Source organism: Megascapheus bottae, chromosome 22 (assembly GCF_031878675.1).
Source record: "Megascapheus bottae isolate mThoBot1 chromosome 22, mThoBot2.hap1, whole genome shotgun sequence".
NCBI classification, from domain to species: domain Eukaryota; kingdom Metazoa; phylum Chordata; class Mammalia; order Rodentia; family Geomyidae; genus Megascapheus; species Megascapheus bottae.
In genome coordinates, this window is record NC_143530.1 from 4,936,866 (window position 1) to 5,059,782 (window position 122,917).

General features: G+C 46.1%; 3 protein-coding genes across 10 annotated transcripts in view; 1 reads left to right on the forward strand and 2 right to left on the reverse strand.

Moving 5' to 3' along the window:
• Positions 1-19,907: 19,907 nt before the first annotated feature.
• Adgrf5 (adhesion G protein-coupled receptor F5) lies at positions 19,908-86,154 on the forward strand. 7 transcript variants are annotated; one of them, XM_090355527.1, is made up of 23 exons: positions 19,908-20,083; positions 47,757-47,883; positions 52,592-52,646; positions 55,337-55,339; positions 58,968-59,135; positions 60,464-60,643; positions 60,767-60,876; positions 61,423-61,481; positions 62,281-62,420; positions 62,996-63,214; positions 64,840-65,043; positions 68,834-69,004; positions 71,057-71,176; positions 71,329-71,538; positions 73,473-73,679; positions 75,373-75,528; positions 76,291-76,499; positions 77,506-77,685; positions 79,131-80,522; positions 81,160-81,201; positions 81,289-81,348; positions 82,638-82,722; positions 84,905-86,154. In XM_090355527.1, the coding sequence occupies exons 2-23, from the start codon at positions 47,782-47,784 to the stop codon at positions 84,982-84,984; spliced, it is 4,152 nt and encodes a 1,383-aa protein (XP_090211653.1). In that variant the 5' UTR covers positions 19,908-20,083; positions 47,757-47,781; the 3' UTR covers positions 84,985-86,154. The 7 variants fall into 7 exon arrangements, with proteins under 7 accessions (XP_090211653.1, XP_090211648.1, XP_090211649.1 ...); XM_090355522.1 differs by lacking the exons at positions 19,908-20,083; positions 47,757-47,883; positions 52,592-52,646; positions 55,337-55,339 and adding an exon at positions 84,236-84,302 and having other exon boundaries at positions 58,838-59,135; positions 81,289-81,426; positions 84,905-84,991; XM_090355523.1 differs by lacking the exons at positions 19,908-20,083; positions 47,757-47,883; positions 52,592-52,646; positions 55,337-55,339 and adding an exon at positions 84,239-84,302 and having other exon boundaries at positions 58,838-59,135; positions 81,289-81,426; positions 84,905-84,991.
• A 5,654-nt stretch (positions 86,155-91,808) lies between these two features.
• Positions 91,809-110,547, reverse strand: Mep1a (meprin A subunit alpha). 2 transcript variants are annotated; one of them, XM_090355296.1, is made up of 14 exons: positions 110,479-110,547; positions 110,365-110,389; positions 110,205-110,252; positions 108,748-108,791; positions 106,662-106,734; positions 103,560-103,677; positions 102,181-102,356; positions 99,065-99,286; positions 97,943-98,092; positions 96,415-96,630; positions 94,649-95,122; positions 94,198-94,371; positions 92,788-93,088; positions 91,809-91,965 (listed from the first exon to the last, which is right to left on the reverse strand). In XM_090355296.1, the coding sequence occupies exons 1-14, from the start codon at positions 110,545-110,547 to the stop codon at positions 91,809-91,811; spliced, it is 2,247 nt and encodes a 748-aa protein (XP_090211422.1). The 2 variants fall into 2 exon arrangements, with proteins under 2 accessions (XP_090211422.1, XP_090211421.1); XM_090355295.1 differs by having other exon boundaries at positions 106,662-106,737.
• Positions 110,548-118,265: 7,718 nt separating this feature from the next.
• The window catches only part of Ankrd66 (ankyrin repeat domain 66), a 7,520-nt gene continuing 2,868 nt past the window's right edge, over positions 118,266-122,917 (reverse strand). Inside the window, exons 2-4 of the mRNA XM_090355297.1 lie at positions 121,759-121,929; positions 120,400-120,628; positions 118,266-119,594 (exon numbers count right to left, since the gene is read on the reverse strand). Of these exons, the coding sequence (XP_090211423.1) occupies positions 119,228-119,594; positions 120,400-120,628; positions 121,759-121,929 (767 nt within the window). The 3' untranslated portion in view covers positions 118,266-119,227. The remainder of the gene's footprint in view (positions 119,595-120,399; positions 120,629-121,758; positions 121,930-122,917) is intronic.

A 122,917-nucleotide genomic window follows, 5' to 3' on the forward strand; every position in this document is an offset into this window, starting at 1 on the left:
GTGTGCATGTTTGTCTGTGTGTATCTGTGTATCTGTGTGCAGTACTGGGGCTTAAATTTGAATTAAGGTCCTTGTGATCTCACTTGGCTTTTTTGTTCAGGGCTGATGTTCTACCAGTTGGACCAAGTTTTCAATTCTAGCTTTTTGCAGATTAATAGGAGATGAAAGTCTCTCAGATTTGCTGCTCAGCCTGATTTTGAACCAAGGTCTTCGGATGTCTGGCTCCTGAGTAGCTAGGGATAACAGGTGTGAGCCGCTGACATTGTGCTGTGCTTTCTGCTTTGTAGGTTCCATCCCTTAATTCTCAATGTTAGGGGGAAAAAAAGGAATAAAAATTCTATTTCAGGTGGTTTTGTAGCCATTTTTCAGAAACAGAATAATGCCACTTGATATATGATGCGGCCTTTTTTTAGCTTATGGTTCTTCTTTTTCTCCTCCTCTTGATCTTCCTCCTTCTCCTCCTATTCCTTCTTCTTTGCCCTCCTCATCACGTCTTCATCTCTAAGCCAGGAAAATGAAGCATCCGGGCAGATGAAAAGCTGAGATGAGGAGAGGAGGGTTTGGAGAACAAGAAATAACCTAAGACGGGAAGCTGCCCTCCTTTGCTTGAACTTGGAGGGTTTTCTGCTGGATGCTTTAATGCTGTGACCAGTGGTCCCAGACCTCTGAGATCCCTATGAGACACATCACGGGGTCAGTGGGGATGCCAGTCAACTGCTCGATGGAAGGTCTGGTGGCAGCCATGCTCCAGACCAGGGGCCAGCAGCATAGGGGTGGTGGCTGTTGCTATGGGAGCGGGTGAGACATGGGGATTGGTTAGAAGCAAGGGGAGCCCTTAGTAGGCCTCATCTTTTTGATGAGCCAGTTTGGGGAATGAGAAGGCCCAGCCTGCGCTGTTGAGGAATGACAGGGCATCCTGTGTCATGCGCTCAGAGGATCCTTTCAAGACGGATACCTGACCTTCCACAGGATTTCAGGGGCACTGATTGGCTCAACACCACAGAGGGGCTGAATAGGAAAGTCATTAACGTATTACTAGAAAAAGCACATCCTCTCCTGTGCTTACATTTACTGTGCTGTATTTACCTTCAGCAGACTTCAGGGGGCAGACGCTGACCAAGAAATGCATTCTGAACAAAGTTCTCGAAGCTCAAAATACACCTGAGATCCTACGATTCAAGATACAAAGCATTTTACTCTCACCACTCTAATTAGGTACAATTTGCATCGTGGCAGCTGTGTTTGGCATAATATAAGAGATAAGGAAGCTAACAGCATAATAGCTCTGTTTCCAGCTGACAAACAATGTCTCCATTTCCTGGGTTTATGCTCAGGGGAGTAAACAGTAAAGGCTGCTCCTTAGCAAAGCAGGAGTCAGCCATGATCCACACATAATTTTAACCTGCTAGAAAACTCATGTTTTACATGTGCATTGATATATTATTAGGATATACTTCATGTAAATATGGAATCAATTCAAGTGCATAGTGCCAAACTGTCTGAGACAATCCTGTGCTTTTCAGAGTCACCTTAGTTAAAGAAGAAATAGTTTACAGTATTTTATATATTTTTGTCAGTGAGTCACGTGTCTATGGTAAAACGCTCCAGTTTTGCATCCAGGGTCTCAGGAGTGGAAGGAACAAGACACACACAAACAAACCTAAAGCTGTGACTTGCAAGCAGAATAGGGATATGCTTGGTCCTTGGTGCTCGATCAGGAGAAATGAGAGCTGTTAATTCCTCAGACCCCTGCAAGGGCTCTTACTTGTTCCCAAAGCCTCTTTCCCAAACTCACCTCCAGGAAAACACATCACATATCCTGTCAATAGAAATTTACTCCTTCAGGATCACTACTACACTGTTGGTGGGAGTGCAAACTCATTCAACCACTATGGAAAGCAGTATGGCAGTTCCTCAAAAGACTAAACATAGAGCTCCCCTATGACCCAGCAATTCCACTACTTGGCATTTACCCAACTATCCGGAAACAAGGGCTTACTAAGTCCACTAGCACAACGAGGTTCATTGCAGTACTATTTACCATAGCAAAGGTATGGAACCAACCCAGGTGCCCCTCAGATGATGAGTGGATTAATAAGATGTGGTATTTATACACAATGGAATTCTATGCTGCTGTCAGAAAGAATGACATTGGCCCATTTGTAAGGAAATGGAAAGACTTAGAAAAAATCATATTAAGTGAAGTAAGCCAGACTCAAAGGATCATAGGCTCAATGGTTTCCCTCTGCTCTCCTAGCAGAGATTTACAATCGAACAAACCTAGATACATAAGGCCATATAGGATGAAGCTAAATGAAAGGACCTCCAGGATATGGAAACAAGAGCTATATATAATGTGTGATTGTTGTTCTTAATGTACTACGTTATTCTCATCTCTTTTGTTATCCCTTGGTTATTCTCATATTGTTACAGTATCTTATCTTGTTATCTGGTGTATTGTATATATGTTTATTTGTTTATTTGAAATAGGAAAGGGAAGGGGGAAAACTATATGAGGGGAAGAGGTGGGAGGAGGGAAATGGGGACAAAAGCAAGAGAAGGGGTATCAATGTATGTGAAGTAATGCACCTTCTATCTGGCGAATATAACTGTAACCCTTCCATAATTATAATAAAAGATCTTGTTTTAAAGATCCAAAGGAAGGGAGGGAGGGAGAGAAGGATGGAGGGAGGGAGGAAAGTAGGAAGGAAGGAAGGAAGGAAGGAAAGGAGAGAGGGAAGAAGAAAGGTAAAGGAGACCATTCCTAACCAAGTTGTAATTTTTTCAAAGGCTGTACTTGAAATTCTCCTGAAAATCAGGGCAGAATGCTAGAGGGAACAGAGTTAAGGGTGAGGTGGGGGGAACCTAAAAGAAATGATAGCCAAGGAGTCCCATAATTCAATCGTCACCATACATTCTACCCCAAGGCCCCCTTTCCCCGTGAGGCTTCGTCCTTCTGGAGTGTGTCTGGTCATATTTCCTTCTCTGCTGCTGCAAGCTAATGCAGTGGTTTCTTGCTGGTCAGAGCCTCACCCTGTTGACTCTCTGTGGTTCATTTACCCATCCCTAAAACCACAGATCTGCGTTCATTAGATAAGCCCAAAGGGCCCCTTTGGGCCCCAACTTTCTGTAATTCTGTAACTCCTCACTGCTATCACCCTGGGAGAAAAGAAATTTATCACGGGGAGATATCAGAGAAGTGGTTTTGGCAGAGCAGGGCTCATAGATAAAGCATCGCCAGCAGCGACGCGGTGCCAACCGAATGGCATGATGTTCGGGAGGTGACACCCCTTTGGAATTCTGACCCGCTGTTGGAAACCAGCACAAAAGAGAGCCTCGCTGTGATTTGCTGCCAAAGGACACATCGCTTTTGTGGATAAGGCTTCCTGCTTCTTACAGCCCAGCCGCAGCCCTTGACAGGGGATAGGCAGAGCAGTGGCAAATTCCATGACAACAGGGAGCTGGGTTCTGCCAAGGACAACCCTTTGGGGCATGAAAGCTTTGCCTGGTGCTGGTGATAATGTGACTTTGTTTTCCTGAAGAAGATTAGGAGGGCCAGCCAGCCCCATCATCATCCATGTCACCTGAGTGTGGGGAATGTCACGGGCTCTTCCCCATCCCAACAATTTAGAATAAACAGGAGATGGCCTTCAGAGAATCACTTCTAGCTTTTATTTTGACAGTCATACTGACGTATTCACGAGTGTGACACTGGGACTTGCTCACGACCTGCTGGAGAATGATTCTCAAATGGTTTTCCCAAATGGCATCATCCCTGTCTCCAAGAACTTGTTGGAAATGTCAGTTCTTGGGCCCCACCCTAGGGACCCTGGAATGGGGCCCAGGACTCTGCTTTCACACCATCTCCTAGGAGGAGCTGATCCATGCTTCAAGTTTGGATCTGTTGGCCGCTAGGGGTAGGGTTGAGGATTCTCAGGGCCCTGAAGTCGTTCTGAGCCGACAGGACAGCCGTGGGGGTCCTGGCCTGCTTTTAGTTCGGTTTTCTATCGCTGAGACTTCTCTGAGCTTTGGTCACTGAAAGAAGCTTCAGCATGTTGTGAGCAGAGAATGTTTAATGGTCGACCTTGGTATTCTGGGCTGTGTATATAGTGTTTAAAAAAATGAGTATTTTTAACACTCGGCTCTCACATTAATAAAATCTGTTTATTTGGTTGCATTAGCAAACCCTGGTTGCACCATCCGTAGGTCAAGGTTAATAATTCTCTGTAAAGTTCTTGTTATTTGAACGTTCCTATACAGTCCAGTGTTTCATATGCTCCCAAATAAAAGCAACGAGTGGCTCTCACTAATATTAACTATGCTAATGTCTATCATAAGGCACACGTCCTGTACAGCCCTGTTCCCACTGCCAGACAGTGTGCTTAAGCAAGGACAGCTTGGAGGGCAACAAAGACTTGAACTCACTGCCTCTAAATCTATCTTGTCCCTGTTTATTTGTACAAATTGGGAAGGACGGCCATGGAGAAGGAGGTAAAGCAGCCGTTGGGTGCCTAGCATGATAACAATGCTCAGTCTACATCCTTTCCTTCTCTTATACAGAGGAAACAATGAGCTCCAAGGTTCAAGTGTGTCCAGGGCAGTGTGCTGTGGGTTAATCAGACCAAACATCCCTGGTGGACCTTCTGTCCAGCTCGCTCAGAAGACGTGGCTTAGAAAGCAGTGCAAAGTGAAACTTCTCTTGTCTGAGAAAGGAGGGACTCAAGTGTGAGGAGGGGACAAATGCAGGAGGATGGGGGCCAGGGCGAACCAATATTCCCTGTACTCAGGTGGATATGGAGCCAGCCACAATGAGGGACTGGGTGGAGACAGGTGGTGGAGAAGGATGGAAGGGGTGGTGTGGACTACAATTGGTGAATATCAAATTGAACATTAAATTCTTTGTACAACCATTCAAAGATCATTTTAAAAAATTAAAAATTAGTTAAATGGAAAAAATCAAAGCAAAGGACCATAGGCTGTGAATAAGAAAAGAACTTATCTTACGTGTGTGTGTGTGTGTATGTGTGTGCATATGCACTTGTGTTCATTATCCTACAGAAACAGGTAGAAAAAAAATAGCCCAAGCAAAAGAAATCATTAAAAAGGAATATTGAAAAGAGTTTCAAACTGGAGAAATTTCCAGTTATTTTCTCCTTGCTGATACAAAATGGATTTACAAATATATAAAAACATTGTTATAGTATCTATTTAAAAATACATTTTAGCTAAGAAAAAATGATGGCATTCCTTAGATTTTTTTTTTTTTGGTCATGGGACTTGAACTCTGGGCCTGGGTGCTGTCCCTGAGCTCTTCAGCTCTAGGCTACCACCCCACCCCTTGAGTCACAGAGCCACTTCTTGTTTTCTAGTGATGAATTGCAGAGTAGAGTCTCCTGGCTTTGTAGTGCCTGGGCTGGCTTTGAGCCATGATCCTCAGATCTCAGCTTCCTGAGTAACTAGGATTACACCTCACCTGGCAACATTCCTTAGATTTTAATGGAATGTCACAGTTATTTATAATAGTTGCACTGGAAGGGTAAAACATTAACTAAGTATATATTAGGTTTATAATTTTACATTGTCAAGGACAATAAATTTTTTTTTGTACATTTCAAGATTGTTTTCCAACAGCTTTTATTTTTATTGTCTTAATTTGGAACTTGATCCTTACCAAAAAGAGTTGGCAAAAATAGCCATCTAACATGAATACTTTTTTAAAACAAATAATGATAGCCTAAAATGTAATATTTTTTAAAGTATTATAATATTGTTTTGTGAATAATTGAAACAAAATTCTTGTTGAATACACCTGATTGATAGATATATGCATAGATAGATAAATATATATGTAGATAAATAGACAGATGGATAGATACACTAGTGTAATGTCGACTTCAAACATTTCCAAATTTATAGTACACCTACATTCCTGAATTACAATATCCCTAGCCCTTCCCTTCCCTGCCTTTCTTTCTTTTTTTTTTTTTTGTAAGGAAGCCCAGTCACCAGCCTCAGAGCCCTTTTTCCGGCCTGTCTTCCTCCCCCTTCCTCAAATGTGTGTGTAGTCTCCTTATCCTGGCTTTGCAGGTGCTGGGAGTAGCCTCATATGAGTATTTATTTGAGTCAGAGTTTATGTTCAAAGCATAAGCCTATAGCGCATAGCAGGTGTGACTATGAGGTACAAGACTGATTTTTTCTTGTTTCCTGAACAAAGGAATTTTTGCTTTTGTTTATTTATTCATTCATCGGAGGAAGCTCTATATAATGGCGGAAAGTATGGAATCTGGACTCGAGCCTGCATTCCACTTCTTACACTTGATAGTGTGTCCTTGCGTAGCTAATTTAGTCTCCTCAGAGCAACTCATGAAAAGCATATTTGGCAAAATTTCTGAGATATAATATGTGAACTGCATAATAGCCATTGTTATTTTAGCTTTGGTTTTATTATTAATGCAAAAATGCTGACAATATAGAAAGTAGAATCTTCTTTATTATACAGACCCCTCCACCCCCACCTCACCAAGAGGCAGCCATTTTTCAAAGCTTAGACTATATCTAACATACCTAACACACTGTGGGATCCCATTCCACACCCAGTTATTCTGTACTGTAATGCCTATGTGAGGTGTGTGTGTGTGTGTGTGTGTGTGTGTGTGTGTGTGTGTGTGTGTGTATTGCAAACTCCACAGAAGAAACTGGTAAATTTCCTATGAGAACTGAGCCAGGTATGCAATGAAGAAGGAAGCTGATTGAATCACACATTTTCCCCTACTCTGCTGGCTGAAAGCTCATGTCCCCTCCCCCCCCACACACCTCACCTCGTCCAGGAAGCCAACACTCTAAGCACACTGCATATCAGACACAGGAAACCTTCTGTCACACAACTGCATCCCAGCTACAGGGTTCCCTGTTAGATTCCTGGCACAGAGCAGGCCACTTGAGCCTGAGTCACCGACTCAGTTCTGTAGATGAAAAATACGTTCACCTAGAAAGTGTCGAGAAATTGAGATTCAACCTCAAGACCAAAGCCAAAATTCATTCTGGTTCCTGACGTGGAGCTGCTGAGAGCCGATGCAGGAAGGATCACCAGTTTCCACTTTGGCAGCCCTGGCATTCTACCCTGGCTCACATTTTCCTTTCAACCTGTTGATTTAGCCCATATGCCAAGCCGCTGACATTCCAGCCGTGAGTCCGGGGCTCATTGGGGGGTCTCTACATTTCATGCAGGGTCTGAAGCCCTAGGAAGGAGGGATGGCTCCAGGCTTGCTTTCTCAACCTTGACTCCCACATCTACCCGCAGACAAGAACACCAAGAAGAATGAGGCAGTCTTTAGAGAACACCGGCTCAGGAAAGACAGGCTTCCTCACGGAATTGCTGCTCTACGGGAAGGAAACCATTGTTCTTTCTCCTCTCAGCAAGAAGGAGTTCAAAGGAAAGGTCCCTGTGACGTTCCTAAGAAAACCGTCCCTTTAGCCTACCTTCTCTGGGGAGATGAGAGGAGGGGAGTCCAGTCCAGCCAATCGGCAGAATTACCCACCAAGTTAAAAGAACCCACTTTTTTTTTGTTCTTCTTGATAAGCATGTGAAGGTGAGGAGGAAGAGAAAAAGAAGACAGGAAAAAGAAAGGTCTCATTTGTATTGCTGATGATATTAAAAGCCAGCTGTGTGTCAACTGCAAAGATTTGGGGTTTTTTGTATTTCTAGAAGATGAAGTGCAGACAGTGGGGACAGACATTTCCTGAGCTAGAAGGTGCATCACACAACACCGAGCCCTTGCTGTGGGGATAGGAAACAAAACATGCCTTCCTGTGCCTTTCCTCTTAGGAAAGTGCCTCTTACCTCACTCCCTGTGTTCTTTTAGTTTTGTTTTAAATACAAACGAGAGGTTTTCTGTTATGCTCTCAACCTCAGGTAACCAAAGAGAAGTACTGCACAACATTTTCAGACCTCTCTTAGAAGAGCCCATTCTTTGGCAAGTGTTTTCCTCCTTGAACAATTTTGCTTTTCTCAGAATGTCAGAATCATCCCTTGCAGATTTGGAAACAATGATGTTTCTCTCCAACATCTTTGGCCCAGGAGACTTGTTTCTGGGGGATCACAAAGGATCAGGCTCCCTTGGGGAATCCCCTGATGCCCACAGTCAAGGCACAGGGCTGTCATGCCATTCCTCTGCTCATCTTTACAATGCTGTCTGCCCAAAGTCAGGAGACTAGGTCTAAGTAACATCCCCTTGTCCTCACAAGCCATCCTAGCACCTAGCTGGGTGATGGGGGCCTAGAGGTGAGAAAGGCCATCCTGGAGAGTCCAGCTCCAAAGAATATGAAGGTGCATCATGAAAAGCCCTACTTCTTATGCTGTGTGTGTCTGCTCTTGTTACAGATTAATCTCTACCCTAGTTCTTGTCTTTAAAAGCTTGGTTCAAGCTCTATCCTGGGCTGCAGGTCTCCAATAAAGACTCCCAATTGGACCTCTCAAAATGTGGCTTCTCTGCTATCTCATCCACTGAGTTCTCTCACAACCAGCAGTCTACTAACAGATCTTTTTAACCACTCAAGTCCTTAATTCTCCCATGAGGCTTTCTTCTGAATCCCATGGCAGCCAACACTTCAGACAAGGACCGGAGATGAATGCACAAAGCCTGGCACGGTTTGAGTCAGAGGCTGTCCTCGAGAGGCCTGGTGCTGGTTGGCACTCAGCAAGGTGGTCAAGGATGAAGAACAGTTCAAGGGTAAGATGTGCTGATCTCTTCCATGCATTTTACAGGTGTGTTATGCTGTTGTTCATACAAATATTTGGTGTTGTGTGTGGGAGTTATGTGGAAAGCACACAGGAGAATAATTCACTGTAGATATTTACATTTCCCCCCTTAATATTTAGTTATGGACCAGGCAGTTAGACATCTCCCTTCCTTCAAGCCAAGAATGTTGTGTGTGAGAAAAGAAATCACTTGTCATTTCAAATGTTTATGAAATTCATTGTGCACCTGGCAGTCCTTTCTTTTATAACTTACCTATCTGGGGCTGATAGGCAGGTGAAAAAAATCGATTTTGTGTTGGATATAATCATATTTCTTGATAGGTTGGGTCAATATTTGCCTTACTATTTCAGGGGATAGGGAGGAGTGTGGAAATGAATGTAATTTTTGCCTTCAGTACCAACTGCCTTGAAAAATTTCAGAATATTTACTTTGTTGAGGTGGGAATTTCTCAGTTTCATCAGTAGAACTACAGCCTATCTGAAGGTGTTTGGAATGAAAAAAAAATAAGAACACCAGGAGAAAATAATCAACTGGAAAAGTAAGAATTTGTGAGGAACAATTAATTATCCTCTATCAACAGCATGTCATATTTATGGCGTTGCAAGGAGATTAGCTTTGAGGAAAGAGGCTGCTTCCATTTTTCCCAGGTTCCAGCTTTGTCTTTTTCTTTCCTCTTCTGGAGGACAAAATGTTCCTCATGGAAACAAATGGACTGGGTAGGCAAGACAGCTTCGAATGTTCTCATTTAAACAAAGAGGAACAAACATGCTTTCAGGGATTCACCCTTGTTTGATATTGAGATTCTGATGGAGAATTTTCCAGCAGAAGTGTTGTTGTTTTTAATTGACCTTTGTGTGGTTGTGTAAAGGAGTTACCATTCGATAAAATAGGCCATGAATACAACACTTCTTGACCAGTGTCGTCCTTCTTATCATTCTCCCTCCTCCCGCCTACTTACCTCCTCAGTTCTCTTAATTTTGTAGGTATGAATTGAATTTTATGACTGCGTTTTGCTCTTTAACTCTCTTCACTTGTCTACCCTTCTCCCTTGACCCTGAGAGTCTGATTAATGGTGTTTATTTTGTTGGACTGCCTATTACCCTTTCTAAGTTATTCCATTGTTTGTGTTCTATCCTGAATCTACCATATTTTGTTCAATACACTTGTGTATGTATGCGTGGATACTACCCTGAAGTACACATTTATGTGTTTATAGGTTAATTCTAGCTTCCCCATATGGAAGAAGATACACGTGTTTTGTTTCTCGGGGCTTGATGCAGTTCATGGAATGTGATTTTTTTTCCAGGTCCTTCATTTCTTTGCAAATGATATCATTCTTTCTAGTGATTGAATAAAATTTCATTATATATATAAATGCAAGTGTTCCACAATCTCCCATTCTTACAAAGCAGAAGATGTTATTTTTCCTATAAGTAAATGGAAAGTAGGTGCAACAATGGTGAAATCTTTGCTTGAATTCCCAAATAGCAACCCCTGTATGTGCATTTTAAGGAATCATCACCTTCCCAGACTGAAGATTCCCAGTGGCCATAGAACTGTGTGTAGAATGTGGGCCTCAAGAAGTAGAAATAAGCCTTCTCAATATCCCCAAAGTCCCGGCTACCTGTTGGCAATGGGATCTCAGTGTCCAATGTCTCTGACAACCAATCATTTCAGCTTCCTGAGGTCCAGTTTCCTGACATAAAAATCAAGAGAGTTTGATGAGCCTGAATTAGGCTCCACAAAGATATGGAACCCAGTCTAACCCTTTCCTCTTCCATGTACATGGCGACATAGATGATCTACCCAGGAGTTCTTCCTCAGTCTTGATCTGAGGTTACAGTTCTCCTCAATAAAATGTGACAACAGGGGCTGGGGATTTGGCCTAGTGGTAGAACGCTTGCCTAGCATGCACGAAGACCAGGGTTCAATTCCTCGATACCACATACATAGAAAAAGCCAAACGTGGTGCTGTGGTGCAAGTGGTAGAGCTCCAGGCTTGAGAAAGTCCAAGGACAGTGCCCAGGCTGAAGTTCAAGTCCCATGACTGGCAAAAAAAAGTGTGACAACAGCTGCTACTGATTGTATAGACCCTGTATGTTTATGATGTAACCCCTTTGTTACTATAAGGCTAGATAAAAAAAATCTGTGGACTTTTATAGTCCAGAACTCTGAGAGTGTGTGTGTGTGTGTGTGTGTGTGTGTGTGTGTGTGTCTGTGTGTGTGTGTGTGTGTGATAACAGAATAGATCTCTGGAACAATTTAAGTATTTAAAAAAATAATTCCATGAATAATACCCAAAGTATAGGTAATTAAAACTACTAATTCAATGGATAGAATTTACTTTTCACCATCACTTACTAAAATAATTTACTCTTTGGAAATAAACTTAATAACATCTTACTTGAGTAACTCACAGGTGTGCTATCATTTGCAGAAATACCTTAAGTGCTCTAGTTCAACAGAAGTGTAAGGTTTCACAGTTTTATCACTGATATTGTCTGATTTGAATGACTGAGAACACCTTCAGGCAAGACTAGTGTAGTGTTTTATTTTTGTTTCCTTTCTCTTTTTTGTAATGCCGAAAGACAATTGAAGCCATTTCTGCACTCTGATACTTTCTAACCTCCACCATTACCCTCATATAATAGGCCAGAAAAATGTTCAGTGATCCACAATTTAACTATTTGCACATGCAATGTTAAGATAGGCTTTTTTAAAAATAAATTTCTTAGAGCAAATGTTCCCAGAGATATAAACTTTCTAAAAAATTTAAAGGAAATCTTAGTCTGGGTAGACATTAAAACTGGGCATTTAGAAGAAGATGCTTCTATAACCCCCATTTAGTTCTGCAAACTTTTACTGATGCTGAAATTTTTTCGTGTATGCCACATTGTGAGTATATTGTGTTAATGATCCAGGGAGACAGAGAGCAAAGAGAACAAGACAAAGACTGTGAGTTAAGAAACTAACAGTTTTTGTAAGGGAGGTGAAAGAAGAATAAGACCAGGACAAAGCAAAAAGAACTTTTTCTTAGAGGAGGTTGATCAGTAGACTCAAAAAGGGAAATACTTTGTGAATGAAGTGTTAGGTAAAGCTTCATTGAGGAGGAAAAGTGAATCTTGACTTTGCAAAATGTCCATGAATGAAAATAAGGCTGGGAATTTGGAGGACTGATGTGGTACCAGTGAGGGGTCTGACTTGAAAGGATGGAGAATGGCGCTCAGGTGTGGAGCCCATTCAAAAATCCAGGACCAAAGCACTGATGGTCCAGACTGGGAAGGTGTTAGCAGAAACTGAGGGCAGGAGAGCAGGTAGTGGAGGCGTGGCTGAGTAAGACCTAGAGGATCTGGCAGAGAGGGGACAGCCAGAACTTTGCTGTCACCAGGATGATTGAATCTGGAGAAAATGACTTCCTCCACACTTTCAGAGGGAAAACTTGTAGCTCTGCAGACAAGGCAGAGAAATGTTTCTCCTACACGGATCATGGGAATGTATGAGAAAATGGCAATGGTAGACCAAATATTTACAAGGAGGAATCAAAATTGGACTGCATCCTAGAGCACGTGACAATAGATGTGCATTAAAAATTAATTTTTCAGCCATCTTTTCATGACTTTCTTGGAAATTTAACGAAATGAATAGAACCTTTGCCTGTAGCGAATTAGTTTTTATATTCTAGTTAAAAAAATCTGTATTACTATGAATTTATGTTTAAAATCCATTTTCAATGTCACCTTCAGCCAATGACACTATCTTTCTTGGGCTCTCAATAGAAAGTACCTAAGAGAGATATTTAAAAAAAAACAAAGGACAGGTTTATTATTAGAACAGCAAAAAATAAAGGGTGAATGAGTGTAAAACAATCAGTAGTGTTCAAATAGTGAAATGGATCATTGAGTACTCAGTGATGGTTTAGATACGGTAATACAGTGTCCAATATTCATCCAAGCATAATAATATTTTGTGTCAATAACTGATTATTTACAGAAAACAATGGAAAATTTATAGTATTAGTAAACACTTTACACAAAAATTGAATTCTCAACTAAATTATGCCAGCAATAAAGGGGATATTACACACTTACCAAGGACGCAAAACTACGACATGTAAAAGGAATGTAAATAATTACGAATGTTTCCTGAGTTCTATACCTGCTGTTAAAAAAGTAAGTCGTGACTTTTACAAAAAGCTGAAAACGTAACTTGCACTTTTAGGCATTAAATAAAAAGTCCATTGAGAACTGTGCTTCTGGTAGTTACTGATACCAGAATGTTCCACATGGTTTGAATTCATTACCAGGAGACCAAATCGATAACGTCAGCATAACAGCAGCCATGCCGTGGATGGGTTTGAAGATTCTACAGGATGGAGCCAGTATCTGACAAGGAAGCAAGTTGGGTATTGTAGTGAGTGCCTGTAATCCCAGCACGTGGCAGGCTGAGGTCATACCATCTTGTACCAGCGCCCATCCAGGCCTACAGGTGGCTTCTCCCTCTCCCCCTGGCTGTTTCTGTCTCTCTCTAAAAGAGAGACAGCAACAAAAATAACCACAGTAACGAAGAAATCCCAAATCTGGCCATGTTACTGTTCTTAAACTCATGGCAATGCATGCTGTTTAAAAAGTTAGATGAAATTAGAGGTCTCAGCTGGGCAGGAAGCATATGGGATCCCCCTGCAACAACAGGGAGTCCCTGAACAGTTTCAAAGACACAGCAAATTGTGAACCTCAGCAGGGAATTAGAAGGTGTAGCGTGAACTGCCCTGGTGATTTTACTTGAAACGGACTTTTGTTGATTTGGTATGTACTTCTAGACAAAAATCTTACAAAACAATAAAGGGTTTTTTTTTATCACTTTTACAGATAAATGGATTAATAGGGCTTTGTTTCCCCCTCTTTTTTTTTTCTAGTTTTCCAAAGAAAATATATTCTGTGGTTAAGCCTAGTGGATTAGCTCTGAAGAGATGAGAGAAGATGCCCTGGGGGAGTAATAGATAGCAATTCTTCCTTGATGGCATCGATGTTGTGTGTGATATTTGGTGCACACTAGGGTCACAAGATTTCTACATTTAAACAGTTATGACACTGTCAACACGGGGAGCTGCCGGGCCCAGAATGGATCCAATAGAGAACATGAAACAAGACTGTCAAATCTCTGGGGCTCAGCAACAGGTCATCTTAAAAGAAGGAGCATGGTAACTCTCAGAAAGGAATAAATACATGCATATGTGTATATATAAACATACACACACATACTCATACATACATACATACACACAAATTCTTCTTGATCTGAACAATTAATATCTTGGAAAAGTACTGTTTCTATGAAAAGAATGTCAGTTCACTGAGGGTTAGTGGGAACAGAATAAAACATCAGCTTTTGGAGCCTGTCGACAGTGATAAACCACAGAAAGTGGTTTCAATCTGAAGACAGCATACACTCGGGCTGAAGGTTCAGATGGCAGACAGACAACACAAAAGCAGTTTATTTGGACTATCCAGATTTAAAAGGGGTTGATGGAAAATACCTAGACTCAAGCTTAGAGACAATGCATTCTAGAAATAGTATGGAAATTTAAGACCCCGCTACGTGTTACTTTTGTGTGCTCTGTCTCCCAATTTTGATTTCTTTTTGCTGAAAGAACTCAGTCTGCTGTCCTCACTCTATTTGTCATCCTTTCTTTTATTAATATATTTATTCACCACGCCTGTGGGACAAAGAGGGCTGGTTAAGATACAGAAAAGGTCCTTGTAAACTATAACTGAAGCCAGGCACTGGTGCTTTCTGCCTGTCATCCTAGCTGCTTAGGAGATCTGAGGATCATGGTTCAAAGCCATCCCAGGCAGGAAAGTCTGAAAGACCCTTAAACTACTCAGAAAAAGCTGGAAGTAGTGCTGTGGCTCAAGTGATAAAGTGCTAGCCTTGAGCTCAATGAGGCTCAGGGACAACACTCAGGCTCTGAGTTGAAGCTCAGGACCAGCAAAAAAAAAAAAAATCTATATCTGTATCTGTATCTGTATCATCTGTATCTTTATATGACACTCATGTGTCATCAGGATCTTGGGACTCTAGAAAGAAAGAGGAGCCAGAGCAACTTCACATCGATGGAGGATTGAGCACAGCATATAAATTCCTTATGGCACCTTTTCTGGTTATAAAAGTTCTTTATAGATGGGGACAGAGGAGACAATGGTGTCCGAGGAGTCACTTGAGTGGTTTACTGATCTGTGACGTCACCCTCTTTTCCTCTCTTCTCTGACCTTCAATAAAAGTCTGTTCAACTCAACAACCTTATGCTAATAGGGCTCTGGGGAAAAGGAGACCGTGAGACTCAAATACAGTTTCCAAGAGCAGTGGGGTGGTGTGTGACCTGCCAAGTACTGGCCCAGAGAGGATGACCTAGAATAATGCAATTCTCCTGAGGGCCCTTCTTGGAGAATCCCTGAAGAATGACAGTGGCAAGCTGGGTTCTCAAGGATTTCCCAAAATACATGGGATGGGAACGCCAGCCATTCTTTTTATTTTCTCTATTAAAAGAAAGGCAGGAAGCATCCACAGGCGGTGTTTTTGGGGTGAATTACAGAAGTTAATCTATGCCAAAAGAATGGCAAATAGAAACAGAAAACACTCGATGAATTTTTGGAGTCGCTGTTTTTAGTATTGGAATAGTGGAACCAATGGTCATAAAGATTTTCTGTGATTTCATATTATTTTTCCTACTTCTATGAAAAATATCATTGGTAGTTTTATGAGCATTGCTTGCTTTGAGTTATATGGATTTTTTGTTGTCAGTCATGGGGCTTGAACTCTGAGCCTGGGTTCTGTCCCTGAGTTCAAGGCCACCACTCTACCCCTTGAACCACAGCTCCACTTCTGCTTTTCTAGTGGTTCATTGGAGATAAGAGTCTCTCAGTCTTTAGTGTCCCGGCTGGCTTTGAACTAGGATCCTCAGATCTCAGCCTCCTGAGTACCTAGGATTACAGGCATGAGCCACCGTGGCGGCGTGGATTTTTTGATAATGTTCATCCTCCTAATTCACAAACATAGAGAAGTCCATCCCATTTTTTGAATCTTGTTCAATTTCATTTATTTAATTATATTTTTACTCTTTTTTTCTTCTTCTTGGCCCTGAGTTCCTTTTTGCTCAAGGCTAGTACTCTACCACTTGAGTCACAGAGCCACTTCTGGCTTTTCCTGTGATTTAATTGGTGATAAAAATCTCTTGGACTTTTCTGCCCTGGCTTGCTTGGAACCACTCTTCTTGGATGGCAGGATCCTGAGTAGCTAGGATTCCAGGTGTGAGCTTGGAATCTGTGTTTTACAATTTTCCCTGTAGAGCTCTGTCACTTCTCTGAAGTATTTATTTTAATTTTTTTTAGCTATTGTATATGGCAGTCTTTCATACTTTCTTTCCAAGTGAATTCCTTACTGGTACAAAGGAAAGCTAATTGATTTCTTTTGGTATGTTGATTTTTAATCCTGCTACTTTACTGAATTTGTAATCTTCAGGTGGAATCTTTGGTGCATATTTGTCAATATATACACAATCACATAATCTACAAACCAAGGTTATTTAACTTCCTTCCTATTTACATGACCCTCTATCTTTCTCTTCCCTAATTAATTTGGCTAAAATTTCTAATACTCTGTTGATTAAGAAGAGCAAGAGTGGATACTCTTATTTCCTATCTTAGAAATGATCTATACTCTTCTGCATTCACTAAGTTTGCTACTGATTTGTAGTCTATAACTTTTATTAGTTCGAGATACATCCTTTCCTAGTATTTTGTTGAGAATTTTTCATCCATGTTTGAGAGGGATATTGATCAATACTTTTAATTCTTCTTTTTCTCTTTCTCTCTCTCTTTTCTTCCTTTCCTTTCTCCTCCTCCCTAGCCCTCCTCCCCCACCCTCTGTCTGTCTCTGTCTTTTTCTAGCTGGGTCCTCATCCTGTTTCAGAAGCAGGCAATGCTATCCTCAGAATAAATTTGAAGACTTTGTTTCAGTTCTGTTAATGGTATAAGAAGGATTCACATGAGTTCTTTAACTGTTTGGTAAAATGCGGTAGTGGAATCATCCAGCCTCCCTTCTCAAAATGGCCCCTGGTGATGATACGCTGGGTTCCTTTTCTACAGTGCACATGCCATATACATTTCCAGTGGCTTAGCTAAATGGCTGCAAGCCTGTGGGGACTGGGAGATTTCCCAAGGGCTAAGCTTGCTCTGACATTTGTGGCCACCCTTTCTATCACCCTAGGCTGGCATAGGGGAGGTAACTCTGTCCCAGCCTGGCATCCAGGGTCTGACTCATGCCACGTTACAGTCTATCTCCTGCTGATTTCCAGCGCTTTCCCACCTCCTCAAAATGGAGCCACACACCTGTTGCTTTGGTTGTTTGTGGGAGGGCAGGTGAGCATTTTACTCCTCTATGCAACCATCTGTCCTCCTGTCACCTTCCTTAACAATCAACATGTTTAGTTTTCGCTCTGTTTTTATTTTATTTATTCAAGGAGCATCTAAAACTAGCCTATTCCTGGGGGAAAAATTGCCTTCAGCATCTCATTTCTGTCGAAAGATCGTGTTCAGAAAAGGTCGAAACAGAATGCTCATCTCATAGCTCTCACTTGGGATTGTAAGTTAATATAATAAAATTTGTTCAAAAGGATAGCCCAGTAGGAGAAAGATTCATATGCTATCAGGAATATTGAATTGACTTTACTAGGACTTACAGAATTGGATATTTATTTTATAATGCACTACAACATAATGTTTTCTTTGGGGGGGGTCATGGGGCTTGAACTCTGGGCTGGGCTCTTCCTCTCAAGGCCCCACCCCTGGAGCCACAGCCCCACTTCATCTTTTCTAGTCATTAATTGGAAATAAGAGTCTCTTAGTCTTTAGTGCCCAGGCTGGCTTTGAAGCGCAATCCTCAAATCTCAACCTCCTGAATAGCTGGGATTACAGGTATGAGACACTGTGTCTAGCTTGAAATAAACATTTCTATCCATTATGTCTCCAACCAACAAAATGAATTTGCATTTCTAGGGAACTAGAGTCATTTGCATTGCTATTTGTTTCTACATCCTTTGGCGTTATAAACTTGCCAACCAGAGATAATAAAAGGTGTAGACCTCTAAGCATTTAATTCTCATTAAAAAATGGGAATTAATATCCTATTGACAGCTATTCAGTATTTGTTTGTTTCCAAGTCTTTTGCTGTCTTTCCATTTATTAGGAACCAATCTGCAACTTGTAAAAAATTCAAACAACTGATCTAATAAACACCTTTGCTTTATTACAGTATGCATTTATGGAAATTTTACTTTGGTGCACAAGAGATTCAAAATACACATTTTTTTTTTTGTCGGTCCTGGGCTTGAACTCAGGGCCTGAGCACTGTTCTTGTATTTTCTCAAGGCTAGAGCTCTACCACTTGAATCCCAGCACCACTTCCGGCTTTTTTTTCCCCTTCTATTTATATGGTAGTGAGGAATCAAACCCGGGTCTTCGTGCATGCTAGGCATGTACTCTACCACTAGGCCAAACTCCCGGCACCAAAATATACATATTTTGAATATCTTTAGACCCACCGGCCTATGGGCTCTGTTACAGCAGCTTCCATTTTAATCTAGAAACCTCCACTAGGGTGTCTCAACCTTTTTGAGGTGAGGGGAAGACACTGGCTTTGAACTGAGAGCCTTACATTTCCTGGGCAGGTGCTCTACCACTCAAGCCATGCCCCTAGCCCTGTTTGTTTGTGTTCTTATTCAAGAAGGGTCTCATGTTTATTCTGGGCTGGTGAGAATGGTAATCCTATTCATGCTTTCCATGTACTTAGGATGACAGGCACACACCACCCACAACCGTGCCCAGCTTTGAATCAAACTTCTTACCCACGCTGGGCTTAAACTCTGATCCTCCTTCATAGCTAGGATGATAGGTGTGAGCCAAGAACAGACGTGGGAAACAGATAAAGCGACCACTTGATTCAGAGAAGCTCTGCAAAGGAGCCACGGTGCATGCTGGGACACGCCTGGGGTAAGGCTGCCGTGGAAGGATTGCCAGCCACTGGAATAAGGAATGATTCCCCTGCCTCTGCCACTGCTTTGAGAGGAAATGCTGGCTGTGTAGAGCAGGTTTCCTCCTGACCAGCTGATAGTGGAGAATTTAAAGCATAGTAGCTGTACCACAAAGACGGTGATGGAGGGATTTCTCTGGCTTCCAGGAGAGGTGACCTCAAGGTCCCCTTGAGGTCTGTGCCCACATCTCAGCATCCCCTTTCCCACCATTCACAGTGCGCTGATGTTCAAGGCCTGGCCACTGCCCCACAGAGAAAGAGAAGGCCCAGGCCTCTGACAGCTCAAACACTGGGCCTGGGAGAACCAAGGGGCCCAGAGGTCCCACCTCCTCTGGGGCCAGAATTGGCTTCATGGGAAGATATCCTGTGCAGTGCCCCTGATCCTGTGTCTAGTCTCCCGGTCCTCACACATGTGCCAGGCTAGGCCTTCTCTCCTCCCCATCTTGAAATTTTAAATGTTTGATGAACTGGCCCTGCCATTGCATCTTCTATTGGTGTCAAAAGACGCTATGTTCAGCCATCTTCGAGCAGCAGCCTTTGCGTAATAGTTTAGGGCCCAAGGATTTCAGGAGATTCGATTCGATTTGATGAGAATTCCACCAGCTTTCCCAATGAGGAAAAGCTTAGACAGGGGCCAGGGTCTTCCTGCCTTCCTTCTCTGCCCTGCCAGGGCCCTATCTGGACCCCAGCCAGCCTGCCCTCCAGCTCAGTGGAAGAGGATGAGGGCATTCTTGACTTTTGCTGAATTAAACACTCAGGAGAGACTTCAGGAAGCTTTCAGTCCTTGGTGAGAGGGGAGCTCACTGACCCAGAGGCTCCCTGCCTGGTGCTGGTTTTCTTCTTGTCTCAGCATAGTTGCTCTCTCCTTTGCCATAACCAGAGGACAAGTCTAAATTTTGTGTTTCCTCTAGGGGGCTGAGGGAGAAAAGCAGGAGCCACCAAATCCAGGAAATCATGTGGCCAGGCTCTCTAATTACAATTCCTCCCCTCCCCACCCCCACCCCAGCCCCCACCTCCAGCCACAGGGTGGCTTTGGCTTACTCCGGAGGCAGAGGCACTTTGTACCTCTGCCTTCTCCCTGTGCCAGCCAGAGGGAGCCCCATCTGCAGTCAGCTCTTGGGAAACCCCACCCTTCTCTGCTTGTCTGACTGAATGGGACATCCGAAGTATCACCTCACTTAAGAGGGCTGGGGGGAAGACCGGGTTAAATTTCAGGAGGTTGCAAGCTACAGCAGAGAAAGGTAGGTACCTCAGGCTTTGGCTTTTTCTCGTATGTGAACTCACCGTTGCACAGCATTCCTCTCTGGCTGCCTGGTGTCCACCCTGTTTCTTGTGGAGATTTGGTTGGATTACAGGACTGGGAGACAATACAGTGAGAAAGAGATGATACCATTGGAAGTTTCCATCTATACCTCTTTTCATAAACTTCACAAGCATAGGACAGGAATGCAATACTTGTTTTCCCTGGAGGACAAATCTCATTAGAGGTTGTTTTTATTTTTATTTATTTTCCTTTCTACATAAGAGGAAAAGTTTGGCAGTGGTCTTTTCCACAGGGTAGACCTTTATTGTGATTTTTAATTTTTTCCTTTGTGAGCTCTTTCTGTCCCTCCTAACCTAGTTAATGATGTATCAGGCAGAGAATTTGCAGAGAACTAGAACAAGGTGTTTCTAGTTTAGAGCACAGAGGTACTAATTGTGAAGAAGTCTGATGTTTCATAAACACTGGCGTATCCAACGAAGGCATTTTGTTTGGTGGACCTATGGCTATAGTGTAGAATTTTCTATGGAATAATCACTCTCTCTGAGGTTTCCTGACATTCGGTGTATATGAAGCTTGACATGAAGGCTAATTTTGTTTACTCCATTACCATTGTTGTCTGAGGGCAGGCAGCTCACCTCTAGCCACTCTGAGTACCCACTCTTGTGTGCTCACTATTGGGGGCACAAGATTATGAACCAGCTGAGATCTAGAGAGAGGCCTAAGTTTGGTCTGGTTTCTTACATTATTTTTGTTCTTTTAACTTCCTCTTTTCATTGTCAGCTTTGTGTTTGGGAGAACTATTCTATACTGAGTAGCATGAGCTACCAGCCCTTTTACACCTGTTTCTTAGAACTTGTAGTGTTGTTCCTGAGCTTGTTAAGCTCAGATGCATACAATTCTGTGTTGCTGTGTTACCTGGATCGCGTGTCCATGCAGTCCATCTTCCGCCTCCCCCCACACAGCGTAGTTGGGAAAAGACAATCCTGACTGTGCCACTCTTCTTGAAGAGACATCATGACACTCTGTGGTTCTCTGGCATCAGCCAGGAGCTTGGTAGAGATGCAGATGTGCCGTGCGTGGCATAGAGTTACCCAACTTGCCTTCTAGCGGGGATGCTGGGAGGGTGAACATGATGAAGTCTGGGGAGCGGTGACTTGGGGAGGGTGGAGGAGACCTTCACGGTGGTCTCCCTTCTGGCTCCCCTCTCTCTACCTGGCTTTTCCGGGTGTGAAGCACTCCAATGTGGTTCTCCTCACCTGCGAACCATTTCACCTTCCGTGTTCAATTATCCTGGCTGCCTGATGATTTTACCAGCGTGGTGCTGCTCCACTTTCCTCCTTCTCAAGTGCCCCAGGCCGGTGGTTGTTTTAGACCATGGTGAACTATCTCAGACACAGGACTGAGTGCGTTCTATGCTGGTTCAATGACAGCTGCTCTGCTCCGTCTCATCCCTGAGGAAACGGGAGCCTGGCACTAGGACAAAGCCTGTGCTCCATTGGTGTGGTGAACTCACACGTGAGCGAATCTGCTTCAAATCCCTGGTGGAAGCTTTCCCGGGAGACTGCCTGTCTCGTAACAAGGTACCACACACTTGATTGATGTGTGGGAGCATTTGCAGGGTGTATTTATTCACTAAACTGCTTTTCTGTCTGTTTCTTTTAAGGTGAGGTTTCCTCTTACTATGTAGTCCAGGCTGGATTTGAATTTTCAGTCTCCTCCTATCTCTTCCTCTCCAGTGCTGGGATTGCAGGCATTCTCCATGGTACCCAGCTCACCAAATACTCTGTATAGCTACCATGTGTGCCGTGCCTTTCAGAATTTCTGTCTCTATGTCTATCTCGGGTTGCATTTCCCAGTCTGCGTCTTGTGCCTTGCCACTGGCAGTGGGCGGGGGGTGGGGGGGGCGGGGAGGGTCTTGCTTTTTCAGCAGCACATTCTGGGCCCCACCACATACCGGGCCCTTGGCCATGTGTGTGGGATACGACAGCGAAGGCCACAAGTGCACACACTCCCCAAGGACATCTCCACGCAGCTCCGCATGAGAGGACTTCCTACCCCCCTCCAAGTTGCTGCATTGAGAGAAACTAAAAAGGACCTGGAATCTGAACACTTGATGGCACATGCAAAGGTGTTCATATGCTCAAAGGTGGTTGATTTAGGAGTAAGTGACCCTGTGGGAACTCTGGCCCTTGAGTGGCCTCCTGCCCCTGCCAAGTGACTTAGTGGGGGGCCCACAACCTTTTTTAAAGCCTGGCTTTGTCTGAGCAGTGAACAAGGCAGAGCTGCAGGGGAGAGAAGGCCTCGCTAAAGTGGAAAATACATCGCCTCAAGAAAGATACCAGATCCTAGAGCTGGGCACAGAGGCTTATACTTAGAATTCCAGCGAGGTATGGCTTGTGAGGAGCATGGTTTGAAGTTGTCAGGGGCAAAAAGTTAGTAAGATTTCATCGCAACATCTAAGTCAGGCATGGTGGCCAATGATGTCAAAGACTACCAGAGAGGCGGGAGCCATAGACAAGAAAGCAGGGCAGTCTGAGGCTGTTCGGGGCAAACACTGTGAGATCTTTATCTGAAAAAAGTCACCTGAAAACAAAGTGAGCTGGAGACTCAAGTGGAAGCGTGCTCTCTCTCTCTCTCTCTCTCTCTCTCTCTCTCTCTCTCTCTCTCTCTCTCTCTCTCTCTCTCTCTTTCTCTCTCTCTTTCACACACACACAGGTGTGTTTGTGTCTATCTTCAAAGAGGAAGGTGGCCAAGATGGTGAAGGTGAGAAAATGGTCACTCTGAATCTATAGTGGCCACTGGAAGAAATGCACCTGGAAGTCCTGTAGGCTGCCTTCAAATACTTGAATTTGCCCTGTGGATGAGAGAGGGGACCGCAGGCCAGCAGGTGGAAAACATAGACTTACTCACTATCAGAACTGTCTGCGAGGGGTGTGCTACCTTGAGACATGGTGAACGCCCTGTCCTGGGCAGGGGTCCAGAACCGGGGAAGACTGGGGGCCGGGGTGTTCCCAGGGGGATGCCTGCACTGGGTGGGGTCGGGGTGGTGACCTCAAAGGTCCCTTCCCATTTCCAGGAATCTCATGATGTCAGCGCCGTAACCACAGCCACCCAAAAAAAAAAAGTCTGCAGTGGATGGGAGCTGACGTTTGACTTTTCACTAGCTCCACTAACTTATTCTATTTTACTTTTTAAAACAGTTTTAAAATAGGATATTTGTTTATTTATATTGTGGGGATAATGTACAGAGGGGTAACAGTTATATTCGCCAGGTAGTAGGTGCATTACTGCTCACACATTGATACCCCTGTCATGTTTGTGTCCCTCTTTCCCTCTCCCCACACCCTCCCAATCATCCTACAATAGAATTTTTGCAGCAACAGTTGAGTAGGTTGGGCTTCCAGGAAAAAGAATAAAAAAGGAAGCGAGACTACGGAGGAGAGAAAAGTTTGTTCGAAACCCCTCATCTAGCAAAAGCAGGACTGTGGCTCAGCCCTGTTGCAGGCACACAGACAGAGATGGGCTGCATGGTGGTGGGGTTTTTTTTTCCTGCCAAAATAGTCAGGAAGACGTCAGTGAGACGTAGATCACTGTCCCTGTATTTTTCTTCATCGGCTACACGGATGTGTGCTCGTCGTCTTTGCAAATCTAATTCGGAAAGTGTAATTAAGTAGATCTATCACCCTGTGGATTGCAAGGTCTGTGGATGGGATGTGTGATTTTGGAAGAGAGAAAGAAGAGGCTGAGTGGGGCTGGGTGCTTCCTGTGAGCCAGGTTCATCCACGTCTGCCTTTCACCACATTCTCTGGACTCAGGGATCCCAGTGCGTGCCTTTGCTTCCTTCCAGCTCTCTGTGATAGGGTCCTGGGACCAGCAGGGAATGGATGTGTTGAAGTCTTTCTGGGATACAGATTCTGAGGATCTGGGCTTATTGAACAAGGAGGGGAAAGAGGCGGAGGTGTGAGAGGCCAAGAACAACTAGACAGCAAGGCCAGCACTGGAGAGTCTGCATTCTCTGGCCACTTACACCAGTGTACAAGCGGCTCTGCCTGCATTGCTCAGGGAAAGTTATTGACACAGTGTGTGTGTGTGTGTGTGTGTGTGTGTGTGTGTGTGTGTGTGTGTGTGAGAGAGAGAGAGAGAGAGAGAGAGAGAGAGAGAGAGAGAGAGAGCCTCATAGTTCCTTCAATATAATGGATATCATGAATACTGCTATTTGTTGCATAAAAACAAAGCCATGATAGTTTATTCTCCGAGTTTACCTAGGCCTGCTTGCTTAAAAACAAGATGATAAAAGCAGTGTCTCTGAAATGTAATCAAGTGCGGATAGCATCCTAGGATAGCATCCTGGGCACCCTCGCAGACCTGGGTGCTTATTTTTAGATATGGAGCATAGCAAAACCACTGTCTAATGTCCAAACGAGGGCCCTGGTCATTTCCTCTAACAAGGCCGCGTTTCCGCCCATTGTTGCAGCACAAAGGGCAGAAGGAGGCAGAGGCTCCCGCTAGCCCCGCCTTGAGGGAAGTCTGGAACCTGTCATCTTGTCCCTTGACATGGTTGGCAGTGCTGGGGGTCAAGATGGAGGTTACCTGCTGCTCTGGCCAGATGGGAACTCATGAATGGGCATGGAGGATGTCCCATCTGAAAGTACCCGAGCAACACAGGATGCCACTGATGGAATCAGGGTGCCAGCCTGATCAGGGGGCCAGCCTGCCCTGTGGACTGAGTCTGGCTGAGTCCTGTCTCGGTGTGGGTGTGGGTATGCTACTGGAGGACTCAAGGTTGGGTTGCAATAATATTTGGGTGTTTTGAACATAGTTTAATAAAATATACAATTATAGTACATAACATAGGCCCCCCCCACACACATACACGCACTTGAGAGTGGATATTAGATTCCTTAATTACCTGAAACTTTCTTCAGACTTTATTTCATGTACCTTTCTTCCTAATTTTATTTTCCCCTTGACTTTTCTTTCATTGATTCATATACAAAACCAAAAATGAATGTAGCAGATCTCACCTCTTAGTGGTTTAGGAATAAATAATAAACTGTAGCACAAAACCTGGCCCAGACTTTTGCTTAAGCTTTGGCAATTTTGTTCTAATTTACTTTGAACTTCCTTCTGAGAATTTCTCATTAAAGTTAAGTTACCATTCAACAGCCCAAGCTGTCGCTTCACTGGCACACATAGGGGCTTTGTGGCCTGTGTGAAGCTCTTCCCCAAGTCTGGGGAAGGCCACCGTGGTATTGCCCAAAGCTGCATTGCTTGGGGTGTGTCTGAAGCTCTCCTGGGAGGAGTCTCAAGTCTTGTACCTCTCTTGCCCTGTGTGGGTCTGTGGCCTGAATTCCAGTGGGGCTGTAACCCCACACCCTGCACAAACAAAGGCCCAAGGAACCAGAGGAGGCTGCACGTACCAACGCCTGCCCCTTGCAGGCTGACAGCATTGGTTTGCCCACAGGTGGCTATCCAGGACCCTCCAGGTCCCCAGCTAGAGGAAAACATTTCCTAGCTGTTTGGTGACAATGTGAGAATGTTAGTAGAAATGCCTTTATAGATTGTTTTGCTTGCCAGTGTTTATTGTCTGATACCCCTCAGGGGTTCACAGGGCAGGTTGTGAATGTAGAGAGTGAGGCCTGAGAATTTCCTTCCACCAGAGCTGTGCTTCCTCTCTTTGTTATTTCTCAAAGAAGGAGTTGAGGTGTTACTAGGCATCCTTTCTTAACCCTTTACCTTCAGAGGCACCTCTGGTCCATACTGAAGGGAAGAATCACATGGCCAGCAGTCAGTCTAAGGAGCAAAAGAGATCTGGGCTTTCAGCTGCATGCGAGTCCTGCTGGCATGCATGCGCCTGACTGTGTGTGATGTTCACGCGTGACTGAGTTGGCAAGCGGCAGGGGATCATGTAGAACTCGTGTGTCTCATTGTGGTGGTGGGTAGATTCTACAGTGGCGACTCAGAACTTGTCTACTCACCTTGCCAAGGGCATTAAAGTAATTTGCCCAGGTGCCTGCAGGAGAATCTTGGTGAACACTGTAGATGGAGTCAGTAGAGTGTCTCTGCTTCTCACCTCCTCTCTCCGGTAGGCTGGGTGGACTCTGAAGGGTCAGGACCAGTGGATGCCCCAAAGCTCTGCATAGTAGACCTTCTGTTAGCTACTGAGAGGAAGTATGAGGTCTGCTATTGGATCTGAGAAACCTAATCTCTTCATCACCTCCTTCGTGGGTTTTTGTACTACATGGATCTGAGAGTTTCAGTGTAAGGGATGCAAAGCCAGGTGATTTCCAGATAGAGTCCTGGGACCAGCAGGGAATGGATGTGTTGAAGTCTTTCTGGGATGCAGATTCTGAGGATCTGGGCTTATTGAACAAGGAGGGGAAAGAGGCGGAGGTGTGAGAGGCCAAGAACAACTAGACAGCAAGGCCAGCACTGCATTCTCTGGCCACTTACACCAGTGTACAAGCGGCTCTGCCTGCATTGCTCAGGGAAAGTTATTGACACAGTGTGTGTGTGTGTGTGTGTGTGTGTGTGTGTGTGTGTGTGTGTGTGTGTGATGCTTGGGCTTGAATTCAGGGCCTGATGTCCTTTTGTATTTTTTTCTCTCAAAGCTGACACTATACGACTTGAGCCACACTTTCTTCCTTTTCTCTCTCTTTCTTTCTTTCTTTCTCTCTTTCTTTCTTTCTTTCTTTCTTTCTTTCTTTTTTTCTTTCTTTCTCCTTCCTTCCTTCCTTCCCTCTTTCTTTCTTTCTTTCTTTCTTTCTTTCTTTCTTTCTTTCTTTCTTTCTTTCTTTCTTCTTTCTTTCTTCTTTCTTTTTTTGTGGGTCGTGGGGCTTGAACTCGGCCTGGGTGCTGTTCTTAAGCTCTTTAGGTCAAGGCTACTGCCCTACCTTTGAGCCAGACCCCACTTCCCATTTTCTAAAGGTTAGATGGAGATAAGAGTCTCAGGTCCTTTTGTGCCCGGGCTGGCTTTGAACCTTGATCCTCAGATCTCAGCCTCCTGAGTAACTAGGATTACAGGTGTGACCTTCCAGATTTTTGCTAGAGACAGGAGTCTGACCGACCAGGCCAGCTGTAAACCATGCCCCTCAGATTTCAGCCTTCCGAGTAGCTAGGATTACAGATGTGAGCTACCACACCCCGTAGGTTAGTGACTTTTACCTTCCAGAGTCATTTTTGCTAAGATGTTCTTCCTGATGAATTTGTCACCTGTGACTGTCTGGCCCATGTGCTTTGGAAAAGAATATGATAGGCTTTGTCCCATTCTGTATACAACGCTATGTCTCAACCAAGTTGAGTCTTGGAGCACAGTATAAGATAGAGGTAAGAACTAGATCTGAGGTTGGGATTCTACATCATATTCTTCAATCAATTTAACTATAGTTGTTTTTTTTGTTTGTTTTTGTTTTTTTTGCCAGTCCTGGGCTTAAGCTCAGGGCCTGAGCACTGTCCTTGGATTTTTCTCAAGGCTAGAGCTCTACCACTTGAGCCTCAGCACCACTTTCGGCTTTTTCTAAGTATGTGGTACTGAGGAATTGAACCCGGGTCTTCATGCATGCTAGGCAAGCACTCTACCACTAGGCCAAACTCCTGGCCCTTAACTATAGTTTTTAAACAAGTGTCAGCAAGTTACATAACTTTTTTCCCCAACTGTCCCCTCTAATGCAGGAACTGTTAACAATTTACGGGGTATTAGAATAGCTGAGGGTTTATAGAGTAATGTGAGAGTTGTGTGAGTATGGTTATAGAGGATTGTGGCATCATGGATAAGAAACATGAACAGAAAACACTCAGCGTAGCCCTGTGACAAAGTCAGTTCTCAACAAGAAATTGCAGTTGATAATCACAATGAGTTAAGCGCCTCTACCAATAGCAAACTGTAAGTTCGTGAAACCCATGGGTAATGTATTTCTTAAAAGCACTCTGGGGCGAGGGTTGGGCAGCTCAGGGCTTAGCATGGGAAGGCTCTGGGTTTAATCCCCGCTATTACAAATATGTATATATATGCATGCATGTACATCTATATATATTAAGTATTTAACTTCAGTAAGTGCTCAGAACTATTTATCTAGTGAGTGAATAAGTCATTCACAAATATTTATTGGTAAATGGACATGACTTCAAGATATAAATATCTAGATAAAACTGATAAATAAGCTTAACCTGTGACTAAAGAACAAACCTTGGTTTCTTCTGATGAAATTTAATGATGTGCAAACAACCTTTAATCTCCCACATGGATTCTGTGACTTCTCCTTCCTTTAATCATATGCTTCTTCCCCGTACTTGTACATGTAAGTTTCATATCTCATGTAAATTACTGTTTTAAGTCGAGCATCCGCATCTTTTGTGGGGTGCTGAGGCAGCACACTGAAACTGTGGCCCTGTCTCCTTAGTAAGCATCTCGGAGAGGGAAGCATGCATTTAGCCAAGATTATTTGGTGATCGTAAAGACACAATGAAATTTGAAATGTCCTGGGAGGAAGAATTATGAAATGTCTTATCATTCATATCATCAAAGCAGCTTCTACTTTTAAATATTTCTGGAGTTTAAGATAATGCTGCCCAAATGGTTTTGATTTTTCTGGTTCGTGTTGGTTTGTAAGAGGTTGGACTATGGTAAATTATAGGGTTTTAAAAAGAATGGGCCATTTGAAATTTCTGTTTGCAAAGCAGGAAATCACTTATGACCCAGAGCAAACACTCCAGTCAAGACTTTGCGCCTTTGGAGGGCTTTAGAGCTGTGACTTTTGGAGCAAGTTCTTCTGCATTCTAGAACACTTTTGGGTCTGAGTCTTTGTGAAACAGGCTGTGACTGCGTAAACAGGAGACCTGTGCCTCTCACAGTGATCAGCAGCAAAGACCAAAATATCCTGAGTGCTGTTATTTCCTCCTTGACAGATAAGTCAGGAAGAGGCTGGGAAATCCACAATCACCTCCAAGAGTGGGCTGAGAAGATGGATGAGGGAGAAGAGGCCTATGTGTTAACTTTTCCCTTTGTTTACAAAAACAGCTAGGTAAAAGCAAAGTCCAAAGAATAGCTGCTTTCTTTGATGTCATGACTAGAAACCAAACTTCTTACGTGGTTGTAAAAAAGTGCCAAACGACTGAATTAACAACTTTTCACACGAATGAATAAGGAATCAGAGTGAGGCCCAAAGGAAGAGAAAAACAACAACAACAATTAACAGCAACTAAACCCAAGCCATAAGAAACCAAATTTCCTGCGAAAGTTTTTTAATCATCCCAGGAGTCGAAGCTATTAAAATGTAGATAGACATGTCTCCAAGTGTATAGAGGCACCTGTAAGCTCTTGTCTATCCAGGAGGATTCTATCTCCTCTTTCTTCTATATTTCCTAATAGACGAATGGGGCTAAATCTATTTTTGAAGGTTGTTTAATACTGTGTAACTTTTCACACTAGTTCATAGTGAAACCCATTAAATGGAGCTGCCCAAACAACATCCTCACAAACAAAATCTGACCCTTACTGAAAGTCACTTTGAGTTTTGAAACAATGAGTTCAAAGGAAAGTTACTAAAAATAATCGGAATTATTATTTATACCACAATTGTATTCAAAGGAAATAAATGGAAAACTGCTTTCATTAAGCCTATGACACAATCACTTTTTATTCACTTGCTCTCTCCACCCCATCCGTTTAATTTTCACATCGAGATTTTAGCTGCAGCCCACCAAGTACGCAGAGTTGGTTGTGCATTTGTTCGCTGTGTTTCTCCATAAGTCCCCACCATCCTCCATGCCCTCGAGCCCATCTTGGTGCTGATTCTGCCTTCAGTCTTATACTCTGAGTCTGGTCAGTATATGGACCTTGCTAAAACGAGAGTCTTCCCACCACAACGGGTAGCAGAGAGCCACTCAGTTAAGGAGGGAGCAGTGACTTTGCTGGGGCTTTTGTTTGGTACAGTCAGGAAAATGGAAGCAATGGGAAAATGAGGCAAGTTTGGAGGGATAGATGGGACTCTCTGATATATCTTATGAGAGAATATATCTCGAGAACAATGTATTGTGGCTTTTAGTGTTTAGTTTATACAAGGGGGTGGGGAGAGGGAAAGTGGAAGGAAAACATGGGAGGGATATCAGTGTTCAAGAAGAAATGTGTTCACTACCATATGAATGTGACTAACCCCTCTATCACCCCAACAACAAAGTATAATAAAAAGTAAAAATGTCACCCAGAGAGCTTGAAGTAATAGCTGAGATTACAGACTACAGAAGGTCACAGGCAGAACCCTGAAATACTAATGGGTAGATACTTGCTGGGTTTATTCAGAAGCCTACCTGTGAGAACCAGCTGCCACTTGGTCTCACCAAGCTGCTCCTTCTTGAGATGAGAAGAAGAGGTAGTTTTGAGATTTCCCAGGGACTTAGAGGAATCCAGTCCCCCCCCACCCCCCCACACACTCCAGACCCTCATGGACCAAACCCTGGTTTCCTTTCCAACAGCAAATCCAGAGTTTCTTATTCTCATGACCTCCTTAGGTGGGGAGGAAAATAAAAGACATGCATAACTTGTCATCTAGCAATGTTTATCAAGGATGACAGGAAGGTGGGAGGGAGCAGCCAGGCTTGTCTGTGATTTGCTGCTTAAGACATGGCAAAATGATGGATCTCAGGCCAGCTGAAAGGAAGAGAAAGAGGGGTAGTACTTTATTTGTCAGGAACATCCCAGAGCACATCATTCCTATAACAAAGACGCACAGGTGGCTATGAGAACTTGTTCTGTAGGATTTCTAGGGTTAAAGAGGGCATGCGAGATTCCAACAGGCAGGTGATGTCGCCAGTCAAGTTTGCTCGCAAGCCACTCGTGTCTGGGTATTGGTACTCCTGATGTTGCTTGGAACCAGAGCAGTCACGATTGGAGGACACTCCCTGGGGCCCTGAGGGGCATGCTGGAGCTTCAGTGGCCTGAACTGCTTGGCTTAACAGATAAGTTTTCTTTTTCTTTTTCTTTTTTTTCTTTTTTTTTTTTGCCAGTCCTGGGCTTGAACTCATGGCCTGAGCACTGTCCTTGGACTTTCTCAAGGCCAGAGCTCTACCACTTGAGCCTCAGCACCACTTCCGGCTTTTTTTTCCCCCTATGTATGTGGTACTGAGGAATGGAACCCAGGTCTTCGCGCATGCTAGGCAAGCACTCTACCACTAGGCCAAGCTCCTGGCCCTAGATAAAGTTTTCTTATCTGTTCTCATTTACCTCCCTGTTGCCCCGTTGGCTGGAGATCTGAGACAGTGCAGCTGGCTAGGGATGGAGTAAGTGTGAGAAAGGGAGGTTTCAATAACCTGGAAAAAGAGGCATAGTGCCAACCTCCAACATACACACACACACACACACACACACACACACACACACACACACACACACACACACACACACACACACACACACACACACACACACACACACACACAGCTATGGCCCTTATCCTACTTTATATGTCTTTGTAGTGTTTTTGCTCAACAGAACTTATTTCTTTGCTTACATCATCTGTCAGCCAATGTCAGAAAGTAACGACACCCTCAAAGGTTACCAGGTGAAGAGCTGAGACAGTCAGCCCTGAGTAAACGCCAAGTAGATCTCCTCTTCCTAAGCAAAAAGATGTGTGGAGAGAGGATAAGGGGGGCTGTTGTCAGAGGAACCTGGCAAGACCTGTGACTGAGGCAGGGTGGCCCTCAGATGTGAGGCTAAGGATGGAACCACAGCCAGAGTCCAAACTGCAGCCAGGTAGAAGCTGCTACTCCTGCTTTCTATCCTGCAGAGCTTCCCAAGACCCAAGGGCTGTGTGTGTGTGTGTGTATGTGTGTGTGTGTGTGTGTGTGTGTGTGTGTGTGTGTGTGTGTGTGTGTGTGTGAGTGACAGAGAGACAGAGAGAGAGAGAGAGAGAGAGAGAGAGAGAGAGAGAGAGAGAGAGAGAGAGAGAGAGAGAGAGAGAGAGAGACTGTGTGTGTGTCTGTGCATGTGGAGGGGGTTTGGCCTCCAGGGCAGAGGAGGGTGGAGATGGGCCTGGTGGGTAAACTGAGGCCAGCTGGCACTCTTCGAGGTGACAGAGATTATCCCAGCGACTGTCTTCACTGCTGTCTCATAGCTGGATCTTGGGGTGGCAGGGCCCAGAGCTAGAGAAAAGAATGAAAGAATGAGCAGATAGCGGACATCTCCAGGACATGTTATATGGAGTGGCTCAGACATTTCTGACCGAGCAAGGTCTGCAGCACTGCCTCTCCCGCGGGGTGTCTCTGAAGGTCTGCAGTCAGAGCTCTGGAATCTGCAGGTGCTGGGACTCAGGGGAGCATGAAAGTCACAGCCAGCCCCTGCTTGGAGTTGGAGATTGTAAGCCAAGTCCAGCACAGCCCCTCCCTCTGGAGGAGGGCACACCATGAAAAGAAGCAGACTGAGGATCATCTCTTGTACACACTCGGGGTGGGAATGGCTGCCCAAAGCTCTGCTTTCCCAGCACGAACCACTCTCATTGCAGGGTCTTGATTAGAGAGAAGGTCAGGAGGTAACAGGACAGCCTGTCCCAGAGGGCAGCTTCACCCCTGTCCCTCACAAGGCTTCCTGCTTCCTGCTTCAGACTCAAGCAGAGCCCAAGCTTGTTTCCTATCTGACCCCAGGTCGCCCCACATACCACACTTGTTTTGTTAGGGGGCCTGAGGGAATGTGGGCTTGGAGCTGTAGTGAAAGAGAGCCGTGGGTGTCTTCCTTCCTCTCCATAGAGGGAATCTTTCCAGATGGGGCCCATGGAGGGGGCGCGGGGGGGTGAAGGCTAGTCTCCCTCGGAGGAGACGGGCAGTGCCCCCTGGACATGGGGATTCGTGCAGCCTTGCTGCGCTCTGGGTTCTCTCTCCACTATTTCTTGGTGGTGGTAAATCTTCATTGAAAGGCTGGGTGGTTCATATCTGTAATCCTGGCTATTCCAGAGATAGAGACAGCAATAATCAATTGAGCTGGTAGAAAAGAAAAATTCTGGGCACTCCGTCTCAAAAGGGAAAGGTGGGTAGGACAGTGCATGCGTGCTCTCAAAGCTGTTCAAGAGATTAAGCAGGGATCTCAGTCCAGGCCAGTTTGTGGGGGCTGGGGAAGGAGGTGGGGAGAAAGAGAGAGTATCCCCAAAAATAACCAGAGCAAAATGAGGCTAGTGAGCTGGGCTAACAGGTAGAGTATCTGTCTAGCAACCATGAAGGCTCGAGTTTAAACTCCAGTACCCCTCCCTCTATAAAAATTCATCAGCATGTGGTGGCGATACTTGGTAGGAAAATGGAGGAGAAAGGAAGGGTCAGGTTTTTTTTTGTTTGTTTTTTTTTATAGGGTTCGAGACGGGGTTTCTTGAGTTTAGTATGGGGATGGGGGTAGTGCAGGTGCCTGCAGAGAATAGGACGAATATAGCCATGATTGCCTCCCTTATCCAAGGCCTCAAGCTTCTTTCAGGCTCAAACAGCTCTCCATCTGTCTAGCCTAGATGGTTTGACCTTGGCAGGGTCCAGTTCTCCACCTTCCAACCTACCAACCCTTTCCTGGCCTCACAGCCCGGCACAGCGTCTTATAGGTGAGGCCCACAGTGGAATGTGTATAGCCAGGCTTGGGTTGGATTGCCCTGCCTACATGTCAGTCAGTCATGTCCACGCATACTGGGGTTTTGCAGACTGAGGTTCTTCCTGACATCTGTATGCGCCTGGAATAACAGGGTGGGTGTCAATCCTTCCATGCTAAACTATGTCAGTCATAAAATTCTTACTTTCAGTGTCATGAGGTCTAAAATCAGAGCATTTGCCTAGAATGTGTGAGGGTCTGAGTTCCATTCCCACCGTCAAAGAGAAAGAGAGAAGGAAGGAGGGAAGGAAGGAGGGAGGGAAGAAGGAAGGAAGGAAGGAAGGAAGCAAGCAAGGAAGGATCATTCAATAAAAATGAGAGAACACTAGATTAAATACAAGGAAGGAGTTAATAAGAGACCTGGTTCGGGTATCAACGCTGGAGGATTTTTTTCATGGTCCAGGATTATGGTGCAGGATTCTGCCTCCTTAACGCTCATTTGCACTGAAGAGAAGTCTGAGTGTGTGTGAAGGTGCACACTTGCCTATTCGCGTGTCTCTCTGTGTGTTTGTATCTCTGTGAGGAGAGAGCCTGTGCCTTTCTTCTCTTAGCATTCTGGGGCAGCTAAGGCAAGCCGGGGGGCGTGGGTGTGGAATGAGCACGTAATTGTTGATACGTAGCTGTGTTTTGTGTACTTTGTTTCAGGTCTCCCAAATAGCTTTGTTGTCCTGATAAACAGAAAAACAATGTAATTAGGCAAGTTCTTGAACTTGGACACCTCGTCCTGGTCATTGTGCTGGGACAGGGAGGGTGGATGGCATCCAGAATGTCCGCAGAGCGAGCTGATTTCAAAGAGCAGCCACTAGCAATAGCTCAGCAGGGGAAGTTCAGCTTCCTTCCATGCAGATTCCCTCTCAGGGAGGCAGGAGCCCTCACATGCCCTGCTCTCCTCCAGGAGACCCGGGGTAGCGGGAGGTTCTGGAGGGGGGGCAGGACCGGAGGAAGAAAAGTCAAGGACAAGTTTTGGTCAGTTGGTAACTCTGACATGCATACCACGGTTGAGACGCAGGGGCAGCCTATTCCAGGCCCTGGGGTCACCACTAGTTAGATGGCAAATCACCCAGGAGAACCCAAGCTATGCCTGAAGGCAGCTCTCCAGAGAAAAGTGGAGGGTGTCTGGGACTCCTGGCCGAATCTAGGGCCGCACTGACTATAAGGAGCAGATAAGGTGTTGTCAGCTCTGCCTTGATGACTGCAAAGGAGAAGCTTGGGTACCTTCCCTGGCCGTGCGCTATTTGTGGTTGGAGGACACTGGGGAAATTCATCCATCGCCAGCGGGTGCAGTGACAAGAATACAGATAAGGCCCCGGGAGATGGGGGGCAGCTCAGCTCAGATGGGACCAATTCCATTCAGAGGGGCTTTGCCAAAATATACACAGCAAAGATAAGAATGAGACCATTTAGCTGGCCTCAATAGCTCATCCCTGTAATCCTACTTCTAAGTCAGAAGGTGGACAGCCAGGGTAGGAAAGTCTGTGCGTCTGATCTCGGTTTAACCTCACCAAACACCAGAAGTGGAGTGCAGCTCAAGTGATAGAGTACTCACCTTGAGTACAGAGGCTCAGGGACAGTGCCTAGACCCTGAGTTCAATCACCAACATAATAGTAATAATAATACCCACCGTAACAAAAACAAATAAGGCCATTGATAAAACTCCCAGGTATTGACTTGTTTCTTCCCTGAGAAGAATGGTTCTGGCATGGATATAGAAATACCAAAAGACAATGTCTGTGGGTGACATTGGGTTCAAGGCTCACCAGCATCTGATTGTCAGGGGGAAAATAACCCCACATTAACCAAACAAACGAAGACCCAAAGCTAAGCAAGCAACCCCCCTCCCCCAAACAGATCTTACCCCATAAGATGGAGAGATGGGGTGTTTCCAAGCTAAATCATAATGTAATTTTTCATTCATTTGAAGTTCTGGACTTTAGCACTAATGTAACAACTCCAGCTCTCTTCTGCCCTGTCCAAAGGTTCTCTGCTGAGTGGGTCCCCCAGGGAGCTTACTTTCTAGTGAGGAAAAAGTGCAGCTGGAGATAGACTCCAATGAAAAAGTACATTATAGTGTTGAGAGGTAATACTTGAACCAGACATAGAGTTCATGCCTTTAATTCCAATTGCCCCTGAGGCAAAACCAGGAGCATCACGTTTGAGACTGACTAGATAGCAAGAGGCTCGGTAAAGAAAACGAAACGTCATCGTCATCATCACCACCACTACCATCAGCTAATAAAATAAGTGAGGGGAGCAGGAGGGCTGACGGGGATATGTGAAAAGGCCATATTTGAGCCAAAGTGTGAATGGGGTGAAGGGCTAAGAAGAGAGAGAGCTTTGTGAAGAAAGAGCAAGTGGAAGCCAGTCCAGGGTCGAGCATGGCAGCATGCAGCATGGCTGGAGCCACGCCAGAAAGCCCACCAGCACCAGAACAGGCAGAGTGCTATGCCAGGTGTCCTGCTCAGGTGCTCTCGCTGATGGGGGCTTTTCCCTGCAGGCAAGGTACAGCCAGCCCCACCTGTGGAAAGCAGTCCTGGGAGCTGGTACTTACAAATGGAAGGTTGCGCTTTGAATGTTCATACGCTTGTTTTACTCAGGCATATCCTCAGGATTGAAAACGTTTGGGAAAAAATGTTTGCCTCTGTGCTGAACATGGAGACTTTTTCCCCTTATCTTTACTTCTTAAACAATGATATAGTTATTAGTTATGGAATTAGTATAGTTATTATTTATATAGTTATTTAGAGTGTAGTTATTACATTGCATATTATTTATTATATTACAATATTTTATATAGCATGATACTATGTTACATAATTATATATGTAGCATATTATTATATGGTATTTTATATAGTATATTAGATACTGTATTATATGTAGTACATTATTTATGGTATAGTCATTGTTTGTAGTAGTGTATTGGGTGAAAGGAGGATGTGTATAAGTTGTATGGAAATTTCACACCATTTCTCATAAGGAACTTGAGAGTCCAGAGCCTGGTGTCTTCTGGGCTCCGGGAGCCAATTTCCTAGCTTGTCTGCCTTCTAAGTACTATTTACACAGCATGGTGGGGGCATAGGATGTCAGGAGAGAAGTCAGGCAAGAAGGAAGGGAGACAATGTGGAGCGGGGAGAGGATGAGCCTAGAGGCAGGGACCCAGGTCTCCAGACAGGGGTGGGGTCAGGGGAAAGGCAGCAGACAGGAGCTCTTCCTCCTTGGTCTCTTTAGTTTTTGGTACCAGAACTAGAGCTTGCACGGAGAGCCTTAGCTCTTAGCAGTTATTTCGCTGGAGGTCAGTGCTCTACTGCTTGAGGAAAGGCTTTAGTGCAGGTTTTTGATGGCTCGTGGGAAGTTAAGAGTCTCACTGACTCTTCTGCCTGGGCTGTGGTCAAACCTCAATCCTCAGATGTCAGTCTCCCGAGAAGCCATCATTTCAGGCATGAGGCACTAGTGTGCTGCTGAGCCCCTGCGCTCGAATGCAGCCATGCCGTGAGCACTTCTGCCACCCCTCTTTTACACACGGGGAAAGCAGGCCTCGGCAGGATCCCCTGGTGCAGCACAGCCATGTCAGTAGACGTTGTAGGACTACAGCTCAAACCCCGAGGTTTGACGTCAGAAGCCTTCCTCCGACATTGCCAGCATTCTCTAAGTGCAGCCTGGGGATCACATCACCGACTCATCCGAGGCCCTTATGTCCTATCCCTGGGCTCCATCCATCAAATCTCCCTTAGACAGAATTCCAGCCTGAACATGACTCCCCTCCACCCCGCACTGTTTGAGAACAATTAAACGACAGTCTACCCCTTCCTATCTGGAGTCTGGCCTTGTGAAAGTCACTAGCTCTTCTTGGGCCTCAGTTTCCCACTGTGTAAGGTCAATGTCAGGTCCCAACCTCTGACTGCCCCTCATCTTTAACCCCAGCTACTACACGGTGGCTTAACAGTAGGACTTACCCATATATTTCTGTATCTCTAAACATCACTTACCCAGATGCCATTGAAATGTCACTGGATATGTACAAATATTCATTTTGCCTGGAAACGAAGCAGCGCCATCTGTGCCTGGATGTGGCATTTTGAGGCACACCACCTCTTCCCCCCCCCCCCCACTCCATCCCTGCTCAGATCTCCCATCCTTGGGGAATGTGTTCATTGTCTGATTTCTTGCCCTTTTTCAAGTCTTAGTTTTCTGTCCATAACATCAGTTCCTGGGGTTCTTTTTTTTTTTTAAAGGTACAAAGCTGGCATCCTACCCGGCTCATGAGTTCTAGCTCAGTTTTGGTTTGTGGTGGTTTGGTTTTTCTGAGATTTTTTCCCCTCCTTGGGAGAAAGGAAAGCAAGAACTAGGGGTGTGGGGGGTTGCTAGCCGAACAAGTCTGTCCACTTGCTAAGGAGGTTTCCAGATAAGAGGATCTGAAGGACTTCCCCTGGGCGGGGGAAGCAGCACAGGCCATGGGGAAGAGGAGCAGGAAATTGCTTCTTGTTGTTTTTTTCAAGCAGCACAGAGGCTCAGGCATGGCTCTGTGAGGCTCAGAACACAGCTGGGGAGACTGCTTGTCCAAAGAAGAGTCTAGACTTGCTATAAGGTCGAAATGAATCCTGCTCAGCATTCTCTGCTCTGGGTGTGAGGTCCCTTCAGGAGGCTGCAAGGCCATGGCCTCCTAGTGGAAGCTTCCAGTCATCTGATCAGAGAGCAGGAGCCCTTCTGGGGACAGCAGTACTGGACAGGTAATGTATCTTTCCCACGATGGCCTGTCTCCCTTTGTAGTAAGCCCTCGAGGGACCTGGGCTACTTTCACGCTGCCTTTAAGGCACCCCCAAGGCTCGATTGGTTCTCTTTGTCTGGTTTGCTTTCATGCAGCTCTGATAGAAATGTCAGGAAGGCAAAATAGATCCACCAAGAACACTGCACAGCACTGTGGTAGTTGCTAAGACTGTATTTAGGCCAGGCTGAGTACCTGGTACCTGGCCACTGTCGGAGGTCTTTGGATTTTTTTTTTTTTTTTTTTTTTAGCAAAGATTGGTTGACTTTTCCCTTAAATAAATTCTTCCATCCCTGAGCCAGGAAGCATGCTCTGATCCAGGGTATTGGTTGGTGAGCTACCGGGTATGTGATACCCCTGCCACCTGTGTCACCAGGGCCAGTGGCCCCTCAGGGTTTTGAGACAGGTTGATGTCTAGGGACCAGCCAGGCCGGAGGCCTCCTGCACATGGCTGAGGATCAAGGAATCTGTGCGCTGGTCAGGAAAAAAAAAGTTCTGGAGCTTAAGAGCCAGGCATACTTGTCTAGCATGTTCTAGAAAAGAAGGAAAGAGCTACCCTGTGTGGCTTGCTGACGGATGATTTCTTATGTTCTGTAGAGAAGCCCTGCAGCCCTGTCTGCCCATTCTGCAGCAGTAAAGTAGCTGGTTTTTGAGTCTTTGAATTCTGTGAAATAATGTGGGTGTTCTCTTCTTGTGAACTAATATCTCGCAACAGGTTTTTAGGGGCTTTTACCCTCGATATGTGCGGTAGTCCCTCTCCTAAAAGGTCGTCCTGTTAACACTTGGCTAGATTACCAGTTAAACGCTTATTTTCTGTTCCTTGTTGGATAAGCCTGAGAAAGCACCGTGTGGGCTCATGGTCAGATTCTCGAGATGGCTCTTTGTAGGGCCTTTCAGTGTCAGGGCAAAGCAAAACCAGGGGAACGCAAATAGTTACTTCAGCATCTAGAAGACCGCGCTATGGATTCGGCTCACTTCTGTGATGACCCTTTTCATGTTGGTTTTGTCCTTGGCAATTAATATTAATAACAACTTCCTGCAAATGAGACTCTAGATTTGCTAATAAACAGTTTGAAGATCATCAGAGGTAGCCTTGTTCTGGAAATAAAAGGCCGGGGGGAGGAAGTAAAACCAATGATCAATGGCTAGGAAAAGTGGTTGGTCCAGGGAAGATGGCCTAAAGGCGGGAGAGATTCCCCTTTGACTCAGTGGAGAACCAACACATTCAGCTGAAGTTCATTTTTTCCATTTAATTTAGTACCTCTTCCGTGCCCCTAAATTATTAAGAGATGTGTGTAGAAGGAACAAGTCCATTGGATTATACAGAAAGGCAAAGTGAGTAACGACGAAGAACTTTACAGTGGCCATCTTTGGCTTTCCCGTCCTTCCCAGCATTTTACCACTCCAGGCTATTGCCCACTGGTGGTTTTGAAATTGCGTAGTGGAGCATCTTGTTACATTTGTCGGCCGCTGGCTTGTCTCTAGAGCTGTGGGCAGTCACGTCACCCCATTAGGTCGTGTTAGGCTCATGAGAGAACTCCATCAAGACCTGGTGTGTTTATGGATGCTGTAGTTGTGGAGTGTGAGAAAGCAACCTAACAGTGTCACCTGTGGTACTGCTCCTAGCTCCAGACAATGCCCAGGCCCAGAGTTCAAGCCCCATGATTGACAAAAAAAGAAAAGAAAAAAGAAATACCACGGAATCCCACCTACGCTGGGTGCTAAACCTGGTCCATGGCTTGTAAACATAGATTCCATCTCTTTGCCGGTAATTTATTTGCAACAATTATTTCCTTGTTGCTGTTGAGGTTGTGGGGCTTCAACTTGAGGCCTGGGTGCTGTCTCTGAGCTCTTTTGTTCAAGGCTAGCGCTCTGCCACTCAGAGCCGATCCCATCAGTTTTCTGATATAACTTTTCCAGCCTGGGTTGATTTTACACTGAGATCCTCAGATCTCAGCCTCCTGAGTTGCTAGGATTACGGGCGTGAGCCACTGGTACCTGGCAACAATTTTGTTCTTGAGAGACTTTCAGACCCCCAGTTTCTCCACATCCCATCTTATTCCTGTTTTATTGAGAACAGAAATGAAAAGGCCGGTGCTTGATTTATTTGCCTAGCTTCACAAAAGCCACGCTCTTTGGGCACAGGAATAAGAAGACACAGATCACCAGCTCTTCAGTTCCACTTGTGGTTGGGACTGTCAGGGTGAAGGCTAAGCTACTACACAATTTGTGTGACTGGCTGGACTCCGTCCTTTTTGAGGCAAGGTGTTAGGGGTTTTGTTTGTGACTGCGGCCTCATCCTGATGCTTGCTGATGTGAATGTCTGTAACCTGTTCCTATTTCCCTATCACTTCTCCAAAGGAAGCAATGTCCAGACGCTGCTTTGTCTGTAAAATTGAGTCAGTATTATTGGGAAGGGGGCCTGGGTATGGAGAGAAAGGGAGAAAGGGAGGGAAGGAGGGGGAAAGTCTGTCTGTATGTCCTCTTAAGCAATCTCATTGTGCAGTGGAGAAACAATGGCACCTGTTTGAGATGTTTATGGTTCTGCAGTGCTGAGAGCTGTGGCCCCCTCCCCCTCCCACACCCTGTGGCACAGTGGGACAGCCACGCCTACACGTGAGCCCTGGCATAGCCCTGACGTCTTAACCTGGCATGACCCATTGCTTTGCTCCCCTGTGGATGACTTGGCTCTGGGCTCCTTGTGGATTCTACAGAATCCAATCGGAAGTCCAAGGTAAATAGGATATGCACTTGTTCTTGATGGGGGGCTTCTCTGTCACCCCTTCAATTGTGTTCTGATCCTAAGAACAGGAGGGTGTGTGGGCAGGGCAGGTACTCATTAATCCTCTGCAGGATTTGCCATCTTCTGGATTGAACTAAATAATAAATGGTACATTTTTCATCACAAATTTGCCCACCGCTGCTTTTTCTCTACAATGGCACATCGCTGTCATGGTTCTCTCCTTTAAGCAGAACACTGTGAGGTGCTTCTGTACGGACTTTAGACCTCCTCCTGCTCACAGTTTTCTAGACAGCAGAGTGCTCCATGAAGGCTTTTCCAGTGGAAGACAGGCGTTGGCTAGGGGTCCAGCAAGAGCCTTCCGTGATCCACTGCACGTTTCAATTGGCGTCCTTTGATTCTGGTCACAGTGGTTAAGTGTATTAAGTCACACAAGCCTGGCTCCCCTTCTCTTAGCAAAGAGGGCAGGCTGGAGAGGGCACTTTTTAGGAGGGCTCACATGAAACTGTGGAGTAGCCACACTCCAGCAGAGAGGAAAAGGCGTCAACAGAGAAAAAAAGCCAAGGGCAGAAGTATTTTGCATGGCTTAGAGCGAGGCACTGTAAGAGGAGAATGCACTGTGGAATAGAGAGGACAGGGAGAGTGAATTAGGATGGAATGAAATGGAAGTGACATGGTGGGGGCTTCAGAAAGCACAGGGGCCCTCAGGAGACCAGGGGAAAACACTAGTTGTGAAAACATCATTGTATCTCTCGATATTTGCTCCACATCAAGGTAGTTTTCTTTTCCTGGTTTATTTGAAATAAAAGTCTCATGGACTGTCCCTGCTTGTGCTAGCTTTGAACCACGATCCTTCGATTTCAGACTCCTGAGTGGCTGGGATTAGAGGCATGAGCCACCTGCATCTGGCAAAATATTGAACTATTTAAAATGGCATGGTAAATACCTTTTGCCTCCCCCTCCCTCCCCAGAAGTCTCCAGCGCCTGCCTGTTCCCAGTGCTGCTGCATCCGCTAACCTCCTCTCCCGTTCTCCCTAGCCCCATCCCACACATCCAGCAATGGAACGGTTGAGCTCTGCCAGCAGGGAACCCTGGGCTTCTATTCCTACAAAGAAGCTGTTTGGAATGATCTATTATTAAATATAATGACGATTATATCATGCTCATATTTATTAAAACCCTCACATAATAAACAACATAACTACAAAAAAAACCCAGCAGAAGCACAGCAGTGAATTTTAAAAATTCCAGACTTCAGACTGTGTGGACCAAGGTAGCAGCTGGAACGCAGTGTCTCACATGTTTGGCCTGGGGTAGGGAAATCCCTCCATAAGATAAAGCTGGGAGATAGAGCAGAGGGAGGAACTTGATGTTTTGCTAGAGATGGAAATCTCGGGCTGGAGGTTGAAATCCACCCCTCCACACCAGTGACTTCACAGGAGTAAGGGGCCTGAAAGGTTATCAAGGCTGTCACATGTGCCGCTCTGTTTTGGAACACTTGCCACTATTGTGTACAAACAATATGCTCTCCTCAATCTGATAGCCGAGATGGAGACGGAGCGGGCTGCACACAATGCCACTGTAGGACCGATTTCAAGGCAAAGGATAAAATGAAAAGAAAATGTAGTTTCTCTTAGCTCTCAGTCATGACAGTTGGCATTGGTTTTATGTGTTTGTGAAATTAATATTTAGCTTGTGTTTATGCATATGCGAGGGGTGAGTCATGCCATTAAATAAGGTCAGCAGAGATAGTCTTATCAGTCCACAAATGCCAGTAAAGATTTGTGAAGGGTGGATCTGAAAGCTGTGCTTAATGGCTTGTGTGTGTGTGTGTGGGAGAGAGATAGAGAGAGAGAGAGAGAGAGAGAGAGAGTGTAGAGAGAGAGAGATGAGAGAGAGAGAGGAGAGAGAGAGAGGAGAGAGGGAGAGGAGAGAGGTGGAGAGAGGGGAGAGAGAGAGAGAGGGGAGAGAGATATAGTAGAGTGAGTGAGAGTGAGTGAGATGAGAGAGAGAGAGAGAGTACATCACTGGACTTTAACTCAGGCAAGCCTATCTCTATACTGTAGTTTCTCATCAGGCTACTACATACTGTCATTACCTTGCACTCCACTTCTGGCCTTTTGCTGGTTAATTGGAGATAAGGGCTTCTAGGGCTTGCCTGCCCAGGCGGGCTTTGAACCTTGATCCTCCAATCTCAGGCTTACAGTTGATGACTTTGAACCTGTACTTCTCCAGCTCAGAGGGGAGGTGACAAATGACATCTTCTTCTTGATGCAAATCTTGGTCTGGAGCAGATGAGTGAAGAGTAAGAGCCCCAGGCCAAGTACAAACAAGCACGGTGGTTCTGCAATGCGACATCGTGTGTGGCAGTGTGTTTGCTTGTTTGGTTTTGACCTGGGCGAGGCCAGCCTGTGTGCTCCTGAGGACAGGACTAGGTGGACGTGAGGAGGGACCCCTTGGCTCCTTTTGTGGGGTCCAGTTGCCACTCACTGACCAAGGCTCCAAGCTGGCCCACAGCGTCCCATCATGCAACACGCCTGTTCCCTTCTTAAGGAGGAAGCTGTGAGTGTAACCTCACCAAAGTGTGCAAAGGGGAACCACACAAGGTACGGCACTCCACTCACCCCTTCTTCTCACAACCCAGTGTCTCGTTCCTTATGCGTGCCACACCTGTCCCCCACTCTCCAGCTTCCCAATTTCACTTCCATTCCAGCACCCCAAAGGGACCCCCCTCCTTTCTTCACATACATCTGGCCTCCAGATCCAGGGTGACCCCACCCCGGCGGCACCCAGACTCCCTGGCTTCCATCAGTCCTGATGGCCAGCTTGCTGACATCATGTCCTTTGACTCATCCCTTTGAAATTCTGGGGGCCTTGGTCCTAGGATTTCTATTCTCTTCCAGACATCTTCAGTCTCATCCAGTTCTGTGGTAATCAGGCTTGCCTCCCCTTGCCCCCTGCCTGTCTCATATCAATTTTCTGCTTCCCTTTGGTGTTCCATCAAGTCTTGCATTTCTTTGAATGTGCTGTGATTTTCTTCACCCCACCTCAGGGCCTTTGTACATCACAATTGGTTTCCATGTAGCTCTCCCTTCCTCTCCTCCCCTCAGCCTCCTCTTTTAATTTGGGTACCTCAAATTCATGTTTCATTAACTACTTCTCCTGGGACAATTAAGTACATCCACAAACTTTCTAGACCAGGACATGACTCTCTTATAACTTTGTTGTTGTTCTTTAAGACAGCTCAGGATACTGGTAAAAGAACGAGCTCTGGACTTGGACTTGCTGGTTCAAATTTTGGCTCAGGGGAGCTATTTAACCACTGAGTGGGTCTGTTAACTTGGTATTGTATTCGTTATTATGTATCAGACTAGAACCACCTCGTGGGGTTATTAGAGAATCTTAGTTATTGAATAGAGTCAGTGCTCGTCTCAGAGACTCGAGCATGGTAAATGCTGGACAAGCACTAGCATGGTGATTATTCTTGTTGGCCTTCCAAGCCTCAGCGTCACCATGAACGGAGGGGCTGGCGGTTGAATGTCGTCTCCTTCTACTCCATTAGATCTTAAGCTCCATGGAGACAGGGCCAGTGTCTTGGTTACCTCCACTTCCCTGCAGCTCAGGAGGGGCCAGCTGGCACTTGCCTGGACTTCATAAAATGTTTGTCCACTGGGTGAAAGGCTAATGATGATGAGCCAGGAAACCGGTACATTGACTGCGTGAGAGAGTCACGGCAACCGATGCAGCGCTAGCAGGCCTGTTCAGGGGCTTCGCTGCACGTGCGGGGCTGTTGGGGAACTTTCAGCATTTAGAGCTGCGGAGACTGAGATCTTCCACCCGGGCTTTGGAGGGTGAGTACTATTTGCTCAGGGGTCTGAAGAACAGGAGGATGGAGATGAATGGTACAAGTAAATGGCAAGGGTCACAGTGTGCCTGTTTGGCTCAGCCTTTGCCTTTTACGCCAGGAGTCTGCGAATGAATATAGCAAGCACGTCAGGCTTTCAGATGGAAGGCTCACTTCTGACACACAGTGCCTTGCTTGCGGGGGTCCATTCCATCCTTTCCTTGTTGTTGCTTGCTGTTCTCTTGTCTGTTTACTTAATTGCTGCTATGAAGGGACTGGGGCTTGGGCTTGAAGACTTTGGGCTTCCTAGATTGACAGTCTCTTTACCATTTGGACTACACTCCCATCCCTGCCACACGTGGCTAACTAGGCCAGTGAGGATCATCTTTGCCCTCAGTAGCAAATTCTAGTTGCCTCTCGCTTGCCAGCAAGAGGACCCCTATGAGCCGAGGGTTGACATTACCCCCTGGTGCAGCGCAGGGACATTCATCATCCAGTTCTTCCCCCACGCAGCCGTGACCTAGGAAGCAGAAGTACTTTCCACGGGCTCTCTTGTCCCCATTGGTCAAACCCCGGGTACCCTGGTATATTTCAAAGTGAGATGTTCTCTTTTCTTCCAAGTAGAGACACCCTCAGCTATGTGGCTCATACCTCTACTACTTTTTATGATGGTTTTAAAACAAGAAATGAGCACATAGAAGGAAGAATTTTTTTTTCCCAGTCCTGTGGCTTGAGCTCAGGGCCTGAGCATTGTCCTTGGGTTTTCTCAAGACTAGAGCTCTACCACTTGAGCCACAGCACCACTTCTGGCTTTCTCTATGTATGTGGGGTGCTGAGGAATCGAACCCGGGTCTTTGTGCATGCTAGGCAAGCACTCTTACCACTAGACCAAACTCCCAGCCCAGAAGAATTTTTTTTTAAAAACAAGACCTAGATTAGGAGATGCAAAGGTATATGGTGGATGGGAAGGAATATAATAACAGTATTATCCGTTGGCTCAGGTGGAAGGGAGGGGATGAAGAGGGAGGAGAAGGGAGGAGAGGAAAGAAGAGGAAAGAAGGAACAAGCAAGTGAGGAAGAGAAAGAGAGAAAGAAGACTAAGTCAACATGGGCCAGTGGCCTATAGGCCTGGTACCTGCCCCATTAACTGTTCAGTTACAAAAGCTCATGTTCTTAATTAAGTTCCTCAGCATGGAACTAATTAGCAAAGTAGTGCAATAATGATAGCATACATAATACCGTATAGATAACTAGTATATGTAGTAGAGTAAGCTAGGATCTGAAAAGATTAAGTTGTCTCCGAAATATCTGATTCACCCCAGGACAAGTCCTCTCAGCCAGATAAACCAACCCAAGTGCTTTTCCAAAAAGCCTTTCAAACTTCTGGCAAATGATCGAGTATGCTTTCTCCGCAGCAGATGTGTCTGGCCTTGCTTCTGTTTGCATAACTGAAATCACTAAGCATTTTCCTGAATCCACGGATGGCTGCAGAATTTTAAAAATGTGTCTGATGACTGCCAGAACGCCATCCTGGCTGTGTTTTCCAAGGCCTTCTGCTTTCCTCTTTCCATGGGGCGGAAGAGGAAAAGGCGGCAGTTGGCTGGTGATTGAAATACAGTTCTCCTTGGCGTGTACAACTTGGCCCATGTTGGTTTTATCCTGGCCCTGGCCCTCTGGGCTGTCTGTGTCCCTTGGCCAGGGTGTCTTTCCTGGTGGCTGCTCTTTACATTCCACTGATGACCAGTGTGCATCACCTGTTCTCTTTCTAGCTTTTAATCTCATCCAAACCTCAGAGAACTCTCAGGGAGAGAATTAGGGAGTAGACTCAGCCTCTTTCTACAGATGGGAAAACTTGGGTACAGAAAAGTTACAGAAATTCTAGCCCCTAGCTTTTGTCCCAGTTTACCGATCTTTTTTTTTTTTTTTTTTTTTTTTTTTTTGCGAAACTTCACAGACAGAGGAAAGCCAATGGCAAAGAACTTTCTTACCAAAGTGATGGTCTCATTTCCCAGATTCCAAGAAGTATTCTACTTTCAAATAAGCCAAGTACTAATCTCACTACAAAAAGGAAGGCCTCATTTTTTTTCACCACAAAATCAATGCATTCCATGATTTGATCTATAAGATAATGAAATCAAGTTACAAAATAAAACTTGTAGTTCAAGGGATTTCGGTTCTAATGTGGTCTTATCCTGTTCATGTGTATCATGAGGTCAATCTCATAGGTTGCTCCCAGAATTAAAAAGAAAAGTGTAGGGTAATTTAGGATAGACGAGAACGTGAAAATGGAAATTAAATGAGCAGAGTGCATTGCATATACCAACAGGGAGGGTGTTTTCTTGTCCCTTCCAGCACACATAATTTGTGTCCGGGATCAAAACACCAATGGTATTAGGGAGAGCAATCACCCTTTCTGCTTATCTGCCTTCTCTGCCCATATTTTCCCTTCTCTTTCTTTCCTGCTCCCTCTGCTTTCCCATATATATTCAATGTGTCAGACATCTGCTGCCTCTAAACTACTTAAATACAGGTGCCATCTTTAGCTATGTCCCATCCTCTCAGGGTCTATCAGGCTGATTCCTCTGTGCTTTGTTCTTTTTCTCATATTATCAGGTATGACCTTGAAGACAGGACTTGCTATTTCTGCCCTTGGTTAGTAAATAGAATCCTCTAACTCATCATATTTCCATTTCAGGCAAAACCAACTCAACCTTGGAGAAATGAAATCCCAAAGGAGAACCACATTGTGCTTCATGCTCATTGTGATTTATTCTTCCAGAGCCACACTGGACTTGAACCCAGAGCCCAGCTCACATCCTTTGGTGAGTAAACCCATGTCTGTCATTATTTCCCAGTCACATTTCTCTGACTTCCTGAGAATGTCACAGACAGGAAAACGGCTCTTAAACCATGGCAAGGAAGGAGAGCTTTGTGAAAATGTTGCAAAATGACCATAAATGGACCTCAGTGTATTTGGCATCACATTGGTTTCAAGACTGCCATGCAGGCTGGCTCCTTAACTAGCTTGCCACTTTCAGGCTGAGGATGAGAATGGACAATTAGCACCCTCATTGCACAAGCCATTCTCAAAGCATTCCTTCTAGCCTGAGCATCAGACTAGAACACCTTGCAAAAAACACTCCTCTCTGAGTGTCACAGTCACAGGTCAGTGTGGGCTGAGAGACCACGGATGGCACGCAGAATAAATGATCCAGGTTGTCTCATGTTTAGACAGCCAGGGGGCTTCTGCTTTCACAGGGGGGACCAGGAAGTCTTGCTCTTGAGACACTGCTGGCTTCTTCTGTACCTGGTCTTCTCTATGACCCAAGGGCAGGGAGGGTTTCTGGCTGGGAAATCATCAGAAACACATAATTCTGACTCCCAGTTTCTTTGTCTGTACTACTGTGTGACTAGTATTACTGATTGACTATGATTACTGTGGGAATTAAATTAGCTAATATTTGCAAGAGGTCCTCGAACACTTCCTGGCAGATAAGCAACACTATGTAAGTATTTGCTATTTTTGAGTCTCCCACTCTACTAGTATATTTTCCAATGATGTTTCAAGTACTTCAGTTATGTTTTGTTTAGCCCATGTATGCATTTATATTTAATCCTTTGTTTTCTATATCAGTTGTCAGTCCTGGCTTTATATTTGTTTGACTGGTCATTCTTTCCCCTTCTTTTCCTTTCAGACTTTAATAGATCACTTGGCTTTAATTATTATTATTATTATTTTTTTGCTAGTCCACGGGCTTTGACTCAGGGCCTGAGCACTATCCTCGGGCTTTCTCAAAATTAGAGCTCTACTACTTGAGCCATAGCATCACTTCTGGCTTTTTCTATTTATGTTGTATAGAGAAATTGAACCCTGGTCTTCGTGTATGCTAGGCAAGCACTCTACCACCAGGCGAATCTCCCAGCCCTGCTTTAATTTTTTAAAAAATAACATGAGTTTGATGTGCTTTTTTTCTCTATTACCCCTAATGTAAGCAACTACTCTTTGTTTCAAGTAGTATAAGTTATATACATGTGGCGACACAATTTTAAATACTTGATCTTATTTTCAGGACTTTTGTTTCATGACTATCCACTTTTGTACTGTTTTCTTTGGGGGCATCTTTACTGCCTTTATTCCTCCCACAGTTTGAAAGGTGTACATTGTATATCTCCATTCCCCAGCTCCAGAGAGCAGGCCTTCATAATTGTATGGAATAACCTGTTTATCTCCTGGTTGGCTTAGAGTTCTGTCTATTCAAGGTGTGTGGGGGGAGTCTAGAAGTCAAGGCCATCTCTGCTATGGGGTTATCTTTGCCTCTGTTTCAGAGTCCCTTGCTCTTCTTGGCTACCTAGTACCTTCCCTCTATTTCTGGTGGCAGAGTCCTTCCACTGCCCGGGCTGCTCAGGGTCCAGCCAGTGACCACTGAGGTAGACAGTGGAACTTAAACTTGGTCTTCCTGGTAGCTCACACAGGTCACCCCTAGAGACTCTTCCCTCCAAAAATACAGTATTGCCACATAACCCAAAGGCCACAGAACACCCTTGGAGAGTCCCCAGTGCCACTGTCTGGTTTCCCTAACTGAATTACTACCGCCTGGCAACATGTGTCTATTCCAATGGCTACCATCAGTGCACCAGACCCTATATCCAGTGTTGGTATTAAGCAGGCCTGAAGCTCTGCTTTTACTTGCAGTAGTCTTGGAGACTTCATTAACTTTCCTTATCTCATGCAATACAATGTGGCATGTTCTTTGCTGGCTTATTGTTAATATGGAACACTGCCATACCTATATACATGGTGACTGGCCCAGATCGAAAGGGCTTCTCGATTTATAGTTGTTTTTAATCTAAACATAGAGACGTGACAGCAGGACTCTTGCTGAGATACTTTTGCAATGTCAGCAGCAAGAGAAGAGAGCATGGCAGGGCTGCCCCCTGTCTACCACCCCAGTTTTCCAAGGGATTTTGCTTCCCAGGCACCAAACGCTCCCTCTCACTCTCAACTGACCACCTGCCCTGCATTCCAGGCCACCCCGTTCCCATCTGCTCTGCCCCTCAGTACCCGGTCTGAGGTGGGGCCCTTCCTGGCATTGGTGGCCTTGTCCCTCCTGGCGGCCCTCAGGAAATGCCCTCAGGACAGAGCTGGTGTGGCAGCTCAGGCGGATATCTGGAGACCTCTGCAGGAGCACACAGAGGGGTGTCCACCTGGGTAAGGGGAGGGGAGGGGGAGACGCTCTGTGCTCTTGTCTGAAGTGAATATCCAGCAGAGCCTTGTGAATCCACTGCAGGATTGGGCCTCCCCAGTTCTACCCAGAACCCCAAGTTCAATGAGGTCTCAGAGTCAGGGAATCTGAGGATTGAGGTGGACAGGGCTGGTTTCCCAGAGGTCCCAGGCCAGCCAGATGAACACGAGGCACACCTCATTGCCTAAGATGACAGAAACCACTTGGCATGGCTCTGCACGGCTGATGGCTCACAATGTCAGACCCTGAATCCTAGAATGGGTGAGTGGCTTTTCCAGACCCCAGGACTTGGCGGTTCAGCTCATTGCGCCTTCTCGAATCTGGGATGGTTGAGGATATTTGTCACAACCACCCCAGCTTCTGTACACTGTCAGGCAGTCCACGTGCCTTTCCTGCATTGCTCTCTCTGATGCCTGTAGACTTTAAAGGAAGGCACATGTGAACGGGAGGGGTCCAGCAAGATTTAGGAGAGGCAGGGAAGTAGGCAAAGCTGTGTGTCCAGAAGGTTCTAGAGGATCACTGTAAAGATTCAAGACATCTTCAAACAGCAGCTTCTCCAAAGTTAGCCTCATATGGATGGGCAGACCATTTTCTAATCTCCCTAAATGAATCAGATGGGGGAGAGGGGCAAGGGGTTCTGTTCTCACAGAGAATCGAAAGAACTGAAATGTACCTTGATTTTGACTTTCCACAGATAGCATTGAGGCCTTAAACATTTTAGTCCCAGTGGAAAGCAGAGAGAATGAAAACTTGACCTTAGAGAGCTGGACAAAGGTGACCCTTAGAGGTTCCATTCTCCTGGGCCAGCTGAGGCCCTCCTTGATCTCAACCAAGTATGTAGATGGAGAAACCTCTAGTATCCAGTCTCTTCCTGCGTCCAGTCCTGGGGCAGAGGCAGGAATGCAGGAAGAACTTCGTCTGCCAGGGCACAGGGCCAGAGCAGGCTCCAAAGGAAGGGAACAGGAACCACCCTATACATTGGCTTTGTCCCTTCAGTTCCTGCGTATTTAAGTTCCTCTAAAATAGCCTCACTGCAAGAAAGAGAAACTGGACTTTTGAAATTCCAATCACCATCCATCATGACTCTATTTATTTCTCTAAGAACACTTCTGAACTCTCATGGACACGGAACTTCCTGACTTAATTCTTCTTCAACTTGTCTGCCCTAAGGGTCTGGGGAGGGGACCAGACATGTACAGTTGACAGGCACAGGGGTAAATGGCTCTTATTTGATAATCCCTTCACAGGTAACTGAGGAACAGCAGGTGGTAGGAGGAGAGAGAGAAATGGTAGCAAGAGGGGCTTGGAATGTAGCTTAGTGGTAGAGTGCTTGCCTAGGATGCATGAGTCCCTGGGTTCCATTCCTTAGTATCACACAGACAAAAATAAACAAATAATAAAAAAAAATAAAAGGAAACAAAAAAAGGCAGAAGGAAAAGAGAGCTCAGGTTCCCTGGTAAGATGAGCTGAGGCCCTGAGAATGCAGCAGGGCTGAGTTCGGATCCTGACCCTTTCTGTTCTTTGAGACCCAGACTTGTGTTTTCTCACTGGCCAACTGAGGGTAGCCACTCGCACTGATCTGGATGGCCCTGGCTCCAAGCATGGAGCAGTTCTTGGGAATTCTGTTTGTTATCATTTACTGTGCCTGCTGGACAGTCATGGGCCCTCAGGGAGCAGAGTGAGTTGGGTCTGGGGCAGTCAGAGCGATGTGGAGTTCTCGGAGAAGTACATTCCTCTGTGAACTGAGTCATCCAACAAGGCTTCAAAGAGGGGGCGCAGTCCCAGTGAGCCGGGAAGGGAGCTTGGGCGGGACACACATCCCAGGAAAACCCACCCCCAGGCAGGAAGGGTAGGTGAGGGAGGCCGAGTGAGGTCAGCGGGTAAGGTTTTGGTAGCAGCTCAAGAGCTACCAATCTCCTCCACTTACTGTAGGAAAGGAGACAGGTTCCGATTGAGGAACGAGGCGCTGGGGTGTGAAGACATGGAATGGTTATCTCAGAATGGGGAGTGCTTAGACCCAAATATTAAGACTCTGTAATCAGAGCTGTTCTCCGCTCTTGGAGGAAGCATTTGGTTTTTCAATGACCTTAGGAAGTAAGCGCTATTCATCTTCATGCTACTGAGTAGGTCTAAGGCATAGAGAGGTTGAGTAGGCCACATGGCCATTTTTACAGTGGAGCTAAGATTTGAACTCACCACTTGCTGATCTCTTGCTGGAAGCTGGGGTGGAGAAAACTTTTCCAACCTTAACAGACAACTTCCTAAGATGATTTTTTTATTCCTTCAGATTCTCCGTGAAGGTGAACTAGAGGGTGAAGAAATCCTGAGGCAAAAACGAGCAGGTATGGAGGCTCCTGGCTTTGCAATCTCTTGTGTAAATCCAGTCAAATGATGCTGTAACCTTTTAATGCTGTAGTCCTTACAACTCACTCCGTGTCTAGGTATGCCAGCAGCAGTGTCTTTGGCAGTAGTATTGCCAGAAGTGATTTGAAGGGAACTCCTTTGTCTGCTGCGTCAGTGACATTGAGGGGTTCCTGCCCACGCCCTGCACGCAGTCTCCCTTCTCGACTGTTAGCAGCTCAGCTCCTCAGACCACTGGGGTCTCTGTGGCTTTCTCTCCCACTTGTCCCTCAGAGCCAAACACCTACTCTTTCCTCAGGCCCATCCCCTCTCCCTCTCTACCACTTTCTTAAACTGTTACCACTGAGCCCCTTATTTTGAATCAACCTAATCCCTAGGCTAAAATCCTTTTTTTGTTATTCCAGTTTTTCTATTAAATTAGCCTGGAAAATGCAAGGTTCTACCCTGTGAGGGGATCAGGGCAAGTGTAGGGTTGTAATCAGTGACATTACTAATTTGGTATGGCTCCCTTCCTCTCCCTTTCCCTCCCCTCCCTTCCCCTCCCCTCCCCTCCCCTCTCTCTCTTCCCTACCTTCCCCTTCCTTCTCTTCCACTACCCTTCCCTTCTCTCCTTTCTTTTTTTGGTTTAATCTTCACCTTGTTATCCCAATGTTACTCTACTTGCCCTTCTCCTCCCTCCTTACAACCCAATCTACTCGCTCCAAAGCAAGTGGCATTTTTCTGACAACCCATGGTGTTTCTTGTACACCGTGTTAGGCCCAGAGCCAAACATGTACCTATTCATATTTTGAAAGATGATGATGATGATTACAGTGATGATGATGATGATTCTGATAATGATTTTTTGGCACTGGGATTTGATCTCTCAGTTTCCCATTTAGCTATGAAGGTACTCTAACTGCTTGAGCCACACCTCCATCCCCCTTTAGCCATATTTTCATAAAGTCTTGCTTTATGCCCAGACTGGCCTGGATTGCAATCTTCCAACGTGTACTTCCCCTGTGGCTGGAACAACAGATGCATGCCACTGTGTACAGCCATGGAGTGAGACGGAGTCTCTGAAACTTTATTACCCTGGCTGGCCTTGAACCTTGAGCCCCCATCCTTGCCCTATATAGCTAGAGTTATAAGCTTGAGCCACTATACTCGGCATTGTTATTTCTTGTTAAAATCAAACTTTGTGGAAAAATTCTACCTCCAGGTTTTCATCAAGTTCTTCCTGGGCTCAGGCTAGGCGCCTCCCAGAGAGGCTGGAACCCACCTGTTTGAATCCATGGCAACAGAATGGGGTGGTAGTTGCTGGAGGGAGGGGTAACGCTTCCATATCTGGGAATATGACATTCCAGGAATTTTCCAAGCCAGCTTTCATTAAAAAACCATCATGAGAGTGACAGATCACCACAAGACATATTTTCCATGTATTGTGCATGGTCGTCTGCACTCCTGCGCTTCTCAAGGCATCTGGGAAGTGTGAGTGAATCAGCTCATGCTCTACAGAAGATGGATTGGCCTCAGTACTTTTACAACACTAGTGTCAGAAATGACTATGGAAAGGCCCTGGTGTGGGGCCCTGAATAACAGGAACATAAATTACAATAAGAAAATGACTGTCCAGGAAGATGACGGAAGAAAGCCCGAGGAAGGTGATGCCGGGCAAGACATTCACGAAGGGCTTGTGCTCCAAAGGCAATCAGGACAAAAATGCACAACCCTATTGAAAAAGAAGAAGAAGAAAATAAACTAAATCCAAAAGGGTTGGGGATGTGACTCAAGTGACCGAGCACCTGGCTACCAAGAGTGAGGGCCTGAGTTCAAACTCGAGTCGCATAAAAAGAAGGAAAGACAAGTACAGGGCCTGCTGTGCCGCTAAAGAAAGCACTCTAACTACTCAAGATCCTGCGGCCTCACCTCCCCAAGTGCTGGGACTCTAGGGGTGAACCACCACTCCCATCTAGAGGTAGACATCCTCAGAGCGCAGACATCACATGATCACGCCGCCGCTCAGAGCTTGAGTGAAGTACACCTGCAGGCCTGATGCTGGAGAGACCCCAAGCATGAGTGGTAGGAGGAGAAGGGGTGGGAGAGAGGACTCAGGGAAAGTCTTCGCTGGGCACCCAACATTCCCATATCTTCCTGCCAGAGCGAGGCCCTCACAGATCAGGGTTCTGGCTCGCTGCACAGACTAGAAAGCTCAAGTGTGCTGGCCCTTTTTGTCCATTGTGGGATTTGGACTCTAGGCTTGGGCGCTGTCCCCAAGCTCTTCAGCTCAAGGTTACTGCCCTACCAAGGAGCCACAGTGCCACTTCTGGTTTTCTAGAGGTTAATTGGAGATAGGAGTCTTAGGGTCTTTAGTGCCTGGTCTGGCTTTGAGCCATCATCCTCAGATCTCAGCCTCCTGAATAGCTAGGATTACAAGTGTGAGCCACTGTGATTTTTCTAGTGATTTTCTTAAAGCGTGATCTCCTTTGGTCAATAGAATACCAAGCTCCTTTCTCCTGAGTAAAGCCAATACATTTCCTTCTTTTGTAGATGGGAAGTTAATTTGTGCACCTATTTGGGCTCAGAGTCTGAGTTCTCAGACTCAACACCAGTTCTCATTAGCGTTGCCAGGCAAAAGTAGACTTGTTTGCTTAAACAGCTGTGATCAAGACCCAGCTCTGCTTGTCACAAGTGGGTGGCCAACTTTCCAGAAATGTCCATCTCTGATAAGTGCCTGAGGCTGGCAGTGACCTGTGTGAAAGGAGAGGGGAATCCTGGTTGTTCAGTGCTTCCTGGACCGGCCCATCTGCCTCGGCCTGACACCAGTGACACCAGGCATTCGCTACCTTCAGTGAGCCAGAATGATCCAGACAAACAACACAAGGGGTAGCAGAGGCAGAGAAAAAGAAAACAAGCGGGTTTATCAGAACTATCAGGAGCCAGATGGTGCAGAGGCTGAAGAGGAGGGAGAGACTTTAAAAGGACATACAAGGAAATGGAGAGACAAACTGTCCCTCTTGGGTCCCTTGCAGCCCGGGGAAGGACAAGAAGCATTCCTTTCCCAGGCTTAGGGCTTGGGGAGGAGCTGAGGAGGAGGGTTCGGCTTTTCTACCCCTGGGCTCTGGGTCTGTGTGAGGGGAGTGGAGGATGCACATCTGGCCCTGCCTGATGGCCTCATAGCTGTCTCTGAGCATCTGGGCTGCTTGCAGGAGCTCCTGGGGGTGGGGGGGGGGGTTGGCTCTATCCTAGGATTCAGGCAAGAAGGGGTTGCCCAAAGCAAGTCAGGGGCCCACGCCTGACTCTTTTTCTCAGTTCACCCCACATTTTATTCCATTCTCAGGTCAGTGACTTTTTGGTTTACCCAGTCTCTTCTCAGTAGCATGGAAGCTCACATCTGCAGTCTGGCTGTGCAAGAGGCCACGTGTAAGGAGGCTACTCGAGGCAACTCTTAAGACACTGCCTTGCAAAACAACTCAAGCAAAACAGGGCTGGGGGCATGGCTCAAGTGGTAAAGCAACTGCCCTGACTACCATCCTACTATCACCAAAAGGAAAAAAAGAAAAGAAACAAAACAATGAGTCCAAAACAAACACATTTAGGTATTGACATTGGTCCTGCAGTATTATTAATTCATTTGGAGGCAAACGTAAGATTCTAAACTACTTGATCCTCAACGTCACTGTAAAGAATTTTTCTTCAAGATTTCTGGGATTATAGTTTACCGAGGTTGAGGCACCCAAGTGTGTGTGTGTGTGTGTGTGTGTGTTCCCCTACGTGTGTTAAGTCGTCTGTCAATATTTTGAATCACTGGAATGGATAATGTTGGATAAAGGGCCGGCCTGGGATTCATTGATTTTTAATGTACTGATTTGAGAATTCTCAGAAGAATCCTGAAAGTAAAATCATTTCTTTGGTTAGTATATATTCCGTTCTCTCATCAGTCTCTAGGGAGAGGTGACATGCAGGCTTGGCGAGGGGTAGGGGGGTTGGTGGGGAGCAGGGCGCATTAAGACTCTCTTAGGAGTTTAAGGACCCGGAGAAAAAGGCTGAGAGGCTCAGTAGGAGGTGCACTGCACCTTGCTAATGTCACAGCACCCTTTCCACTCAGGGTTTTGACCCCAGACTCAGCACTGTGGACTTTGGAATAGAAGAATACCCTTGGTTGTGATGGAAAGCGATGCCACCCACCAATCCCCACATGCATTCCAGGCGTGCACTTGTTCTGTAGTTACATCACAGCCAGACATGGACGCAGGGTGGTGGGCCTGAACCAGCTGAACACTCAGGTAGGAGTTGCTGTGCTCAGACCAGAGCTGGGGTTGCAGCACTGCAGATGGTGGAATGGATGACACTGGGTTGTTACTGCCTCTGCCATTTCTAAAGAAGCAGCCTCTGTCCAGGAAATCCTGTTGACATTCATGGAAGGACAGCAGACTGGTTTCAACAAAGAGGATGCCAGGGCTGGAGAACTCTCTGGAAGGAAGAGATATGGCTGCATTACTTTTCAGGAAAGAAGAATGCTCCCAGGCAGACCTTGTAAACACCGTGCATTTGGGCTCCTTCCTCACTCGTGTGCTGTGTCCTGAGCTGGCATCCCACCAAGGAAGATGAGCAGTTCTTCCACAAAGCCGGCTTGTGTTCCAGAACATTAGAGAATCCAAAAGAAAACAGGAAGCCTGAGGCAACGCCATCGCTCCATGACAAAGGGAGAGTCCACGTTAGGTTTTAATATCATTTTATTTTCCTGGTACAGATGTCATGAGAAGAAGAAAATCTAATGTAAGAATGCATTCCTGGAAAATCTGTACAGGCCTCTACTTACAGCTTGAGTTCATTATAGCAAATCAAATGATGCAAAGTGAAATAATCTCAGCCTATAACCAAGGTCCTAAGATAAACAGAGATTACCACTCTTAGGTAAACAACTACTTCAGCCTCTGCAAGAACCACTTCATAGTTGGAGTTTCTCCTAATAAATTTTCTCAATATACTTGACATCAATAGTTCTGGGAATATTCTCTTTAAAAACATCTTATAATGATATGGGGAACATTTTTTGTTCTTTTAGGAAGCAGAAAGCATTTTATTGTGTTACTGGACATCATGCATTTAAATTTGACTCAAAATTTAAAGCCATGGTTTTGCAAGTATTTATTAACTTTTGGTGCACTTGAAAATTTTCAAGGCATCTGTGAGAATTATTCTTAGTCTTTACAGTTCCTTTATTAACCACTTGAGCCTATAACTTCTGTTCTCACTGTGTACTTCAAAGGTTCATTCTTTTTTTTTTCATTACTGGGGCTTAACTCAGGACCTTCTGCTCTTACTTGGCTTTTTCTGTCATTACTGGCACTCTACCACTTGGCCCATACATCCAATCCAGCATTTTGCTAGTCTTATAAGCATTGCCTGGGCTAGCAATGAACCTTGATCCTTCAGATCTCAGACTCCTGAATAGCTAGGATTTTAGGTATGTGTCACCAGTACTTTACTTAGATCAAAGGTTTTGTCACACTTGGAGAGGTGAATCTGTGCCTGAACTTGAGGTGGGAGAGGGGTTAATTAAGAAGTAACTAAGTTGTGCTTCCATTTGGGGGCAGCCCCATGCCTGATGAGTAAGGCTGTGAGAGCTAAAGGAACCCAGTTCTTGTCCTTGAGAAACTGGGCACAAATGGCCGGGAGATGATGTCATATAGGAAACTGGGAAAGAGCAACAATAATGTATATTACACACATAGTCAGGCCTGTCTGTGGTGTGTGTGTGTGTGTAGATTCATTTAGAATGCCAATAATCAGTTGCCTAAAGACAATTTGGAAAAGTTCACAAAGAACAGGAAATCCCTTTTATTTCCCTTAATAAGTTGTCAAGCATCTGTTTGATTACTTGTCATCTTCCTGGCCACTGGAAATACAAAGCAACGGCAACAAGGGAAGAATACAGTGAGTACAGGCTAAGAACAAAGAAATGACCTGTGTGATGTTTCCCAGAGGCCTTCAACCGCAAAGAGCTAGGAGGACACCCACCCACTCCTGTAGACCCCAACTGCAGCTTTGATTGCCTGAGTGGTTGCAGGAGCCTGCTTGCTATCTGCCCCGCTTCCATCCTTGCTCCTGTCACGGCATCTCCTATAATGGTCCTTGGCCATGGACACCAAGTTTGAGGGTGGTCCCTGGTGGGGTACACACGCTCCTTTTCTAAAAGTGTTCATAGCAGCCCGGCACCCTCATGCACCAGTCGGCAGCGTTCACGGCTGTGTATGTGCCTCAGCGTCTCTGCCTTTCCCAGGGAGCATGCCCACAGCCTCTGGGTGTTTTCATTTCAGCTGTCCTGAGTGCCACAGTGGAGGAATACACCGTGGATATTGAGGTCAGTCTTGAAAATGTCTCCTTCCTGGAGTCCATCAAAACTCACTTGAACAGCCTCCACTTCCCAATTCAAGGGAACAACACGGACCCCTCTGCTGACATTCTCAGCATAGCAGTGACAACAGGTGAGTTTACCAGGGAGGAGATGGAAGAAAGGCCCTCCAAGGGTCTTCTGGGTACAGCACATGATCCTTGCAAGCTCCACAAGCCGGTAACAAGATCTTATGACTTCCCAGCATTCCAGGATGAATCTCCTACCGGAAAACTCTGTAGCCCAGGGGTTCCTCACTTTAAATGGGGACCAGAGTTTTGCTAGGTGACCCTCATAAATGGCTGTCATAAAGTGGCCTCAAGATACAGCCAGCTTCTGCAGGAAAAGCCACTGTCTCTGCCTTAACAGCAAAATTTTAAGGTCCTCCATGAGATAAGAGCCCATTTGAGCTGAAATGTGAAGGGCAAACATGTATTTGTGTCTTCTAGATTTGCTATCTATTGCTACCAAACAAAGTAAACTAAGCATTAGCATTGTAAAAAAAAAAAAAAAAGATTACCTTACAGTTTCTGAGAGCCATAAGTCTGGGAGTCACATCGCTTAGTGTTCAAGCTCAGTGTCTCCTGAGGTTACCACTGAGGTGTTGCCCAAATCGAAATGTAATTTGATAGGGAAGGGGGGAAAACCAAGACGGGGGAGGGGGTGTGTGGGGGGGAAGGAAATGGGTACCAAGACATGTGAAAGGGTATCAATGTATGTGAATTAATGCACCTTCTATCTGGCAAATATCATGTAACCCTTTTACTAATTACAATAAAAAATGTTAAGTAAAAGTTATTGAAAAAAAAAAGAAATGAAGTCTCCACACATGCTCATGTGGGCATTGCGGCAGGTTATGATACCTTCTCAGCTGTTGACTAGACTTGAGTTCCTGGCTCTCAGGGCATCTCCAGTGACAGGCATTCATGACTGAATTTCCTCCAGAGAGTGGGGGCAGAGAGAAAGAGAAAGGGGGAAGAAAGACGGGGAGAAAGAAGGGAGAGAGAGAGAAAGATGAGAAAGAGAGAAGAAAGGATGACCAGGAATCATTCCAGAGGTTCTTACATACCCTATATCCAAGGATCTGTTTGCCATAATAGATATCTGGGGTCCATCTGCTATTAGGCCAATAACCATCTAAAAATCATACCACAGTACAACAGTCACCAGGCACCCGTACTTAGAGCAGCCATCTTTCAGACATCCACAACTTGGTGTGTGCGTGCGTGCGTGTGTGCGTGTGTGTGTGTGTGTGTGTGTGTGTGTGTGTGTGTGTGCGTGCATGCATGAACCTTAGCCAGTTCCCCTGAGCTTTGGGAGGAGCCATGCGAGGTCAGGTTAGGATTCCCGATGCTGCTTTAAGTGCTTGCAGTCTACAGATGCAAAGATGCTGTCTGCCTTCCCTTTTCTGGTTGATGACAGTCTGCCAGCCTGCTGCAAGTGAGATGTGGTGTTCCTGCGAAACAGGCTACAGGTGGCCTCGAGAGCAGTGCCTCCACCATCTCACCTGTCAACCGCAGCACGGAGGCACCCACGCAGGGCCCCCCTGCAACTGCCTGAAAGGCCTCCCTCCTGGAGGGCCCTTCTGCCAGCTCCCAGAAGGTATGTGCTGCTTTCTAGAACCTTGAGTGCCCATTCCGTTCCAACTTAAGCAAGTAGCTCGGTTTTCCTGTCTGTGTCTTGACATTAACGTGCGATTGCCAAGTATGATCCTTTGCTTTGCAGAATATCTGACCCTGAGAATGAGAGTGAGACTGAATGTGGGATTTCAAGAAGATCTCAGGAACACCTCCTCGGCCCTCTACAGGTCCTATAAGACTGACCTAGAAAGAGCGGTAGGTCTTCTTCCCAGAGACCTTGTAACCAGCAAATTGTTCAGAAGGGACCCCATTCCCTTCCCTGGGGACAGTTTGCTTAGCTGTAATCCATGAATGAAGGTTTGGAGTTATTTAGCTCCATCTAGGATAGCAAATTTAGAAGCATTCAAAGTGGATCACTCCTATAACCCCAGTGCCCCTGAAGGCAGAGATGCGGAAGATTCAAGTTTGAAACCAGCCTGGGCAGAAAAGCCTTGGAGGTGACATTTTAACACTTTTATTTATTTTTGATTCCCCGATCTCAACTTCCCAAGTAGCTAGGATTATTGGCTTGAGTCCCTGCGCCTGGCTCCTGAGCAGTTTTCATTTTTTTCCCCCACACCGAATTTGGAGTCTGCTTTTCTAAGAATTCAGGCTGACATAGGCAGTAAGAAATCACTTTTTTCGAAGATCTGTTCATGTGAGTGCTGACAAGACAGAAGAGAATTCTATGTAGGATGAGAAGGGACGTGTGCTGTCCTCTCTGCTTCTGATCTATGAAACTTGTCTCATCTTATTTTCCAGTTCCGAGAGGGGTACAGAATCTTACCAGGCTTCCTATCCGTGGCTGTGACTGGGTTCACGTAAGAATGTTACAATTCTTCCATTTCCCTTTGATGGCACAAAGCAAGATGTCAGTGGAGGAGAAAACCCGTGCTAGGGTGCTCGGCACAGGCTGTGGAGGTGGGGGGGGGTCTAAGCAAAAGGAAGTACTAGGGAATCTCCCACCCCCTGAGAGAGGGTCCTTTTTAATAGGAAAGAATGGAAGAGATGTGTCCACGCATGCAAGGATTTTGCAATAATGAGCCAAGTGGCTCTCGGGAGTGTTTGCAAGTACAAAGGCGAGAAGATGTCCTATAGCAATGCCCTTGTGCAAGAGAAGTCAGCTATCTAGAACAGGACCACGAGGCTGCTTGATTCAATATCAATGGGTGCCTTGGGCTTAAGCACCCCAGCGGTCCTCCATTGGTTTGCACCCTGTTTCAAAGATGTGATGCTAATGTTCCAAACGAGGACGGGGTACAAGACTCTCCAGGGGTTCAGCCTCACTTCACATTCAGTGAATCCACTGAGCCTGGGTTGGCATAGCTGTGCAGCTTAACTCAGCAGGTTCAGCATCATGGAAGTCTCCCTGTAGCCTCCTGTGTGATTCTGTTCATTCATTCCCACCAGGCAGCTTCCTTTGTTTATATTTCCTATCTACAGGCTTTTGGTACACCAGCCTAGCCTTCAGCTATCGTCTAGAGTTCCACCACAGCTTATTTTGGTCATTCCCTGAGGCGGACAGTACCCCACCCCCAAAGGGTTTCCCATGCCAGTAAATTATAAGGCTCTGGACTCTGTCAGGTTACTCCTTTACTGACCTGTGTGATCTCTACTCAGCAAAGGCAGTGTGTTTGTGAACTATGAAGTCAAGACTACAACACCACCAAGTGGGTTAATCCAGAAAGCCAACAAGAATGTCATGAAGAACCTCAATCAGACATACAGAATGGACGGCACCTCCTTCCAAGGCCTGTCTAGTAAGTGAGGGCCGCCAGGGGCGTTCCTCCGGGCAGATTCTGCTTCTCTTGGTAGGGTGGCTGTGGCCCAGGTCCAATCTGGAAAAACATATTCGGATGCCCTGGGTGGAGAGAGACTTCTGTCTCCTGGTAGTGTTGTGGGATATCCTCCCCTCTTCACAGGGTCCCCCGAGACCTGGAGAGACCTGGAAAGCAAGCGTGAGGGGAGCAGGGAGTAGAACAGTGGTCCACCGGCCAGGGGCATTTTGTAGGTTTTCTGTGTCCACACAACCAAAATATCCGAAGAAGCAGCACTGTGTCCATCACAACGCTTGCGTCGAGCGTGGCTTCCATGCCAGGAGCCTCTGGACCTTCTACCAAATACAAATTTGGTTAGACATGCAAATTCAACAATGAAAATTCTCATCCAGTTCTCTACTAGATCTACCAGGCCAATCTGGTGCCCTGCATGGCTGTGGAGGTTTGGGGACCCAATCCTTGCCCTCTGACCTGTGAGTGGTAGCCTTGAACCCTTGCGGTAACTGCAAATGTCCTCCTCTGCTGGGGATCCTGACGCCTTCTCTTGGGGTTTCCAGATGAGACCAAATTCACAATTATCCCGGAGCTGATCTTCGAAGGGGACAGGGTGACACTGCAATGTGAGAATGAGGTCTTGTCCCCCAATGTGTCCTGGCACTATGGGGAGAACCGCTCTGAGATCCAGAACAGCAGCAAGTTCTTCATTTACAACGACATCCTCAACATGACCTCCATATCGCGCCTCACGATCTACAACTTCACCCAGGATGATGCAGGTGGGTCTCTGCTGACCTCTGGACCTGTGGGAGGCAGGGGTGGGTGGGAGGGGGTGGAGAGAGGCTCAGAGAGCAGCCAGGCAAGGGGAAGGTAGATGGGGTTTGCTGTTCACACGCCTCCAAAATAATCAAAATTCATTTTCAATTTTAAAGTTACCTTTGCTGTTTTTATTTAGCATATGGTATCATCTTCTTGATCTAAGCTCTAAAAACCTTAAAGTAGCTGTGTGGAAGTAGAAATTACACAGAATGCACTGCATGTCACTGAACTATACACACTTCAGCCTGGACACACATAAAAGTCACCCAAACAAAACAAGATGGTGGACATATCACCTGAGCTCCAAATTTCCTTGTCTTAGAGGACATTCCTCTCGTTAGCCTCTCCCCCGCCCACCCACCTGCTGCAGTCAGTCACAGGAGCATGTTGAAATTATCCAGAGACCAACCATCAACCTGACACAGCCTAGAGCCTCAGAGCCCCATTCTAAGCCACAGGGCAAGAGGGCCATTAAAAAAAGTAGACTATCGGTATATGAATGCAATCCCATCTTCCGTGAGTCTCATGAAACGTTAACTGTGGTGGTAAGTAGGACGTCTTTGATCTTCTCACTGGCCCAGTCTCCATTCCCCCACCTCTTCCAGTCCGGCCTTGCTTTCTAGTAGAGAAAGGCCCAGGAGGGTTACAGTCAGAGCATCTCCTGACCCGTGGCCTCAGGAGAAGCATCTATAAGGAATCCCTGCAGTGCTTCTCATTACACTATGTGAATTGTGCACTGTGAGGGACTTGGTTTTGATACCTCCACACGAGCTTCTGGTGGATTTGGTTGTGCTGAGTCCTGGACTCGCCTTCCTTGTCACACCCATTTCCCAATCCACCGTGTTTAAGCTTCCTTGAAAAAAGTTTCAAATGGATTTTTTTTTTGCCAGTCCTGGGCCTGAGTTCAGGGGCTGAGCACTGTCCTTGGGCTTTTTCAAGTCTAAGCTCTACCACTTGAGCCTCAGCACCACTTCTGGCTTTTTTCTATGTATGTGGTGCCAAGGAATCAAACCTGGGTTTTTGCGCACGCGAGGCAAACTCCCGGCCCCTCAAATGCATTTGTAACATAAGCTAATATCCACCTGTAATATGAAGGGTTTTCATTGTGACCTTTCCATTCTTGCAGACACTGAACTTTAAATAAACTCACACTCTTTGCCGTGTTGTCACTCCTCCTTCTCTCTTTGTCAGACAGAGACAAAAAGAGGAGGGTTTTATGATCACTTTTTTCATATCTGCATATAATGTTCTTCTTTTATATACTCTGCACACACACACGCACATACATATACCCATATACATGCAAACAGACAGTCTTTCCCCCACGCTCACTGGTTTCCCTGCCAAAGTTCCTCCTTTATGTTTTAAGTCTTATCTCTTAGGTCTAGGTTTTACACATGGGAAAAAATATGCAGTCGTTGCCTCTCTGGGTCCTTAAGCATGTTTAGAGTGAGTCTGCTGGGCTTTGGAAGTGGTTCCTGGGTTTGCGGTGCCTTGAAAACTGCGGTGATAACTGGGACGAGGCCATCACTCCTGTGAGGAAGTGAGCGTGGAAGGAAGAGTTAAGGGTGTGTCTCCTTTGCAGGTGACTATGCCTGCAAATTGATGATGGATATTTTTGAATACGGGAGCTCAAGAAAAATAGAGGTCATACCTGTTCGAATTTTGGCCAAGGAAGAAATAAAGGTGATGTGTGACAACAATCCCGTGACTTTGAACTGCTGCAGTGAGAATAGCGTGAATTGGAGCAAAGTGGAGTGGAAGCAGGAAGGCAAGATAAGCGTTGAAGGTAAGAATGCCAGAAGTGACCTTTTGCAAGCAAGCTTCCACTTGCCTCTTGGCCAACTAAAGATGGGTATTGTGATGGGAGAAAGGGAAAATGTCAGATGGTTATTTCTATTCTGGACTTCAAACTCTGAAAAAATACTAGATTGGGTGCCAGGCTCAAGCGCAACACTGGAACAGTGCCTCGATACGTGCAGACAAACTCGGTGCTAAGTTGTAGGCAAGATCTTAGCAAAAGAAGATGGAAGGGGCCTCACGGATGCCTCCAGCCCAAGGTACCGCCCACCCTGTGCAAAGCTGGGCCTGCATTCCTTCCCCAACCTCCTAGGCTCTGAAACGTGCTATGGATACCTCAGCTTTGATTGGATGGTTGACTTGCACTGAGGTCTGACTTCTCTCTCTTAGTGTCTACCCTCACATGTATACCACCTCAATCTCCCATCGCTGCATTTATCATCTTATGTATCTCTCTGTAGACTTATTTGTCCCCCCCCCAGTTTCATGCCAATTCATAATCCTGCTACCTTTATGTTTTATGAATGAACAATAACAAAACTACACAAAAACAATAATTGTGACACTCTATCATATAACTGTTTTATAGAAATCCTAACTCCCACGTGATCACTTTTAATCACATTGAAACTTGATCATACATCTGAGCTGACATTTTTACCTCTGTTATGAAAATAAAGAAATTGAGGTACAGATGAAATGCTTCATCCAAGGTTATCACAGTATGAAAAGAGAAGAATTAAGACTCCCAATCATTCTTCATTTGCAAGACTAGCAGTTTGGTGTTGCTGGGTTATATTATCCAACCCATTAGGCCAACACTGCCATGAGTGGCCAGATTGTTTCCTACCTAGAAACCACTCAGAATTCCATCGGCCTCTTCTCTTGAGAAACAAAGGTATTGCGTAGTCATTTAAAAAATAAGGCTCAGTTCAGGGAATTCACTAAAGTGGTAAATCTTTAGTCTACAAAGCCTTTGCTTTTGGGTACCATGACACTGTTTAAAAGGAATACAGAAACATTGAAGTACCCGCACGTTTCCCTGGGCACATCTGTTTGGCAATGCACCTTCCATGGGCATCATGTGTGTTCTGGCTCAGAAGAGGGGGCAGGCATCTGGAAACTGTGGAACCTATTGGCACAGGAGATACGTAGTCACTCCCTGATTTTGAACGAGGAGGGGAAGTAGGCATGGGAAGGAAGTGCCAGACAGGAAAAGGCCCTCACACAATTCCTGTGGCACTGGCTGAGACTCTTTCAACCCTGAGAGGTGGCGGTCCTCACCATCTGGCGAGAGAACCAGCAAGTCTGTGCTGATGGTGCCCAGAAACCTCTCCCTCTCTGGTGATCACTTCTGCAAATCACTGAGGGCTCCACCAACTGCAGAACAATGGATTTCCTGCACAGGACTAGCTACCTGGGGCCTGCAAAGTGGGATCATTAGTAAATTGCCTCTGGGCTGGGACCAGCCTTCTCTCACTGCCCCTTGCTACCTCCTTTCTGCAAGCTGTCTTCCTCCCATATAGCCCTTGCCTGTTAGCATTCGTCTTTCTGCATATTCGACTCAAATATTGCATCCCAAGGCATTTGAAATGGAGTACACAGAATACCTACTTATCTATTTACTTCCCATGCACATTATTTCTGTCCATTTCTTTGTACACTTCACCCTGTGTAACTTATTGCCACGCATATGAGTTTGGTTAAACAAAAAAGTCTGGTGTTTAGGGATGAGTAAGAGTCAACACGAAAAGAAAAGGAGGAGACTATTCCAGAAGTAAACAGAGCGTAAAGGCATGTTGCAGGGCACACCAAACGCCCAGGATATGGCCTGGTGTTTAAGGGAGGAATGTAGTGTTAGACTAGAGGGACATGAGCAAATAAAGGCACCCTGTGAATAAATACCATATTCCACACTAATGGTACTTGACTTTATTCTATATACTGCGGTGGGGTTTGAAAGGTAAAAGATAGATTATCAGATGATCAGAGCTGAATTTGAGAAAGCTAGAATTTAGTAATGTAGTCAGTTGGTTGAATTAGAAACTGTATGAAAATTGAAGCCTACAGAGGGTAGTTTATAAAGTGCACACAACAGACAGGAGGGTGAATGACCTTGAATTGACCTGGTAAGAAATGTTTGTGAAGTATAATCCACAAGAGTTTTACAACCTAGGAGAAGTACAATGTGAGGAAATGCAAATAATTAAAGATGACTTGAAGACTCTCTGTTTGGGGAGCTGCCAAAGGTGGAGAGGAAATGCCGGAAGATGTGCAGGTTTTGTCTGAGGAAAAAGAAATAAGTTGCATGTGTCAAGGTAGGGCATTGAGGATGTCAACTAAATGTTGGGAATTTTCTCCTAGGTTTCCACTATGGGCATTTTTTCTTAGACGCATGTGGGATGTCCTTTAAAGATATAACAGAAGTCAAGGCTGTGTGAGGAATTGCCCCATGAGAGCATGGGAGATAAGGGCAGGGTGGGAAAGAGCCGCATTCTGAGGAACAGGCAGAAGAAGGAAGGGAGCAAGGAATCCTGGGGAAGAAGCTCGGGAGGAGGGGTGGAGACAGCAAAGAACGAGAGACCTCGGGGATGAAGTAGCTGTGTCAGAGCGAAGGGATGGCAGAGGGTAGCATGATGTGCTGTGGTGTTGGTAGCGTGAGAAGGCCCCGGCTGGAGTAAAAGAGTTGATCACTGTTGGTTTTCAGAGCAACATTCTGGATGGAGGATGGAGAAGGTCAATTGCAAAGACATGATGAGAACCAGGAGTAAAGAGTTAGAGGTGAATGCAGATCTAGAGAGATGAGGAGGGGAAGAACGAACCACGGTGGTTAGATGGGCTTGGGGATGAAGGGGCCAGCATGTCAGGAAAGGAAAACTTGAGTGCATTTGTAGCCTGAGGTAAAGAAGCCAGAGATAAGATGAAGACACAGAGAGAGAAGAAGTAAAAGATGGAGTTAATTCTGAGGGAATTGAAAAGATGTGGCTTTCCAAAGGATGGATGGAGAAGAAAGGCCTAGAAAAAGATAGGACATTTGTGACTTTGCTATTTAGCCAAGATTGGAGAAGAAGGAAGTAAGCCAGAGATTTCCAACAACTATTAAGAGAACGAAGAAGAAAAATGGTCAGTGTCACAGATCACATCAAATATTTCAAATATTATCCTTCAACTAGAGCCAGAAAAGATGACTTTGTTTGGGGATCAGTCAAGAGACTTCTTTTTCCTTCTTCTTTTTTTTTGAAATGACAGTGTTTGAAAGTATCTTTGGGGTCACAACAGATAAAGAGGGAGAAGGGAGAATAGAGAGACTTGAGATGGGAGTTGGACATGAAATCCATGCTCTAGTGTGTCCAAAACCCTAGGCAAGAGGCAAAGATAACTTGGAAAGTATAAAAAGGTGGGTTTAGGAAGGGAGTTCTATGGCTGGGCTGGGGCGCAAGTAGTAGAGCACCTAACTGGAAAGTTCAAGGTTCAAAACAGATAATGAACTAACAAACTCACTGACAAATAATCAATAAGTAGACACAGGCATGTCAATTAATTTTTTTCAAGGAAAGATCAAAGGACATGCTCAAGAACATGTTGCTAGTAAATGGTAGACTAGAAAGATGGGAATCCTAGATCCAGAGTCTGCAGATCTGGCCACTGTGCTACTCTACCTTTCATCCAGAGAGTGAATCTAATTCAAATGTAACTCACCTTTATTGAGGTGGCTTCTGTGCTAGATCGTAGGCCGCCATTCATCCAGGCCCATAGAGGAATCATTCCTGTCTTTGTAGGAATCCCAGAAACAGACCTAGAGTCTTCCTGCAGCACATACACCCTCAAGGCCAATGGAACCCAGTGCCCCAGTGGGCCGTCAGGAACCAAAGTCACGTACACCTGTGAGTTCATCCGCAGTTACGGAGCCAGAGGCAGCAAGAACATCGAAGTCACATTCATCTCTGTGGGTAAGCCCTCTCGCACTTGATTATTTACTTATTTAGTTTTAGCTAGATCCATGTTATCTTTACTGATGAACTAGGAATATCCATGAACCAAGGGGGAAAAAAACCCCAACAAACAACAATTCATGCAAGGCTTTCCCTGCAAGGGGGATAATGCATTAGGAGAAGGAAGAGGATCCCTTCCCTTCTATTTAGACTCCTTCCGATGGGATCCTTTTCTGAATCAAGATGAGTGAGGTGGGAGGAGTGGTTGCGGGGAAGGAAGGAGACCTGTGGGGGGGTAAGATGGAAGACTGATGGGGAGAGGGCACTTGGTCCTACTGTCATTGAATTCATGACAACGGAATGGGAACCCCCTCCAGTTCTTCCCTTTTCTCCCACAATCCCCTTCTTCTGACCTTACAGTCAGCAGCTGCATTCAGCCCCCCACAATCCTTCAGCTCCCACCACAACTTCTTCACTCACCCCCGATGTAGAGTTTGCCTAATAATCTGGTCATTGTCCTTATTTTACAGTTGGGATGTAAGGATTAATTGTCTCAATTCAGTGTAGTCAGACCTCTTAAAATGATCATTTCCTAGGGCTGGGAGTTTGGCCTGGTGGTAGAGTGCTTGCCTAGCATGCATGAAGACCCAGGTTTGATTCCTCAGTACCACATACATAGAAAAAAGCCAGAAGTGGTGCTGAGGCTCAAGTGGTAGAGCTCTAGCCTTGAGAAAGCCTAACGACTGGCAAAAAAAAAAATGATAATTTTCCTTCATAGCATGAAGCATTACAATTTTACCCAGGACTGTAAAAGTATCTTTCTAACTGTCCTTCAAAAATGACCTATTTGTGCCCCTTCTCAACTCTTCTGAATAAACTGAGAGAAAAGATAGACAAAACATAATAATACGTGTTTCTCTTGTTCCTGTTTTCTGGTTATTGTAACTTAACATTGTTGAAAGATCAAGATTAGGTTTATATGGGACCACAGAGCTAATGCAATCCTCAGAATTAAAACAGGGGTATATTTCCACTTTCACTACAGAAAACTTCAAATGGCTCAAAATGTGCTGCAGCTGCTCCTCTGGGATCGGCAAAACTGAGGCTGTCTTAGAGGCGTGCTTAGCTGTGGCTGAAAGAATTGGTTTGCTTATTTGGACCTCAACTGAGAACTAAAAGAAACAGATTTCCAGTTCCATTAGAATTTCCTTTGTGCTCTCAGAAACAATGAAAACATAGAGAGCTTTCTCTAGCTTTCTCTGAGAGCAGGACGATGCTAAGAAGGTTGTGCCATGTGCAAATAGCTTTTATGGTACATCTAAACATATTGAATTGTAAATGATACTATGGAAACCCCTAATTTCATTATAATTAAGATTTTACACTGACTGGAAGAGCAGGTCAGTGATGGTGGTTTCAAGGCATGAAGATTGAAGCATGTAGCATGTGAAATGTTAATTGTGTAAAAGACGTGACCCAAGAGAAATGGGAAGAACTGATTGATGTTCATCTATATGAGCTTTTATGTTGGCAATGGTTTCACGAACATTTTCCATGCGCAATCTCTCCTGAATCAGTGAGGAATGTCTCAAAAAGAGTAGTAAATGCATAGTTAATCGTAAGAGTTTAGGTATATATAATTCATACGATTTTAGTTATATCTAATTCTATAAGGTTGAATGATGTCATGGTGGCGATATGATAATAGGTAACATGGAGGTATCCATACATCCTGGCTTGCCTGACACAACCCAAGTACAGTCACTTGGGTGGAAAACTCAGTCATCTTCCTACTGCACTGAAAGTTCTAGAACTCACTGTGGTACAGTGGGCTGGGACTAAGGGCTGGGGGATATAAAGACTGCCGTTTTAATGGAGGAGAAGTTGTAGAAATGAAGAGGTGATCTGGTTTCGGGAGAGAAATAGTTTGGAGGTGCAGACGACAGAATTGTTACACGAACCCCCGCCATCTGTCCTCCCTGGAGGTTGCCCCAGTGGGGGTGGACGGGTGGGGAACTGGGTTAAGTGAACACCCCTCAGTTTACCACCTTCTGCCCTGCTGCTCATCAGGAAATAGTTCCAGCCACAAAGGGGAAGTGCACGAGCTGCTCAGGCATGGGATGGACGTGAGTACAGTCCAGAGCACGACCCGGAACAGCCTAGAAACAGATAAAGCCCAGGAAGAGCAAGGTACCAGTCCCGCGTTGACGCTGGTAGAGCCAGGCCGGTCCGCGTTTACCGTCTAGCTTAAGTTACACTCGTGTGCCCGTGTCACCACAAACACTAAACATCGGACCTGTTTGTCAGTTTTGTTTTGTCTGTTTTTGTTTGCATTCTTTCAGCCAACCTAACAATAACCCTGGACCCAATTTCTGTTTCTGAGGGACAAAGCTTTTCTATAAAATGCAGCAGTGATGTGAGTAACTATGATGAGGTTTATTGGAATACTTCTGCTGGACTTAGAATACATCAAAGGTTTTATACCATGCGCTGGCACCCGGCTGGAGCAGAGACTGTGCTGACAGTGAGGACTGCAACTCGGGAGTGGAATGGTAAGAGAGAGGCTGGAAGGGGTGCCATGCAATCCATTCCCCCACCCCTGCCCGCAACCAGAACACTTCCTGTCCATGCAAGTTTTCCCAGGGAAGACTCCTCTTCCTTTGCCGGTGGTCACAGGCCCTGTCCTACCTTCTCTGTGTGAAATACGTCTCCCACATGGTGCAACAGTCTTCTGGGCAGAGATGTCAGAAAGCCTTCTTACAGATAGAGAAACTGAGTCCCAGAGGAAACATACCTCAGTGTAAACAACTTAAAGAGAGTGAACTCAATTCCTATGCTCTTGCCATTATGTTAGGAGGATTATTTTTTTTTCAATATTAGACTTTTGGGAGTGTTTCATCCAATTATGATACTAAAAATTTTTTAAAAATAAAATCTGGACAAGTTTTTGTACGACTACTTCCAAAGAAAGAAACACCTTTAAAAATTATACTTCTTAACTGATTTCTTGAATGGAAACCACTTTGTACAACAATTTAAAAATAATGAAAACATACGTTTAAAAATTGTTAGTGGGCTGGGAGTTTGGCCTAGTGGTAGAGTGCTTGCCTAGCATACACGAAGACCCGGGTTCAATTCCTTGGTACCACATACATAGAAAAAAAAGCCAGAAGTGGTGCTGAGGCTCAAGTGGTAGAGCTCTAGCCTTGAGAAAGTCCAAGGACAGTGCTCAGGCCCTGAGCTCAAGCCCAGAACTGACAAAAAAAAAAATTGTCAGCATGGGGCCAGGCGTTTGGCCTAGTGGTAGAGTGCTTGTCTAGCATGCACAAAGACCTGAGTTCGATTCCTTGGTACCACATACATAGAAAAAAGCTGGAAGTGGTACTGAGGCTCAAGTGGTAGAGCTCTAGCCTTGAAAAAGTCTAAGGACAGTGCTCAGGCCCTGAGCTCAAGCCCAGAACTGGTAAAAAAAATGTTAGAAGGAATTAGTTGTGCAAAGAGGTTTTATTGTGATAGTGACCTACATAAATATAATATAACTGGATTAAATTTTGCCCAGAGTATATAATTCCTGCTTAATTCCTCCCTTCTCTCTCCTCTTCTTGTTCCTTTTTGTAGTTTTCAATAGAGTCCCTTATTTTATTCCTATAATGAACCTAAAGAAGCATTTTTCTTACTTCCTGTTCATCTCTGCACATTGTTCGAGTTAGGAAAAGGAAAGATGATTTGATGGGATGCCTGCAGTGAGAGATAATGTGTCTTTATCTTCATGGTATAAATGGCACTGTGCTAGGCATGGAAGTTGAATTAATTCCCATCTGGCATATGAGGAAATGAGGCTCACTGAGCTTAAGTGAAATTCCAGCATGAGTCACCACCTGGTTAGGATACAAATTTGTGCTGTCGTTTTGGCTCTGGTTGCCAGGTCCTAATCACTCCATTCTGAAAGCTTTTCATTGACTCTAACCAAAATTTTCATTGACTCTAAGGCTATTGATGCAAATGCTGTATGTCCTATGTGACTTTTTTTTTTCATATAATACCTTGTCGTTGTGGTGGTTGCTTGATGGATGGCTGGACTTGTCATATCCTGAGTCATAAAGCTTTTCCTATCACATTAAACGACGCCACAGTCCCACACCCACGTGCTGAGAGAACCCATTCTGATCTAAATCTACTGTGCTTCCATTCTATCAGAACTTCAACCTCCCCTTCCTTCCCATGGGTGAGGAGAGGCTTTCATTTCTCTTCTGGCTCCTCTTCCTCTGCCAGCTACTGTTTTTAGAGGAAGATGGAAGGTTCTCCTTTAGTTGTGCCTTCTAATGTCACCTACTGCCTCCATGCCACTGCTCACTTGGTGGTTGGCCCTCTGGGGCCACGGTGACCAGGAGCCTGGGGTGGGGCGGGGGCTGAGGGAGGTGGGGAAGGGAAGGGCGTCACAGCACAGTCCTTTTACTGGATCTCCCTTTGTCTTCCTTTTGCTCAGGGACCTATTACTGCATATTTAGGTACAAGAATGCATACAGCGTGGCCACCAAAGATGTCACCATCCACCCAGTACCTCCAGTGATAATGACCGACCCTCTGGATGCGAGCAGTCTCTGCACGGGTTTTCACTGCTTCAAGTGCTGCATAGATGAGGACCAGGACTACAGAGTCACCTTCCACGTGGATTCCTCCCTTTTCCCGGCTGGTGAGATGCCCACTGCCACCCCCATGGCTTCTCATCGCCTCTCTGTGGAGCCCCCAAAAGTCTCTTAATGCAGAGATGGAGAAATGCAAGACTGGGTCCGAGGTGCAAGGTAGCCAAATGGAAGTTCATGAGCCTTTGCTATCTTCCACTCTGTGAGCGATGGCTAGTTCTACCCAGTCTCAGGGAATGGAGCCCGCCCCACCGTTTTCATGGAAGCTGTTAAAGGCAATATGAAGGCTCCTAAATAAGATTCCCACTTACCCTGTATGGCAGACTATATATTCTGATGATCCTTGTTTCTATGCTGCAAAATAACAATGACAATAATCATTAAAACTTGGGGTGGGAGCGTGGCCCAGTGGTAGAGTGCTTGCCTGGCCTGCATGAAGCCCTGGGTTTGATTCCTCAGCATCACATACATAGAAAAAAGCCAGAAGTGGTGCTGTGGCTCAAGTGGTAGAGCTCTAGCCTTGAAAAAGTCCAAGGACAGTGCTCGGGCCCTGAGTTCAAGCCCAAAGAGAACATGCCCTGAAAACAAAAACTAAACTAAACTAAAACCAAAAAAAAAAAAAAAACACCAGGAAAAGATCCTTCTGCCAGGGACCTTTATAAATTTTACCCACTTCTCTGAAAGGGCAGCAACGTTTTCCTGAGAATTGTAACTGTCATTACCTAGACTGAACTTCGCGTGTGTATGTGAGTCCAAGCAGAAGAGCAATGGACTTAACTGAAGCAGTTCCTTCATTAGTATAAGAGAAAGAAAAAAAAACCAATAAAATCCTCTCTGGTATAGTTCATCCTCAATTTAGAATAGTCAGAATTCTTAGAGATTTAAGGCAAACCAAATGTAAGTGCATAACGTCAATTCTCAAAGGGCAGACACTTTTTGTATTCTGGGCAATATAGATGGCTGGGGCGGGGGAAATGTTGAGAAAAGCACCCCTTCCATAATGCTTAGAGACAAGTGCATGGTAGGATGATAGAAGATCAATGTAGATATAGAAATATGACAGGCATTTCAGCATTCCGAGGTTTGAATGCACACGATGAGTATTGTTTTTTTGCCAGTCCTGGGCTTGAGCTCAGGGCCTGAGCACTGTCCTTGGACTTTCTCAAGGCTAGAGCTCTACCACGTGAGCCTCAGCACCACTTCCGGCTTTTTCTATGGATGTGGTACCAAGGAATTGAACCTGGGTCTTTGTGCATGCTAGGCAAGCACTCAACCACTAAGCCAAACTCCCGGCCCCACGATGAGTATTTTTTACTACTGAGCTAAGCACCAGGAGATGCAAAGAGAAACAGAGCATTCTGTACAGAAACCCACAGACTAATGGCAAAGAAAGATCCATATGTCTGTAGCTGTCACCCAGTACAATAGAGACAAGGATGAATGAGGAAAATTAGATTGGTAGAGGGGTACAGGGAAGGTATTCTATCAAAAATGTGTGTGGACAGATCTGGAACTCTTAATGGTCAAGGTACAGTATTGACTGGCCCACATGTGAATATTGGCTTATATAGTTCTACATGTCAAAGGTTATTGCACATAAATAGGTGAAACTACATTACGTATCAAGGTGACACATTCCTGGCACCTGTGTGGACAGGGGCATCCATCCTGTATCACCTTGAAAAATTCTGTGCTTTGAGAACTCACACTATGCATTTGTGTCCACCATTGTTCTGTGTTTAGTGAAAGAAATCCATGGAAAGCAAGTTTGCTACAAGTACAATCTCCAACTAACACCAGCTTCCACATGTCCAAAAACCATCAAGGCACTTTGCCAGTTTACCAATGCTGCCAACTACTCAGTCTGGAGTTCATCAATGAAGCTCACACTGATTCCTGGTAAGAGTGTTTTCAGTTGCTTTCGCTTTCCTATTTAGACATTCAATGAATATATTAAGTTTCATCACCATGGCAGATCTTGAACTGACTGAGAGGTTTGTAAAGAAGTAAGTCCTGTCCCTTGGCATCCAGTCTAGGGAACCCCAGGAAAAGAGATTTCAATGTCTTTTTAAAAATCTGCCTGGAGTTCCTGTAACAAAGTTCTCTGGAGATACAGCAGTTACTCCACCATAGCTGCACTTGGGGTTTGCCAGGGATATTTAGCCTAGACTCTCTGAGGTACCTGGGCTAGAATGATGTTAAATAGTTTTGTTTTGTTTTGTTTTTTCTTGAAGCTTCCCTAAGTGATTCTAACATGCACCATGGAGACTGCCTCCCTGGAAGCAGGTCTATGTCCCAGAAGCTCCGCTCATTGGAGTACTCTTATGTGGACAGGCACGTGTTTACACTCACCATCGCCCACGTTTTAGATTTCCCCCACAGCAAAGAGAAGATTCCTGGTGATTGACAGTGGGAAAGAGGCAGAGCAGAAATTTAAAAAAAGACCCTTTAGGAAAGGCAAGCACAGATCACACACAACAACTCTGGGCAGAAAGCAGTGAGGAGCTTTTGCAAGTCAAGAAGAAAAGAACAGGTTGGGTCATTTTGAAGAAGGAAAACGCGAATTTGGACATCCATTCTTCTGCCCTCCTGACCCTTCGTCCCTCGGCCTTTTCTCCTCTTCCTTGCAATATCATTTCTGTTTCCCTGTTTCTGGTGCAGGGGAGAACATCACGTGCAGAGATGCCATCCTAGGTGTTGGAGAGCCTGGGAAAGTCATCCAGAAGTTTTGCCAGTTCTCGCACATTCCCCGAAGCCCAGGCAGCGTGATCGGTGGGACTGTCACCTACAGATGTGTCGGCTCCCAGTGGAGGGAGGAGCAGAAAAGCTGCATCTCTGCTGCCATCTATGGCCTCCTCCAGCTGGCCAAGGTGAACTGCTGATCCTGCACGGGAACTCACTGCAGAACACAGGCGGATCTTAAACTCAAGATCCTCCGGCCCCCTTCTCCCAAGGGCTGGAATTGCAAGTGTTGTGCTCTCTGTCATTCCTGCCTCTAGATGCATTTTCAACAGAAAAGGATTGTGCAAGTTGAGCGCTGGTAGCTCTCGCCTGTAATCCTAGCTACGTAGAAGGCTGAGATCTGAGGATCTGGTTCAGAGCCAGCCTGGGCACTGAAGAATGGGAGATTCTTATCTCCATTTAACCACCAGAAAACCAGAAGTGGGGCTGTGGCTCAGGGGTAGGTAGGGTGGTAGCCTTGAGCTGAAGAGCTCGGGGACAATACCCAGGCCCAGAGTTCAAGCCCATCCACTGATGGGAAAAAGATAAAAAGGATTATGCAAGTCTAGCTGGCAACATCATTCAACCTCTCTATTCATTGAACTCTGCCACCGTGTGTCACTGGCACTTAGATTATAAAAGGCTATAAAAATATAACCCATGGCTTGCTGATGAAGGAGCTTAAGATTTGATTGGATTGGTATTATATGGTCAGTATAGATAGATGACAGTGTGTCTTGCAGCAAGTCACTGGGGAAACAGATGCAAGCCAGGATTGTGCCAGGGTAGTAAGAGTGTCCTCTCCTCTTTGTGACCAGCAGAATGAACAACGTGAGAGAAAGCACAGAGAGGCAAATATACTTCCTTGCACATGCATTTGTTCCTAGAGCCGTCACATCTATCTCTCCTTTGTGTCTAGTGGGGAGAGAGCTGTTCCACTAGTCCCTTTCTGTGCGTGAGACTTTCCATCTGACCCCATCTGAAGAGTGCACACAGATAATCCAAGCTAGCTCGTGGGATTCCCTTCGATGCACGGGCACTGGGAAAGACAGATGGAAATGACAGCCACGGGAGATCTTGCTGTGAGTCACCAGCCGATCCCGTGGCTGGGCACACCGGCATGCCTGTCATCTGTTTCTTCTCTGGTTTGGCCAGGCCCTGATCCAGAGTCCCTCGCAGGACCAGAAGCTCCCGACGTACCTGAAGGATCTTTCTGTCGGCACCATCAAGGAGAAACAGGACATCTGCTCGCGCCCCGGGAGCTTGGGTGCCGTCATTAATATTCTCAGTCTGCTCTCGCCCGTTCTAACCCAAGTGAACATGGAAATGATGCAGGTACGTGCGGGCTGCGTGCCAGCCTGAGTCTTCCTGGGTTAAGGGTCACCATTGCGCCCCTCCCGCCTCTCCATCTCTGTCTCCTCCACAGCAGTGACCTGGCATTACTTGATCCACCATCTGTGGCTCTGACGATAACATGGCATTTCCAGTGCTCATTTGAGGAACTTGATGTTTCTTTAGTGAATCTCTGTTTTAGTTTCTTTCTCTGGGCAGAATGAAACCCCATTTGTTTTCCAGAAAAACAAATGAGGATATTCCATATTAAAGATGACCTTTGGGGCAATTAGAATCCTGCAAGGGAAGAGATTCACCTGCAAGAGTTCAGATGAGGAGATTTCAATGACAGGATACTTACAGAGGTGAAACCAAAGCAGAGCAGACAAAGAAGCAAAAGCATGGTGGAGGGGCATCCAGAGACCAGCAGGACTGAAAAGGCTTGGGAGGCGTCTGGTGAGAGATGCCTCTCCACAGAAGCTGGAATGGAGGAAGCCACACCGGTTACCAGAGGGAAGATGAAATTAAAGTAGAAGTGAATGAATAGCTTCTCTCTTAAGCCAAGGTAGAGATACAAAGAGAAATAAGTTCACAAATGGAAGGCTTAAAATTTTGAGAGTGTGAGAGAGCAAGAGAGCAAGAGAGAGACAGCGAGCAAGAGGGAGAGGGGAAAAGAGAGAGAGAGAGAGAGAGAGAGAGAGAGAGAAAGAGAGAGAGAGAGAGAAAGAGAGAGAGAGAGAGAGAGAGAGAGAGAAGACCTAGCTAGGTGCAGTAGCTCACACCTGTAATCCTAGCTACTCTGGAGGCTGAGATCTGAGGATCGTGGTTCAAAGCCAGCCTAGGTACTAAAGTCCATGAGACTCTTATCTCCAATCAATCACTAGAAAACCGGAAGTGACACTGTGGCTCAAGGGGTAGGGCGGCAGCCTTGAGCTGAAGAGCTCAGGGACAGCTCGCAGGTGCAGAGTTCAAGCCCCACAATGGGCAAAAGAAAACAACAACAAAAAAGAAAGAAAGAAAAAGAAAATGAAGATCTTTGATTCCACAGACTTTGTGAGGATCTTTGAGACCTTCTCGTGCTTCTTGGTGAGATGTCTTCCAGCAGACAGCCTTTGTAGACGTGAAAGTTAGAAGAAACCCCAATAAAATAACGAATGTCCCTGCCAGCATGCTGAATTGGCCTTAAGAAGGAGTAGGAGCGTGGTTCTCATGGCTTCAGGTAGTAAATACTGAGCCAATCCTTTCTGCCTGAGGGTCCCTCCAATGCCAGGAGGGTCCAGAGCAGTCCCAGTCCCAGGCCCTCTCTGCCCAGGTGTCCATTTCCCACTCTAATCTTTCCCACTTTTCACTTCTCACCATCCATTGAGCATCCAGGGAGATGTTCTTTTCTCTCCATCTGTGGTGGAAAGGACTTGTGTCGGTGTGACATCGCACCCTGTCCCTTCCAGGACCTGCTCTCCACGGTGAACGTCATCCTGGATTTGTCGGCCTTCAAGTCCTGGCAGGAGCTCCAGCAGCAGCCTCGGGCCAGCCAGAGCTCCCTGCTGCTGCATTCGGTGGAGAAGTTCTCCCAGGCGCTGCGGCTGGGAGCCGGCCCCCCTCCCGCCCTCTCCTACCCCAACGTGCAGATGCGGAGCATGGCGCTCACCCGGGGCCACCCTCAGATCTACCAGCACGAGTTTGAGTTCCCGGATCTCTGGGGATCCGTGGCCGTGGACGAGTGCCAGCTGGGACTCCTGCAGCCGGAATCCTCCATCGTCACCATGGCGTTCCCCACCCTCCAGGCCATCCTGGCCCAGGAGCGTCCCCGGAAGGCCTCGGCCAGGACCCTCGTGATGACCACCACCATCGGTCGCCAGAACTCCACGCCCTTTGGCATCGCCATGACCTTTAGGAGCTCCCACCCTCACGGGAAGACGCCCCAGTGCGTCTTCTGGAACTTCAGCCTTGCCAACCACACCGGGGGCTGGGACACCAGCGGATGCTCGGTGACAAACGTGAGCGAGGCCGGAGTCTCCTGCTACTGCGACCACCTCACCTCCTTCTCCATCCTCATGTCCCCCGACTCCCTGGACCCTGACTCTCTGATGAGCGTGCTCCTGGATATCATCTCCTACATCGGGTTGGGCTTCTCCATCCTGAGCTTGGCAGCCTGCCTGGTGGTGGAAGCGGTGGTGTGGAAGTCGGTCACCAAGACCCGGACGTCGTACATGCGGCACATCTGCATGGTGAACATCGCCGCCTCCCTGCTGGTGGCCGACGCCTGGTTCATGGTGGCCGCTGCTCTCCAGGACTATCACTATCCGCTCGACGAGGCTGCCTGCGTGGCCACCGCCTTCTTCATCCACGTCTTCTACCTCAGCGTCTTCTTCTGGATGCTCACCCTGGGCCTCATGCTCTTCTACCGCCTGGTGTTCATCCTGCACGAGGCCAGCAAGTCCATGCAGAAGGCGCTGGCCTTCTCCCTGGGCTACGTCTGTCCCCTCATCATCGCGGCCACCACGCTGGGGATCACGCAACCCCGGGGCGCGTACACCAGGAAGGACGCCTGCTGGCTCAACTGGGAGGACACGAGGGCCCTGCTGGCCTTTGTCATCCCCGCACTGGTCATCGTGTTGGTGAATCTGGTTATCACCGCCGTGGTCATCACCAAGATCCTGAGACCCTCCATCGGAGCCAGGCCCAGCAAACAGGAGAAGAGCAGCCTGGTCCAGATCAGCAAGGGCGTGGCGGTCCTCACGCCACTCTTGGGGCTCACGTGGGGGTTCGGGCTCGCCACCGTGCTCCAGAGAAGCAGCGCCGTCTTCCACATCGTGTTTTCCTTCCTCAATGCCTTTCAGGTGAGTTCCACGCCAAGGATGGGGCCATGTTAGTGCAGAGGGGAGCGTGGCTCTACCGAGCCGTAGTGGACATGGAAAGCACACCTACCTCGACCCCCATGGAGCCCGATGGCTTTCTCACCCGCATGACCCACTTAGTCCAAAATGCCCTGATAAGGCAAGCAGAGTGCCTCAGTTTTGCTATGGACCCAAGATAACGACAATGCGGCCTCTTATGGCTTCAGTGAAAACACCACCGTTAAGCCGAGCAATGTCTCAGCCAATGTCTTTCAGCACCCTGTGAGTTCGTATTTGTAAGTGCAACCTGTCTCATTCATGGCCGTCTCCCTGGTACTGACAGGAGACCTGGGCCCACAGTAGGCTCTCAAGAGCCCTTTGGAAGAAATGCGCACTGCATGCCACCTAGAATGAATGCCTCATGAAAACCCCAGACTGTATGCTTCTATCAGAGTCCAGTGTGGTCCATAACTAAGTACAACGGAGGCCATTTGTGAGGAGAGCCAGAAGAGAGCACTAGATCACAAGCTTTTGGCATGTAGAGAAGAGAGTATTTCATTCAACCCCAGGCTAATGGGGCTTCCTCGTCCCCAGACAGTAGCACTGGATTAAAATTCACTGTTCTCCACCCTCTTCACAGGGTCTGTTCATCTTCCTCTTCGGCTGTCTCTGGGATCAGAAGGTAAGAATGGAAGGCTACTGTAGCAGCGGCATGCTGAACTGACCTGTGCACGGTTACATTTACATTGCCTCCTTTTCAACACTGCAGGTACAGGAGGCTTTGCTGAAAAAGTTTTCCCTGTCCAGATGGTCTTCCCAGAGTACAAAGGTGATTCTTACCCCCCGGAGGAGAGGTTCTGTTCCACAGAGTCATGAGTTCCACTCGCTTGACAAAATGGACTACTATGTGAGCTCTTTACATTGTTAGGATTGAGACTAGTGGGTTTAAGCCCAAGCCCCTCTACCTCCTCAACCTGTTTGGGCATTGATTAGTCAATTGATTTTTTTTGGGGGGGGGCAGTCCTGGGCTTGGGCTCAGGGCCTGAGCACTGTCCTTGGACTTTCTCAAGGCTAGAGCTCTACCACTTGAGCCTCAGCACCACTTCTGGCTTTTTGCTATGTATGTAGTACCGAGGAATTGAACCCGGGTCTTCGTGCATGCTAGGCAAGCACTGTACCATTAGGCCAAACTCCCGTCAATTGATTTTTCCCCCCTCTTTGTGGCCTCAGGCAGCCTATTAAGCAGAGCTGTGGAGTTCTGTTTTAGATGCTACATCACAGCATGTGAATGACAGATCGTATACAATTTAGGTCAATATCAGGCTCTCAGGGAGAATCTTCTGAGGGAACTTCAAGGCATTCAAGAAAACTATTTGGGAAGTAAACATTTTTAACCCAAATATTGTCTTTGAATATATATTTTTATTTTCTTCTTATTTTTATGTTAGAAGATACTAGAAAAACCTGCCAAACAGTAAAACTTATATTTGAGCTGGGGTGTAGTATCGATTATGTACAGAGCCTGGTTTTGATTCCCAGTGCCAAAAGCAAGGGAGAAAGAAGGAAGGAAAAAGGGAAGGAAAGAGGTGGAAAGAAAGAGGAAGAGAGAAAGAGGAAGAGAAGGCAGGGAAGGGAAGGCACAGAGAGGAAACGAGAGAAAGGAAAAAGGAAAGGGAAGGGAAGAAAGTGAGTAAGGAAGGAAATACAGTCAGAGATAGAGAGGAAGAAGAAGAAAAAAAGGGAAAACCCAAATCATCAAGAAAATTTTCCAACACAAATGACAAGATCAGGGAATCTTTATTTATTTATTTATTTTGGTATATATTGTATTTGCAAAAAATGTTCACAAGCTCTCAGATATTTAGGCCACTGCATATGAAATAGGGACCCATCATGATTTGCTTTTGTTTGTTTGATTTTACTGTCGGGGTAATGTATAGAGGGGTTACAGTTACATTGGTCAGGTGGTGAGATGTGGCCCAAAGCAGTATGAATCCCAAGTCAGAAAAGTGACCGCGAGAGGGCAGCAAACCAGTTCTGAAGAGCTCAAACTGCCCTGCTCTAGCAGATTTACTTCGAGATGTTAATTAATTGATTTATTTTTAATCTCTTCTCTAGTCAACATCCATAGGTTCTTTGACACCTGTGTTTTCCATGAGTTCTCCGATATCAAGAAGATTTAATAATCTTTTTGGTAAAACAGGTATGTTATATCTTCTGAGTATTCCTTGGTTGACCAGAGCAAAATTTTCCTGCCCCTGACACTTCCACAATCCAGTCTGTGGCCTTTATCTCATCACAGGTTAAATACAGGAACTTATTTACATTTTTACACATCACCAGGAGGTTGTGCAGAGAATGTCTCTCTTGGGTGGATACCAACAGCAAACTGCAAGAAGAGAAAGGAACATATGCCACTCTTCACACGGGGCCTGCACAAGGCTGGCCTTTTCAGACATAGCACCGCTGTTTTTTTGTGTTATGTTCAGTAGGAATAAGTGGGTCATGCTTATGCAGTAAAGAATAAACTTGGGAAATCCTACCTGGGGAATTCTACTCTGTGGGTTTCTTATCCATTTGTCTCCCTTTTTATGGGAAATGCCTATTTTGCACGGTAGTATTGATAAAACTTAATATGCATGCACGAGCAACAAGCCCATGCTAGCTACTCTTATTTGAAATACCCATGGCTGAAATGTCCACTTTGGAAATATGAAACAGACTATTAATGACTTTGGTGGGAGAATTCAGCTGTTCTGGTAAACTGCAATCCTTACTACTTCCCATTAACTTCCACAGGAAACTAAGTACAAGGAAGCTTCTAGATTGTCTGCTTTTTATTTTCCCTTCTGTTGTGCTAGGGATGTAACCCAGAGCCTCGTGCACTCTAGGCAGACAGATATTCTACCATGGAGCCACAAACCCAGCCTTCCTTCCAGCTGTCTGAAACTGAATAGACCTCCACGTGTGGCGGTATTCCAGATCAAGATTTCTATATGAAAACGTAGAAATATTTCCTGTGAAATATTTCATCTGAAAGCCTTGGTCTGGAATATTGGAGAATCACCTTCAATCATTAAAGCTCCAGGGCAATGAGTTTTCAGTTTCTGTTTGCTAAACCATTCATAGAACTGGAAAACCTTCACTTTGCATTCTCTAAGCCACTGACAGGCAGGAATGGTGTGAGAGAAAGAAATGAATCTCATTAGGACTCTTGAACGTGGCCAGCTTTTTAGCATTTTCATGAAGTGAAAACTGTATTAATGAATTCCCACCAGGCACCAGTGGCTGGTGCCTGTAATCCTAGATACTCTGGAAGCTGAGATCTGAGGATTATGGTTCAAAGCCAGCCCGGGTAGGGAAGCCCATGAGATTCTTATCTCCAGTTAACCACCAGAAAACCAGAAGTGGTGCTGTGGCTCAAATGGTAAACCGTTTGCCTTGATCAAAAGGAGCTCAGGGACAGCGCCCAGGCCCGGAGTTCAAGCCCCCACAAGCACCGCTTCCACCACCACCCACAAAAAGAATTCCACAGACTTAACGTTAGGCAGTATAGAGGACGGTGACAGGCATCGCTTGAGGATCAGTCAGACAGGTGTTGGGGTGTGGGCTCTGCTTTGCTTCTGGATGGTTCCGTGGGGCTTGCCAATACAGATCTTCTCTTGTCTAATGGGGGAGGTGGTCCATAACCTCTGTAACTTTGGTTTGTGTCCCAGCAGTCCCCACGGCCCCCCCAGCCAATGATGGAAACCTTGTTAGCAGTGGCAGTTCATCCATCTGATGGTAGGGTGGGCACTGGGACTCTTTCCCCACCCAGCACACGCTCCTCTTCCTGTGCATAGCGCCCGCCATGCCCACCCAAAGCTGTGTGGGTGACCCGAGGCTGCCCCACCATCCCTGGCACCCTTCTGACCCCAGGGCCTCTTCACTTCCACCGCTGTCCCTGAGCTCTGCATCTCCCCACCCTGGCCTGTCTTCCTCTGTAATGGTCTCCCTTCTCTTCCTTCTGGGTCTTGGCCTTCAGCTCAGGCCCCAGGAAGCCCTCTGAAGTGTCCCCTCTGTGAGGGGACCAGGCAGGTTGGCACCTGCAGAGGGCTGGGGCCGTGCATGTGGTGGCATGTGGAGAGGCTGCCTGCCCGCCCGCCTGTCGCCCTCTGGACAGCGCTATGCTGGTGTGATGTGAGACAGCGGTGCTTGTGGTCTGCCCGCACGCCTGAGATCAGCAGCACTTCGGGCCTTGGTTCTCGGGCACTCTTGGGCGGGGCAGAGGGCGGGATGGACTCCTTTCCAGGTGCCCTGGTCCATCACTGGTCCCTTACTGTGGTCCCATCCCGGAGCTGCAGGAAGGTGTGTCCTCGGGCCTGAGCTGCTGCTGTGTTTTTCAGGAACGTACAACGTCTCCACACCAGAAACAACCAGCTCATCCGTGGAGAACTCGTCCAGTGCTTATTCACTGCTCAACTGAGACCAGGAACTCCAGCCCACGTGACCTGTGGGGACCCCACTGTCCACCTGAGGGCCGAGAAAGTCAAGTGTCCCCTCCACTGCCTGTGGGAGCAGGGATGCTGCTTACAGAGGCTCAGTGGGAGAAGAGAGAACAGAATCCTTCTGTAAAGATGCCCGAAAGTAATTGTTACACAGTCTCACTCCCCAGCCCACCCTTCATGGAATGTCACGTGTGTATAGTATTTAAGTGAAACTCAAAACCCCCAGCGACCAACTTTTCTGTCTATATTGTAAAATAGAATTCCAGAGAGTCCTTTGCCGTTCACCATTGGCTACGAAGACGGAGCTTTTCTTAAAATAATGAGTAAAACAGCTAGTACCTTGGAATTACTTCCACGGATTTTAAGAAGGGAAAGGAGGAGGGAGGAGGGAGGCAGAGGGGGGTGGGAAGAGAAGATGGAGGGAGGGCGGCAGAGAGGGAGGAAAGGGAGGAAAAAAGGAGGGAAAGACACAAGGGAGGGAAGGAAACAAGAAAGGGAGGGAGAAAGGAAAGGCAAGGGAAGGGAAAGGAAGGAAGAATGAAAACATTCTTAAGGAACACATTTTGAGTGTCTATGTTGCTGATTTAAACTAATCACTCAGATCCTGCAACATTACGAATATAACTATATGATTCAAAAATAGACATGGAATATCAGCCACAAAGAATGAGTTGAGCTTCTTTCTTTTAATGTATATTTTCCTAGCTAAGAAGGACAAAGACAAAGATGGTAGAAAGAAAATAGGGAAGACATTCCACCCTCGGGAAGCTTTCCATTGGCCTTACTATTTCTGAGCAATGCTTCTCCTAGGCGAAGCACATGCATTCATTCTTTCACATGCACTTTTCTGTGTCAAGGTCACAGCTGAGGGCGGTAATTAGGATGTCCATGACCTGTAACTTCGATCCAATCTGTGGACATCCAACTTCTGGTTACATTTTTATAGTTCCGCAGAAAAGCTTTATGATTCAGTTCAGTCCACCTTTTTGCAGCATCAACAACTTTCTATGTAGACATTTATATACAGTCATGGGCAAATTTGCTACATTGCACTGAAAGCAGATTACAACTGCCTTGTATGTATGAGCTCTAACCAGGTACTTCTCTGTACGTTGCAGAATAGACTCTAATAATCTTGTTGCCTTGGACATTGGTGGTGGTGTTGTCTCTGTGGATAGGATCACACTTGGTGTACTGTACAGTTTCCTCTGTTGGGTCTTTTTCAGTCTTTAAGATCCCAGACCAATATATATTAAGAGTTTTGTATGGGCTCCTTTGATTTTATTTCACCCACTTGGAAGCTTCTGGAGGAAACAACACTGTTTCTGAGCTCAAGGGACGCTGGGCCTTGGTGAGTGAGGGACAGAATGTTCCCTGAAGATTAGATTGTGAACTGTGTGCGTGTGTGTGTGTGTGTGTGTGTGTGCGCGCGCGCGCGCGCGCGCGCGTGTGTGCGCGTGTTTGTGTGTGTGCGTGCTTTTCATGACAACTCCAAATGTTTATTAAAACCCTCTCCACATGGGTGCTCGTCTGATCCCAAAGGAACAGAAAATCCAGTCAGGGCTAATAATCAGGTGTTCACAGAGATTCTAGAGCTTTCTTCTGATAACCATTGCAATGCTCCCCCTTCATTTTCAGTTTTGAAACCCTATGTTCTGCCTCCCTTGAGGTGGGTCAGATAAACCTACTGTGCTGAAAGCCAATAGACTCCATTTCTACCTACTCATCTCTCTGCCACCACGGGGTGGTTCTTGATCCCCCGTCATGCAGGAAAGGGGGCTTTGAGTGTGTCCATGCGGCCACATTCTCTGGAGGGCAGGCTCCTGGGCAGAGCCAGTGATGAGGGTCGGGGCTAGAGAGAGAATGACTGGGAACGGTCCCACTCCTGGAGTCAGATCCAGGAAGAAGGCGTGGGGAGGTGGCCCAGAGCCAGCAGAGCCATTCTGACCAGGAGGCAGAGGAAGGGGTCGCCTCTGCTGCAAACTGCAAAGGAACGGGCCACGCTGAACCTTCACCTGCTTCAGTAGGGTCCCCGGGGAGACACTGTGTGCGACCTTCAAAGGGAACGTCCATAAAGACAGGAACTTCCAGTGCAATTCCTCAGCCTGTGGTTCTGGCTCTCTGCCTGCATGCATTTGTGGAGGCACGTTCTCTTATTCCCACACACATGTGTGCATTTACACACACACACACACACACACACACACACACGTCAAACCTGCCCCTTTACCTTCCAAGCCACAGCGTTGGCTTCAAACTCCACAAATATGAAAACCAACAGTCAAAGAAGGACTTGCTGCCTTCCTGCCCATGCCAATATCCACACTTCAACCTGAATTGAATTGGTGCATGAATCTGAATTACAGGAGGCCAGGGTGACAGGCGGGTGATACATGGAGGCGTTTGGCCCCTGGGATGGGTGCTGAGTGAGCTGTGTGGTCACTTCCCTTCCACATAGTCCCGAGCTGCCCGTGCCATCCGTCTCTCAGCGGGCAATATTGGCATGAAGGGGAAGCCATGCAGACAGCTGGTTGCTTCAGAGGTTGTGAATGAGGGACTCACAGTGCGGTGCTCAACAGAAACTCTGGCAGAGTTCTCTGGCACTGTGCTGAGCTTGGCCCTCTCCGTCCATCTCTGGAATGAGTCATGGAATGAGTCACACGTCTTGCCTCTTCCGCCCCTCTGTCAGAGGGAGGAGAATGAATGGAGGTCTCGGGTGTCCATTGCTAAAAGCAAGACACACTTATGGAGGGATCAGAGCCAGCGATGGATTCCGTGGAGACCAGCAGGGAGGCCTGGGCTGGCGAGTTGTATACAACAGTTGTTGATGAGAAAGAGGATAACTGCCAGCAGGGCAGAAGATTTGGACAGATTTGGGAGTGATTCTGGGGCGAGTAGATTCCAGACATGTAAGGAACTTGTCCTAGGACTGCCATGCAAGATGGACCTGTGATGGTGGCCACAAATAAATGCCACCTCACTGCGCCCTAAAGAAAGACCCAGTGCAGGTTTGGTTCCTGGAGCGTACACAGCAAAGGTAGAAGCTACAGTGGATATACCTTTCTTATCAGTGTCTCTTCAAAGACATTGGCTGCTTGGAAATTACATTCAGTTATGACCTGAGATGTAGAACAGCCACGTCTCCGTGGTATGATGGTGTACAACCACGAGTTATAGCACGCTCCTACTGATACAGCGTCTCAAGGTGTCATAAGTGTTCTTGTATGGACCATGTGCTCTTCTGCCATGTGCTGCAGCTGTTCCCAGCAACCCCCAATCAGCCAGGATTGAACCCCACATCCCAGCCTTCTCCAGGCACAAGGCATCCCAGAAGCTCCCGGCTGGGCTCAAAGCAGCAGAGCTGAGGGCTTCCTCCGTCCTCGGCTCCCACCGGCATCCCGTAGTGATCCAGCACCCTGACCCAGGCCTCAGCCAGCAGCCCCGGGCCACAGCTCTCAGACCTAACTGCCCAGGGTGCAAATAAGCAGAGGTCCATTCTATTGTTGGTGGGTGAGTTGAGATCTCCCTTGACTGCTGACCATAGAAACTTGTGTCCTGTGTGGATGAACATTCCAGAGAAAGGTGGAATTTCATCAGGTTTCTGCTCTCAGGGCACATGAAGCAGATGGAGGAAGGAAGAAGGACAAGGTGGTACAATCGCTTCAGGCCAACTCCATCTCCAGAAAGACGAGTTTCTGGGTTCTGGAGCGGGTGTGGTCAGCCTGGGTCCCACAGTGGTCTTGAGTCACAGTTCCACTTCTGAGTTTTGGGTGGTTAATGGGAGATGAGTCTTATGGACTTTCCTGCCAGGACCTACTTTGAGCCTCAGTCCTCAGATCTCAGCCTCCTGAGTAGCTAGGGTTTCCCATATGAGCTATAGTGCCCCTGCTCATCCAAGCTGGACCGTTCCACAGAACAGAACCCGGAGGAGGAAAGGGAGGCGTGAGTCCCTTCCTACCCTGGGCCCTTTGGTCTTTTAATATGGAATCTTCTGGTGTCTGTTCAGAGCTGTGCGCACCACACACCAGTGGAGGGGTTGTGGCTGGCTGGCCAGGAGGAGGGAGGACCGCTGTCCTGGCCCTCTTCCGAAGGCAGTGTCCAGCAAAGGACTCTGCCCAGCCCTCTCGGGAATCAGCTGGCCTCCTGGCATCCCACCACCCTGCCTGCCCCACCCTGCAGCTGGGGGGGGGGGGAGGTGTTGGGTTTTGATTCATGGAGGAAAATTGTATGTCCATTTGCTCTCATCCCCACCTCCTCCCCCCCCCCGACCTTTTCTTTCCCCTGGCACTGTGAGCTTTTTCCCATGCCCTGGAGCACCCTCACAGCTGGCCTTAGTCAGAGGCGTCCTGAGGGAACTCCAGCTGGGCAGAAAAGAGTGACAGCTAGCTAGCAAGCTTCCAGCCCTGGGCGGCCATGGCCCCCTCACATCTCCTGAGGTCAGAGGGCCCCCTCCCGCCACCCCGTGGACATAGAGGCAGTGCTGCCTTCTCCATGGTTACCACTGGAGGGCGCTGGAGAGATGGAATGAGATGCTGGAAGTCAAGGACGGGAGTGAAGGCGCTCTCTCCCCTCCCCTTCATTTGCCTTGTGTTCAGATGCTTGCAGAGGCCGCCCCATAAGGCAAGGACATGGAGGGGAGGAGTCCATTGCTCATTTTCACCACCGACTAAGTCATATTTATGGGAACATCCACAAAGCTAAAAGCAGCCCATGAATGACCTGCCTCCTCCATTCCAGACAGCCACTGGAGGAAGTCTCAGGCAGGAAAAGAAATGGAGAAAAGGAACCATTTATAAAGAAAATGGAAAGACCTGGAAAAATTACACGAAGTGTAGTAAGGCAGGCCCAGAGAGAGACAAAGGATGTTTTCCCTTGTAGGTGAAAGCTAGATTTAGATTACAAACTCATAAGTATGCAAGTGTATGAACAGAAATACAGTAGATTCGAGGGAGAATTGAAATGGTGTAATTCCTTAGAAAGGCAAAGTCAAAGCTCACCAAAATAAGACACCAGGAGGTGGGTATTTGAAAGGGGGTGGTCTGGGGTCTGGGGGAAAGAGGTAGAAGAATGAAGAGGGCAAGACAGGGAAGATGCAGATGGGAATCCAACGTGAGGGGCAGGTGGGAGAGGGATGGGTGAGAATGTTGAAACTTGGTGACATTGATCCAGATGCCTCCTCTGTACAACGACTGAAAGATAATAATTATAGAAAGACAAGTTTGCAAAATGGGCCCTCTCCACATGTTGTGAGACTTAAATACATTTTTTTAAGAGTTGCTATAAAATGATCCATTTGAATGGTCCTGTTCCATTTTTCTAACTTGTCCCACATTGTATATATATATTTTAATCCACATGGAATCTGCACAGCTGAAGCCTCACGGTGAGTTTCTCCTCTAGCCTCTGGGCACTCACTGCCAAATCATGAGCCCAGAAGACCCGGGAGAAGGCAACAGAGCCAGCTGCTGCCAGGTCGAGCCGGGGGCTACATAAATTTCGCCACCAGTTCCCAGTGGAGGAACATGGCCTCTCCCCTCCTCCCCATGCCAGGCACTGCTTTAACAGCATACAATTCCAAGGACAGCTAAACCTTCACCTGTAAATTCCTCCAAGAGAGGCACACGGCAACTTTAACTTCCCTGAACACCGTTAGCTTATACTTACCTATGCTAGCCAACATTTATTGAGCCCATACCATGTATCTTGTGTTGTAGCATCTTTATTTATACTTGAGTCTATGGCCGAAGCTAAATAAATGTTCTTTTCCCTCTTTGTTATTTCACTCAAGAAAGATTGAAAACCAACCCTGAGTTCACACAGCTAGGGACCAGTAGAGGAAATTCTCGAATGCAGAATGTCTGCTGTACAATTTATCTCTGTAACATCCCTGTCTCTGAATGGCTCCTGAACACTATCTTTAGGTATTTCTCTTTCTTGGGGCCCGAGTGCCCTTCCTGAGCTTCTTTTGCTCAATGGTTGTGCTCTACCACTTGAGACACAGTTCCACTTCTGGCTTTTTGGGTAATTTAGTGGTGATAGAGACTTTCCCGACAGGACTCTCTTTGAACCAGAACCCTCAGATCTCAGCCTCCTGAGTAGCTAGGATGATAAGCTGCTTCTTTCTGTGATTCTTAGGCAATGACTTTAATAAATACATGCTTAGGATTTTCTTTGTGTCCAGTATTCTGTGTGCATGTATGGGTGTGAATGCATACATGTATATATGTGTGCATGCATGTCTCAGATATTTACATATTCTCTCAGATATTTAAATATTTAAGTTTTGGTGTGGGATTTTTTTGCCAGCCCTGGGACTTGAACTCAGGGCCTTTAACAAGGTGTTAAAGAAGGAGCCATACGATTGCCTCTGGTGAAAAAAAAAACAAAGCGGATTTAAGTTTCACACATCCACAGATAGAGTTCATCATACTTATCTGGGTTGAAAGAAAAGAGAGGGAGGTTCTGCATCTTAAGTTACTCACTTATTGGTTTATTTGTGCAAATGTAGTGAGCAGGTACACTGTATCCACGCAGTGAGGCTGGAGGGGAGGGCGGGAATGACAATAAAAAGCCAGCTTTACCGGAGCTTGTGCTGCACTGGAAAGCCAGTCAGGTGAGCAAGGGATTCAAATGCAAGCGTGGAGGGAGCCGTGGCTGGTGTGCAGGTACATGGGGGCATGTGGCAGGATCGCAGAACTGGGGCCACACGTGAGGCCAGAGGCTCGAGCCTTCCCTGTGACTGTGGGAAGGAAGGTCTCCGAGGTGGAGAAGGTGCTGAAGGAGCCAGCCCGGCGTCGGCCGGTCACTGCCTGGACCTTTGTAAAATGATGGAGCCGATGGTGAAGGTGAGGAAGAGGACCCCGGCCGCGCCTCCGATCACCAGGCCCAGCACGCTGCCATGCACCTGCACGGCCTGGCAGCGCTCGCCGGTGTAGAAGAAGGCATGTCCGGAGACGCACCTGGGAGACAGGACACGGGAGGCGCGTGGGCAGCCACCGGGCCAGGAGCTCCCGACAGCACGCCCTCACAGCCACGAGGCAGGACACAAACGCCAAGTGGTTCCACAGCCCGAGCCCCACGCCCCGTGCTTCACAGCGATCCGTTCATGAAATCCCCTCGTACCCTTGGAAGTCCAGGCTGAGGTCAGGCCATTTTCGCCAAGCTTACAGTCAGAAAGGCAAAAGGGTCCTATGCTTAGGAAACGTCTGAGGCTTGGCCACCAGACCCAGTTTTCTTAGCTATTAAGAATTCAGAAGGAAGTCTGGGTCACTTAAGATGACATGCCCACCTGAAATCAGGAGGCTGAGATGAGAGAAGTGAGCCCAGGCAGGAGAGTCTGTGACAGGCCCATCTCCACTACACTACCAGAGAAGTGGGGCTGTGGTGTGAGTGGTAGAGCACAAAAGTCTCAGGACAGCACCTAGGCCCTGAGTTCAAACCCCAGGACCAACAGTGGAAAGAGGAGGAGGGGGGGAGGGGGAAGAGGAGGAGGAAAATGAGGAGGAGGGAAAGGAAGAGGAGGAGAAGGAGGAGGAGGAGGAAAAGGAGGAGGAGGAGGAGAAAGAGAAGGAGGAGGAGGAGGAGAAGGAGGAGGAGGAGGGAAAGGAGGAGGAGGAGGAGGGAGAGGAGGAGGGGAGGAGAGGAGGAGGAGGGGGAGAATAAGGAGGAGGATGAAGAAGAAGAAGAAGGAGGAGGAGGAGGAGGAGGAGGAGGAGGAGGAGGAGGAGGAGAGCAATTCGCCACCCGCCCTTGCGCTCACCTGTCCCTGTCTGCAGGCCTACCTGCAGCTGGCCATGCCCTTGACGTTCACGCAGAGCCCTTCGTTCTGGCAAGGGTTGGGGTCACAGGGGTCTCTGAAGTACTGGGGCCAGTTGTGGTCTTCCATGGGGCCGGTGTTCTCCACAGAGCGTCTCTGTCGCCTGGGCTGCCCCGGGGCCAGGTCCGAGGGAGGCACCTGGCTTAATGCAGCCTTTTTGGAACCTCCTTCTGATGCCTGTGACTCCTGGTCATGGAGAATGAAGCCTCGTGGGCTCTGCCTCTGGCCTGTCACGGGGACTTCAGTCTGGCGCAGGTGGGTGATATCTTCAGGAAACATGGAAAGGAAAATGGTTGGTCAAAAATGGCCTGACATAAAAATCAATTTCTGGAGTAAGATGATTTCCCAATAGTCACCAAAAGTGACTCTGAACCCAGCTGATGCCCACGGAGACAGATGGTATCAAAGTAGCTGGGTCACACCATTCCTGACTGAATGTGCAAAAGAGGCCCGGGGTGAGCGTGTGGAGCCTGAAAGTCAACCTAAGACAGCACGCTGCCGTACCTGGGGAGTGGAGCTGTGGCTAGAGTACAGAGCGCCCGCCTTGAGCAAAAAATCCAAGGGACTGCGCAAGGCCCCGAGCCAATTTGATAAATTGTCAAAAGAAGGATGTTTACAAAAGATAACCTTTTAAACTCTCCCAGTGGCTTTGTTAAAATGCTAAAGTTTGAAAGATTTAAATTTGAAAGATTATAGGCTTGGCCACAAAGAAATGATAGTTGGAGGTTTGAGATAGGATCCTCACACAATAAACACAGGTATGCACACAACCACCTAGACAATATATAATATTATAATACAATTATGTGTATAATTATGTATAACCTCGACTGCATTCTCCCACCTTCCCAAGAATTCTCTGGATATACCACAAAATTAAGATAAATGAGGGAAGGGTGGAAGGGTAGAGTGGAGATGTTGAAGGCGTGACACAGACCACGATACACTGCATACATAAACTGTTCAATGGCAAAAAATTTCAATAAATGCCCTACAAAATTAAGAAAGTGAGGGAAGGCGTGGGTAGGGAGGGCGGGTGACAGTGTTGAAAGGGTGGCATTGATTAAGACACATTAAGCAGTTCATAAACTGCTTTGTTGAATGGCAAGTCCTTTGTGCCGCTACTTGAACACAATAAAAATACATTTTTTTTATAAGGAAAACAACCACCTACTCCCTTGATTTTGATGTGTCAATTAAGCAACGAGTGTAAAAAGTAAAGTAATGTAGGGCCTTGAAAGCTGTGTTGAGCTATGCCAGTCAGCCGTCCTTTTTCCACTGGGCTCTCAGAAATGGTACTCAGCCTCTGGCGTGGCTCTGGCACCAGCGGGCATGGGTGAGGCCGCGAAGCCCAGGAGGGTGCAGGGGAGGGTACCTTCAAAGTCCACGAAGATGATGAGGTCATCGTTTCTCAGGAAACTCCTCTTCCTCAGCATCTGGTGGGAGATGGCCTGACCCCAACCCCAGTCCAGGCTCCGGAAGCAACCGCAGTCTTTGTCGTAGGTCCCCACCTTAGAGGGTCTGTCCCAGACGACAGAGGCGTTGATCGCTGCAAAGACACAGATTATCCCAAACCACATCACCTTTATTCCTTTATACTCCATTTTTCAAGTTGTCTTTCTTTCTTTCTTTCTTTCTTTCTTTCTTTCTTTCTTTCTTTCTTTCTTTCTTTTTGCCTAGTCCTAGCCCTTTTTGCTCAAGGCTAGTGCTCTACCACTTGAGCCACAATGCCACCTCCAGCTTTTTTCTGTGTATGTGGTACTGAGGACTCGAACCCAGGGCTTTGTGCCACTAAGGCACGCTGGTGCCCCATGAGCGTTTCTTACCTGGAGACGTATGAGACTCTGAAGTAGTGAACATCAAGCTCAAGGACATTCTGTTCCTGACGTCAGCTTCCTGGTCCAGGATTGTCATGATGGCCTGTCTGTTTGTCACTGGCCATTCCAGAATGGCGTCATTCTCCCCGCTGTACAGGTGAAACGCAAGCCCCATGCTGTCTGAGTCTGCGGAGGTTGTTCTGCCATGGGGGTACAGGGTCACCCCAAAGCCATATCCCTCTGAGTTGTAGAATCGAGGGCTGTGAAGCTTGTCCCCCTTAGCTGTGGTCTGCAGGACCCTGGATATGTTCTGTATGGTCCACACCCCCGCGGGGCAGGGCGTTTCCGTCAGGGTGACATCATCCAGGGAAATGCCCCCATCTGAGTTCTGAGGGTCACCGCTGGTGCCCTGGAAAAGATAGCGGAATTTCTTTTCTTCTTTGAGGGTCACGTGGGCAATTTTCCAATTACGGTCCGAGTCTCCTGAGGACAGAGAATGAAGCTGATGACAAATGTGGCCAAAATTTGACACGCACTACACACAGTATGGATGAGCCCCTTCATCCAGACAGGATGTACAACTTTTGCCAAGTCACCTGTGTAGCAAGGAAAATAATTAATTTTTAAAAGATATACTCTGGACGGGTGGGGGGTGTGGGGAGGAGGGTAATGGGTATCAAGACATGTGAAAGGGTATCAATGTATGTGAATTAATGCACCTTCTATCTGGCAAATATCATGTAACCCTTTTACTAATTACAATAAAAAAATACAAAAAAAAAAAAGATATACTCTGACCAGGTCCTGAAAGCTCACACTCATAATCCTAGCTACTCAGGGCCGAGATCTGAGGATCACGGTTCAGAGCCAGCCCCACCCTCCCACACAAAGCCAACAAGAAAATATGGAAGTAGGGCTGTGGCTCAGGGGGTCAGGTGGTAACCTTGAGAAAGAACAAACAAACAAACAAACAAAATTGCTCTTTGTGTAGTTATGAATGAGCCACCACTACATCCAAAGAATGCCAACAGGATCGCCATTCCATCTCCAACCCCACACCTTCTTATAAGACGGACTTCCATGCTGACCCCTAGGAGAAGACAGGAAGCAGCACCCGGCACCATGAAAGTGACTGTGGGGAATTTGATCTAAACACTCAGCTTCTATGTCCTCCGGCATCCCAACTACCTCCCAGTTACTCCAGCACACTGAGCGCAGAGATTCTGCTCCAGGGACTGAGAACTCTTGGGGTCAGTTATGTAACTGTTCTCTTCAGCATGGCTTCCTGCTACCTTTTCCTCTTAAGCTCTGCCTACACATCTCCTCCCTCCTGCCTGCCCCCCCGACCCCTGGTCTTCTCCAAAATACTGAGGGGAGATGGGATTTCTGTGTTCTGACAGGCCTTGCACAAAAGTATATACAATTCTCATTGAAACTCTCAGTCATTGGTGTTCCCCAGGCTTGAATGCTTAAAACTGTCTGGAAAACTTGCCAAAGATTGGTGTGGATTTTCAGAAGAGGCTGAGGTCAGGGGGCGGAGGAAAAGGAGAAGGAAAAGGAGAAGGAACAGGAGGAAAAGGAGGGGGAGGAAGTGGAAGAGGAAGAGGAGGAGAAAAAGGAAAGAGGAGGAAGAAGGAGAAAGGAGTAGGAGGAGGAGAAGGAGGCAGAAAAGGAGTAAAGAAGACAGGGGTAGAAGGACTTAAAGGGAGGAGAAGGTAAAGAAAGAGCGGTACCACCTCGGGTGTTAAGCCCCCGGCCTTGTGAAGTCTCGGTACCTTGAAATGTCTCCATCTTGACCAGCTTGCGCACGCTGCCCGTGCCGTCATCTCGCCTGACCCACACCGTGAGTCTATCTGAAGGGCTCCCCGTGGTCTTATAGAAAAACTGCAGACACTGCTGTGTCCTCTTGGGGTAAAGGATCCGGGACTCGAGCAGGGCGGCCTCTTCCGCAGCCCCCGAGCTGGTGTTGAAGTGCATGAAGTAGCCGGTGTCTGTGGAGAGGGGCCCGCATTCACCCCTGGCCTCCACAGCCGCGGCTGCCCAGGCCCAAAGCTAGAACCAGAACACGAAGTGTCTCCAAGGGCAGCTACCACCCACCCCTTCTCGCTCCGGTTGCCTCGTTTTTCTTTTGATTGGGTTTCTAGGATTTGGAGTTAGCATGTATGAGTGGAATCCCATGGTGTCCCCTCCACCTAGGCATGCTCTGTGTGGAGATGAAAGGAACCTCTCCACTGCTTTCCTCACCTTCCCTCCACTCTCCTTAAGACAGTCGCAGCAGGTCTCATTGTTGGATTTTCATACACACGTCACAAAGACTAGGGGGCACAGTGACTCTGGCCTGCACAGCCTGCTGCACTCTTCTGTCTTTCTTGTCATACAAAGGTGTTTCACCACAGTGTTCTGCATGTGTGTGTAGTTTAAGTCAGTCAGATTAGATCTTGTCTATGGCTCTTGCATCCCCATCAACCCTGACCTTGTTGCATTTTCGGCAGGCTCCCACTGTGCACCCCAGAGCTGTCTTTGCCATCCTGTGCCAGTTCCCTGAGCACTGTGGTTGCAGCGACGCCTGTCTCTTGATCATCGTCCTTCCCCAAGCTGTGAAATGTATCCCTCTGGCTCTCAAGAAACACACACTTCAACTAATGTATGGCAGTGTTTTGTCTCTGTGAGGCGAGTTCTGTTTTCTGGGCTGAATTAACTTGTTTAATTCATTTCAAGAGAAGGAGTCAGTCTCCTAGTTGTATAAAAACTGGACAGGAGCCAGGGGGCTGTGATCCTAGCTAATCAGGGGGCTGAGATCTGAGGAGTGAGGTTCAAAGCCAGCCAAGTCCATGAGACTCTTTATCTCCAAAGAACCACCAGAAAACCAGAAGTAGAGACGTGGGTCTAAGTGGTAGAGCACCAGGACTGAGTGAAAGAACTCAGGGACAGCACCCAGGCACTGAGTTCAAACCACCAAAACAGTACCAAAAAAAAAAATACCCCAAAACAGACTCCCGACTCTCTCTATACAGCTGGCATCTTATTTCTGTGGGGGGAGGGAAGTGCAAGTGTAAAGCAACGTTACTCTTCTTTACAAAGTCATATCTTAGCTATCTATTAGTTTTGCCTTGCTGAAAACACACTTCTCTTTTCCACGCCCAGAGCCTGGATGCTTGTTTGTTTCATTGAGCTGGTCATTGAGATAAGGGCAGCACTGTTCTTTGTCCTTTTCATGCTTGAAGACCATGTTCTGAGCAGAACCTCCTGGCAGCCCTGGCTGTCCTGACCACGCCCGCGCCGTGAGTGTCTGCCCTCACCCACCTGTGCACCGGCCCCCCAGCGTGTGGTCGGCCTGTCCAGCCTGGCTGCTGTCCTGATGGGCCCAGTCGGCATCATCTCGGGTGCTCTGAATCATCCCGCAGATGTTTGTCTTCTCGAACGTACAGTGGTCGAGGAGGGTGTGAGAGGTGGCTGCAAATGACAAGTAAACAACATAAGGGACCAGGAGTTTGGCCTCGTGGTAGAGTGCTTGCCTAGCATGCACGAAGACCCAGGCTCAATTCCTCGGTACCACATACATAGCCAAAGCATGAAGTGGAGCTGTGGCTCAGGTGGTAGAGTGCTAGCCTTGAGAAAGTCCAAGGAGAGTGCTCAGGCCCTGAGTTCAAGCCCCAGGGCTGGCAAAAAAGTAAACAATGTAAGGCATGCCTTCCCAGTGTCCCAAACCACAGCAAGCTCTTGAGATCTCATTTGAAAATGAGTGGAGACGAGCCAGCCATTCACTCTCTTGACAATTTCTAAATTGCCAAATATCCTGCCCCCAGTTAGCACCGAGAACCTGGCAATACAGACACAGGCCTGCCTGGCTCAAGTCTTCTTTCCTATGTAAAGGCCAAGCATGGACTCCTCTGAGTCCAGAGCAGGCTAGCTCCCATCCTGGACTCTGTACCTGGAAAGTACACTGCACACACCTGTAGACAGAATCAAAGACTATCTCTTATAAAATACCCTATCTCAAAGGTCCTCTAGAAATAACCTGGGTAAAGAACTTGGCAGGCTACACAACACTTTCAAACTTACTTCCTGCCTCAACCTGTACATAAGTATAAATCCATGAAAATAATTAGTTTTTGTTGTTGCTGCTTTCGCTTTGGTGTAATATCCTTACAAAACACAATGGTATAATTGGCTTTCCTAACCAATTATTATTATAGCAACTATTTTATTACTATTGCTGTTATTCTTGTATTGCAATTAGTTTATTATTAATTATTGATATTATTTTTTCTTGTCTAGACAGAGCACCTAAGGCTATAGGGATTCCCATGTTTCTTCAGCCAGAAGATTGAAGAGGAGTGGGGGGGGGAGATGTCAGGACCCTGGGATGGTGGGCTGAATGGCCAGGGTGAGTGTGTCAGGGGCCTCGCACAGGCAGGGACTCACTGCAGTTGTACATCCGGTTCAGCCTCTCCAAGTCAATGGCACTGAAATCCAGGCGCTGCCCTAGGATGGCGTCGAACTCAGGGATCTTGGCCGTGATGGTGGGGACACTCTCATTCTTGTTAAATGAGAACGGGGCATAGTGCATCAAAGACTCGTAATCGTAGGGCGTGTTGAGATCCGTGATGAAGGTGTCGTCGTAGGTGTTGAAATTGTGCTCGTAACCTGGGTGGGAGAGAAGAAAAAACCCCAGTTCTCGTTCCATCACGTTATTACCTCCATCCCTTCCTTTCTGAATAGATTCAGAGACTCTGCAAGGAGAATAATGTATCTCAGATTTAAGTGCATATATATATTGATTATACATTGAATATATATTTATATTTATATGTTACAGGCCATGCACACCTGTAGTCCCAGCCCTCAGAGGAACCAAGCCAGCCTGGGTTATATAGTGAGACTCTGTTTCATAAAAACAAAACAAAACCAAAAAAATACATGAACATATTTGATAACAACTATTACGTATATACTGTTAGCACACCTGGTTGCTAATAATTAAGATCACAATAATTTTGTTATATATTATTCTAAAGTTATTGCAAACAGCCAGGCCTCAGAAGTGGTGTGATTTTCTTTTTTTTTATTTTATTTTATTTTTATTTTTTTTAATTGTAATTAGTAAAAGGGTTACATGATATTTGCCAGATAGAAGGTGCATTAATTCACATACATTGATACCCTTTCACATGTCTTGGTACCCGTTTCCCTCCCCCCCCCACACACCCCACCCGTCTTGGTTTTCCCCCCTTCCCTATCAAATTTCAAATATCCAAATACAAATAAGTTCAATATATCAGATAGCAAAGTGAGATACTATACCAATATGAGATAACCAAGGGACAGCAAAGGAGATGAGAGACAACATAGTACATTAAGGACAACAATCATTCCTTATATGGCTTTTGTTTCACTATCCTGGAGGTCCTTTCAATTAGCTTCATATTATATGTCCTTATGTATCAAGATTTTGCTCTATTGCAAATCTCTGCTAGTAGAGCCCAAGGTTTCTACTGATTATGACGAATGAGGGAAACCATTGAGCCTAAGTTCCTTTGAGTCTGGCTTACTTCACTTAATATGATTTTTTCTAAGTCTTTCCATTTCCTAACAAATGGGGCGATGTCATTCTTTCTGACAGCAGCATAGAATTCCATTGTGTACAAATACCACAACTTGTTGATCCACTCATCAACTGAGGGACATCTAGGTTGGTGTGATTTTCTTAAGGAAGAAAATTCTAACTCAGGAAATGAGATAGACATGGGGAGAGAAACTGCTTTGCTTGTATTCACTGAGGACAGGTGACAAAATGGCTTCAGCTAGAAGGGAGGTGAAATCAAAGTCACACATTACAACCTTGCTGGATATGAGGTCCCCATCCAGAACTAAGCTGATTGCAGGCAACTTAGATTGAAGTGTTGTGTTGAGCAATCCCCACTCCCAGGGCATCACAGATTACACTAACAAGAGTGCTGGCATGCTCTCGTGGGGTCTAAAACCACCTCAAAACACTGGCCATCGCTTTCCTGGAGAATGGGCATGTTTCATGAAGACCTGGGAAAACTCCACTAAGCCGGCTCACAGGGATGGGAAGGCAAGAAATGAAGGATGAGTAAAGTCCATGAGCACCGTGGGACTTACAATTACAGGAAATCAGTCCTTTGATCTATGATTCCATTCCTCCTTCCCCTCTGTCCACCCCAATAAATATGCAGCTAGGATGCAATTAACCCTACACACACACACACACACACACACACACACACACACACACACACACACACACGCACACACACACACCAAGTCTCTACTGTAATTTCATCTCAAAAAGGTTTTTTAAGGTAAGATGAGGAGGCAGAGAACTCAGTGTCGAGATAATCAGATATTTGGAGTACATGTACAGATTCCATCCTGTTCATCGATTAGGCTTTGATAGATTACAGCTTTCCTCATCTCCACCACTCCACATTTACAGAATTTTCAGGCCCTGAGGGACTGGGAGACCATGGGCTGAGAAAACCGATGGGAGATTTTGGTGCCATTCCCTCACCTACCTCCTGTGAGGACCACGGAACCATCTTTCTCCAGAATGAGCTAGTTCCACGGAAATCTTTCCTGGATTCACATTGAATTTTAGAGCTTGACTAGTTCTTCCAAGGCAGCAGGAGTAAATTATTATATATAATGTACATCACGAGCTCTCAGATGAAGTTAGGACCCAAATAAAAATAGATCCTTCCAAGTGTGTGGATATACATGTGTCATTCCAGCAACGGAAGCAGGAAGATAGCAAACTGGAAGGCAGCCAGAACTAGTGAATGAGTTCTGGAGGGCTCCGAGCTACATGGCAAGATCTTTGCTTGAAAGAATGAAATAAAACACTAAAATAAATGGCAACACGGGGCAATGAGTATTTCTTTCTCTTAGCCATGTGTGGTAATCATTAAGGCATTCCGTGTACTAAAGTGTTATGAATTAACGATTGCCCAAATTAATGTATTTGCTATTCCCTGAATTATTTCTGGAGCACTGATCTGTATTTTTGGAACATATGTGAACTGCTTGAGAAATAATGTTTTGTGTTTGGGATTTTAAATATCTATCTGTGATTTGGTAAAGCCCAAAAGAAAACTCCAGTGTGTCCTTGGGATGTCGTGTCTTGATCTCGACCACAGAGTTCACAGGTAGAAAAAAAAATGTATATTTCATGTCCTGTGAGGTCCGATGTACTTTTTAAGTCAGGAAAGAACTTGTCTAGCTACAGAGAGCATTTTAACAGAAGGATGACTACACAGCAGGAGCTTCTGACAACCCTTTCCTTGATCCCCACAGGAGCAAACTACACACACATCTCCCTGAGACCCTTTTGGAGGGTCAGTTAGGACCCTGCGTCTGCATAAGCCAGGGAGCAAGCAAGCTGCAGTCTCCCCACGGCACACATGCCCGTGGGGCTGACTGGAGCCCACGTCCACGTGCACTGTCAGGGAAGCCAGGCCTGTTCTCTACCAGCCTTCAGAAAGACAGCCGTGACCACCCAGACTTGATGTCACACACACCTGGAATAATCTCATTCCACCAGATGTTTACGTAATCATCCCGATCCGTCCTCGACTGCTCGTGGTAAAACCCCAGTGCATGCAGGATCTCGTGTTCGATGATGGCCTTGTAGTCACACCCCAGACCGATGGAGAGATTCTGTCCCACGTGGAGGTCACCAACCTGAGACCAGCACCTTTCGAGAGAAGGAACAGAGTGGTTGTTTCGTGTTTCCCTAAAGAAATCTTTAAAAAAAAATTTTTTTGTCAGTTGTGGGGCTTGAACTCAGGCCTGGGCACTGTCCTGGGCTCTTTTACTCAAGGCTAGCCCAGCCCTTTAAGACACAGCTCCACTCCCTAGAGAATTCTTAAGCAAATTAGAAGAAAGTTAGTTTTTAATTAGGTTTGGTCTCTGTTTTTCTTCCCTCCCTCCCTCCCTCCCTCCCTTCTTTCCTTCTTTCCTTCCTTCCCTCCTTTCCTCCCTCCCCTACTCCTCTTCTTTCTTTCTTTCTTTTTTTCTTTCTTTCTTTTCCCTCCCTTCCTTCCCTCCCTTTCTCCCTCCCTTCTTCCCATCCTTCCTTCCTTCCTTCATTCTTTCTTCTGGTGTTTGAACCCTGATCCTTGTGCTTTTGCTTGACTTTTTCCTTTTTCTGGCCCTCTATCACTGGAAGAAAATCATTTCACAAGAAACATTCCTATAGGACTAGGCTTTAAAAGTGATGAATCATTAAAATGTGTTCAATGCTTTGAGGCAATTTGATCCTAATAATATATTAAGGCAAAAAAGAGTAAAATTTGGAATTCTTCTTTATGTCTATAAGACTAAAGTTCTCAGCAAAAAATCATGTCATTTCCTTTGTTTGAAAATACAAGTTGTCTCTGAGTAGTGGCTATTAATAAATTTCCAAAGTCTCTGAAATGAGAAGGTGCCAGTTTTGTCACTGTGAAAATAATCTCATTGAATGGGTAACTTGATGAAATCTGTGGCTGTGAGCATTCTGTGCTCACTAACTTATTTCTGAGGAAATGGCCCAAACTTCCTTCAGAAGCCCCTCGACTTGGAAACTTCTGGTAGAGTCCCTAAATTCCTCACAAGAGAGCCAATTGCTTTCTTTTTCCTGATATGTTTTATCTTTCATGTACATCCAGTCCCACTTCTTGATTCGTAAGTACAACCCTTCCATAAATTATGTCCTTACTGACTTTGAGTTGGGAAACAGGGTCCATATTGAGATATGGATCTGCTAATAGTCTGAAATGCTGTCGGTGGAGAGCCAGCTCTCATTTGCCTGTGTGTTCGTTCTCTAAACTTGCTCACATCCAACTGCTCATGGACTCTACTTCTATTATAAGGAAAAAAGACTAAAGAACATTCATAGTCTGTCATATTCCAGACTCACCCAGAAAACTGCTGAAATATGATATACGAGCGCTCGCCTTCGTAGGGCTTGAAGTCCACACACGACTTGAGGCGGAACATTTCAAACGCATGGAGAATGGCTGCTTTTGCATTCAGCTCTGTGGAGTCAGGACGCCTTGAGTGAGTGCCAGTGCAGGGGACTTAGATCTTGGATAAGAGGTATAACTGAGAGTTTCTAAAGAACCAGGCTGCCACACGAGATAAAATAATTCATCAGGGAATCTGGGGCTAATAAATAGAATCCCTGAAAACCCAGACTGTGAAAGTAGCCGGGGATATAAACCTGGTAAGCACCCTTTAAATTCACAATGCAAACACGACTCAGAAGAAAGCAATGTGTGTATGTACATGGCTGAGTAAGATCATGAAATTCTTTCAGTGTCCGCTTTCCTTTTTCCTTCCATTCAAACAGACGCTGTTGAGGGCATTGTCTAAGGACGGTCACTTGGCAGAGAAGAAAGCAGAAGTGGTTTATAATCCACTCTGGGTTTTTGTTTGTGTAATATAGAACCTGGGAAAGAAGCACTCAAAACAGTATTTGTAGCCCCAGACTAAAAAGACATTGCCCTCCAGCCCAAGGGCTGGGCACGGTCTGCAAATGCAAGAAGCAGTGACATTGCAATCCTCTTTTCTGAGCGATTGCTCCAAGCTGGCAAGGCTCAACAGCCAGTGCTACTCCCTCGTGGCCTTGGGAAAGGTGGTTCTTCTCCAAGTTTACTACCATAGCAACAGAAGCCTAAAGCAACAGAAGTGGCAGCGACAACAGATGCTGACTTGTGAGGACCAAAGGTCACAGGCTTTCCCTTCAAGCTAACCTGGGCATACTTCCGGTGTTGCCTGACAAGAGCTGGGAGGGGAAGGAAGACATTTGTCTTCCTCCCATCAACTCACTGAAGGGTGAGATCTAGTTAAAAAAAATTAAACCATGTTAGATAAAACTAAACCAGATTCTTTGCACAGTTGAGGTTATGCTCTTACTTAAAAACCTTATAAAAATCCTCGGCAGTTTTACCCAAACAATTGTATCTAGGGCTTTCTGGCCCTTATTTTATTTTAACTTAATTTAATATTTAATCATATTTAATTACCATGTTGGATAGTCCACAGTGTCAATATCCTAAGATCCGATGAAAACCATGAAAGAAATAACCTTTGCTTAGATAATAAAAGCACGGGTCTACAATGGCTGCACACTACACTAAAAACATGTATTGGAGAAAGGACAGTCTCTTGATAAATAGTTTTAGGGAACTGAAATCCACATGCATAGCATTGAAACTAACTCCTTCATCTCACATTCTGTGAAACCACCAACTCAAAATCAATCACCTAAATTTAGTTCTGAAACTATTAAAAGAAAACACAACATTATAGACAATGTCTGGCTTGGTAAAGAACTCAAACGAAGAGCAAGGAAATCAAAAAGAGGCAAGTGGGACAATACCACATTAAGGTGTTTCAGAACCACAAAGACAATCTCGAGTGAAGAGTTCACCCTACCCTAAGGGGCAAACCTGACGGATACCATATTTTTGCATGGGGTATCCCCGAAGAAGAGAGAGACCAGTATCTGCTCTTTTTCTTTTTTTTTTCTTTTTTGACATATCACAAGGAAGAGTTTAGCACCGAGTTTCCCTCTCAGTTGCTGAATATCGAAGCAAGAAGCACTGGAGAAAATCCAGGCATGGCCAAGGAGGAGAAGAGGCATTCCAAAATCTGAGTATGCAACAGAAGTATTGTGAGGAATGCCGGGAGGGAAAGCAGCATTCCCATCCAACAGGGTGTCTCCATATGACATAAGGAGCACAGCAGTTTCCTAGAGTTTGCCTTTTCTAAATCGTGTTCCAGGAAACATGACTTCTCGATGGATTTGTAAGTGTGTGCTGGAAAACACTAGTGAAAATAATTCACTCTCCCACAGAGTAACTGAGAACAATGCTAGCTTATATCTGGCTGAAGGGAGCAGTGGTAAGAGTGATGGGTGGTAGTGAAATGTGAGTTATCCTGGTGAGAGTGAGAAGGGTCCCGCAATTCTGCAGGGGGAGAAGCCTCGTCCTAAGCTCCTCCCTCCTCTTCTCCCCATCCACCCACCCATGAAGAATGGCTTTACAAGCATTGAGCCTCCATGGCTCAGTCACCAGCCATTAAAAGGATAGCCATTGCCTGCCTGGGGCTCTCAGTATTTATTCAATTCCACTAATTATTATTTCTAACAGTAAATAGAAGGCATAACACAGATCTTCAGAGAGAAAAAAAAGTAGAACTCATGAATGCTGAGGTAAAAAGACTATGAGCATGAGAAAAAAATGGCGTATTTTTCTGGCAATGCAGAAAGGAAGAAATCAACCCTAGAAGTTGTGTTCTCATATCATATTCAGTGTCATCCAAATCAAGTAGGAAAAACTTGAAAATGCAGATTTTTGCTAGCTGCTGCTGGCTCATGCCTGTAATCCTAGCTATTCAGGGGTCTGAGACCTGAGGATCAAGGTTCGAAGCCAGCCAATTCAGGAAAGTCCAAGCAATTCTTATCTTCATTTAACTACCCGAATACCATAAGTATTGTTGTGGTCAAAATGGTAAGAGTGCTAGCCTTGAATAGAACAGCTCAAGGACAGTGCCCAGATCCTGAGTTCAAGCCCCATGACTGAACAAAGCAAAGCAAAAGAAAACAAAAGGAAAACTTTTCAGTCATGTTACGAAGTTCTATCTCCTTTCTGTTGCTCCTGCTTCCATTCACCTTATAATGTGTGCTGTGGTGTTTGAATAATTCTTTGACACTCTGTGCCAGACTGGTCATACAATACTGTTTGGGGATGGAATGACTTGTCTTTTTCCCATGAGACAAAAAGTCATCAGAGCTCAGGATGCCTGCTACAGGGACAGTCACTTTTAGTGTGGAATCTAGAAAAAAGGAGGGAGGGAGCGAAGAAGCGAAACCAGAAGCTCCTAAGGCGAGAGTGGTGAAAGAGGCGATGTTACTCAAGACCCACTGATGTCGTGTGTTTTTGGTTAAATGGCAAACCCTTTGTACCACTACTTAAAAATAATCTTTCTAGTGTTTTTAGAGAGCAATTGTGATTACCTAGATTGTCCGCCAGGATGTAAGGAATGGGGAACTTCCACCTGTAAGTTGGATCTCTCAGGCCATTTCTGGACTTCTAGGAAAAAAAAAGCAGATGTGACTTGGCAGTCCTCTCCTCAGAGTCACAGTGACCTCCTCTTTCAGGAAAAATTTAAACTCCTCAAATCCAGAAATCCAAGTGATTTAGCAACATGTGTCATCTCATGATCAAACCACATGATAGGAATGCATGAAAATATCCCAATGAGACTCTCATTACCAATGAATTATTTACACAAGATAAAATAAGCGAGAAACAGGGAGAGTAAGGCAGGGAAAATGGGAATCTGGGGAGGAGGTGAATTTGTTCAATGTACAATGTGATGTGTAAACACATTACGATGAAAGGCCTTCATCCTATAAATGTGTCTTAATTCAAAATCAAAATGCTATATTTTTTTTCGCAAAAATAAACCCCACAGTTCCTCAAACTGACAGTACTCTGGCAAACATTCGTGTCCCTGTTCCATCTCTGTCTCTGTCTCTCTCTCTCTGTCTGCCTGTCTCTCTGCTTATTAGGAAAATTAAATAGATAACCCATTTAAGAATTGTAAACCTTATGTTTAGTCTTTTGAGGAACCGCCATACTGCTTTCCATAGTGGTTGAACGAGTTTGCACTCCCACCAACAGTGCAGTAGTGGTCCCTCCTGGCCACATCCCCTCCAGCATCTGTTATTAGATTTCTTGATCCTGGCCATTCCAACTGGAGTGAGGTGGAATCTTAGAGCTGTTTTGATTTGCATCTCTTTTATGGCTGGAGATGTCGAGCATTTCTTCATGTGTCTTATTTCTTCTTCAGAGAAGACTCTCTTTAAGTCTTTGGCCCATCTTTTAATGAGATGGTTGTTTCTTTGGAGATTAGTTTTGGAGTGATTCAATTTTTTTAGTGGCCTTTGTCTGTTGTATAGTTAGTGAAGATCTTCTCCCACTCTGTAGGCTTTCTAGTTAATTTGCTAGCTATGTCCTTTGCCATACAGAAGCTCTGCAGTTTAATGTAGTCCCATTATCCAGACTTTCTCTGATTTGTTGTGTTTCTGGGTCCTTATTAAGAAAGTTTTGACCTGTTCCAAGGAGAACTAGTGTATCTCCTATTCCTTCTAAACATAAAACTACCCTATGACCCAGCAATTCCACATTTGGAAACAAGGACATACTAAATCCACTAGCACAATGATGTTCATTGCAGCACTATTTACCATAGCAAAGATATGGAATCAATCCAGATGTCCCTCAGTTGATGAGTGGATCAACAAGATGTGGTATTTATACACAATGAAATTCTATGCTGCTGTCAGAAAGAATGACATCGCCCCATTTGTAAGGAAATGGAAAGACTTAGAAAAAATCATATTAAGTGAAGTAAGCCAGACTCAAAGGAACTTAGGCTCAATGGTTTCCCTCATTTGTCATAATCAGTAGAGACCTTGGGCTCTCCTAGCAGAGATTTACAATAGAGCAAAACCTAGATACATAAGGCCATATAGGATGACGCTAAATGAAAGGACCTCCAGGATATGGAAACAAAAGCCAGATAATGAGTGATTGTTGTCCCTAATGTACTTTGTTATTTCTCATCTCTTTTGCTGTCCCTTGGTTATCTCATATTGTTACAGTATCTCACCTTGTTATCTGATATATTGTATATATGCTTATTTGATTATTTGAAATAGGATAGAGAAGGGGTGAAAACAAGATGAGGGGTGGGGGGGTGGGAAATGGGCACCAAGACATGAGAAAGAGTATCAAGGTGAAGTAATGCACCTTCTATCTGGTGAATATAATAGAACCCTTCTATTAATTACAATAAAAATATATGGAAAAAAGAAATTGTGAAGCCTTAGTGTGGTTTCATGGTATTCCTCTATTTATACCACTGCCAGCTAGCAGAAGCACCTGTGGACACAGATGGCGGATTTGGATCTCGTCTTCTTCATAGAGCCCCCTCAGCTCCCCTCCAGTGGTCCCAGTGGAGAGCTCAACACCTGCTCCCCACCCCACACAGTTCAGCACTTCCTGATTGTGACAAGGGGGCCCCCACAGACTCACCGGTTCCATAAGGATGTCCCCCTGAAAGAGGTCCAGGCCTGCAGCTAGAAGTGGTTTAAAAACGAACAAACAAAAAAGAATATTTGAGTAAATATTGCTTGTTTCTTAAAAGAAGATCTCTCACAGAAACTAATCTTATCACTACAGATCTTCCTTTTAAATCTTGGTGGTGGCGGCGGTGGTGGTGGCAGTGGTGGTGGTGTGTATCTGTACATACGTGTGTGTGCACTACTTGATTTGTGATGTGAAACTCTAGCCAGGTAATCCAGGTGGATTGGCTGGTATAGCCCCACATCTTCACATGGTAGAGAGCTTTCTTCATCAGGGTCATAAGTTTAGATATTGCAGTAAGCATCCTTGTGAATAAGAAATGGCTCAGACGTAAAGGAATTAATTTCCACAGTGGAACTGGAAAATTCTAAGTTAAATCCCAGCTCTGTTTCAAAATACAGTAGATTTGGATAAATGCCCAGGAATGGAATTGCTGGGTCATAAGGAAGCTCTGTTTAGTCTTTTGTGGCACCTCCAGAATGCTTTCCAGAGCGGGCGGAATAAGTTTACATTCCCATCAACAGTGTAGTCATGCTCCCTCTTGTCCACATCCACGCCAGCATCTGTTATCATTAGTACTCTTGGTAATGGCATTCTTACTGGTGGTGAAACCTCAGTGTTGTTTTGATTTATGTTTCTTTTATGTCCAGAGATAGTGAACATTTTCTTTATGTGTCTATTGGCCACTCTTACTTCTGCTCTGGAGAAGTCTCTAGCCCATTTATTAATTAGATTATGTCTTGAAGGGTTTATTTTGAGGGAGGTATTTTTTAGCTATGCATATTTTAGATACGATGCTTTTGTCTGATGCATAGCTAGTGAAAATCTTCTCTATTTTGTGGGTTTTCTATTTATCTTGCTAGCTATACCTTTTGTCATACAGAAACTCTTCAGTTTGATAGAATGCCAATTATCCAGTCTGATTTGTTGTGATTCTGAATTTCTGCTTAGGAAGTTTTGACTCATGCCCAGGAGCCCTGGTGTTTCTCTCTGTCCCTTCTTCAATATTTCTATGGGATCTAGCCCTATAGTGAAATCTTTGATCCACTTAATGTGCTGGCAAGGAAATGAGGCCTTTTCCCCTCTAGAATTGTCTTAATTGGGCAAAATAGTCATCCGTTCTTTTTTTTTTTTACTTCCAAAGAAAAACTACAAACAATAAGATTTTCATAAAGAGTACACTTACGAGATGTTTCTAAATCCAGTAAGAATTCATAAGCTGTCATAGAAAATGGAATCTAACTGTTCGTTTGTTGCCACTTTGCTACCTTTTAGAAACTGACAACCTCAATAAATCATCATCAAGGCTGACACATAGCGGTACACAGAATCCAGGAAGGTTCACCGCTCCCGTCACCAGGGTATGAATTGCTTCAAGACGTTAGGAATTCAGAAACAGAACTCACCTGAATTGATTTCGGAAATATCCTTCTGTTCAAAATCTGTGTCAGGTACTGTTAAAAATGGGGGTGGGGGAGAATTGTGAGTTACCCTGCTGAATGAAAGGAAAACTTCATGGAAAATAAAAAACAAAACAAAACCCTGTGCACTTGAATTGATACTTACCATTTCCTTTAGAACGTTGCTTAATCTGAAAGGAAACAAATGTATAGAAAATAGCTGATTTGCACTAGAAGTGATACTTGTAAATATCCAGAGGAGCAGCAGAATTCTACTTACCGACACAGCTGCTATATGGATTAAAAGCAAGGAGAAAGACAGAACACCAATGGATCTAGTCCAAACCATGGTTGCAGTAGAACTGATTTGAGCAAAGACACGTTGTCATCAAAACCTATTGCACTTTGGCCTGCCTGTCATATTGGAAACTTTGACCCATCCATAAAGCCAAAGATAATGCCATTGAACCTTTCGAGAGGAAAAACCTGGCCTACCTTAAAAGCTCCAGCAGCAAAGACTAGCAGCAAATGTCTGAAAAACGAATACTGAAATAAATATGTAATATTTTATATATCAAGCCTTCCATTATACGAATAAAATTATTACTTACAATGATCCTATTGCACTCCAAGCTAACCAAAGATCACTTTGAATTGTACGGAAATGTTATAGAACAATTATTTCAGGATATGAAAAAAGCCATGACTTCTTTCCCTTTCTCACTCTCTCTGTCCACATTTCTTCTTCCTCGGGAAATCGCTGTAGTGCAGTGTGGGGAAGAGAGAGCAGTACCTGCTTCTGCCTCCACTGTTCTGCACGGGTGTCTACACTTCCTTTCTTGCATGCATGAGGTAAAGAATTTCTGGTGTTAGAACAATCATCCAAGTCTGGAGTCTACAGAGGTACAGCTGAGCAGGGGTGAGGAGAGCGGAGAGAAGAGTATTTCCAAGAGACTGGGCAAGGGGCTTCCTTATTGTGAAACAAGAGGCCCATCAGCTGCCCTCAGGTGGAAGGAGCCAAAGCCCCATCGTGATAAGAGGGTACAGGAAATGAGAGCCACCCCCAGCCATCCCACTGCTGGACTCTGCTCTGATTTTTTGCAAAAACCCTGCCCCCAACCTTGTCAATAGGTAAAAATGGCTTGTCAGCAAATGCAATCTACATGGCGGTGATAAATGTCAACTTGATGAGAACATTCAGCTCTAAGTATCAGGGGACTTTCTTACAAGCTGCATGTGATCCAAGCTTCTCAGAACCTGAGGTGGGAGAATCTTAGTCTGAGGCTGACTGGGAAAAAGCATGAGACCCTATCTGAAAAACACAATGAGCATGTGGCTCAAATGGTAGAAAGCTAGCCTTGAGCAAAAGAGCTCAGAGACAGCACCCAGGCTCGGAGTTCAAGCTAGCTCTTCCCACACAGCTTCCCGGTAGAAGAGAAGAAGAGCCCAGGAGAGTTCTCACTCACTGGGCTCCAGCAAAACATAGATCCACCAGCTCTGGCTAGCAAAGCTGGCCCTGGGGTGGTGCTTTTTATGATCTTGATTGCACGTGTTAATCAGTCACCAGTAGTTTGCAATCTCAGGCACTTCTTCTTCATCCTGTGGTATCTGGTGAGTGACTCCCTAAGGCCTTAACTGGAAGGGTTTATGGTTTTTAGTTATAAAGTAATTATGCCCTTGGTGAACAATGCCTGCCCTATCTGTTCCACAGATAGGTCATCACATGGGCCCAAGCACAGCCAAGTATCATTTCTCAGAAGATGTTGGACAGGAACACTTTCTTCCATCTCAGTGACCACATGTGACCATGTTACCAGCTAAGAAAGTGGAGTGAGATCACAAAGGAAGAGAGCTAACTATAGGCCATTGAAAATGATCAAGCCACACCCTGATCTGTTGTCAGACACCCTCGAGACTCACAAAATGCAGGATAGGTCCCAGTGAAGCTGAGCTGGGAGGGTCACAGATTCTGTCCCTTCATCCATGCTTCCATCCTGTGATCTGCCCACTACTTCATCCTCTGCCTGCAACCAGCGGCCAGCGAACCTCTCACAACCACAGACCTGGTGAACCACGTCCTAACGAAGACTCCGGTGGGTCGGGCCCAAGTCCACCACATTTTTATCTGAAGAGTCAAAGAGAAAAGATCTCGAACCACCGCAGAAGTCTCAGGACCCCTCTGGCAGCCACCGAGGATAGGGGAAGAGAGGAGCATGGCTGAGTTTTGATAAAACTTTATTTGCAGACCCAGGCCAAAAGTCATAGTCAGCTGACTGCTGGGAGAAACATGGTGAAGTGTGCAAGGAAAGTGCAGGTGTGGACTTTTCACTACCATGCAGCTTAGGAAAGAAAAGCTGAGCTCACAGAGTGAGGGTCGATGTATAGGTAAGTGACTGAGCATGCTCACTGCAGAATCTAGGCAATGGCAGCTAGACCAGGGCTTCTGGAAAATATCCTTTCCATTCGTTTATGGTTCAAAGCTTAGAAATAAAACACAGGTTGTGGTGAGGAAAGACAAGGATGGCTTTAACAGGAGTTGCAACATCGGCACAGTGAGTAACACCTTCCTAATGCTTTCTCTGGACAAGGTATTCTTTGAGGGACCTGAAATGGAGTCAAATGAGGCCCAACTCTTAATCCTAGTTGCCCTACAAATGGAAACAGAGAAGGTGGCAACGCTTACTGGGGCTCTCACAGATGCTGCCCCCGCCCCGGCTTCAGTGATGTGGGAACGGCAACTGTTTCCACCGAGGACTGTGACAGCTGAGGGACAAAGTTTCTCTTCCTGTGCTGCAGCATGCACGAACTCGGATTCCAGAGGTCCCAGCCCCAACCATTCATTAAGGAAAGTTGACTTCCAGGGAAAACTTCCCTAGAAGGCAGCGTCCTTCTAATCCCTCCATAAAAGTTGGCTGGGTGGGGGGAGATCTAGACTCCATGGAGGCCGAATCTCACCTGTACTTTCCTAGAACAAACCAGGTAACAGTGAGCATAATCCTGCACCTATGTTTTGGTGTCTTTTGTTCATGTAATTAGGAATCTTGTTTCTCTCTCTCTCTCTCTCTCTCTCTCTCTCTCTCTCTCTCTCTCTCTCTCTCTCTCTCTCTCTCTCTCTCTCTCTCTCTCTCTTCCCCCCCCCCTCTCATGCAAGGGGAACACAGTTTCCATTACACAGACTTGAAGCATTGTGATGGGCTAGACGTCAGGTAGACAGGGATTAGGTGCCACAGCTCCCTTCTAATTTAATTCGATGGGCTTCCTACCATTTGCTTCTTGATCCTCTTGCAACCATGGAACAGGGGAGACTGAGGCAGGAGTCAGAGGCTGGGCACAATCCATCCACCCGTCTGTTCCTGCTTTGGCCCATCTAGAGGAGAGGCTGAGTGTATGGAAGTCGCATCTTTTTGAAGACGCTGGCCGATGACCACAGCCCCACAAATAAGGAACACTCCCCAGGAGTCCTGCCTGAGCCAGGGGTGACAACCGGTGGGTCCGAGGTCGAAGGTCAGGAAAGCTTCTCATTTCCCATCTGGTTGTTCACCTCCACCACACATGCCATCTTCCTGAAAAATACCAAGTGCCTGACTCCTCGACTCTGAAAGCGTGTCTTCACCAGAATTTTAAAATTAAGGTTCAACTTATTTTGTAGTTTAATATGACGATTCCCGAACCACCTACACGAGGCAAGCAGAGTAGCTGGACAAATAGTTCATCTGGGTCCATGAAGCATCTCTGCAGCCAGGCCCTGAGCCCAGGGTGAAGGCTGAGAGACGAACTCACAGGCCTGTTGTCTAGGCCGGCTAATTTAACTTTCTTGGAAAAATGGTCTATAATATTAAAAACAGGTTCATCATGGAATCCTTTGAAAACATTTAAAGATGAGGGGTGGTGGTTTTAAGGTGTGCATTCAGGGGCTCGGTTGACTAATCAGGCTTCTCCCACGTGAGCCACTCCTCCATCCCAGCCTTCTCTAGACTTAGTTCCCCTCCTCCTGTCCCTGGAGTCTCATGCCGGTACTCATGGCTGTCCTCAGACCAACATCCCCTCCCTATGCCTTCCTCCTTAGCAACCCCGTCAGTCAGGCCCCATAGCTCGAGCGTCGGCCTTGCACTTTCCCACAGCCCTTTCCTAGTTCCCCTGGGCAACACCACGCCCTTCCACTGTGGCCTCAGGTCCCTCATCCACCCCCAGCCCCCACCAGTTCACTCACCAAGGCTGAGAAACATCAAGGACATTGAGGAAGGCAGCACAGGTAGGTGTTATTCAAGTCGCTGTGCACGTGCCACACGCCTTGTGATTGCTGTGTGGTCTGCTATGGCCATGAAGCACGCTCATGCTGATTTCATGGAAGGTCTTGGGTACTTTAGCAAGGAACCCCTTGTTTATATGTTGTGCTCTGAGAGCAGGTCGGTGTTTCTGCACATGGCTTTCCCTGTCAAGGGACGCCATACTTTAATGATGATGTGTGCAAGCTAGCATGCTTTATGTAGCGTAGATGTGCTTACTAAGATGTATTCGGCTGTAAATTTCCTTTCTGGAGATGCAGGACAGTAGACCATGCCAGGACTGGTTTCAGTGTTTTCCGATTTGCCTTTCCCTGGTTTTGTCTGTGCCACAAGAGGGCGCCACTCTAACAACTAACACCGGGTGTGGCTGGGGTGTGTGGGGGGGAGGGCTGTCACAGAAACCCTTGTCTTAAACCAGGAAAATCTGCGTCAGGACAAGGATGGGAGCCATTTCAGTGTTTCTTGCAACTTAGATATTTCCAGTGATTCCCAGGGTTTGCAAACTGATTCCAACTTTTCTTTTAAAGAGCTTGTCTAGAAATAAGACAAGCTTGCAGTTTTGCCCATCCCTTTGGGGTATGTGGGAATTGTATACATGGCAGTGGATGTGACATTCTGTCTGTCTGGCACCTCAGAGAACTTTCCATTCTTTAAGTTGCCAACGTGCCGCTTCACAGGAGAACCTTCCTGGCTGCACCTGAGTGTGGTAGAAAACCAATGCCAAGCACTAAGTGGAGCTATTTATTGCTATGGGCTCAGGCCTCACCAGATACTTGGTAGAGGGAAAAATGGAAATCAAAAAGATTTAGGTTTATTTTATTTTATTTGTAACCCTTAGGTCACACAACTAACAGAAAGAAAATAGATTTTTCACCCTGGGTTTGAGTGATTTTGAGAAAGCAGCCACACAAACCACTTAGCTGGAGCCAGGTGTAATGGCATATACCTGTAATTCCCGAATGGGAGAGGCTGAGACAGTAGAATTTTATGTTTGAGGCCAGCTTTCGGTGACAGGGTGAGACCTTGTTTCAAAAAGAATACGGAAAAAACATCAGAGCATGTACCACACTGAAAGGCACCATGTTTTTTTTTTTTTTTATATACTATACGATAGCTTCAGGAAACAGGACTAGTTACCAACCAGAACTCATGACACGAATTTGCGCAGCTACCAAGAGAACGTAATCAGCTCCACTCACAGGAAATAGCTTTCCTGGCAAATAGCAGCAAAGAATGGTGATTAAAACAAGAGAAGGTTCCAGAAGAATGGGCCACAAACACAGCTATTCAGAAAAATGAATCCTTTGCCGTGGGCAAAGGGCAGAGAAGTGGTTATCAGAATGCTCATTTAGCCACCCTCCTGGCAAAGGCTTCCTTTTGTGAAAGCTGTGCGGTCACTGAACACACTCAAGGGCCGTGAGAAGAGCTGAGCAGGCTGTTCATTTTGAGCAACTGTCTATCCACTCTGTAACCAAGCCCGAGTCACTGAGCCGTGGGCTGCGAGCCAGAGGCCTCAGCCCTACCCTATTAAAACGCCCAGCACACAGGAACAAGGTCTTCATCTTTCGTCACAGGACTTAGCACAATGCGGCTTACCCTATGCGTGTTGGTTGATATGTCTCGAGCTGAGTGGCAGATGGAGAGGCTCTGGGAGTTTGGGGGTACCTGTGGGCATGTGGGGTAAAGGGATCCAAACTGCCTGGTATTTTACATTTGCTGACCTCTCTTCTTACACCCCGTGTGACATGAAGTGCCACTGAATCCTTTGTCACTCTACAAGTGTCACAGGTCCTAGAAGAGGGCGCTGAGTTCACAGACAGAGGACTCACAGATAGATGCCCAGCTTCGAGAATTTCCCCAGGGTTAGACATCTCAGATCAGAGGGAGGAAATCCAGTTAACAAGGCGCCACCCAGTGGCTGCTGTTGCCCCTGCTGTTTCTCTAGTGGGTTCCGTGTTTGTCTTTACACCCTGTTCTATCTAGCAGGTTTGCAAGCCCCATCCATAGCCTCTCACAGACCTCCTTTGTACCATATCACTGGCATTTCTGTCTGGCCTTTCTTTACTCCCCAGAGCCCACCCCCTCCCCTGGCTTTCCCCAGCCACCTGACACCCCACACAGGCCACTCCATTCTTACTAAACTGGCTTTGCCTCCGAGTGTGCTCTCTGTCTCTTTCCCCCATGAACCGCAGCTCACCCTTCAGTTTTCCATTCGGAGGCTATTTTGTACCAAACACATCCTTTGGCCACTTCACACTCCATCTAGGCTTCGGGTAAAGGCTTTTGGAAGTTCTAGAACCTCTTTGTTCCCTTCTCACCCACCCTTTATTTCCCTGTGTAATCTCCTGGTTCTCAGACGGAAGGGACGAGGCCTGTTTTGCACATTTCAAGGCAAGCACCTAGCAATGAGCTTAGTACCTGGCACGCGTTCCCTACAAATGAGCAAAGGACAGAGCAGTGGTTGTGGGAGTTGTATAAAGTCAGGGGAGAGGGGTCAGGGGTGGCAGGGGCTGAGTGTGGTGAGGAGATGGCACTCATGGCACAGGGAGATTTCTTCAGGTTGATGGAATTGCTACACAATTGGACTGTGGCAGTGTTTGCACAACTATAATATGTGTTGACTTAAAAACTCTCAATAACATACACTTTAGAGTGTTTTATGGAATGTGAATAATACTTCAATATAGCCAATTTTATGAAAGAGCCTATCTGTTCTTTCCTGCCTGGCTGGGAAGACCACCGAGGAATTTTACTTTGTTCCATGCAACCTTGACTTCTCCATGGCAGGTATTTAGAATTTGCCATCAATCGGGGCCGGGAGTTCGGCCTCGTGGTAGAGTGCTTGCCTAGCATGCACGAGGACCCGGGTTCAATTCCTCGGTACCACATACATAGAAAAAAGCTGGAAGTGGTGCTGAGGCTCAAGTGGTAGAGCTCTAGCCTTGAGAAAGCCCAAGGACAGTGCTCAGGCCCTGAGCTCAAGCCCAGGACTGGCAAAAAAAAAAAATTTGCCATCAATAACTGAGAGGTGCCCAGTGACACATGGTGGTGAAAACTCTCACATGAAACACTTGAAGAGAAGTCTCTTAGCCCCATTTGCTTAGAGGCTAACCCAATGTGTGTGAAAATTTGACAAGGCTGGAGACACAGAAAGGACAGACTACACAGTAGAAGCTGATTTCCTAAATTGGGAACTTGCGGTATAAAAATTGCTAATGAGCCCCTTGGTTGCTAGTATGTGGCAGTGCCTGGGCATTGTCCCTGAGGTTTTGGGCTCGAGGCTAGGGTTCTACGACTTGAACCACAGTTTGATTCCTGGCTTTTGCATGCAGGCAGGTGAATGCCTGGACTTCTTCCCCTGCCCCACGCTGGCTTTGAACCACGATCCTCAGATCTCAGCCTGAGTCACGGGGATTACAGGTCTGAACTACCTCTGCCTGGCAGTATATTGAAGCACTTTCTTTTAGTTTTAGAAATTTTACACCAAATATAGCCTGTGTTAAATAAAGAATGTGCAATAAAGATATCCAGTAGCTAAAGATGTTCAGGGAAATAAATAAATCTAGAATGTATAGAAGCTCACACACCAAGTTAGTCTTCGATTGGAGACTTTAGGAGTCTGAATATCATATCAGTGCTCATTCAGGGAGAGCATAGAGGAGCCACGCATCACCGGCTGGTCATGTGACTTACAGAGGAACAAGAAGTGCATCAACTTTGATCATAAATTGTATTTAGTTTTAAAACATCCATGGTATTAGCATTTTATGAGACTGGCGCACTGTCTACTGCGCTAAGGAGGCAGATGGTATTAGCATTTTAACAAATCAATATTCAATATTATTAATGGACCATTTTACACTTGGGCTAAGTCTTCCATTCCCATTGTGTGTTACAAGTCTCAACGCCAATGCTGTATTTTTTGTTGGAAATATCTGATTTAAATTTTTTTAACACCTGTAATTAAATTTTCTAAAGTTGACAGTTGAAAAAAACACCAGACCTAGCTGAGGAGTAATAAAGGGAATGAATATAATCAAAATATAGTGTATACATATGTGGAAATATTCACAATAAATACTTCTCACTTTGCAAAATTAACATACACTAAAAAATACATGATTGTAAAAATACATAGCATTAAGGTAACATATGTAAATTTAATTTACTGTGTCATTCACATATACAGTATGTATCAATGTGCTAGTTTAATAACCACTGCAAATAGAAGAGAGGCATTGCAGACAAAGTAAGATGCCAATATGATAAAATATCAGTAGAATACTCATAAGATACATTAACTCATATTAGGTTGTCCGATTGTTTCTTACTGAGCTGATTTGTTGACAAGACTTTTGCTCCTATGTAGACAAGAATGTGAATCAAAATGCCCTGAAATTTGTGTCTTTCAAAGCCCCAAAGGGGTAAAACCGTTTGAAACTATAGAGTTTTTGGTGTCCACCCCTCCCCACCATGGATTGACCTGATTATGCTGGGTTTCCTATCACTTTAGATTTTTGTTGTTACCTTTTGTTTTCCTCCCCACCCTCCCTGCTCAAGTTTCCTTATTCTTGGCATGCTTGACTCTGTGGTGATGGTGTTGGAGAGAGGCAGGAGGGGAGAGGGGGCTGACCCCCAACCCCCTAGGTCCAGGGGCCCCTTTGTCCCCTCCTGGAGTTCTTGCAGGCTGCAGTTTTAGCAAGGAAAGAACTACGTGTGTAAAACAACAGCCAGGCAAGAGGGTCAAGATGAATTTCTGGTCCTGGGACTCTGGTGAGAAGTCTGACTGCGAGCCTCCAGGTTCAGCATGCTCCTGGCACCCTCTGCCAGGCAGAGTCCTGGGTCAGAAACACGGTTCCCTCCCTGGGCTCGGGCCCTCTCCTCACGTCCCCCTCCACGCCCTGGCATTGCCGCCCTCCTCCACGCCCTGGCATTGCCGAGCCCAGCCAGGCCTGGGGTTCTCTTGTTCTTCGTATTCCTGTGGCTGTCCCCCGAAGGAAGGGACCGCTCCAGCTCTCTTTTCTTGGCATTCCAGTCTGGGTCCTGTTGGTCTAGCCACAGCTCTGTGCGCGGGGCGACTCTGCGGTGCGCTTGGCACTCTGGCTCTGCCCTGGAACGAGAACCGGGAGACAGGGCTCTGGGCACCAAGCCAGCCGGCCTGGCCAACCAAGGACCACGGTCCCGCCTGGCTCTGCACCCCCCGGCTCGCCCTAGTCCACTGCAGAACTAAGGCGGCCGAGTTTGTTCACACCCAAATACAACCTTGCACCAACTACTTTAGAAGTGGACAAAAGTGATGAACCAAGGGTGAGGGTCATACACTGAAGAAGGAGCTGCTATTCTTAAAAAGAAAAAAGAGCTTGTATCATTTGTGTTGGTACTAGGTCTTGAACCCAGGGCCTAGGTACTATCCTTTAGCATTTTTGTTCTGGGGTATTGTTCTGCCACTTAGGACACCATTCTGGCTTTTTGGTGGTTCAATGGAGATAAAAAGTTCAAAGATGCTCCTGCCAGGTTAGATTCAAACTGCAATCCTCAGATCTCAGCCTCCTGAATAGCTAGGATTACAGGCCTAACCTGTAATCAGTTGAAGTCCAACTCACACAGCAAGCTGAAATACCTTGTAGAAAGCTAAAGGGAGCCATGAAACTTGAATGCATGTCCTATCTTCAAACTTAGAACCCCAAGTCCCTGGTTGGAGATAATTTTTCTCTAATTCAAAATAATAAGATTAATAATCCTTTTCACCCCCAAATGCTTATCTCAGTGAAAAGTTAATATAAATCACTTAATACCAAAAAAAGTAAAAGCAATAGTAAATTGATCAGATCTATAGAGAATGACTTGAGATACTGAGTTGAAGAACTTGCCCCTCCGCTTCTCTGCTTTTATTTAAACTATTAAGTGGACCTTACTTCTCCAGAAAGGCCACACAGGCTGTGTGTCCGTAGATCTGGGCAATCCTCTTGGGTGTGTCTCCAAAGAAGTCTGGGGTGTCGATGGCCGCGTGCAGCGCGTGCAGGGCCTTGAGGATGTCCAGATGGCCCGACTCTGCTGCAAAGTGGGCGGGTGTCCAGCCCACATCCGTCACCAGGCAGGGTCTGGCTCCGTGTTCTATCAGGAGATGCATCACCTCCGCGTGCCCTTAAGTGTACCAAGGAGACACAGAGTGAGGTCAAGAGGAGAGGGTCAGCCTGTTCAACAGGGAGAAGGAAAGAAATCTGCTTTTGATGTACTTCTAGCTCGCTATCATTGCCTCTCACTCTTCTTTTTACTGGGAGAATCAGTGTCTACCTTCACCCTAAGAGCCTCGTGCCCACCTGAGATTGGAGCTCTCCACAAACTTCCTGTAGTCATTCCGAGACATTGCTGTCCCAGAGCCAACCTAGAACTCTGCTCCAATCCTGCCCCACAGAAACATCAGCAAGCTCATTCTGCTTCTGTCAAGAGCAAGTGTTCTCAAAGCCACCGAGAGTATAATGCATAAGCCATGATGCTTCTAGCCAGGAAGACTGAGTTTCGTCTCCGGATAGCATCACATACTAATAAATGCTTGTTTCTTGGTTAATTATGGACAATACCCACTGGGTCCTAAAGTAGAGCATGTGACATCACAGCTAGACACAGAGTAATGGCCAGTGCAGAACCAAATAATGCAGGAAAACTCAGCTTAGCACCAGTATCATTTGCTTTCTACTAAGACTTACAAAGAAAAAAAAATGTCCCAACTAAGTTTTCAACAACCAGCCTGGCTGGCTGGTGATCCATTCTCTCCCTGGAAGTGAAAACAGTCCATTGTAAAACAGCCTTGACTGTAGGATTCTCTTAATGAACATTCTTCAGTGGTGCTTTTCAGCCAAAGCCTTTGACTAACCCGTCAGCTGTGCGTGCCATTGGGCTTCCCTGACAGCCTGGCCTTTGTGAAGCATGGGGGGCTGGGTTCAGAGAGAGACAGAGTTCCTGTCTTTCTCCATGAGGAGGGCAGAAGAGGATCCATGACAATTAAAAATCAAGAGCTGATTATATCTGCAAGGCACTGTACACTCAATTCTCCTACTGCATTCCCATTCCAGGGCTCCAGTGTGGCGCTGCTTCCCCAATATTCAGAAGGAACAAACTGAGGCCTGCAAGTTTTCGAGAACACACCTGGAGTTCTTGCTGAAGCTGCAAGGGCGTTGTGAGGCCACACTCTCCCCACACAGCCTGCAGACTGGTGGACCCATGCGTGGTGAACTCAAATGGGTGACCCTCCACACCCCAGCATGGCCCCCCACCTTTGATGGCAGCCCAGTGAAGTGGGGTCCGGTCATTCCAATCCACGTCCTTGAAGTTTGGGTCACAGAGGCCTTTCTTCAAAATCTTCCTCACTGAGGTGCAGTCCCCTGCAGCCACTGCTTGGTGGAGCTTCGTCATGTCTGACAGCTTAGTCAGTTCCGTGACAGAATCTGTGGAAGAGAGCAGCCACGCAGAAGTTCCACGCACCCTCTTCCTGGCAGGAGTACCTGGACTTCTGTATCTGTGACTTCTGTGACGTACTTTCCTGCCTCGTCCATTCCACAGAGGGCGTCCTCATGTGTGTGCGCTGCTAAGTGGGTGCTCGGAACTTCCTCCTGTGTGTAACTGAATGCTAATTTTCTACCCCAAGCTTCTGATGGCACACACCCCACACTCAGAGCTGTATCTACACTCACCGAACAGCACTCCACTCCACTCCACTCCAAGCACATTCCCAGACCATCTCCTCCCCCACCCCCCCGCCCCAAACTGAAAGTTCAGAATTCTGTTCTTGTCTTTCAATCCTCAAGGGAGACTCTATGCTGTGAGAATGGCCCTAGAGCCAGACAGCCAGAAGGAAGGAAGGAAGGAGGGAAGGAAGGCAGGAAGCCCCTCCCTAGGGGTTCTTCTTTCAAAGAATCACAGGCTGGAGCCAAGGGTACCTAAGGCATCATCTTGATCACAGACAGCAGAAGAGCCCAAACACAGGCCATACTTTGTCTGCACACAGTACCACACAATATCCAGTGTAAACATTCCAACTTGAATGTCCAGACTAAAGGTTAATCCCTTTGTCCATAAAGGACAAGTATTTTTTAGGCCAAAGGCAAAGCTGTTACATGGGAAACTCCAAGCAACTTAAATAACAAGAGGGACAATTCTTGTTCAGGAAAAGGAGGATGGACCTGAGGGGGAAGGGCCAGGTCAGGGAGGCCGTCAAGTTCATTCTCAGCTCTAGTGCTGCTCCAGGCTGCAGGGAATCCTCTCATCGAGCCACCAACCATCACACAGAGAGGCTAAGACCAGAGACCTCGGTGCTGAGACTTCTGGAACATCACAGTATGTCCCTCTGACCAGTGCTCTTTCTGAGTTTGAAATCTTTAACCACGGTTGCCACCAAAGTTCTCAGCAGTAACAGGGACATTTAGGGACTGGGGG

Bases quoted from the DNA above. Each gene is read 5' to 3' on its own strand.
- Adgrf5 (XM_090355521.1), top strand. From the start codon at position 58,871: ATGCACCAGTCGGCAGCGTTCACGGCTGTGTATGTGCCTCAGCGTCTC. The intron at 59,136-60,463 runs GTGAGTTTACCA...GGTTGATGACAG, and splicing joins CAGCATAGCAGTGACAACAG to TCTGCCAGCCTGCTGCAAGT. The intron at 77,686-79,130 runs GTACGTGCGGGC...TGTCCCTTCCAG, and splicing joins TGAACATGGAAATGATGCAG to GACCTGCTCTCCACGGTGAA.
- Mep1a (XM_090355295.1), bottom strand. From the start codon at position 110,547: ATGGTTTGGACTAGATCCATTGGTGTTCTGTCTTTCTCCTTGCTTTTA. The intron at 110,390-110,478 runs GTAAGTAGAATT...GTTTCCTTTCAG, and splicing joins TCCATATAGCAGCTGTGTCG to ATTAAGCAACGTTCTAAAGG. The intron at 96,631-97,942 runs GTGGGTGAGGGC...CCCTCTCCACAG, and splicing joins GCTGGGGGGCCGGTGCACAG to ACACCGGCTACTTCATGCAC.